The 133,403-nt window shown below is 41.2% G+C and overlaps 3 protein-coding genes and 1 long non-coding RNA gene across 5 annotated transcripts; 2 read left to right on the top strand and 2 right to left on the bottom strand.

Moving 5' to 3' along the window:
- Window positions 1-2,211: 2,211 nt before the first annotated feature.
- On the bottom strand, window positions 2,212-9,983 carry SERINC1 (serine incorporator 1). The gene is made up of 10 exons (XM_072141668.1): window positions 9,823-9,983; window positions 8,350-8,511; window positions 8,077-8,270; window positions 7,825-7,904; window positions 7,210-7,347; window positions 6,580-6,749; window positions 5,756-5,846; window positions 5,535-5,676; window positions 5,224-5,451; window positions 2,212-3,101 (listed from the first exon to the last, which is right to left on the bottom strand). Exons 1-10 carry the CDS (start codon window positions 9,859-9,861, stop codon window positions 2,963-2,965), a joined length of 1,383 nt encoding a protein of 460 aa, XP_071997769.1. The 5' UTR covers window positions 9,862-9,983; the 3' UTR covers window positions 2,212-2,962.
- A 31,017-nt stretch (window positions 9,984-41,000) lies between these two features.
- On the top strand, window positions 41,001-118,937 carry LOC140121703 (cAMP-dependent protein kinase inhibitor beta-like). 2 transcript variants are annotated; one of them, XM_072141670.1, is made up of 4 exons: window positions 41,001-41,259; window positions 59,500-59,691; window positions 116,779-116,953; window positions 118,154-118,937. In XM_072141670.1, the coding sequence occupies exons 3-4, from the start codon at window positions 116,806-116,808 to the stop codon at window positions 118,228-118,230; spliced, it is 225 nt and encodes a 74-aa protein (XP_071997771.1). In that variant the 5' UTR covers window positions 41,001-41,259; window positions 59,500-59,691; window positions 116,779-116,805; the 3' UTR covers window positions 118,231-118,937. The 2 variants fall into 2 exon arrangements, with proteins under 2 accessions (XP_071997771.1, XP_071997770.1); XM_072141669.1 differs by lacking the exon at window positions 59,500-59,691 and having other exon boundaries at window positions 41,004-41,259.
- LOC140122862 (paraneoplastic antigen Ma1 homolog) lies at window positions 107,374-108,741 on the top strand. The gene has a single exon (XM_072144107.1). It carries the CDS (start codon window positions 107,374-107,376, stop codon window positions 108,739-108,741), a length of 1,368 nt encoding a protein of 455 aa, XP_072000208.1.
- A 1,440-nt stretch (window positions 118,938-120,377) lies between the features above and the next one.
- On the bottom strand, window positions 120,378-126,798 carry LOC140120519 (uncharacterized). The gene is made up of 3 exons (XR_011853839.1): window positions 126,649-126,798; window positions 125,586-125,645; window positions 120,378-122,359 (listed from the first exon to the last, which is right to left on the bottom strand). It is a non-coding gene; the product is annotated as an uncharacterized lncRNA (long non-coding RNA).
- Between the last annotated feature and the right edge of the window lie 6,605 nt (window positions 126,799-133,403).

The raw sequence follows: 133,403 nt of genomic DNA, 5'->3' as shown, positions 1-133,403 counted from the left end.
TGTACTTACTGATCCCACTACATCAGGATTACAGTAAATATCATGGAAATGCTGCATGTTCTCTGCCAAAGCCCTGACATTCGTTCCCCTTTCCCTTCTTATCCTTGTCACCATAAGGCAGAGAATTATCACAAGTGTGAGAAGAAAACTGTTCTAGTTGCTCATGGCAACCAATCAGAGATCAAGTTTTATTTTACAAACTAAGTGAAGAAACTGAAAGCTGAGATCTGATTGGTTGCCATTAGTAACCAGAACAGTTTTGCTCTCAGGCACTTCTGATAAATCCAATAACATTTTACCTAAAATATATATTTATATGGGCACCATTAATAAAGTTTTTTTACAGTGAAACTGTCTGTTGCCCAGTCACAATTTTTTCTAAGCAGTTAAAAAACTTAAATCTTGCCAAGATTTGCTATTACAACAATAAAAACATGATTACCATAGCAGCTGATATCTCATAATCTTCTATTTAAATTAAGAAAGGCAGGCAGCAATCCTGAGGGCGCACTCGCACGTTGCGTTTTGGTTGTGTTTTCATTGCGTTTAAAATGCATTACAACAGCTGAGGAGACCTGATTTGCCTTATTACATTACAATTTACATTTGTTAACAACATATTAACACATGCATTAACATCCCGTTTACAATGTGTTTTGTAAATGCAAATGTTAACAGTAATGGGCAAATTCCTCTCCTCAGCTGTTGTAATGTATTTTTAAACGCAATGAAAATGCAACGTGTGAACGTGCCCTTGGGAGTGCATGCTGCCGTCATGTATCTACAAGAGGCCAGTGGGTGCTGCACTCGCCTAATTAGGAGCTTGGTCAGAACTGCCTTGGACTTTCTTTTATTCTAAGAAGCGATTTTTTTTTTTTTTTTTTTTTTTTTTTTTAATTTACTTTTAATAGGTTTTTTGACAGTTTATTTTTACTACGGCATGAATATACTAAATAATATATGTGTGTTCCCTTTTGTTGTTAACAGTGCAGCCACGCCATAAAAGGGCCGTGTGGCGTGGACCCTTCTTAAATACCTGTGCAAGCAGTTTAGAAAGAAAGTGCAAAGTCAGAAAGAAAACTGGCGCACGTCTTTTAGTAAATGTGCCTCAATTTGTTTTTGGCAGATATTGAGTGTACAATTACTGAAAGCCTCTATAAAAGAACCTATGGTCGGTTTCACAGTCCAATCTTGTCAATGGCACTGAAAGCATAGGTGTACAGTGCCTCATATTCACCATATAAATGGACTGGCAGCAGACCTAGAAACTGTTCCCCGGCCTGTTCATTTACCTGCTGTGGACTGGATGGGACCTTCTGAATCTCACAGCTGCTATTTAAGGTCATTTGGCAGGACTGTCAGCAGTCTGTACTAAATAACTTTGCTCATGATCTATTGCTGCTACAGCAGTGAAGAAACCTCACCAAGTCAACATAATTTTTTGGGGGGGCGCAGTTTTGGTACAAGTGCTGTTTTGACATTTTCATTTTCACTGTCAAATGTTCATTTGGCGCAAAGTCACTGACATTGACACTGCTTGCACCAAATTCATTATTTACAGACTAGTTTTCACAATGGTACTGAATTCTTGATTTTGGGACTTTCCGTTCAGGTGCAAGTCTATGTGCTGTGACTTTTGATAATTTTCAACTTTTTATGCACCTGTCACAAACAACCTACATAGCACAAGACACTATCTTTAGAGTTCGGCTATACTCGGATTCATTAGACATAGAACTGTCCTAAGGAGCCAGTCAAATGATAAAATTACCCCATTGAAGAAGAAAAAAGTGGGGAAATTCATTTCATCACGCTGCAAAAAACAAATCCAGGATCGGCTATTGTTGCCTCCTGTAATACTCTAAAGCTGTCTGCACACTTAACGGAATTACTATAGAACTTACCCTAGTGGTAATTTCAGTCACTGCAATGAGTTTTGATGCGCCAAGCGGAGCTCAAACTCTGCACTGCAAATGTTAAATTACGCTTCAGAATCCCATACCCTACACATACTGTATTACCCTTCAGATTTTCCACACACAAAATCTTAATTGTCCTCCAAGTACCAGATCTTTAAAAGGTGTCCCTCAAAGAGTGAGTCATTTTGGCTATGCCATAATATCTAGAATTGTGGTTACCGTACTTACAGCCCCAACTATGGGGAATGTAGGCACTAAATGACTGAACAAATGGAGATGTAAACAAAAAGAGTTGTAATAAGTGTTTGCTTTATTTAATAAGACAACACCTTCAAATATATCCACAGTGTTAAATAGTAACAAATTATACAATGCAGTCACAATGATCTGACCTTAACTTCCATTTACACAAAGGAAAAAAGCCATGAAAATAAAAATCATGTATACAAAACAGTCACACACTATATGCTAGGCATTGTATCACACAAAAACATGAGAGAACAGGATTCCCAGTGTACAATACTGACTCATCGTTCACCCATAATCATGCACTGTCCTTGGTACATCCTTGACCAGAGCTGATGTACTAGTTCCTCAGCAAGGAATGGATTGTTAGAGTACAACTTTAAGATGTTTTTGACCTGAGTGATCTGACCTCTAACAAGGTACCTGTCGTTTGATGTCACAACCATAAACCACTGTATTTGGACTCCTACCGTCATACCGTTTCAGAGCCTTCAATATGGATGACAGTTTCCTGTGAAAAAATCATGCACATACTATATGGTCTTCTCCCTCCTCCATTATGTGCAACGTTATTTTACAAGCGTTTCCTTAACACATTGTCACAAGCAATATTACACTAAAATATACTGCAGTAAGGGGAATGAGAGGTTCCTGTACTATATGGAGTGTAGCTTTCTTACTAATCTCACAGGGCAAACTGCAGCATCATGCAAGAGTATTACTAAGACACAACATGCTAAACCGGCAAATGTTACTATACACGCCAAGTGCTCCTGGCACATGGTGACAACACATCACTAGTCAAAGTCACGATTGGTTAGCACTAATGGAGCAACCAGTGTCCAAACATACAGAACAATGCACACCCAGCTTGATGAAATTTTCACCCAAACAGAGGGCCATTTGCTAGTCATTGTCTCGTAAGAAGAGTCAGGGCTGAAAAAAAGAAAAAACAATATAAGTTATACATGGCTTCACATTACAGATATAAAATTCCTTTGAATAGCGAATGTTATATACAGTACAGGCGCTCCCCAGGTTACATACAAGATAGGTTCTGTAGGTTTGTTCTTAAATTGAGTTTGTATGTAAGTCGGAACCGTATACTTTATTATTGTAACGCCAATCAAAATTTTTTTGGTCTCTGTGACAATTGGATTTTAAAAATATTGGATTGTCATAAGAACCAGGATTATCAATAAATCTTAAATTACAGGTACCAATGATAACTGTTATAGCTATTATTTGTAACCTAAGGATAAAGTACTGTAAATTACCAAAATCCAGAGGTCCGTTTGTAACTAGGGGTCGTATGTAAGTCAGGTGTTCTTAAATAGGGGACCGCCTGTATTATGTTTTTTTCTGACTTAATCTTAGTTGCATGTATATGAAAAAGCAAACTAGTTTTCTACTGCACAAAAGGAGGAGTTCAGGAAAATACTGAAAGGACATCTACCATCAGATTTACCAATGCTAGGCTACTTACACTGTCATGGCATCTTTTCTCTGGAACCATCCTTCTTAATCCTAGGAATTTTGTGTTTATTTAAAAAGAAGATTCTAAAAATATTCAAATGAGTCTGAGGGGATATGTGGGAGCCTTCAGAGCCCCTGCGGGCTCAACCATGAACTTCGCTCTGTGCCCACCTATTCTTGTTCCTATTCCAAGCAAGAAGCCGGCCCTCTGCTTGGGATAGGTGGGCAAAGTGCACCATCTAGACACACATGGGCTATGAAGATGCCTCCATAGCCACTCATTTGAATATTTTTTTAAATCATCTTTTTAGATGAACACAGCGACCCAAGGATATAAGGATGGTTCCAGAGGGGAGATAATGAGCTATGCATAACAATGTAAGTGATCCACATCAGTAAAAATGGTAGATTTCCTTTCATCTCACTGGAAGAATAAGGGAAAGCCCCCCCAAGTAGAGATCTGGGAAGCCTTATCTTGGTTCAAGTAACAGCTTATTAAAAGGACATTCCCACCAGGATGAAGGATTGTAAACCAAGCGCACTGATATAACGGTGTGTGTGCCCTCTCTGGCAGGATCTGCTCTTCTTTAAGCTTGGTTTACAACCCTTCATCCTGGTGGTAGATGTTCTTTAATCATTAATATCAGTCTCCCACCATGTAGAAATCCCATATACTGCAATACAAAGTATGGTTCAGGTTCAACGGGAGGGTTAATCAACCTTCTTTACACAAAAAAGGGAGTCAAAAGGAAACAAAACAAAAAAAAAATGAATACCTTGGGCATCTCCAACATCCAAAAATGCAAGAGCAATTAAAAAATAATGGGAACACCAGGGCTTGTATGTCACCCTGAAATAATTGTGATTCCTTGTGAACTGCCTGACTCTGCAATTATTTTCCCTTTATGCCACCATCCACAGCAACCGGGTGTGGAGCAGCGTGAAGGACGCAGCCAGCGGAGTGGGCAGCTATAGACTGCAACTGTTCAAGCTGAATGGTCACTGGTTTATGGCACAAATCTACGGCGTTCAATTGTACACTGCTCAGCCCGGCCTCCTGCTGTTCCGGGACATAAAGCATCAGTGTATTATAAATCTCCCCCATTGATCTAAGCCGTAAAAGATTTAAAAACCAAATGTCAATGTATAAGTGTAATATCTTCTTGATTGAATTGTCCAAAGACATAAAGTATATAGGTCATGTGTATAGCACAATGAAAGCCAGAAAAAAGCTGCATTCTGACTTATTTTCCAGCTTCCTAAAACATTGTATAAATTAATTGGTGCCACTAGGAAGTACAACTTGGAGGACAGAGTATATATATATATATATATATATATATATATATATATATATATATATATATATATATATATATATATATAAAAAAAATGGAAAAAAAGGTAAAAATGAGAACTCTCTGTGACTGCATTAATGTCTATGTACAATCCGCACAATTCTATAGAAAACTAGTAGAACCGTGTCCTTCAGCAAACTAGAAACTTCTCCCTGGATTGTCCACAATAGAAAGTACAGCAGATAACCTCTGCAGCCACATTTATGCTAAATTTTAGTACACACCTGTACCAGTTGGTGAGGGTCATCATTATGTACAGAGAGGCCAGGAAAAGCATGAAGTGAAAGAAGGAGTAGCTGTAGGTAACGCCATCCCGCTCATTGTCAATGGCTCGGTTCACATCATCAGAATCACCCAGGGAGCCATCACTTCTGCTCCCGTCTTCTATCAGAGTAGATTCATCACTAGTCAGAGTCAGCTTGTTCACTTGGCTGTTAGTTGATGTCCGAATACTAAAAAAAGGCAAAATTATTAAACATAAACTGCTAAAACCATGTCTACACAACATAATAATGTATGCTGCATGTATTTATACCTGGAGTATAAGACGCAGAGCAAGAAGAGGACAAGTCCAACTATTCCTTGAGCATCCCACCACTGCACGACCTGAACCTGTCCTGGGGTGGTGGTGGAATTGTACCCAATGATGCTGAGCAGGCTGGGATTGCATTTCCTATCTACAAATCAAAGTAAAAACATTACATTTCATAGTGAAGTGTGTACCTGCTGCACCTTCATCTAACATAATTGTCATACCAGGCTCATTGGTCATGGCAGACCAAGTCAGATACATGGTGTAAATAGTGATCACAGAAGACTGCAGCAAGCCAGACCTGGGCTGAGACTCCTGAAAAAGACAAAAGAGCAAGTGATTCCAAATATTTATAGCAATTTTTACAGCTCTTAAATTCTACTGTAAAATAAAAAAAAATAAATAAAAACAAAAAATCACAAATATGTTGTTTTGTTTTAATAATCTTTATTCTACTTTCATTCATACACACATATATATATATATATATCGAGAGAGAGAGAGAGATATTCCAATCACAACACGTTAAGGATGCAATATATCTAATAAATATTCCATATGGATTACAATAACATATACAAAACCCATGTCTTATACTTATATTAATTTCTTCATTTTAACCCCCACCTCCCATCTTTTTTTCCAAAATCCTTTTGGATTTCTTCCTACGGGGTTTAACTCTGCATTGCAAAGGCTGAGATCCACACGGCAAACCAGCAGCAGGTTTTTCACACAGATCAGGGGTACCATCCATTATGTACCATTTTTAACTTTACAGGAAATGAAAGCTATAGAGCAATATTGGATAACGATATCACTTACCATATATACTCGAGTACAAGCCTAGTTTTTCAGCACAAAAAAAAAAAAATGTGCTGAAAACCCAAACTCGGCTTATACTCAAATAAAAAAAATATAGGTTTTACCAGGTTTTTGTGGTAAAATTAGGGGCCTCGGCTTATACTTGGGTCAGCTTATACGGTAATACCTCACAGCGACATTCTAACCCCACAAGATGCCCAAACCACCCATATTTCTACAACCATACCTGGATTTTGGGTAGAACAGACATGATAGAAGCTCCAATGCACAGAAGCAAATTCACACTGATGAAAGCTTTATTCTCAGAGCATCCGTCGGGATGAGTGTAGTAGACGTAGAAAAGCACAATTGCTACCAGTGACAGGGCATAGTTAATACCAGTAGCGGACAGCAGAGCTATGGAGACAAAGGAAGATTTACCCGACAACGTTTGTACACATAATTATAGAACCACACTGTAAACATATTTTTACAATTCCCTGTACTGTGATGCTATGAATCTTAAAGGGGTTGGCCTCTTTACCTCATGTTTTTTGTAATGAGTGTGTGTAAGTGTGGGGGCAGGATATTAGGTAATTTACCAATATATAAAGTTCTGCACTACTTTGATAATTGATGTGCCAGGACCATAATCTTAAATTCATTATTATCACAAGGTCCTGGCAGCGTGATTGTTCATGGACAGATAATATCACAAGCCTGTGAGCCTGCTCTATACACCCCTAACTGAAAATTATGTTACAGGACGGTAAGGGGTTAACTTAATATTCTGTCAAAAGCATGAAACTGGTTTAGAATAAGCCTCAGTTTTAACACATTGCACTACACAAGAATGAAAACAAACCCACAATCTTACCTGCATACCAGCAACGAGAATTTCCTTCCTCCATCTTTTCAACCCAGGATTCATTCCAAGAATGAGCAAAATCAATCAACAAAACCAGCTGGATGAGTATGAAGCAGAATGCACCGCCCATGCCAACGTAGAACCACACTGAAATAAGTACATAAATGATCTAGGTTACTATTATAGCTGGGGACATGTCTCACATCTGCACAGTCAGGTCAGTCACATTTTTGTGTTCTTTCAAAAGTGAAGTAACATGGAATTACAGCCATAACACAATGAAAAGCAACTGTAGATAACAAATCACTTTGCCCTATGATTTCTTACAGTTTTAGGCCACATGCCTAGAGAACGTGATGTTTGGGGCCAGTCTGGCATCAGTGGGTGAGTAAAAGATTTGGGGAGGGGCTCTATCTTTTGAACGCTCATGCTCAGGGCCATGGAAAGCACAGCATTGTGCAGGAGTTCATAGAAAGTAAAGGGGTTGTGCTAGCTGCTGAAAAAAAGCTAGGACACAGTCCCAAACTGCGTTTCTGTGCATGAGGCCTTATTTCCAGAAAAATCAATGCTGTATTAAGTGCTATTCTTTCCTTTAAGGAGGAGTATGATGTAAAAATCACTTACCTGTTGTGAAAGGTCCTTCAGGGATGAAAAATGCACCAACAGTAATTCCAATGGCTGCTGCAAACTTAAAGAACCAAAAGCTGTGGAGAGGAAGTCAGAGATTAATAATCGTCCAAAGCAAAGTTTGAGGGATTTATAGATCTTTATGCAGGGTCTTATCAGGAAAGGTCAGAAATCACTGGTCCACCAATATTTCACCCTTACACCAACATTAGAGATCACCAGTAGAGAACCTGTATCATATCACATTACCCATTATGCACTGCAGCACGTGGATCCTGGCTACTCTTCACTTTAATCATAAGAAGGGAGAAGAGAAGGAAGAACATGGCCATTCCAAAGCACACACGATACACGGCTTTGTATCCGACCAGCACGTCACAGTTCACATGTCCACTCACTCCTGGAATTGAAGACCCCATGCCTCCCTCACAGAAGCCAGGAATCTAGAGAAAATAGTTCACATATTATATCATGGATTGTTTTTCTATATACCTTGTCTGAATATTTTGGTAGATTTCTGACCTTTTTGAGATGCTCCTCCATCCCTGGAATCAACATCACGCAAGCAACTCCAACCCCAAGAAGTAAGAAGAAGGCGTAGATGAGTCGGGTGACTGTGGAGTTGTTCCCACTTGGGCAGCAGCGACACAGGAGACATGGTGCACTGCCACATAGGCAAGGGATCTGAAAAAGAAACCCTCCATGTCCATTACACTGGCAGCCATCGAGTATCACTGTCCAGATAGATACAGCCATAAACATCAGAGGACAGATAAACCCATTAGTGACATAACAGAGGATAACACCTTTACTATCCTTTCAGAAAGTCATTTTTCATTATAGGATTTCACTAACATCTGTATAAAACAAAAAAGAGCTTTTATATATCCAAACAAAAAAGGTAAACTTGTGTATATTAAAATATTTTTTGTTTCCCTTCTGCCAGGGGGGTGGGGGGATAGGGAGTACTGGTATCACATATATGTGTTGGTGGTCCTCTAAATGATCTCATCATCAGATACATAGGATTATGTGTGTTCTAATGAAGGAGTTGTAATGGTTTGCCTGGCAGAACTCAGAAGATCCCCTTTATCTCCCCAGGGGAGACCCCCATAGTAGAGATGGGTAGTTAAAGAGAGGTCAGGTCATTATGAATTAACTCATCTAGTTGCCATTTTTGGCAGACGTTTGTTCACCAGGAACTGGAGCAACTGGGAGGAATTGACAGCAGGGAACTGGAGTAGAGAGGGAGGCATTGACCTAGAAAATACAAATCTTATAAAAGGGAGATCCTTGTTATTGCACTGTGATGGAGGGCCAGTCTATCGGCACCCCTGATGTCCTATCCATTCCCTATCCGCTTTCTCAGGACACAGGAGGGCACACTATGGGATGGTAGATGAATGACCAGAACTGAGCCCAGGAGCTAGGAGAGAATCTCTGTAATCCATTTGTTCAGCGATACAGAACTCAATCCACTGATCTTCATGCACAATCTTTAGAGAGGGCTAGATCTGCCCATTACAACCCATCGAGATTAAATGGTCAGCTCTTATTATTATTTCTTTATGTCCGCTTCCCATCTGATCAGAGATTGAGGCATGAAGCAAATGTAGGGCACCCATGGGAGGTACAGATGCCAACACATAAGTAATCAGAACTCCATCCATTTACAATGGCATCCAGGAAATGTGTCCCTAAGAACCTCTCACAGATATACATTAGTTAGTACGTTATGATGTTACTGGGGTCACATGTCATTAATGTATATGTGAGGTCACACTAAAGCTAAGGGGATTGTGCTGGCCCAGCTGTCAGGAGTTAGGTGCAGTCTCACACCTGAGATGGACGAGGCTGATATAAGACTTGTGAGAACTGCCATGTCATTGTCACAGCCCGGAGCCCTCCATAGAGGATACAGGAACCCCACCACACCCCGCCAGACACATCATCAGTCCCCTCCAGCCCAACCACACCACAGCCCCCGGTAATTACCCAGCTGGCGGCGGAGCACAGGCCTAGCACGCCCCCCATGATGGCCTCGATGTCTTACAACATAAAATGGAGCCTTGGTCACTGCTCCTTGTTTACAACCCAGAGAATCAATACTACGTCACTTCCGCCCAGCCCAGGAGAACTAGGTGAGGTGTGACCGCCATTTTTCCGGAGACACTCTCCTATTACACTAATAGGGTCTGCAACGTAATGGACGCGTGTGAAAGAATCAGGCACCTGGGTCTCTTGTGTTCACATGGATGTAAATCACATGTTGTTACTGTGTTGTGTGCCTCTACGTAAGAGCTAGGTGCGGTGACGTCACTGGTGTGTGAGCCGCAGGAAAGGATGATTTACATGTGTGGTTGGTGCAGCTGCTATTGCTAGAAAGTAGCCATTTCTGTGATCCGCAAACAATTCCTTATGTTTTTGTAGATCTCATCTTCTGTCCAGTGGACAAAAAGTTACGGCCCTTTTCAGTTTTTGTGTTCTCATTTTTCACTCCCCACCTTCAAAAATCTATTTTTTATTTTTCCATGTACAGAGCTGTGTGACGGCTTGTTTTCTATGTAACAAATTGAACTTCATAGCGACAGTATTTAATATTCCATGCCGTGTACTAGTAAGCAGAAAAAAAAATTCAAATGCAGTGAAATTGGTGAAACAAAATGCCTTTGCATCATTTTCTTGCACATTGTAATAAAGGTGTTAACCCTCTAAGGATCTCACCCTTTTCTGTTTTTTTTTTTAATTTTTCACTCCCCACAATCAAAAATCTAACTTTTTTTTTTTTTTTTACACGTAAAGAGCTCTGTGACAGCTTGTTTTCTGCATAACAAATTGCACTTCATAGTGATGGTATTTAATATTCCATGTCGTGTACTGGGAAGGGGGAAAAAAATTCAAAATGCAGTGAAATTGGTGAAAAAAACGCATTTGCAGAATTTTCTTGTGGGCTTTGAATTTACAGCTTTACTGAGCGCCACAAATGACATGTCTACTTTATTCTTTGGCTCGGTGCGATCACAGGGATACCAAATTTGTATAGGTTTTATAATGTTTTCATACATTTACAAAAGAAATCTGGTTAACCGATCGCGGGTGTTACCGGTAAGTTTTAGGCCGCAGTCACATGTACCGCTAGGCGTCCGTCATAACGCGACGCTAGCGCACAGGGGGAGGTCCTCGGCCCGAACGCACATGCGTTTCCACTGTGCGCTAGCGTCGCGTTATGAACGGACGCCTAGCGGTACGTGTGACCGCGGCCGTGAAAGGGTTAAAGCAACAAAGCCTCAGGTTTTTGTATGATTGGTGGCTGTCATAGTTACAGATCGCTGCTCCCTGATGATGTCACGGGGAGCAACGAGCATGTCAGTTCACTCCCGGTGTGCAGCGTTCAGGACGTGCGATCCCGGCAGCATGCATTGCAAGTGTGGATTGGGCCTAAGCCAACACGGTGGCACCCACATGCCGACGGCTTTTCAATGCCTCCGGCAGCTTCGCTGCCAGTGATCAAGGGTTAACACCTGTGATCAGTGCTAGCACCTATCATGGGTGTTACCGGTGGGTGTTTGCTGCAAAATTTTTGATTGTCAGTTGATTTTTGATGTTATAGATTTCAGCTGTATGTCTTTTTTTATTCATGTATATAATTATAAAGTATTAAAACTGTACTGCCACTAGAGGGCATAACACCATCAGGTTAATGCTAAAATGAACCATAATTCAGACGGTTTATGTCTAAAGTGCTACAGAAACCCTATTTCTAGTATTCACATGTAATTACATTTCAGTGCCAGAAGAAACTGCAAAGCAAAATTTTTAAATGCATTTTCTCCTTTTAATTAAATTAACGTACCTGAAAAATATAAATTTCACTTCCTTCCTGTGAATGTTTAAAGGGTTAACAAGCTTTCTAAAAGCTGTAATGAGTAGTTTAAGAGCGCTGTTTGCAAACGCAGACCACACCGCACCCAACCGGACGGGCCGCGGCCCGTTCACATCAGCGTTTCTATGGAAACGCCTGCTATCAGGAACGAACCACCGGTGTTTTGCGTTACACTCATGCAGCATATTCACATAATACAATATACAGACATACAACATAAACTCTCTCAAAACTTACCCTATACTGCAGTTGCTGGGCCCCCTGAGTTTGTGGGCCATATAGCAGCTGTTATGGCTTCTACCCCTGTAGTCACGCCCCTGCGTATGTTGCCGAACATCTCAATGCCTATCAGATGATCTCCATTTTCTTGGCCCAGTCCAAAGACATCATCAATAAAATCAACTTTGAAGAGAGTTGTAAAATGGTTGTATAAAGTTAAAGACGCGGAGAGTTTATCTCTCAAGTCAAGCTGTCCCCTTCTCAGAACACCCCCTATATTGTGACTGAGGCCAGTTAGGGTGGTGGCACACGTGGTGTTTTGAACCCGTTTTTAAGCAGTCTGTTAAAAAATGAATGCGTTTGTCCGTTTCCCGATTATTTTAATTGAGAATTGGGAAAACTGGTAAAAAACGGATGAGTTTTCAAAAAAAACATGCATTTTTTAACGGACTGCTTAAAAATGGGTTCAAAGTGCCACGTTTGGTGTTTTTTTCATGAAAATTTGAAAAATTGCACCTAAAGTTCTACGCCTCTTAACATCCTAGAAAAAGGAGAGGACGCATAAAATATAACTCCAACATAAAGCAGACATGCCAGAAATATTAGTTATCCAGCTTTCCCGGAAAGCAGAACATTTCAAACTTTGAAAATTAAGAATTTTTCTGAACGAAATGTACAACTTATCACTTAAAGTTTACAACTAACATGAAATACAATCTCAAAATGACCTCTATTCAGAAGTTATAACCAAATATCGTCACACATGTCATTTTCTAAAAATTGAGTCTCTTCACTAAGTTGAAAACAAGTGTGGGTGATAAGGGGTTAAAAGAACAGGACCTAAAAATGACAAAAACATAAATTAAATTTAAAAAATGGAAGTGTTATCCTATTTATCCAACACAGCAACTATCTTGGGTTGTCGCTATCAGACACAGTGGGGCAGAATTATTAAGCTGTCTGAAATTTAGAATATTTCAAGTTGCCCATGGCAACCAATCACGGCTCCCTTTTAAAATATTCATGAGCACTGGTAAAATGAAAGCTGAGCTTTTGTTGGTTGCCATGGGCAACTAAGAATATTTTGACAGTTTGATAAATCTGTCCCAGTCTGGTCTCAGTCTGGCGACTGAAAAAACTGTTGTGTAGACACTGACAGATGATTTTCTTGTATAAATGATATCTATTAACATTATAAACGGCTATGAGTTATATAGATAGTTATAAGAGTAGTACCCCGTTTCCCCGAAAATAAGACAGTGGGGCAGATATACTTACCCGGTCCGTTCTCTGAGGTGGATTCGGGTCCGGCCGGGATTCATCAAGGTAGTTCCTCCGCCGTCCACCAGGTGTCGCTGCTGCGCTGAAAAGCATCTGAACGCACTCAAGTTCTCCGAGCCGGACCAAGTGAAGGTAAGCGCGTCCCAAGCGACACTTTTATTGTTTTAAATGAGGCGGTTTTTCCAAATCCGTCGGGTTTTCGCTCGGCCACGCCCCCCGATTTCCGTCGCGTGCATGCCGGCGCCAATGCGACACAATCCGATCGCATGCGCCAAAATCCCGGAGCAATACAGGGAAAATCGGCGCAAATCGGAAATATTTGGGTAACACGTCGGGAAAACGCGAATCGGGCCCTTAGTAAATGACCCCCAGTGTCTTATATTAATTTTTGCCCTTATAGATGCACTAGGTCTTATTTTCAGGGGATGTCTTATTTTTCCTTGAACAAGAATTTACATTTATTGGTGAAAAAAAATCTACTTCTAAAACATCCTTATAACTCTCCAAACTCTGAACTATTGGAATATTTGGCCCCAATCTCTCATGTTTAGCAAAAGCACTTTCCTTAAATGACATAAGTATCTGAAGTCCAGGTAAGGATCTTAACGTTATCTCTAGTTCTTTTTGTTGTAGCTTCCAGAATTCAATTATCAACTAATATTAATTAATAGCAATATTATTTTGATATCCCTATGTATTATTCCCATAACTATGGCAAACTGTGGGATAAATTAAATGGCAATAATCTAAAATTTTATTAATTATACTTCTTGTTTTATTATTTCCATAAAAAGGATTATTTTTCACAATATCTTTGTCTTTTCGACATAATGAACGTCCAACAATAGATTAATCTCTTGATCTGGTATTAGTCCCATCTCTTTGTTAATTCGCTCCTCAGAGTTCTGTGTAACGTTACAACAAATCCGCTAACCTCATGTTTCTTGCAGACTGTATTTTTAGCATGGATTAGGAATGTTATGTATTCAATCTCATTGCAAACGTCAAAAGTATTCTCATCAGCTTTTCAAAGTACATATCCAGGGACTTAATAACAGAGGCTATGTGGCTGTCTAAATGAGGAACACTGGTTATTTTGATTCATTGTGTTTTCTAATTATATTTACAGGTATGTAGAAGTCACAGTGTCATCTGGATAATATTTGTCTACATGTCCATGCACTAGCACTTGTTCTTATATTTGTACTCTACGGGGATTCCTAAGAAACTCATTACAACTTTCTTAGATTGCATTTACATGAATGTATAATGTATAAGGGAGGAGGGGTGACCTCGTGTACGGAGCAGTGGCACCATAATGCTCGTAGCGGCCATTGCCCTCTATGGGGGACATATGTACGCCGCAAGCCATATGTTCTTGGGAATTCTGCTTTAGTCTAATTATATGTAGTGTCATCATTCAATATATATACATGTAGTGTTTGTAGTGTATTATGTTTATTATCATTGCTTTCTTTAGTTTATTAGCCTGTTCTCGACATTTCAATATTTGAAGTGTTTCACCAATGCAATAATGAAATTGATTTGTAATGCAGAGTTAGATTCACTTTTTGGGTTTCCATCTACTTATGGTTATATTAAGCCCAACTCTCTATGTTGCCCTAGAACACAACTCCATAACCTATCAATATTGCCACCCCTTCTCTGTTTCCTACACTTATCTTTCTATCCACCCTTTACTGCTCATCATGCTCTCATCTATCTTTGTTGGTACCTACTTGTCTATGCACTTTTTATATGTATCATGTAGCTTATTTCTCTCTCTCTCTCTCTTTGGCCAGTAAAAGAAGGAGGTTCAGCTGGAAGGATGAGCACCTAATTCAGATTTTTGATGCAACCTCCCCATTCCACTGCCACTTTACACTTGCTCCTGGGGGAGCAGCAAACATTTAGTCTTCCCATATCTCAGAAGGCTGATGAGGGAAGTGGAGCAGCCACAGAAACTACAACCATGAGCTCCTAACTTAAACGTGAGGTCGGAGCTAACACTGTTTTCATGATTCTGGGAAAATATGAATTGTTATCCTCTGAAATATAAAGTTAAAACTTCAAGGTGATTGATGGACCATGCAGTGTCCTGTTTCACGGACCGACCATAGTGTCCAGTATAATGATACATGATTAAAGGAGTCCTGTTCTGGACACTTTTGTTGGTCTGTGACAAAAAAGTGTGAATCATCTCTATTTCTGACTTCATAATATAGTCTCTGAAGTTATAAGCTCTTCTGTATTCCATCACTAAGAAACCTTTTATGTTAGTAGTTCTATTCAAAAGTTCCCAATAAGATTATCCTTCTTCTGGCTTGGTTTCTCATATAGAATAACTATGGTCCATCATATATTCTCTTTTCTAGAGAATCATATGTATAATCTTACAAAATGCTACTTCTCTATTGAATATACAGAAGGGTTTGTCAATTTTTCACACTTGCTTATTTAACAAGTACATGAATTTCTTTTCCAACTGGCCCGTATTTCATTCCCTCTAGGCAACATTCCATATCTCTCAATATGCTTGAATGCTTACTCATAACAAGCAACAATAAACACAGTCCATGGATATGAACTATTGAAAATCCAGCAGCGGGCTGAGCTCATTTAGCAGATGTTGGAACATGAACAAGCCATTAGGTTTGGGGCAATGTAAGCCGAATATAGAAATTGCTGAAATCTAAATATGTTTGCTGAAAGCCATTAGACTAAGGGATCCTACGGATGGAGGCATAAATCTTTTAGGGCACTGGGTTTGTTGCAAGAGTTAGTACAATTAGTTAGAAGGAACAGGTTAAGTAATTTGTTAGCCAGAATTAAAGCAGATATAAAAACAAGGACCTATTCATGTGGCAGAAGATGCTAAATAGATACAAGCAAACAAAATCAATTAGACAAGGGCGGGCAGATTATTTCACTATGCATTAAGGAGAGATTGTATTCAGTCTACAGCCAGACGAGCACATAACTGAATGGTCTTAAATGGCACATTCTCCCACACCTAACAGCAGGGATGTATAAGGGTATCTGGACATATTGGGGCTCATTTGCTTACTCCATCCCCAGAGTACACCGAAAGTGCTTTGTCCGACTCCAATGCACTGTGCCACGATTCACTAAGATTGTGTGCCTGATATTGTGCATGTGTCGCTTCCCTGCTCAGGTCTGACAGAGTTCATCTTCTATTTTGTGGTGCATAGAAGTGCTTGGGATAGCGACACAATTTGAAAGTTAAATCCCGTGCTGAGTCCGAATCAGTCGGATCATCAGACGGCACGGCCCCCAATTTGTATCGTGTGCGACACAGTCCCAGCGCAGGCGCCAGTCTTTTTGCAAGCAGCAGAAAGTGCTGCCACCGGTAGGCAGAGCTCAAAATTTGCAATGTAAAAGTTGATTTCTGCACTACACAAGTGACATGTCATGATGTCACACAGATAAATTTTTTTCTGCATTGTGTAGGATTCCCATCTGCATGAGGGGAGCTTTGGGTACATCTGTTTTCAAATATTTTTCGCAAAGTTTTTTTAATGTTTTTTTTTTAAATTTCGCCATATTGTTTTTTAATATATAAACGCAAAACATATCAACCAAAACTTACCACTAACATGAAAAACAACATGTCACGAAAAACTGTCTCAAAATCAATTTGATAAGTTAAAGTGTTCAAAAGTTATAACCATATAAAGTGACAAATGTAATATTACAAAAAATGGGCTTCTGCCTTAGGCAGTTCTACAGGACTGGCACATGCAGTGCCATAGCATTACAACCTTGCAGCGCTGGAGACCTGGGTTCAAGTCCCAGGGCCAACATCAGCAAAGAGTTTGTATGTTCTCTCCGTGTTTGTGTGGGTTCCCTCTGGGTCCTCCGATTTCCACCCACACTCCAAAACATACTGGTAGGTTGATTAGATTGTGAGCCTCATTGGGGACAGGGACTGATTTGGAAAGCTCTCTAAAGCACTGCGTAATATAAATAAAGGAATTATTAGGGAAGAAAAATCCAGGAAAATACAGACCTGTGAGTTTTTCTTCAGTTGTTGGGAAAATATGTGAGGGGTTTATTAGAGATGCTAGAGGGTTCTTCAGCTTCTCACTGTACATAACCACCATCCGCATGGGTTTATGAGGAATTGGTCCTGTCAAACTAACCTGATCGGCTTCTATGAGGATGTAAATTCGAGGCTGGATCTGGGGAGGCTGTGGATGTTGTGTATCTGGACTTTTTCAAGTTATTAGATACAGTGCTGCACAAAAGGCAGTTGGTATATCGGCAGCCTCCAGACACTTTAGAGAGACACACAACAAATCCACGAGTCATTTTGTATGGACTGGCTTTGAGAAAGTTTCATGCCCTATAAGAGGGGGAAACATTAAGAAGAAATTATTAAATAGAGAGAGTTACTGGATTTTTGTGATGGAAAGTAGAATACCACAGGGCATGAACAAAAGGCAGGACCTCATATTGAGGTCCGGTACATACCTTTACAACATGCTCATAATAATCCTTTTCTCTTCCTTTTTTGCCCTTCTCCCCCCCCCCCCCTCTATCTCCGACTCTCTGCATTTTCTTCTTTTTCGTGTTTTCCTCCTCCATTTGGAGCTACATGCAGTGTTATATATCTTTTGAGTATAAAAATTCTCAAAACATATTTATCTATCATTAGGCTATAACCGAGTGTTAATAGTCTTAGTTTATAAGGTCCACTTTGTGTATTTTGAAATTTTGATATTCTGCCAACAAGTATTCTTGTATATTTGAAACCCATTGTAACCTGTTTCCAAAGTACATTTCTCTTTTGTCTAACCAATGCAGTTGCTGTACATAGTAACAGTAATGTGTATATTTTATACGTGCAAAGATATTTTAAGGATTGTTTGTTTACCAGAATCGCACGGTCCCGAGCTGTGCTCCCGATCATGTGACTTTAGGGGGAGGAGTCTGTCATGTGATACCGGAGGTACGGCCCGGCCCATGTGACGTAGAGGAAATGAGGGAGTCTCCTCCTCCACATTACCCGGCTGATTAGTTTAAAAGGTGAGTGCAATGTTAGATTAGGTAGGTTATGATTAAGAAGGTTTCCGTCGAAACGCGTTAATCAGCCTGCATCCACGTGTATGTGACATTTTATCTAATAAAAGAAGCGATATTGACAGTGCACCCCTGTGATGTCCTTCGTGCAGTGCCGGTTTACCATTTTCTTTCTCTGCAAAAAAGGTTGGTACATAAAATGAGACTGCTGGGACTTGGGGAAAATCTGTGTATTTGGGTTAGAAATTGTGTTTGTGATAGAGTCATCATTTACATTCACATTGTCAGATTGAGTTGAAGTTATGGGCTGACAAATGGCTAATTAAGGGTTAATATAGATAAATGTAAGGTAACCCATTGGGTCGAGGAAATGAACATTTGAATTATGTTTTTAAATGGTAAGTTTATTGGTTAAACTGATGGAGAAAAAGACTTGGGATATTGGTGGATGGTAAACTTAATTTTAGTGACAGAGCCAGGCGGCTGCTGCAAAAGCAAATAAGATTATGGGATGTATAAAGAGAGGCATAAATTCTCATGATAAGGACATAGTTTTGCCCTTATACAAATCCCTGGTCAGACCACACATGGAATATTGGGGCAGATTTATCAAGTGTCTGAAAGTCAGAATATTTCCAGTCGCCCATGGCAACCAATCACAGCTCCCCTTTAAAATATTCATGAGCACTGGTAAGATGAAAGCTGAGCTGTGATTGGTTGCCATGGGCAACTGGAAATATTCTGGCTTTCAGACACTTGATAAATCTGCCCCATTGTGTACAGTTTTGGACACCAGTGTATAAAAATGACAGAAGAATGATAGAAGAACTAGAATGGATGTACAGGAGAGCAACCAAGGTTATTAGGGAAATGGGGGACTAGAATACAATGAGAGATTACAAAACTTGTGGTTATTTAGTTTAGAAAAAAGATGACTGAGGGGAGACCTGCACTGCATAATGCAGAAATATTTGGTTAGACTTGATGGACTGATGTCTTTTTCTAACCTTATTTAACCCCTTAACGCTCTGCGCCGTAGCTCTACGGCGCAGAGGTATAAGGGATGTATGAAGAGGGCTCACGGGCTGAGTCCTCTTCATACAGAGGTGGGGGTTTTTGCATTTTGCACAAAACCCCCACCGCTAATAACCGCGGTCGGTGCTTGCACCGATCGCGGCTATTAACCCTCTAAACGCCGCCCGCAAAGTCGCGGGCGGCGTTTAAAAGACGGCGGCGCGCGGGCGCCGCCATCTTTTTTTCGATCGCCACGCCCCCGAACGTCATCGGGGGGCGGCGATCGGTTACCATGGTAGCCTCGGGTCTTCTCTTGACACGAGGCTACATGGTTTATGCAGGTTCGTTACAATGAGCCAGTGGCTCATTGTAATGTAAGACCTGCAAAAACGCCATATATTGCAATACTGTAGTATTGCAGTATATGGTAGGAGCGATCTGATCATCTAGGGTTATTGTACCCTAGATGGTCTAAAAAATAGTGAAAAAAAAAAGAAAAAAAAAAGTTTAAAATAAAAAAATAAAATAAAAAAAATTAATAAAATATTAAAAGTTCAAATCACCCCCCTTTCCCTAGAACGGATATAAAACATAACAAACAGTAAAAATCACAGACATATTAGGTATCGCCGCGTCCCAAAATGCCCGATCTATCAAAATATAAAAACGGTTACGGCCGGCGGTGACCTCCGAGGCGGGAAATGGCGCCCAAATGTCCGAAATGCGACTTTTACACCTTTTTACATAACATAAAAAATGAAATAAAAAATGATCAAAATGTCGCACAGACCTCAAAATGGTAGCAATGAAAACGTCGCCTCATTTCGCAAAAAATGACCCCTCACACATTTCCGTGCGCCAAAGTATGAAAAAGTTATTAGCGTCAGAAGATGGCAAAAATTTTTTTTTCTTTTTTGTACACATTCGTTTAATTTTTGAAAATGTATTAAAACACAATAAAACCTATATAAATTTGGTATCACCGCGATCGCACCGAACCAAAGAATAAAGTAGGCGTGTTATTTGGAGCGAAGAGTGAAAGTCGTAAAAACTGAGCCCACAAGAACGTGACGCACGTGCGTTTTTTTTTCAATTTTTCCACATTTGGAATTTTTTTTCAGCTTCGCAGTACACGGCATGTTAAAATAAATAACATTACGGGAAAGTAAAATTTGTTACGCACAAAATAAGCCCTCACACAGGTCTGTACACGTAAAAATGAAAAAGTTATGGATTTTTGAAGTTGGAGAGCGAGAAATGAGCCGGAAAACCCTCCGTCCTTAAGGGGTTAATATGATACACTAGAATGTTAGTCAGTGACTGCAATACTGATCAGATATGACATGAAACAGACAGACAGGTATCTAAAAACTTACAGGTGACACTTACAGGTGTCAACTGCTCCATTGGCTCCAGAACATCAGGCTGGCTTCTCCCAGCCATACCTTGCAACTGCAGAATTTTCCTTAAGATGTCTTCTGCACTTTGCAGTATATCTCTGTACTGCACTCGTAAAATTATGACTGTCACTAAAAATATTGTAACCCCAGGAAACAATATCCAACACTGTATATAATATAGTCCCCTCACAACTGACCACACTGCTGCCTTCTCAAAATGTTATAGTCTACACCAGTGATGGCGAACCTTTTGGAGACAAAGTGCCCAGGCTACATCCAAAACCCACTTATATGTCGCAAAGTGCCAACATGACAATATAAGCAGTAACTTGTTGATCCCAGCTGTATCACAGGTGTGGGATCCTGAGTTCACCAATATAAGAGAAAGATGATGGAGAAATTTGATTGTAGCTTCCCTCCAGGGTTCCCTGAAGAGGAAGAATCAGGGGACCCAGAGCAGGAGCATCTCTATCCACATCTCTATCCAATCCGTCTCTATCCACACCTTCTTGCTCCACCTGTAGTCCTGGCACCCAAGGATGTCACTTTAAAATACCGCTGAGCTTGGCACGTCCTGGGCTGTATTGGATCACAGGAGAAAGCCTTGAGTCCTATCTGGCAAACTCTGTGTTGGGGTGAAGACCTGGGTGCCCACAGAAAGGGCTCTGAGTGCCACCTCTGGCACCCATGGCATAGGTTCGCCACCACTGGTCTATACTATACCCTAATGGATTTATATATATATATATATATATATATATATATATATATATATATATATATATATATATATATTGTAGGGGTTCAGCTCAAATGTGGGGGTCGACAATGATAAAGCTCTCATGGACAGCAGGATTCAAGTTGAAATTGTGCATTTATTCCAGAGAAACAGCAGTATCAAACAAAACATCAAACAAAATCCTTGCCTGTCCGGCTCTAACTAAACACTTGGCGGCCCTCACTAGCCACTGGAGGCTTCTCCCTGCCAGCATGAAACATACGTTCAGTAACCCCGTGTCACTCACGTGTGGCTCTCACACAGTCCAGCTTCTGTGTCTCCAGGTAGAGAGCCCCTTCTGACTGCTCTACACCCTTCTTTAATGGATTGCACACCTGGTGCATTGTTAGACCCATTACAATGTGGAAGCTTTGGTCTGGATCAGTGATCACACTTCTGTACCCACTCCAGCAATTAGAGTCCTGTACCAGGTCTTCCCAGAGACCAACACATGAAAAACGGCTTCCAGTTTGACCCAATTCACATTCTGGTTGCTGTAATACACATAAACACCAATTTTCTCTCCAATTCAATAGTGACCTTGTCATGTCATATGTATATATATATACCTATACATAATGCCTAGTTATTAATGTATTCACCGCTCACCCCTGATTTAACAAAACAAATCATCCACTTATTACTGCATCTATATACTGCACACCACATATTAATATTTATATAGTATAAAGCAAGACCTTATTTATGTGCAGCATCCCCTCATGCTTTAATTTATATGCAGCACCCCCTCACATATTGATTTATATGCAGCACCCCCTCACATATTAAGTTATATACAGCACCCCTCACATATTAAGTTATATACAGCACTCCTCACATATTGATTTATATGCAGCACCCCCTCACATATTAAGTTATATACACCACCCCTCACATACTGATTTATATACAGCACCCCTCACATATTGATTTATTTGCAGCACCCCCTCACATATTGATTTATATGCAGCACCTCCTCACATATTAAGTTATATACAGCATCCCTCACATATTGATTTATATGCAGCACCCCCTCACATATTAAGTTATATACAGCACCCCTCACATATTGATTTATATGCAGCACCTCCTCACATATTAAGTTATATACAGCACCCCTCACATATTGATTTATATGCAGCACCTCCTCACATATTAAGTTATATACAGCACCCCTCACATATTGATTTATTTGCAGCACCCCCTCACATATTGATTTAAATGTACCACCCCAGCATGAATTCATTTATATGCACCATCATGAAATAAAATATTTTCAGCAACCCCACACACATACCTAGGCATCTCTGCTCTGTCATTCTCAAAATCGAAAGAATCTGTATCTCAAAAGATGCAGATGCTATTGCATCAGGTATCAAAGGTATGGGTCTGCTATTACCTACTTTATAGTGGGTGATACCACTAGAGGTGTTGACGCTGATGATAAATAGAAGCCTTTCCATTTATCATAATTTACCAGTGCATGTTTACATATTTATAAATGTAGAATAGCAAAAATAGCGCGGCCACATTATTTTTGTCATTATAAATAACCAAAAATTAGCATCTGCCACCACTAGCAGTGGCTAACAGTTGTTCTTTCAGACTGCTCACACGCATGTCAATGCCATTATATCAATTAAATCTATACATTAACTAGTTTGGGACCAAGCATTTGGCATTTTTGGTATTACCATAACTAAAAAGATGTAACTCTTTTTACTGTATGGGGGCTTGCAGACGTAGTTCAAAAGTTCACAGAAATAGTTGTGGTATTTAAAAGAGAAATTTATTATATTCAATTTGGTACTAATAGTTAACAGGTACTATCAAACTCAAGATATAGGCTTCTGAAGTGAGGTTTAACCTCTAGCCTCTAAAAGTGACTCATCCCAGACAAATATGACTCTTCTCTGCTCATCTGCATTTGTCTTCAGAGGAGATTTTATTTATAGCTTAAATTAATGAGAGTTAACATAAAAGGGAATATTCTTGAAAAGATATTTCATACTTTACCCTTGGGTTTTGCTGGATTAGTGGGGTAAATGCTTGTGACAGATCCTCTTTAAAAGGCATTTTGGAGGTGGCAAAGGTTGAAAAATGGATAAACATCTGTCCATGCTCAGATGATGTATTACACATACTGTAACATAATGTATGGACATCTATGGTTTGAATTCTTTGCCAATGTGGGTTGGATGGGTTCATGCCAATAGGATGACTTTTCACCTACCTAACACAGCCAAATACATCAGCCAAATACATCACTTCATATGGTCATAACTTTGGAACACTTTAACAGACAGTGCTGATTTTGAGCTTGTTTTGTCATGACACATTGGCCCATATGTATCAAAGACTAGTGCAAACTTCGGAGTGTGTCATTTTTTTGGTACACTTTGTTCATGGTGCAGAATTGTGGCGCATGTTATTATATGCACTTTTTTCTGTCTTGTTGGACACAGTGCAGCCACAAAACAATACTGGTGCATATAGTTTATAAATTCTTTTCAGTGCAAAGTCAGACAGAAAAAATGTTTTAATAAATGTGGACTTTTATACCTTATCTTAGTTGAAAAATGTGTGGTCAGACAGTAGGTGTTCTCCTTAAGGAGACAATGCCAATTATGGCCACCTTAAAGGCGTGTCGAGACTTAAAGCCATAGATGCTCCACTAGGGAATAAATATGTGTGATAAATAAATTTTGCATTTACTGTATATACTCGAGAATAAGCCAACATTTTCAGCACATTTTAGGTATATAAAAAAATAAACTTAGTACTCACCCTACTACGTTTATTTTTTTAAGGAGGCACTCTGCTGGGGGTTAAATGTATGAGACCACTCTGCTTGAGGTTAAATGTGTGGGAGCACTCTGCTGGAGGTTAAATGTGTGGGAGCACTCTGCTGGAGGTTAAATGTACGGGGGCACTCTGCTGGAGGTTAAATGTACGGGGGCACTCTGCTGGAGGTTAAATGTACGGGGGCACTCTGCTGGAGGTTAAATAAACAGGGGCACTCTGCTGGAGGTTAAATGTACGGGGGCACTCTGCTGGAGGTTAAATGTACGGGGGCACTCTGCTGGAGGTTAAATGTACGGGGGCACTCTGCTGGAGGTTAAATGTACGGGGGCACTCTGCTGGAGGTTAAATGTACAGGGGCACTCTGCTGGAGGTTAAATGTACGGGGCACTCTGCTGGAGGTTAAATGTACGGGGCACTCTGCTGGAGTTTTAATCTATGGGGGCTCTCTGCTTTTTATGAGTTGGAGGGGCTGCATTTCCCACCCTCGGTTTATACTCAAGTCAATATGTTTTCCCAGTTTATTGTGGTAAAATTAGGTACCTTGGTTTATACTTGGGTCGGCTTATACTCGAGTATATACGTAGTTATTAAAAAATGGAAATTTGGTGAAAATTTTAAATAAACTGCTATTTTTAAAACTTTAACTTTTCTGCTTTTCAGGCAGAAAGTCAAATCCCCCAAATAACTTCATAAGTAACATTTACCTAAACTCTTCTTAATGTTAGCTTGAGCATCATGTTATTTTGAGCTCCTTCTGCTTTTTTTTAGGAAGATAGAAGGCTTAAAATTATACAAATGATTTTTCAGATTTTCAAAATGTATGTTTTGAGGAACCGGATAAGGTTGATGTGACTCTGAGAGGCCCATATGAGAGAGAAAAACCCCTTTAATGACATTTTAAAAAAGGAACCTCTCAAAGAATGTAAAACAGCTTTTATAAAGTTTAATTATTTCACAGGAGTTAAAACAAAATTAGGTAGAATTTGGCTAATTAATACATTTTTCAAACACTTAACATATTCTCAGTGGTTAAAATACAAAAACGCTCCACAAAGTTTGATACCCATTTTCTCCCGAGTACACCAATACCCCATATCTGGTGGTTATAGGAAACCTACCTATTATGGTAAATCGGGTGGTAGATGCACTGGAGTTCTGCGCTTGCGCAGTAGCTCAGGCTCCGGAGCCGATATTGTGCAGCCGCTGGCCTGCGTTCTGCGCATGTGCAGAATTGCAGTTTCGCGCGAGTGCGTGCAGCTGCTCGTAGCTGCGTGCTGAAGCTATTTTGCAGGATGATCAAAGAGGCTACTGGGGCTTTGAGTAGCCACGCCGTGTAGTCTCAGCTCTGGCTACTCCACGGCACAGTAGCCTCTTTAGAAAATTTTCATATTCTCTGATTAAAGATAATAAAAGATATAGTGGAGTAAAGGATTCGCCCTAAAAAGGGCTATCCTTACATATATTAGATGCACCTATCACCGGATCTACCTTAGTAGGTAGATCCGTGGTGGTAGGTTTCCTTTAACTGCTGTATGGGCACACGCCATGGCATTGAAGGGCAGGAGCGCTGTTCAAAGCAGATTTGTATTGTCACTTTCTAAAGGCTATACAATCTTTAATTTTAATGTTTGTTTTTAGAAAATCATCAATTCTGGTTTCATCTTTTTGTGGCCCATTCACCTTACCATAAAAATAATAATTTATCTTTATTCTATGGATCAGTACGATTACAGTGAAATCTTATTTATATATGTAGATTTTAATATATTTTTACAATTTTACTGAAGAAAAGCTGAAGAACTGTTCTTTTCAATAGTACCATTTTGGCGCACACAAATAACTTTTTTTAATTTTTATTTTTGGGTTTTTTCTACGGCGCTCACAGAGTGGGTCAGATAACACAGGTCCTTGCTAGAAGATTCTTGCAAGGTGGATATCCATATGTTGGTATTTTTGTTCTGTGAAGTAAATCCAGAGCTTGCAGGTAATCCCAGAGTATGAGCCTCCACATGTGGAGCATGCCCCGGCAGCCAGCAAACGCTGCATGTATAGTCCATAAAGTAGTTCTGTACGGTGACGTCACCTCTCTATGGTGGGTTGTGAAGGACACTTATCCAATCCAAACCGTTTCCAAGACATAAACGGTCTTCTTTCTTAGGCCCCTTTCACATTTGCGTTGCCCATCACGTCAGAGTCTGATCCGTTTTTTTTAACTCTGTGCATCCTATATATATATATATATATATAAAGGACATACAATACAATAAATTAACCCTATGGTATGACACATCATGTGACTCTTAATTTTAAATTTACTCAATGGGGTGGTGGTCAAAATGTTCTTGTTGCTATTAATCCTATTTTTTTTTTACATATTTTACAGTTTTGGCAAGGAAAAGGTAAGGTTGTTGTAAGAAGCTACAATTAATTGCAGATTTCTATATATATAAAATTGTATATTATATACTGTCAAATATTAGAAAATTGACTTGCTGTATTTGTGGGTATTATCCACGAAGTACGCATTTATATTTATATCCTGGAGGAAGTGCTTCAATGGTTCAACGCTTCCAGATCAGATAAAGTTGTTGTTAGGAAAACTTACGTCTGGAATACTGTACACCACACTGTCTGAGTGCAGGCTGACAGAACAGAGCAAGAGGGCGAACTAACCCTGCGCTGTTCTACCAACTAGACCCTACCAAGGCAGAACCCCCTTGAAGGTAGGGAGCCTCTGCCGCAGGAACCTCCTAACTACCCTGCAAGGCCCTGGGAGGTGAGAGGAAACTAAATAGGTCTGTCAGCCGCTGTGAGGTGGTACGGACAGAAAACTGCAGTGTGGGCGTTAGGACAGCATTCAGACAGAGGGAAAAAACAGGACGAACAAGGATGAAACAAGCAGGATTCAAGACAAGACAACCAAAGCAGACACGAGGAAAGAGAACTAAAGACGTAAAGACGCAGAAAATAGAAAGGTAAGCAAAACCGCCGGGTCACACCAAAGGGTACTTCAAGGTCAAACCACTAGACAAGGGAGCGTAACCTAACTGGTGAATACAATACAATACAAAACAATGCTACAGGAGACCAGGAATCCAGCCAGGCTGTAAGTTCCAGAAGGACAAACACTGGCACAGGTGGAAGGTCCAGATCCAATTTATGCAGCCTGGGGAAGACCGCTAGCATTGTCAGCATGGAGGGTAGAAGGACCAGCAGACGCGGTGTCCCTTCCAGCGGATCTGACAGATGTAGTCTATAAACCTCCAACAAAGAATCAGGTGATGGTAACTAATGACAACCTCACGAATAAAATTGCTAGGCACTCTATTAGTAAAAATACAAGTAATAAAAACATTAGTTACAAAATTACAAAGAATAATTTAACAAAAGGGAATAGACAAACAAGAGGTAGCAGAAATAATAGGAACCTGTGATGATGTCACCCTGGTCACATGACATTACAGCTGCATACAGATATAGGATGGGGAGGAGCTGCTGGATTCAGCCCCAGGAGGCCACGCCCACCTCGACTCGCTGTAGCCATGCTTAGATACCAAGTAAAACTATACAGTTTTACATATGGGAATCTCGGGGGGGGGGGGGAATTTTAGATAAAAGAAAGGTGTCAGAGTTACTAGGGCTCTATGGGAACATGTCACTACCTGTATTTGTGAAAAATGTGGTGACAGGTTCCCTTTAAAAAGAAATGGATAAGTGAACACCTGAGGAATACTCAAAAACAAGTTGACAGTCATTTGCTGTCCAAACACTACACTACTATCTCAACATCAAGGCAAGTTTGAGGGCTCTAAGGTGTTTTCCATAGAGAAAGTTGGAGGGAGGGCAATTATATTGCGCACATCTCTAAAGTAGAAAGTAGGTTGATATTCCTTCTTAAATTCTTTAGCTCCTTCAGGACTGAATAATGAAATTGAGCTTTTAATTAACTGTATTCACATATATAATCGACACCATTGTAGAGCAGTGTATTGAACATATATTAAGTTTCTAATATGGGTTTTGAAAGTAAATACAAAGGGGCATTTTATAGTGCTTGTTATAGATAACTATTGATACCTTCAGCGCATATTTTTATAGAAGGCTAGAGGCCTTTGCAAATTACCCATTCCTCTTTTCCACCTTTTATTTATTTATCCATGTGACTCTCTTTCAGAATGTAAGTATATATTAAATAAAAAACATGTTTTTAGTATTAGAATGCCGATAGAAGTCTTCTCAGTTTGGCTCATTGCATTGTATCACACTTCCTAATTATACTACAGAAGTCTATATAAACCACACACTAACCAAGGAGATAGATTCCCTGTGTAAGACCATTTATGTCTTCGAAACGCGTTGGGTTGGATTAATTTCCTTTACGACCCGCCGTACAGAGGTGACGTCGCTGTAGAGAACTACTTCGTGGACTATACACAAAGCACTTGCCACCGGCCGGGGCATGCTCCACGTGTGGAGACTCATAGTCTGGGATTACCTGCAAGCTCTGGATTTACGTAACAGAACAAAGATACCAACAAATGGATATCCACTTTTTTAACATCTTCTACCAAGGACCTATCTTTTTTTCTTAAACAACTTAAAATTACATCGTTCTAACCTCCAGGTATTTATGTAGACTTACTCTCTCTGTACACCGAGGCTGACATTTCCCTACCATCATGTCATCCATGGATAGTAACTTTGCATATTATTGTTGAGTTGTCCTGCCAGCCATATATTACGTTATTAATCCTTTCAGTGCTGGAATGGTTGTGGTGTTACTGAGTGATATCTGTGAATGTTTTGTTTTTTCTCCAGGTGAATAATTTCATGGAAGTTTACATACAGTATTTAGGCTACTGTTGGTGTTTTATTAAATTTCTAATTTAAATTAAAGGAGGTCCTGTTGTTGATCGAAACCTCCCATATTTGTGGTGCTGTTCTCTCAAATACTCCAGCAAAAATACCAACATATGGATATCCACCTTGCAAGAATCTTCTAGCAAGGACCTGTGTTATCTGACCCACTCTGTGAGCGCCGTAGAAAAAACCCAAAAATAAAAATTAAAAAAAGTTATTTGTGTGCGCCAAAATGGTACTATTGAAAAGAACAGTTCTTCAGCTTTTCTTCAGTAAAATTGTAAAAATATATTAAAATCTACATATATAAATAAGATTTCACTGTAATCGTACTGATCCATAGAATAAAGATAAATTATTATTTTTATGGTAAGGTGAATGGGCCACAAAAAGATGAAACCAGAATTGATGATTTTCTAAAAACAAACATTAAAATTAAAGATTGTATAGCCTTTAGAAAGTGACAATACAAATCTGCTTTGAACAGCGCTCCTGCCCTTCAATGCCATGGCGTGTGCCCATACAGCAGTTAAAGGAAACCTACCACCACGGATCTACCTACTAAGGTAGATCCGGTGATAGGTGCATCTAATATATGTAAGGATAGCCCTTTTTAGGGCGAATCCTTTACTCCACTATATCTTTTATTATCTTTAATCAGAGAATATGAAAATTTTCTAAAGAGGCTACTGTGCCGTGGAGTAGCCAGAGCTGAGACTACACGGCGTGGCTACTCAAAGCCCCAGTAGCCTCTTTGATCATCCTGCAAAATAGCTTCAGCACGCAGCTACGAGCAGCTGCACGCACTCGCGCGAAACTGCAAATACTCGGACGAGTATCTCGCCGGCTCGAGATCGAGCAGTAAATTAATAAAATAAATTGAATAAAGGTATTTTTATTGTAAAAAAAAATATTACACATGTTTGCAGATGTTTTACTTGTAAGAACACATTGAAATAACACTATTCTTCACTTTCCAGGTGTTCGCACCTGTATCCCGCTAAGTAAGGAGATGTTCGGAACATCTGGAATGTGAAGAATATTGTTCTTTCAATGTGTTCTGCACTTAAATGCTCCTGTGTTCACTGTTTTTAATGTTTTAATTCTATTCTTCACTTTGCAGAGGTGCGTGCGTATCTCCGAACCTATCGGGAGACACGCGCGCACACCTGCAATGTGAAGAATAGAATTAAAACATTAAAAACAGTGAACACAGGAGCATTTAAGTGCAGAACACATTGAAAGAACACTATTCTTCACATTCCAGATGTTCGTGCACATCTCTTAACTTAGCGGGAGACACGCGCGAACACCTGCAAAGTGAAGAATAGTCTTATTTCAATGTGTTCTTACAAGTAAAACATCTGCAAACATCTGGAATTTTTTTTTTGCACTGTTCTTTTACTGTTCAGTTTTATTAAAAAAAATGCTCGGGTCTCCCATTGACTTCAATGGGGCTCGTTATTCGAGACGAGCACTCGAGCATCTGGAAAAGTTCGTCTCGAATAACGAGCACCTGAGCATTTTAGTGCTCGCTCATCTCTAATTATAATGCTTTGGATAAAAGAGGGTTTCTAAGTAGTGATGAGTGTACCCAAACCTCACTATTCGGGTCTGTGCTGAACATTGTAGGTTCAGGTCCCCAGAACAGGACATCAGCCAAAAGTTTGGGTTAGTTGTTCAGTCGCACATGGAAACATTGGTTGAGGGGCAGATGAGCATCCAATCAACCAGCGTGCCCATTATGGGCATGGCTGTGATTGGCCAGGCAAGACATGTGACCCTGCTGTATAAGAATAACATTTCCCAGTTATATTACAGAGAGGGTAAGGCTGCAGCTGGAGATAGGGAAAGTGAGGGAAAGAGTTTAGGTGGAATAATTTCCTTTTAACTGCATCTGGATATATTCCTAAACTTCAGAGTAAATAACCGGGTCTGAATACCCATAGCCTTTTTAACTGCAGTGGGTGAGAGGAACAGTATATGATTTTATTTTATTATCACAGACAGAATTACTGCGTCTGGATAACCATACCGTCTTCTAGCGCAATGAAATGTAACAACATTTTATTTACTTTTAATTTTTAAAAATTATGTTATGTATTATTTTTAGCACTTTTTCTAGACTATATTTGGCAGGGCAATTGCCATATTATTAACCCCGTTGTGCAGCCCACTACCCCTTACTACCCCCATTTAACAGCCATTTTTGCATGTTAAAGTTCAGGTCCCCATTGACTTTAATGGGGCCTGGGGCCAAGCTTTTGTCAAGTCCGGGTACACAAACCAGAAGTCCGGTCAAGCTCATCAAACCTGAACTTTAACGGATCCTCTCATCAAGTTATTACCAAGACAAAGCAACCCACCAATGTCAATAAATATATACACCTCTGAAAGCAATGGGCTCCTTTGTCTATGGCCCTCTTTTATGTAAGCCTGCAAAGGTCACTGCAGTCATTCTGACTATAAGATGATCACTGCAGTCATCCTGACATCCAGCCAACCACTGCTGTCATCATAACTATAAGATGAGCATCATGACATCTGATCACTTCAGTTAATGCGTCAATGAGCCAATCACTGCCATCGTCATCACTAAAAGGTGATAACTGCAGTCATCAAATCATTTGATAATTTGTGTCATCCTGACAATGAGCTGATCATTGTAGTTATGGAATCTACTAATCATTAATGCCATTGTCCCAATAAGCTGATAATTGCAGTCATTGTGACAATCACTCCAGTCATCAAATCATTGGAGCAGTTAGGTCATCATGTCATTCAACCAATCACTGTGGTCATCGTGACTATAAACCAGGGTTGTTGCTAGGGTCATAACAGGTCCAGGTTATGGGTCCCATAGCAGAAGTGTCCACTCATGTACATAACCTCCTCACATTTGCATAAGCCAAAATGAAATCTACCTTTCATTTACAGAAACAAGATACACAGGCATGTTCGCCAAAGCACCAAGTAAGTTATGGCCCCCACGGCAAGTAATGTCCTCTCACAACCCCCACTAAGAAATGTCTCCCACAACTCCCACTAGTAATGTCTGCAACAGCCAAGGTAATGTCCCCACATCCCCCAGTCAGTCTCTATATCCCCAAGTAATTGATGTCCTCAACAGCCCCCAGTAAGTGATGTCCTCTCCAGACCCCGATATGTAATGTCCTCTACAATCCCCAGTAAGTAATGTTCCCCAAAGCCCTCAATAAGTGATGTTTCTCACAGTCCCCGGTAGGTAATGTCCTCCCACAGTCACCAGTAAGTGATGGCCCCACAGCCCCCAGTGGTTATGTCCTCCCACAACCTCAGTATGTCATGTCCCCCACAACTCCCAGTAAATAATGTCTTTCCACAGCCCACAGTAAGTAATGTGCCCCAAAGCGCCCACTAGTGCAGTAATGTTTCCAATAGCCAAAGTAAGGTCCCCACAGCTCACAGTCATTGATATCCTCTATAGCACCCAGTGAGCGATGTCCGCAACATCCCCTAGTCAATGATATCCTCTACAGCCCCAGGGAGGTCCTTCACAGCCTCCCAGTAAGTGATGTTCCCCACAACACCCAGTAAGTAATGTCCTCCTCAGACTACTGTAAGTGATGTTCCTCCACAGCCCCCCAGTAAGTGATTTTCCTCCACAGCCCCCCAGTAAGTGATGTTCCCCACAGCACCCAGTAAGTGATGTTCCCCACAGCACCCAGTAAGCAATGTCCTCCAGAGACTACTGTAAGTGATTCCCTTCACAGCCTCCCAGTAAGTGATGTTATACACAGCACCCAGTAAGTAATGTCCTCTAGAGACTACTGTAAGGGATTTCCTTCACAGCCTCCCAGTAAGTGATGTTCCCCACAGCACCCAGTAAGTCATGTCCTCCAGAGACTACTGTAAGGGATTTCCTTCACAGCCTCCCAGTAAGTGATGTTATACACAGCACCCAGTAAGTAATGTCCTCTAGAGACTACTGTAAGGGATTTCCTTCACAGCCTCCCAGTAAGTGATGTTCCCCACAGCACCCAGTAAGTAATGTCCTCCAGAGACTACTGTAAGGGATTTCCTTCACAGCCTCCCAGTAAGTGATGTTCCCCACAGCACCCAGTAAGTAATGTTCTCCACAGACTACTGTAAGGGATTTCCTTCACAGCCTCCCAGTAAGTGATGTTCCCCACAGCACCCAGTAAGTAATGTCCTCCAGAGACTACTGTAAGGGATTTCCTTCACAGCCTCCCAGTAAGTGATGTTCCCCACAGCACCCAGTAACTAATGTTCTCCACAGACTACTGTAAGGGATTTCCTTCACAGCCTCCCAGTAAGTGATGTTCCTCCACAGCCCCCCAGTAAGTAATGTCCTCCACAGACTAATGTAAGGGATTTCCTTCACAGCCTCCCAGTAAGTGATGTTCCCCACAGCCCCCAGTAACTAATGTTCTCCACAGACTACTGTAAGGGATTTCCTTCACAGCCTCCCAGTAAGTGATGTTCCTCCACAGCCCCCCAGTAAGTAATGTCCTCCACAGACTAATGTAAGGGATTTCCTTCACAGCCTCCCAGTAAGTGATGTTCCCCACAGCCCCCAGTAACTAATGTTCTCCACAGACTACTGTAAGGGATTTCCTTCACAGCCTCCCAGTAAGTGATGTTCCCCACAGCACCCAGTAAGTAATGTTCTCCACAGACTACTGTAAGGGATTTCCTTCACAGCCTCCCAGTAAGTGATGTGCCCCACAACACCCAGTAAGTAATGTCCTCCAGAGACTACTGTAAGGGATTTCCTTCACAGCCTCCCAGTAAGTGATGTTCCCCACAGCCCCCAGTAACTAATGTTCTCCACAGACTACTGTAAGGGATTTCCTTCACAGCCTCCCAGTAAGTGATGTTCCCCACAGCACCCAGTAAGTAATGTCCTCCACAGACTACTGTAAGGGATTTCCTTCACAGCCTCCCAGTAAGTGATGTTCCCCACAGCACCCAGTAAGTAATGTCCTCTAGAGACTACTGTAAGGGATTTCCTTCACAGCCTCCCAGTAAGTGATGTTCCCCACAGCACCCAGTAAGTAATGTCCTCCACAGACTACTGTAAGTGATTTCCCCCACAGCACATAATAGCCACCACAGCTCCCACTAAGTGATTTCCCCTACAGCACATAATATCTACCACAGTCCCCAGTAAGCAATGGCACTCACAGCAAATAACGAACCCTACAGCCCCCACTTATGTCTCCCACTTAGTAATGCTCCTCACAGCTGTCACAGCCAGTAATGTTCCCACAGCCCCCACTAAGTAATGTCTCCAGTGAGTAATTTGTCCCACAACCCCCACTAAAGTAATGTCCTCCCACAACCCCCACTAAAGTAATGTCCTCCCACAGCTCCCACTAACGTTATGTCCTCCCACAGCTCCCAGTTTGCTACAGCATATAAATGTGTCTAATGGCTCAGGAGAATAATAAATACATGAAGTCATTGGAACACATCGTTCTGCCGTCAGTAACTGCTCTTTCACTATTTGCAGTGAAAAAGAATAATTATTTCTGTAGTGAAAAAAAAAAGTCTGACTTCTTTTTCTACGATGACGTGACTGTATTTCATATGTAATGTTTTCCAACATGCCGAGACGTAAAGAATGAGGACTATCAAGTGTGTAGAAAAGCATTTGATTTTCTATGTTGAAAATTAATTCCTTAGCAACTAGATTCCTAAGAATTGGCTGTCTTGTGGAAGCGGAATTTGCCTGTAGACGTATATTTATTATTAGATTTCTCTCATTATTAATAAGGCTTTTGTTGTAATTAACAGTATCTTTCACTAGCCAGTGCTTTCTGTAGTCACTGTTACTTACCTTTCATCACTTACCTTTGTAAGTTTGGTTTTTAATGTGCAAATATTTGTAGATACCTAAGAAAAATTATTGTAAAGGTCATATATTTATAATGATGAAAACAAGGTCAAATCGCTGTTGTCAAACATCCTGTTATCACAGACATAGTTGATCTAGATTTCCCTTATTCATTTTCTGACCTGTCAGTATTAGCAATGAGAATTTGTGAATATTTTGGGACCGCTGTAATTTTTGTATGCCAGTCTTAATGATTGGTGCAGCCACCATAAGACATACCTAAAACACCAACATGTTCCAACGTCTTGGTAATTCTGCCGCTACTCTCTGGTAATTCTGGCTGGCTAAGATGAGTGAGGTTTTGGAGGCGGGTTGGAAGGGGGAAGAGCAGGGAATTCACAGGCCCAACGCTATTTAATGACAGACACACAAAACAGGAGAGAAGGGGAAGGAGAGGGTTCAGGTCTTTTACTTCCTAGTAGTTCTGAGCTGTGCCCATATATACAGGATAGGGGTAGTAGTACTGAACTGTGTCCATATATACAGAATAGGGGTAGTAGTACTGAGCTGTGCCCATATATACAGAATAGGGGTAGTAGTACTAAGTTGTGCCCATATATACAGAATAGGGGTAGTAGTACCGAGTTGTTCCCATATATACAGGATAGGGGTAGTAGTAATGAGCTGTGCCCATATATACATAATGAGTTAGTAATACTGAGCTGTGCCCGTATATACAGGTTAGGGGTAGTAGTAGTACTGAGCTTTACCCATATATTCAGGATAGAGTTAGTAGCACTGAGCTGTGCCCATATATACAGGATAGGGGTAGAAGTACTGAGCTGTGCCCATATATACAGGATAGGGGTAGTAGTACTGAGTGTGCCCATATATATAGGATATGATAGTAGTATTGATATGTGCCCATTTTGTCATTGTACCCTGCTATACTGGCACAGGGTGGCACTTAGAAGGGAAAGAGCGTTGTTTGGTTTTTGGAGGACAAATTTGGCTGAAAAAGTTTTCATGTGTTTCATTCATTTGGAGAGCCCTAATGGTACCAAAACAGAGGAAAGCCCCAACAAGTACACCCCTTGGAAAATTTAACAAAGTGTAATATGTGTATTTGCCATTACAGATGTTTGATTCAATTAGGCCCCAAAAAGAAAAGAAAATTGCCCCAAAAAGTCACTTTTACCCTTAATTTTTATAAGCCACAAGGGATAAGTGTAAAACTATTTCTCCCAAGTGTAGAATTGCACAGTAGGGCTCAAAAGAAATAAAGGGGATGTTTGCCTTTTAGAAGCCAAATTTGACAGAGATCTTCACATTTGTCAGGATGCATTTGGAGAGCCCTAATGGTACAAAACAGAGAAGAACCCCAACAAGTGACACCATTTTGGAAAGTACACCCCTCGGAGAATATATCAAGGTGTAATATGTGTATTTGCCCCTACAGGTGTATGATCCAGTTAGGCCCTAGAAAGGTGAAAATTTTTCCATAATGGTGTCTTTTACCCCTAATTTTTGTAAGCCACAAGGGATAAGAAGTCAAATAGCCCTAAAAAATGTGTAAACTATTTTTCCAGAGTGTAGAAGTACCCCACATGTGCATATAAAATGTTGTGTGGGCACACAGTAGATGCCAAATTTGACAGACGCCACATGTTGCAGGATGCATTTGGAGAGTCCTAGTGATATAAAACGGAGGAGAAACTGAGAAGTTGAGCTAATTTTTGGGCATACAACCCTTGGAGAAATTAGCAAGATGTAATATGTGGTGTGGTGTAATACAAGATGGAAATTGCAATTATTTCTGGAATGTTTTGTGCCCAGTATGTGATGCCACTGTGAAATGTCAGCTCTCTGATTAGGAGGCCATGTTTCCTGATGCGAGAAAGACCCTACATGTGATCCTAAATGCTAGCCAGAAAATACAATGGGGTACCGGAATGATAAAGCACCAGGTCTATTTCAGGCAAGAACTTGGAGAATTATAAAGGATGTGCTAACAAATCCAGAGGCTTGGAGGGGAAATAGAAAACCTCAAAAACATTAAAAGAAACAAGTGACCCTAGTTTGCAAACCACATACATAAAGGAAATAATTAAGGAGTATAGGGAGAAATTTCACCTAACAGTTGTTACAATAATTCCTTTTACCAAAATGAATTCACAACAAAGGTTGGATGTAAATTGTGAATGCACATAAGGAGGTGGAATATATCAGAGGACCAACTAAAATATTGTCACTCTATAGTTCTCACAGGTCTTGTAGTTGTATATAGTGTCCTTCCTAACCTCACCTTTTGGTTGCAGACTTGAGAAATGTTGCCCTGGCAAAACACATGGGGACATCTAATGCAGATGTACTGGGGCAATGTCCTTCTTCTCCACATATTAGTTCCCTAAAATGGACAAATGATACAGCATAGCCTGCACATAGGAACAGCACGTAAGAGATATACAGTGCCATTTGTACAATGTACAGGGCCAGCATTTTGTACCATATCTTAGTTTTCTGTAGGGCGCTGTATGGCTTCCACACGTGATCTGACAGATCAAACCCACCCACGCATTTATTGTAAGCCAGGATGCCGTCTGGGTTGGAGGCAATGGGAGTGGTACCTCGTACAGGGGTAAATGTGCTGCAGTCCCTATGAATTGTGGTCAGAACAAGGACATCCCTTTTGTCCTTATACTTGACCAACACCATGTTCTAATTGCTGAGTGCTTTGATGTCCCTCCTTACTAAGTAGCTGCCTAACAAGGGATTCAGTGAGCCCTCTCTGGTTTTGGTTTACAGTGCCACCGCATGCTACAGAACCTCTGGAACTGAGGGATTTGAATAGCGGAATGCTGGTATAAAAGTTATCCACATACAGGTAGTAACCCTTTTCCAGCAGTGGGTGCACAGATCGGTCAATCAGAGCTCTCTGGGAGATGGCATGATGAATATTGCTGCTATTGGCTGGTCTTGATCGACAAAACCGAAACCCCACTGGAATACCAGGCAAAATGGATGGCTGAGTACTTTGTCTTCAAACACATTTATTGGTATTACTGACGTCATAAGTACATTTGCTGCTATTCGCTGGTCTGCATTGATCAGTGAATAGCAGCGATCATAAAATTGGGGGAGGGGGGATGAAACCCCTCTGGTCCACGAGGCACGATGGATGGCCGTCAGGCTTAAACAAGCGATCTACTGATCAATTGTTCAAGGTCAACTACAGCTTACCCAGTGCAATACAGATGTATTGCACTATGTAATGTAATACACTGAGCATGCTGCACAGGCAGGACCCAGCTCCTGGACTACACTGTGCAGACCCGGGGCACTGGCGGACCCGGGGATGCCATCGGAGGATCAGAAGAATCCCCAGTCACGGGTGTTACACGGGTGTTATAGCAGGATATCCGCTGCAATATTCGCATATACCATATATACTTGAGTATAAGCCGACCCGAGTATAAGCCAAGACCCCTAATTTTACCACCAAATACTTAGAACACCTATTGACTCGAGTATAAGCCGAGGGGGGGGGAAATGCATTGGTCACAGCCTCCCAGTATATAGCCAGCAAGCCCCAAGTAGTATATAGCCAGCCAATCCCCAGTAGTATACAGCCAGCCAGCCCCCAGTACTACATAGCCTTCTAGCCCCCCAGTAGTATATAACCAGACCCCTGTAGTATGTAGCCAGCCAGCCCCATAAAGTATACAGCCAGCAAGCCCCCTTCAGTATACAGTCAGCCCCCTTAAGTAAACAGCCAGCCAGTCAGCCCCCTTTACTGTACAGCCAGCCCCCTTTAGTAGCCAGCCAGCCTGCAGTTTGCCAAGCACAAAAATAAACTTACATACTCACCTTCCGGCGGTCCCCAATGCTCAGCGTGGCTTCTCTTCTGTCTTCTCCTCGATGCTCAGCGTGGCTCCTCTTCTGTATTCTCCTCGATGCTCAGCGTGGCTCCTCTTCTGTCTTCTCTCCACTGTAACAGCCGGAAGAGCTGTGGCCATGCGTTGTGCCAGCCGGCGCATTCTATGATGTTATCAGTGGCGACACTGCCACATTATAGTGTGCGCCGGCCGGCAGAGCTCATGGCCGCGGCTCTGCCGGCTGTTAGAGTGGAGAGAAGACAGAAGAGGAGCTGTGGGGAACATTGGGAAGCCGTGCTGAACATCAGGGACGTCGGAAGGTTATTTTTTTTTATAGTGAGGTTTTTCAGAAGTTTTTTGTGCCAAAATACTCAGCTTATACACAAGTATATACGGTATGTATGTAGTATATAAATCTCAGTAACTTTATGACAAGTGACACTGCAGTAGCATAACTTGAAAATCACAACCACTCACACAAGCTTTACACAAGTAACTTATTTGCTTATGGGACAAATAAAGACAAATCATTTGAATGCACATTTCTTTTTTTTTTCAACAATGAGACTTGAACATGCGATCATCTGATCTCTTGTTCAAATTAATATGCTGCTATACTGATTCATGTACATAGGTTGTCACTGGTACTGCCCGTAGCAGGATCTAGCAGGCAGTCAGAGTTGGTAGCCGTGGGGCCGTTCTTCGGACCTTGGGTTGCCATCGGCACACCCTTTATCCAGTGTCTGGGGTGCCCATCGGGTAGAGGTGAGAGCCCTATTTAGATGCTGTGGTCAGAGACAGGATCAAGCAGTCAAATGAGCAGGACTGAACTGGGGACCTTCATTAGTACCCTGGCTGCAATGCTGCAAGGGATCATGTAGTGGGATGCCAGAAGATGAGGGAGCACCCTCTCTCACAAGGTATAAAGATCCTACGGTCATGTGACCACAGGATCTAATGGGTTACCAGCCCGGATTGGAACTTATTCCCACCTGGATTGTTATCGCAATTCCTGGCTGTCATAAGACTGTCGAACAACCGCTCCTCCCTGCACGGGAGTCTTTGCAGGACTTGGGCTAGGCCAAGGGAGAAACCAGTCAGCCTAGCCTAAGGCCTCTTAGTGACTGGCGTAGCAAATCGTATGGGTGGTCACTAAGGGGTTAAGTCTTATTTTTGATTGTGATTACCAGATGATTATCATAATTTAGTGGTATTTGGTCAGGTAACAAAGGAGATTTATGTATAAATCGGTCTTTAGTGATATTTATAATTTCCTATTCTGAAGACAACACCATTACTGTATAGACCCGTGTTCCTTTACACTAGGACCCACTATAATATACTGTAAACCCCTTTCTCCCTGCTTGTATTTATTTACCACTTGTGTCACATGGCACAAAACACTATGGGGCACATTTACTAAGGGTCGTGTGCTGCACTTTTGTCTGACTGTGCACGTTCTTCATGGCTTAAACGGCTTGCACAGGTATTTATGTAGTGTCTGCACTGGGAATTGATGCACGCGACCCTTTTGTGGCGCAGCTGCACTACCATGCAACACAATTTAGGGGACGTGCCACTGGTCGGTCTGACTGATTCGGACCAAGAACCATATTTAACTTTCAAATTGTGATGCATGCCGTATGTTAAAGGGGCACCACAAAAAAGATAGTGAACTCTGTTGGACCTGAGCGGGGAAGTGAGACATTCATGTTTCCGGAGCACAATCTTAGTGAATCGCTGCACGCAGCATTTTACAAGGACAAAGCACTTTTAGTGAACTCGAGTGACTTTGTAAGTAAACGTGCCCCTATATAAAATGGACAATTTTTTTGTGGTCCCCAAAACACATGTACTCATGTAATGTAACCCCTCAGGATGCCAGGGACTGCTCATACATAGGAAGCTATGCTGACTAAACGGATGTTATCTGGACCTTATATTGATGTATCCAAGTTTTTGTATTATAACTTCTACTGATGGAACATAAAAGAGTTTAAAATATGCTAAGTCATGCCATACATTGATGTTAGACAATAAGGAGCAGCAGCAGCGATTTTCCTACTTGCAGGCATCTGTAGTAATGTGTTATTTCAGTGTCCACTTGATGGCAGTGCAATGATCTTGATGGAATTAGGCAGAGCTAAGATCCAGCCAGGGGAGGGGAATCTGAGGATGCAAGACACATAATAAAGACAGTTGACTTGAAGTAAAGGTGTGCTGGGTTACTGGGAAGAACAAGTGCTGCAGCAGCAGCAGTGCCTGGGCAGTGCATTGTGTGTGGCTGCTGCAGGGTTTGCACATCATCATGCTGCTAGCATGACCTCCACAGTTCCCTGCAGAGCTCTGGATTATAAAGGGTGAGCAGTGGATCCTGAATCTTTGACAAGAGGGGCACTGACAGCCCCACAGTGCTCATACTGATCATCTCACTGGTGAGTGCTGGCTGCAAATGCTACAATAGGTTATGAGGGGTGAGGGGCTACAGACAAATAGATACATAGCAATGTAGTGAAGTAAGGGTATCAGACAAAGCTATGGTCTGTGAATAGCAATGTTATATTCAATTAATTTATTTTATCTGATTGAAGAAGTCAGAGATTTTTGACTTTGTTGACTGATAAACTGGAAATAGAGTGAACAGATGGAATCTAAGAACAAGGGGAAGGAGGGAGATATTTTTCATTCATTTAGTGGTGATGGATGCCCTGGCTCCTTCATCTTTGCTCAATAACCATATGTGATTCAGTTAATAGAGGGCTTTAGATTGCATAGGCTCCAGCCATGTATGATGTGTTATATCATGTCTGATCATGTCTGATGATCACTGTGTGATTCTCTGTATTCTGCTTTACAAACTGCATGCTGAGAGTCAGCAATTCTTAGAAGGAACTCTGTCTCTACAATATGTTGCGGTAGAGGCAATGCATAAGCCCCAGACTTTGTATGATGTAAAGTCTATTACGGCTTATTAAATGAAAATTTAAAACCATGTGAAATAAAATTTGATCTATATTTAAAAATTTTAGGTATCCATCTTGCACAATAAAAATTGTTATAGTGTATGTCTATTACAAGCTGCAATGGAATAATAGTTGTCTGGGGTCTAATTAAATGTAATTATCTGAATGAATTACCTGGATACAGCGGTGGATCAGCATAACTACTAAGCTGCTGTGTCTGCGTAAACAGGTCTCCGTTCTAATACACAAACCTCCTTCATATTAATGTATAGGATAGTGAAACAGTCTTAACCATTTCATAGCATGTATTCATTTTCTAATAACAGGACTATAGACATTATGAACATTGTAATATATGAGGATTTTTTTAAATAAAAGAATGCTGCTTTTTTAACTTCTGTATCTATGTAATGGACATATCTAAAATTCCCACTCCTGTATAATTTTTACATAGTTTTTATCTGTAAACTATGACATTTCAACTTCTTCTTGTCATGGTTTCTTTAGATTTTAAAATGACTAGTTTTTATAGTCCTATGTTAGAGGGAATGGCCAGAGGACCATTGTCTAATATAACCATAACTTCTAATAAAACCAAGTATGGCTGCTCAAGTTTGATTTGAGGAGGTAGGGGTTTCCCCCAAGTATCTAATAGTTAAAGTCTGTCATATATCATTTGGTGAATGTGATACTGGAGTGTAGAATGTGGTATCTAATACAGAAGATGATCCTCCAGTAGTTAGTTGTCAGTTTCATTCTAAATAGAGATGAGACAACCTCTTTGTGTTTTGCAGATATAGGTGAAAGTAAAAAGAATGTTGATTTGTGTAGATAACAGGTAATATCCATGTAACAGACCATGCTAGTATCTGTAGTAGTATGTTGAGAAAATTGTTGACGTACCGTGTTAGCCAGGAAAAATACAAAATCTGATGTAAATAATTTTGTGTAAAAACTACAAAAGTGCTTAAGGAATGATACCTTTATTGGCTAACCAGAAAAATTATATTTGGTGCAAGCTTTCAGGGCACTAACTCCAGACCCCTGCCATCCTAGCCCCCACCCCCTGCCCATCACCCTTCTCTGTGTAACATGCCCCAGCTTATCTTAATTGAGTCTCACCATATGTACTAATTATTTTGTTGTAACATCCCTCAAATATTGTGTTTTTCTCTCAGTGCTTCATTAGTATCCATGCCTGAAGAAGGGGCCTGTGTGCCCTGAAAGCTTGCACCAAATATAATTTTTCTGGTTAGCCAATAAAGGTATCATTCCTTAAGCACTTTAGTAGTTTTTACACAAAAGTACTTACATCAGATTCATGCTAGTATCTTTCAGATAAAAATGCTATTACAGAGTGGACAAATTCATTTACATCCATTGCACTTTCTACAATACAGTGTAAAAGCAGACAGAGTTAGCTGCTGGAATATTTTAGCTCTGAATTCTGAATAATGTTATAACCAGCTATGGAACACAACACATAGTAAGGATTTACTCACAATAAGGACCTACTTTCTATTGGGCTCAGTCATTTGGTGCATTCACCACACCGTGACTGAGACAACTTCCTGCACCACAAGTTATAGAGCAGGTCCTCTCCAGCAGTTCCTCTTACAGTTCCCTGCTTGCGGTATGCAAGGAGCACATGGTCATACGTATGAGGCCTAACTTATATCCTGTATTAAGATGACTGTACTTAAAAATGTTATCATGGTACCCATGGTATGTTAAAATTTTCTTTTGTGAACAAGTTTATTGTGCATTCCAAAAAAGTAGGATGTACACACTGAAAGTCTAGATAGCGTAGTAGATTATGCTTTTTTTTTGTCCTGATGTCCGTGGTGAAAAAAGGTATATATTCAGCAGTGGCAATAATAGCATATGACTATATGGCATCCATCCCCGGCCTCCTCTAAATGGAGACTACGGGGCTTATTTATCAGGACTTCTACGCCCTGAAATAATTGGAAATACAACCATATTATTTTCCTCTTTCCGCAACCTCCACTCCAGGGGACCTGGGGGGACGTGAAGGGGGCACGGCCGGTGGGGGAGTGGGCTGGTGTGGGGCACTCCTGTCCAGTTGCGTAACTAGGAGTGGCAGGGCCCCATAGCAGGCTTCGGCATGGGGCCCCCCTTCCCACTTAAAAATGATACATATTTGTATACTCACACATGCGAGTTACAATGACACATTTGTACACTTATGCACATATGCTCATATAAAGCATATACACACATACAGTGACATTTACAAACACACAGCATATATACACACATACAGTATATGCAGATGCCATACACCGTATACACATACAACATATACACATCACAGATGCAGCATATATTCATCACATATATGTTATATACATATTATGATGTACAAATTGTAGCATAATATGGATATAATGATGCACATCCTCCACTCTTTAGTATGCCAGGTCAGATCCCAGGGGGATCCCTGTGGGCCCCATGGCGGTTGCTATGGCTGCTACCACTGTAGTTACGCCCCTGCTCCTGTCCCCACGCCAGCGCACTCTCTGCAGCCATCGTCTTCTTAAAAATGAGAAGTCGGTGACTGCACTTATTTTTATGCCAGGTAGGACTTAAAGGGGTATTCCCATCTGGGCATTTACATTTAATTAAATTCATTTGCCTTATGTAAACATTTCTTCAATTGGATGTTAATAAAAAAAATGTTCCTGTGTGAAGATAATTTCTCATAAATGTAGTCATGTTGTCCGTTAGAAACCAGATAGCTTCCTCGGATACGACCACGTCACACTCTGGCAGCGGTGGCCAGACTTGCGCTATAGAGTCCTGCCGGACCACCAGGATTCAGCAATCGTTACCACAGGACGGCTGTAGGACATACAGTAACTCCCGGACATTTCATATACAAAAACAATTTGTTTCTTTGTGCAATCACTTCAGCAGAGGTGGCCGTATCCGAGGAAGCTATCTCGTTTCTAAGGGACAACATGACTACATTTATGAGAAATTATCTTCACACAGGAACATTTTTTTTAATAACATCTAATTGAAGAAATGTTTATATATGACAGATTAATGAAACTGAATGTGAGTGCCCAGACGAGAATACCCCTTTAAGCCTCTTGATGTATCCGGCTGTGCCTGAGCGTCAACGGGTCTATCATAAGCCGGCGCTCGTGTGCTCAGTGATGTACCTGTCCATACAGGGACAGCTACCTAATTTGGGGACAGCCTAAATATTGGCAGCAACAAATCACTGCCTGATGCTGATGATCACTGTTCCTTCTACCGTCATAATGATGTAACCCACTGTATAAGCATTCAGTAGGATACGTAGCTGCCTTCTGTTGAAACAATAGGGCTTATTTACTAAGGGTCCCGCAGCCGCATTTTCATCGGGTTTCCCGACTTTTCGGGGATCGCGCGGGGATTGTTTTGCAAGCGATGGGATTTTGGCGCATCCGCACCGGCTTTCATGCGACGAAAATCAGGGGGTGGGCGGTCAGACGATCTGATGAATTCTGACTAAGCTCGGGATTTAACCGGTTAGGGACCGGGCCCTTTCCTGTTTTTTCATGTCCATTTTTCACTCCCCACCTTCAAAAATCTATAACTTTTTTTATTTTTACACGTAAAGAGCTGCGTGACAGCTTGTTTTTTGCGTAACAAATTTCACTTCATAGTGATGGTATTAAATATTCCATGCCATGTACTCGGAAGCGGGAAAAAAATTCCAAATGCTGTGAAAATGGTGAAAAAACTAATTTGCGCCATTTTCTTGTGGGCTTGGATATTGCGTTTTTCACTGAGCGCCCCAAATGACAGGTCTACTTTGTTCTTTGGGTTGATACGATTACGGGGATAACAAATTTGTATAGGTTTTATAATGTTTTCATACATTTACAAAAATTAAAACCTGTACAAAAATTTTTTTTTTGATTTTGCAACTTCTGGCGCTAATAACTTTTTTATACTTTGGTGTACGGAGCTGTGGGTGGTGTAATTTTTTGTGAAATTTGATAATATTTACAATGATATCATTTTTAAGACTGTACGACCTTTTGATCACTTTTTATAGATTTTTTTATATTTTTCAAAATGGCAAAAAAGTGCGATTTTCGACTTTGGGCGCTATTTTCCATTACGGGGGTTAAACGCATTGAAAAACCGTTAATATATTTTGATAGATTGGGCATTTTCGGACGCGTCGATACCTAATGTGTTTATGATTTTTACTGTTTATTTATATCTATGTCTGTTCTAGGGAAAGGGGGGTGATTTGAATTTTTAGGTTTTTTTATTATAATTTTTTTTTTAAACTTTTTTTTATTTTTATTTTTACTATTTTTCAGACTCCCTAGGGTACTTTAACCCTAGGTTGTCTGATCGATCCTATCATATACTGCCATACTACAGTATGGCAGTATATGGGGATTTTCCTCCTCACTCATTACAATGTGCTATCAGCACATTGTAATGAAGTGGTTAAAATGAAATAGCCTCGGGTCTTCGGAAGACCCGAGGCTACCATGGAGATGGATCGACGCTCCCCGATGACCTTTTTGAGGCTGCCGGCAGCTTTGCCGGCAGCCATCGCTGTGATAGCACCCGTGATCGCGGTTGTTACCGGTAAGTCTTTGCTGCAATATGCAGCAAAGACTTACCGGCTTTGGATAGGGCTCAGTCTGTGAGCCCTCTCCATGCAGCACAACCAATGTACTTACATACATCGGGAGGAAGATGGTGAACTCCGGCAGACCTGTTCAGGGAAGCGACACAAGCAGGAAATCGGGGTCACGATCTTCTTGAATCGCAGCAGATGTGCATTCCGGCGGACATTCTGGATTGGGGATCGCGCAGGACCGGGTAAGTAAATGTGCCCCTATACGTTGAGAATCTTCCTTATTTAGATTTAGAACAAAGCAAAAAAAAAAATGAGCCAAATATGCTACAGATCTTTCCCATGCTGATATTAAGACATTTAAAAATGTCTCCACACCTAGGATCACAGTACAGACAGTTTATGAATTAAAGACACCCGATTTACAGAAGAACTCTAGTTACAAACAGATGTCTTTGCCAGCTGTGACCTCTGGTGAAACTCCCTGGATGCTGCTAAATTACTGAAATTTAGCCCTTACTACAATATACAATGTTTCCTGTCTGGAGAACTGTCACTTTGAGAATACCTCTGCCTACTGCCTGCAGCGCTACTTGCTCTGTAAAAGCCACTACATTATAAAGATTTCTTTAAATCAATATGACAGCTCAAGTATTAGTCAGATACAGTCACACTCTTGGCCTTTAAATGGCAAGCAAAATTAAGCGTTTATTTAGAGGCATAACGAGTAAATGTGTCACAGGCCTGCAAATCATTTACTGGAGGGCGAAGTGGTCAAAATTGCATTGGTATAGACATTTTGGTTGCAGCCTTTTTGCTGTAACAAGAGATATACAACCACCATTACTTTATAATAAAGGTTTTTATTTGTTGTTTTACATGAACCATATATATTTGAGTGTAAGCTGAGTTTTTTAGCACACTAATAAATTCGGCTTGTACGTCTATGAAAAAAAAATCCAACTCTAACACCCCCCAGTCCTCTCCTGTCTTCAGACCTGGCTCCATCTTTGGGTCCCGTGTACTGCGTCACACACACCAAGATGTCAGCCATTTGACAACATTATAGTGTGTGCGCCACCATCGGCACATACTATGATGTCAGCAAGTGGCTGACAACATGGTATATGCGACAGAACTGCGTGGGGAGCCGAAGACAGAGCCAGAGCTGAAGACAGAAGAGGACCTGCGGGGGGCATCAGAAAGATGAGTACAGAGTCTTTTGGGGTTTTTTTTAGGCTGGGCAGGGGGCTGCTGGATATAAACTAGGGGCAGGGGGCTGGATATATACCAGGGGGCTGCTGGCTATATACTGGGGGCAGGGGACTACTGGCTATATACAAGGGGGCAGACACTGGTTATATACCAATGCATTTCCCACCCTAGGCTCATACTCGAGGCAATAGGTTTTTTGTATTAAAATTAGGTACCTCGGCTTATACTCAGGTTGGCTTATACTCAAGTAAATACAGTACTTTAATTTTCATAAATATATGACTGCTGTTTGTACAATGAGAGTGTTGCCTACTGTAAATGCATTCATGGGTATTTGTGCATGGGTAATATTTTTGGTTTGGCAATTTGGTTGACGTTTGCTTGGAGTTACACTTTGACTTTAATTACAATTGCATTCTAACGTTATTGTAACTTCTATAAGAAAACGTTGTGACACCTGCTGTTATTCCCTATTTTTTGGAAGGCTTGTGAGGCACACCAGGATGGAGCCCATTATGAAATTTGTAATGGGGCCCCTCCTTAGTATGTTAGTGATTAAATATAGAGTTTTTATGTTTGACTAAAATATATAATACAATAAAAGATAACTCCACATTATTCATCAGTAAATTAGCAGTACAGTCCTGGATTTTGTGGTCTCCCCCTTCAGTTTTATGGGGTTTGTTTTCTTAATTTTACAAGAAGAGAGAGAAGTCATTTTACAGTGATGGGGCACTGTAAGTGGGTGCTTATGGAAGGATAGATGTTATACAGGGGGCATTCTAGTAATTGGGTCACATATTGTGGATAATATAAGTGGGAAAATGATTGTAGAGGTTCTAGATGCTAGAAAGTGACAAGAATTTAAAGTTCTGGATATTACAATGTGTACAGAATTTTCTCAGCTCTTTTACTCTAACTAATTTTAGTTTCTTAACTTATGCACTTTATGCATCCATGTAAATAAAAAAAATGTTTAAAATAACAGGGATGAACTGAGAATTCCAGTTTATTTGGGTGTTGACTTAGGCTATGTTGTTGACCCTACTAGCCAAGGGCATCTTTCGGACACCGTTGACGTCCATTAATCCACACAGATGCAAGTTTGAACATAGTCTTCCAAATCTGAGCTTTGATAAACCTCCTTTTTACTTTCCATCTTCTTCATCACATTTATCTCATATTTAGCTTTTGTTAATATTGGCATTTAAATATGAAAAAATATGCCATTGTTATCTCTAGGAACAGGTTCAGCCTCTATAAAACTCCATGGCCACATGTTAAGTATGTGTTGGTTGGTCCCTGAGTGCCTTGTCATGAGATCTTTATAATTAAGTCTTTAGAGACATGCTGTAAAAATGAAATCAATGTGAAATATATCTATACATTTACTGTGTTCACAATGGCATTCTATATGAGGTATAGCATAGAAAACAAGATACAGAAAGGATAGGCAATAATTATGTAGTGCTCCTAACTTACATTGTAACCTACATTATACGTGTTATAGAGCATAAGGAGGATACGATTAGTAAATATAGGATACAGGTCTTGGGATAAATTACAAGTATAACCTGTCATATCTATTTGTCTTTTCCAATGTTGGAAAAAAGTCATCTATGAAAGACTAAAAGGATTTATGCAAAAGGACAGATAGAGCAAATGTATGAATGGATACACTTCAAGTTATACTTCATCTTGCTACAAAACTATATCTCTGCTCAGCCACTCCTGCTTTATAACATATTTCATAGCGATAGGTTTGCTTTATGCTGATCGTTTTTAGATACCTACTATCATAGCTAACTTCTCTCTGAGGGGTTTGATGTTTATTATACTATTATAGTTTGTAATGTTATAGCTTGGATCTATTAAAATGACTCTTCCATATTTAGTACCTGCTGACATTTTATACTGTGTCTTTTAAAAACTGTTTATTTATCCATTACCCGATGTATTCACCACATTCACACAAATGTATGCTACACCTTTGCCAAGACCAGGCCGCACATACGGCGAAAGATAGAACACGTTTTTCCTGTGACGGCACGGTATGGTGACACTGTACTGTCCCATGCAAAATGCACACCTATGGCGGATGTATGCTAGTTGCACAATATACGTACGACTTCCATATGGCCGCCATATATGGTTGTCAGAAAGGGGCCTTATTGAAGTAAATCTACTCTTCTAGACCACCAACAAGGGTTGGGTAAAGGGGTAGGGTAAATGAAAGTGGTATCAAAGATGACCTTTCCACACCTCTGCCAACTCGCACCCAATGGGATAAAATTATCAGCGCTTGTATGCAAAATTTTTGGTGTTCAAGCCCTGCCTTTATTTTCGCCTTTGTGCCAGTTTCACACCAAGTGGGCGTGGAGGGATGTAAAGAGGGTGTGACCAGCATCAAAGTGGGCTGATGTGGGGCATTCTAAGCCATTGTTTGCCAGAGCATCCGCCTCAAAGAATAGATCAAGAGGACAGAGCCTCCTGATTTATCCAGCAGCACTGGTTTTATCATAAGCCACGCACAAATCTTTAGTCTATGTTAAATCTCCCCATTTGAATCTTTTAATAGACTTTGCTTCACTGATTGTGACATAGTTGACATTTTCTCTCTAATGTCTACTCTCACATTGGAGGACTGTCTGCTCCAGCTCAGCACCACCTCTGTGACAGAATTTTAATGTATGCCAGAAAACTAGCTGAAATATATGCCAGCTGGATTTCATAGATTGCAGTTTCTGATGGGTATGTCTCATTTTTTAAAAGGCAGTTTCAATGTGTATTACAGCTTGGGATATTGATAATGTATTCATAGGGATGGCCATTGATATCAGATCATTGGGGGTCAGAAACTCTAAACTCCCAGTAATCAGCTTATCCCAAGTGCCTCAGTTATTGGGATAAACTCAGTTATTGGGATAACATAGTCAAGTGTCTGATTCTGATGCCCTATTGAATGGACAGGGGAAGATTTTAGGGGCCTAAGAACAGTTCAGTCTAATTCAGCAATCCACTCTGAATGGCATTTCAAGGAGAATTAGGAAGCTGGAATAGCCTTTTAACTTGACATACAATCCAATGAAGGTGTACAAACTATACTATATAATGGTTTATAACCAGAATATATGTAACCATAGAATTATGTACCAATAACGCTGATATGTCAAAGGTACTACAGATATGTTAAGATATTTATAGTGTATTGTGCTCTATTCCAGAAGATTTACTTTACAATTTGTTATTTTCTTTCTAAGAATCAATCCAGAAAATTTCCATAATTTGCAGTCTATTCATACTTCAAGTGGGCTGAAATAACTATTGCACAGTATGTTGGTAGTGTAGATTTTTAGAAACTTATATGTCATTTGAGTATAATAAAGTAAGAAATATATGTAATTCAATAGATATTATAGTCTGCATAAAGGAAATCTACTTTTTAAAATCAAGTATTATAAACCATAGATTACTCATAGATCCAGGCACTATAACTTCCTGCTCCCTGCTTTTAAAATTAGCATAATTTTAGAAGGAAGGAGGCCATGGATAACAAATTTAAGAAGATTACCATAGCCATGGTACCCAGATGTAGTTGTTCCTGGCTTATGCATGCTTTATTTTTATGGTATATTCCATTTAAAGCGTATAACTTTCTAAACCTAAATGTGTTTTAGCAATGTTATTCTGCTATTCGGTGGTATGAAACAGATGATGGGTATCTGGTTACCATATTCTTATTTTACATATTATTCACCTCCCCTCCCCTAGTTTATTCCAGTCACTTTCCTCTTTAGTGAAATGCACCAACATGCCAATATTACATGTTACTTTAATAACAAATAACAGATTAATACCCATAAAGGTCAGGAATAAAATGTACGCCCTTTAATGTGCATTCAAGAATATGTTCATGTTTCCTATGCACATTGACACTGTTCGCATTCACGGTTCTGGGTTAAAAATTTGACGAATAGCATGTAACAATTCAGCATGATTCTCTGTGGATTTTTGAAAACCGTTTCATCCTTTATTTCATTTACTTAAACAATTCTTCACATATAAGGAAATGATTCCTTTCAGTACAACATAATAAATCAAATCGATAGACATGTTTCAGCCATGGCTAAACGCCCACCCTGTACGGAGAGGGCACAGCCCGTGAGCCCTCTCCATACCCCCGCAGCTGGCATGTGACGTAATAGTGTGTCACATGTCAGTAAGGGGTTCAAAATCCATGGAGAATCGTGCTGGATTTTTGCATGCTATTGGAACTTATCCGTGCACATCAGGTGGATGCAATCGGAGTGGCGAGCTGAATCTTTTTCTTTTTTCTAAAAATGCATAACTCTCACTATAATGGTATAATACATTTCACTTATTTGCATTTTGACTGTCATAATATGTTCTCAGACTTTAGTGGTGTGTTCTTCTGAAGGTCACTGGCTTATTCTACCTCTCCCTCATTAATTACTGTCACATTCATCTCAGAACCATCAATCAAAGCACAACACAAACTTACATGCAAACTGACATTCCAAAGCCATCATGGAGACAGTTTGGGTGAAATTGATGTGAACCATAAAATATACAGGCAACATTTTTTTTTTGCCCCAGTGACAATTGGAGTTTCAAAATTGTTTGCTTTAATTGGACCAGAGATTATAAATAAAACTTCATTACAGACACCTTACAGCTGATCATTGCAGTCTGGGACTATAGTAAAGCATCCAGACAGCTTCACCAGAGGTCACAGTGGGCAGAGGGGTCCGTCTTTAATTAGGAGTTGTCTGTAAGTCGGGTGTCCTTAAGTAGAGGACTGCCTGTACTTTTCATTTGGAATACGGTTATATTCAGGACTAGCTTTTGCCTAGGATAGTAGCTAGAATGGGTAGAATGGGTTAACAAAAATATTTTATAGCTATCTATATATCTATGTGTATCAATCTATTTCTATGTCTATCTCTATCTATCCAAAATTTTTTTATATATATCTGTCTATCCATCTATCTATCATATTACCTGTACAGTGGCAGTACAAAATATGGTGATTCTAAACGCGATGATGTAGATTCCGCTATTCTAGTTTTTCATTTATGGACAGTGCACTTTCATGGACTTTCATTAATTGTGATACACATCATGTAGTATATGGAATTTAGTGTACTTTGTTGGATTCACTCTCTGCAAATTCAAAACTAGGATAGTAGAACACATTACTAGTAATAAAAATGCATTTGGGGGGGGGCAAAGCATTTTATCGAGGAGCACAGAGGAGATCATTCTATGTTGCGTTTCTTTGGCAAAGAGAAAGTGTATCGACCTTCTCATGGAGGCGATTAGAGAAAGCTCCTCCTCCAAAGGGAGGCTTCATGGATTTTTAGTCTCAATTGTAGATCTCCCTGAGGTATGAATTCTAAAAATGATTTATCTTATATCTATTGATTTGTATGTAGAGGACATAATTGAGTTTCCTGTTTGTATATACAGCCTTTGTTAAACACTTGGATACTTACCTTGTAACTATGATGTGACTTGTAGGCTTTTTTGTCCTGCCCATCATGCTGTGATTTATACTATGAAATTTAAAATGGATATATACACTCACCGGCCACTTTATTAGGTACACCATGCTAGTAACGGGTTGGGCCCCCTTTTGCCTTCAGAACTGCCTCAATTCTTCGTGGCATAGATTCATCAAGGTGCTGGAAGCATTCCTCAGAGATTTTGGTCCATATTGACATGATGGCATCACACAGTTGCCGCAGATTTGTCGGCTGCACATCCATGATGCGAATCTCCCGTTCCACCACATCCCAAAGATGCTCTATTGGATTGATATCTGGTGACTGTGGAGGCCATTTGAGTACAGTGAACTCATTGTCATGTTCAAGAAACCAGTCTGAGATGATTCCAGCTTTATGACATGGCGCATTATCTTGCTGAAAGTAGCCATCAGATGTTGGGTACATTGTGGTCATAAAGGAATGGATATGGTCAGCAACAATACTCAGGTAGGCTGTGGCATTGCAACGATGCTCAATTAGTACCAAGGCGCCCAAAGAGTGCCAAGAAAATATTCCCCACATCATGACACCACCACCACCAGCCTGAACCGTTGATACAAGGCAGGATGGATCCATGCTTTCATGTTGTTGACGCCAAATTCTGACCCTACCATCCGAATGTCGCAGCAGAAATCGAGACTCATCAGACCAGGCAACGTTTTTCCAAACTTCTACTGTCCAATTTCGATGAGCTTGTGCAAATTGTAGCCTCAGTTTCCTGTTCTTAGCTGAAAGGAGTGGCACCCGGTGTGGTCTTCTGCTGCTGTAGCCCATCTGCCTCAAAGTTCGACGTACTGTGCGTTCAGAGATGCTCTTCTGCCTACCTTGGTTGTAACGGGAGGCGATTTGAGTCACTGTTGCCTTTCTATCAGCTCGAACCAGTCTGCCCATTCTCCTCTGACCACTGGCATCAACATGGCATTTCCGCCCACAGAACTGCCGCTCACTGGATGTTTTTTCTTTTTCGGAGAATTCTCTGTAAACCCTAGAGATGGCTGTGCGTGAAAATCCCAGTAGATCAGCAGTTTCTGAAATACTCAGACCAGCCCTTCTGGCACCAACAACCATGCCACGTTCAAAGGCACTCAAATTACCTTTCTTCCCCATACTTATGCTCGGTTTGAACTGCAGGAGATTGTCTTGACCATGTCTACATGCCTAATTGCACTGAGTTGCCGCCATGTGATTGGCTGATTAGAAATTAAGTGTTAACGAGCAGTTGGACAGGTGTACCTAATAAAGTGGCCGGTGAGTGTAAATAAAGCCATTTTGCAATTTTACCTGGGATGTGCTACAGCATTTACTGTATATACTTTTTTAATCAAGTCAGATGCTAAGCTAACTTTTCATTTTGGACCCATTAACTGGCGTGCATTTGCTCTTTCTGAGATGTACTCATTTTAGATATAATGTATTGTTTCTATATTAAATAAAGTTCATTCCTATATTTTGGTTGTTCGTAGTCTTGGTTCTTTTTTCCTCTCTTTCTTTTTTTGGTATTTTTAGCTGCACTCCTGTATGGATTCCACCACACTATTTGTTTGCAAAGAATAAAGGGGAGGTGTCTTTTGGACAGAACAGTGAAAGCAGTAAAAACAAAGCCTCCAAGAAAATATTGCAAATGTGGTTTTTGTTGTCAATTTCACCTGATTTGGAATGGAATATTATATGGTGCCACTAAAAATTGACATAACAAATTACATATCAAGCCTTTATATATGTGATGTTGTGAGGAAACAAGAGAGTAAAACCAAAAATACAGTAGTGACGGGTCCCCTAGGGGTTAATATAGTATAAAGAATAAGAATCTGTCTGACGCTGATGAGTCATGAAAATGAATGGAAGCCATTTCTCCAGAGTGCCATAATGCTCTTTATTGTATGATAACCTGAACTAGTCGGTATCTTTTGTGACTGGAAGCTGTGAAAGCTGTGTACACAGTGATGGGGATGGCAGGGACGGTAATAAACCACCTCTGCATTCTCTGTAGGGATCAAGCCTGACACTGACATATGGCTCCTCTCCTGCAGATCTTCGTGGAGCTGCAGACTTTGCAGGGGCGTTTTAAAATAAATTCTAACGGAGTTATATTCCAAGCCGCCAGATGCTTCAAGAGATCCTAGTTGTATTCACAAGGTGTTTTTTTTTCTGGATGGGTGCAAGGATTTGGTTGAGAGTAAGTACTCTGACCTTTTGGTGGGGACTGTAATTCATAAGGAAAGTTGATGGTCTCTTTAGGATATGTGCCTTGTTCTCCAGGCTGAAGAGTTTATAATCAAATGGAGAATCAGGTTAAGAACGGAGGAAACTTTCCCTTTGAACACTTTCCTGCTGTTGCCGTAGTTACCCCCAATCTTCTCCCACAAGTGCTGGATGATGTCTCTGTACAATATTGGCATATTTAGAACATTGGAAGTAGATACACTGTGTTCCCTGCTTACTACTTCAGACACCGGAATACAGCTAGAAGCAAGATGCCATCTTTATACTATGATACACTTCCCCAGCAGTGCTGGCCAGAGACTTCTTCAATTCAGCACTTGTTAGATTTTACTTATTTTACTTCGCCTAGGCTGTGGAGAGCCAATATATACTGCAGCACTTTGCCAAATGATGCTATATGTAATATTTAAGATGAAAGCCAAATTTTAGTAGCTCTCATAAGGTAAAAACATTGCCGCATTAGAGTGGTAAACAAACGTTTCCCTAGGTAATGTCTGTGAATGCCCATGGGTAGAAGAGACCAAGAATCTAGCAGCTGGTATCCCTGATGATGTCATCTACATCATCATCTTAACAGATGCACACATACTCATTGACCAATAAACTCCAATTAGTATAGGTTTATAGGAAGTAGTTTATATGAGTGTTCTAAATGTATCATACTTCAGGACAACCCTAATAAAGGCCTTAAAATGATTCCTTACTGTAAATTTATCGGGGTGTCCATTTTAGCTGTAATAATTATACAGCATGTGTTACCATGTACATGTAATAAAACATATACAGGCAGTCCCCGGGTTACGTACAAGATAGGTTCCGTTGGTTTGTTCTTAAGTTGAATTTGTATGCAAGTCGGAACTGTATATTTTATAATAGTAGCTCCAGCCAAAATTTTTTCGGTTTCTGTGACAATTGGATTTTAAAATGTTGGGTTGTCATAAGAACCTATATCCAGCAGTTTCTTTGCTATACCCCTCAGATTATCTCAGTGCTAAAGTAGCTCCTTCCTCTGCCTGTGCTGGCAAGCCCTGTGAATCTGACAGATAAACAAATCTACAGACTCCTGGGAGGGGTGGGACTGCTTCTCCCCGATCACAGAGGAGGAGGTCATGTGACAGAGCTTTCTCTGTGTATGTAACCGAGCTGGATGTGTTCAGGACTGTGGATAGAGACGTCTCTTACACAGAATAGTGAGCTACAAGATCTCCCCTGTTCCCTATCAGTTCCTCCATCCCAGTCTGTGATTCTACAGAACTTACTCTGTCTTTCTCTTCACCTCATTCTGCAACCCTTCCCCCACTTTGTACTCTGCATCAGAACTGTGCAGATAAACTATTAACCCTTAGTGCTCACACAGCACAGACTATACACTTCATGTAACTGGATTACTTATGATTTCTTCCACCTATTACATGTTTCATGCTCCTACATTTTATAGAAGCTGCCAGGTCAGTCACTATATACATCCTGTATGTGCACTGTATTGTTCAGTAGATTTATTAGTGGGGAACTAAATTAATTTAATGCTAAATTACTTTGATAGAGAACACAATGGGATCTGTGGGCAGATTGAATTGGACTCAACTTCAGGGCAGTTACAGCCATATGCTAGCCTCTGCCCGCTTCTCCTCCGGTGAGAAAGATTTTTTGGTTAGCAGCACAATATGGGCATCATTCTGTCTGTTTTAAAGGGGGAATCACATATAACAATTTGGCAAAATCATTATAACTTTTATGCTTTAATACTGAATTCTTCCAACATCCCAGCTAGTTATTGTCCCCTGCTACTACAGCTATTAATCAGATTATATTAGGTATGGCTGTTCACCACTCGTCACTTTTTTTCTACAGTGACTGCAGTAAACTGAAGTTCTAATATATATCAGCATTAAATGTTATATTAGAAGTGGTTCAATTGTTTGCTCTGAAAGCTGAATTCTTTTTTTTAAATACTTTAATTCCTATTCAATCAGGGACAAATCTGCTAAAATATAAGCTTTGATCCACTAGGTTTATGGGTGTGAATTTGTATCAGGTGTAATGATCTTTTGTTGTTCTTGGCTGAAATTGTATAATCAAGCTCAGATGTGACTAAGGCAGCAAGTTTTTCCTTGAAAATATTGATGTTATTATTGATAGAGTTGATGTTACACCACATTGCCTTCGTAGGTGCTGATGACCTTCACAGTCATTTAGGAAATAATCTGCGGAGTGGTAAAACTGCCCGCTGGGAAATAAAAAGGTCTCTTACAAGTTAATATAAAATTACACTGTTGGATGGCCTAAAAAAATAACAATGGCCACAAAGCTCTCATGTACTCGTTTATCTAACACATTAAATAAATTACATAATGCAACTGAGCATATTTTGGATAAAGAATTATCTATTCTGGGCTAGTTTTTTGACAAAGATAATGATGTTGCTAAAACAGAAGACAATGGCCAACATTTATTAAACCCCTAGTTTTTTTGTCTGACTTTGCACATTCTCTGCTCGCATATGTATTTATGAAGTGTCTGCCACACATTTGTGCACTATACCCAACATGACAAAATATTCTGCACTGAAATGGGCGTTCCGCTGCTCAGTTAGACTGTGCGCAACATTTATTATGCAGCGTCTGGCAGAAAAAAAAGTTTTATGAATCGGGCGGACCCTGCACACTCCACAGGCAAACTGCACATAGTGCAATTTGCACTGTTTTTGTGGGCCACTGTAAATGTGTGAGACCTATCATTTCATAAATCTTGTATAAGGTTATAATTAAAAAAATAGTAGGTTGATGGTGAGTCAACTGGTTGTTATGCTGACTGACTCAACCTTGCGTACTTGAAAATACAGCTACTATATACATCAGCTCTCAATGCCAAGCAATAGCTGCAAAAGAAAATAATACAATAACTCTCTAGAAAAAAAGGCTGAGATAGAATAAAAATCAGATGCCTTAAGGGGTGCCATTCACCCCTTAACTACTTGGCCTTTTTTTTTCCATGTACAGAGGTGTATGAGAGCTTGTTTCTGCATAACAAATTGTACTTCCTGGTGAAGGTATTTATTACCAGGAAGTGGAAAAAAATCCAAACACGGTGAAATTGGCAAAAAAACACATTTGCGTCATTTTCTTATGTGCTCTGTTTTTACTATTTTTACTATGCCCTCCAAATTATACCTTAGCTTTATGCTTTGGTTTGGTACGATCGCAGGGATACCAAATTTTTATAGGTTTTATTGTGATTTAATAGATTTCCCCACCGGGAATAACTTTTTGGGATGTGGCAGTTTAGGATTATCAGATTAGATAGGGCCTTTTACAATATTACACTACTATCCTACAACAGTATATGGTGAATTTGCTATGATCCCAACCAAAATGGTGGAACCCACATAATATGCAGAAAACAGCCAGGTGTATAGAGAGAGCTCAGCCTGTGAGCCCTCTCCATACTCTATTAATGGTATTTTGACTTACTATTACTCTACAGGTCATTAAGGGGTTAATGGATATAACAGTTACAAAATTTTAATAAAAATTAAATTACGATGCTCTTATAATCATACTTTATAAGATAAAAAATGAATTTGTCATTTATTTAACCAATTTCCCTCTGGCAATTGTTTAAAGATTTGACAAAAAAAGCAACAAAATTAACCAAAAATTGATCATTTTCAGTTCCTCCACCAACAAAGATTTGTGGTCCAGTGCCTTTATTCATATTACTTTCTCTAACTGCTGCGTAGCATTGCTCACTTTAAGCACTTTATGAATACACATGTTGAACATTTGCCCTACTATTAATTCTTTGAGTTTATTAGAGTTCCTTATTTAGAATTTCATACAAATAGAGAGGGATCATTTTATGTTTTACATTCATATTTTACCATCACTAGAAATTCTCGTCAAACATTTCTCTTTCATAGTCAGCATATTCCAATTATGTGTATTTATGAAGCTAAATAGAAGACCTTTTTTTTAAAAACTTTTTATTTTCTTATAATACTTCCTGTCATTTGAATGTATTGTATCATTACCACAAAAAAATAGAAAACATCTTTTGACACAATAACAGAGTATTTACATTCCCCAACAGCATATCATCCCAAACCCCGACCCCCACCCCTACCAAACCGTACCCTTCCGGGAGAGAGGAAAGGTGAAGAAGAAACAGCAAAAAAAAAAAGGGGGGAAAGAAAGGAAAAAGGGGAACTCCATACTCCACATAATTCCTGAAACCTTTGCCCCCCTACCAACCAGGTCTTTTTCCAGGTCCAGGTCTTGTCAGGTAGGTAATCCTTTCCCAAGCTTTTACTTTTTTTATCCTCTCAATCCATTCCATATAGGATGGACTTTGCGTGCTACCCCATTTTTTGCAATTCCCAACCTGGCCAGTAATAAGATTTTACTAATTGCTTGTTTTTTTGCCAAGATTACCCGAGTGAAGCTGTGGGGAACTCTTTATTTATAAAATTAAAATAGAAGACTTTAAAGACTCATTTAAAGACTTTATTACTTTTTAGGTTTTATTACTATTTTAAATTGACATTTTTTAATTGGTTTGCTTAAAGTATAAAATGAAATCTTTTTTTCTTAACATATGGGTTAGAAATATTTCTAAATGGGCTAGAAATGTTTGACGAGAATTTCTAGTGATGGTAAAATATAAATGTAAAACATAAAATGATCCCTCTCTATTTGTATGAAATTCTAAATAAGGAACTCTAAGAAAACTTAAAGAGATAATAGCAGAGCAAATGTTCAATTATTAAAACATTTTAAAACGTGGGATACAGTGGGATACGTCTGTGCCTTATGTTGTACGGGCAAGTTGGAATGTTTTTACAATGTGTGGCAAATATTGTAATGTGAAACCAAACCAGTAGTATTAAGAACCATATAATACATTTTACATTCACACTATAACCTATTACTATTTATTTAAATTGTAGCAATTCTAACAGATATAAAAGTGACATATAATATAAAAAAATGAAAATCACCATACAAACACCACATATTTGGTTATATTTGTAATGACCGGTACAAGAAAACAAAATCATTATGGAACCTGCATGATGAACGGAGTAAAAATTATGATTTTTACCTATCTGGTCCCTCATAAAATGTAATAAAAATTGATGAGAAAGCGTCCCACAAAAAGCAAACTCTCAAACAACTTTAGAGACCAAAAAATTAAAGTGTTATGCCACTTGGAAAATGTGAGATTGGATAAAGAGATTTTTCTCTTCAATAGGTTTTATTCTACAAAATTAGTAAAACCTAAGAAAAACTCTAAAAATCTGTTATCACCATAATTGTATTGACCCATAGAATAAAGATAACCTATAACTTAGGGTATATGGTAAACAAAAAAATGTAGAAATCAATTACAAAACTTCTCCAAAACAAAAAAAAGTGAATACATTTTCATCAATAAGTCGTAGTTGATGCCAAAATACTATCATTGAAAAATGCAGCTCATCCCACAAAAAATAAACCTGTCATTAAAAGAACAACAAATATTTTATAGCTCACAAAATGGCTTCACTGGGCGAACTAAAAACTGCTTAATCCTATAGAACAAAACTGCCTGCTGCATAACCCTCCTTCCCTTCTGTCTCTCTTTGCGCACCTATACAACAAGTAATGTCCACATGTGGGGTGTCTCCACTGGGACAAATTAAATAACACATTTAAAGATGGGTTTTCTCTTTTTATTGTTTGTGAATGTATACATTTTAGGGCTAAACGAGCGCATTACCAATAAAATTAGAACATTCTAAATTTTGCCTCCACTTGTTTTAGATATCAAAGGGTAAACAATCTTCCTAAAAGCTGTTTTTAATATTTTTAGGAGTTCAGATTTGTAAATGGGGCGATTCAAAGGGGTTTCTATTATTTTATATATTTCAAAGCTTATTAACCCCTTCCCGACATTTGACGTAATAGTACTGCATCGCGAGAAGTGCGTTCCCGCAAAATGCAGTACTATTACGTCAAACTTCTGGCCCCGGCTCCTGAACGGAGCTGCGGGTGACGGCTATATATTATAGCCGACACCTTCCTCTAACACCCACGATCGGAGATTTCTCCGATCGCGGGTGTTAACCCCTAACACGGGGGGAGGGGGAGAGGGGTCCGCTGCTCCGATTGCAGCCCCGGGACTGCCAGTGCCCGGGGCTGCGCAATCCTCCTCCGGGAGCCAGGTCCTGCCTTCTGACAGGACCCGGCTGTAACACACTGAGCATTTGCAGCATGCTCAGTGTGTTACATTACACAGTGTAATACTTCTGTATTACACTGTGTAATGTGAAGAAGAGCTTGAACAAGCGATCAGTGGAACGCTTGTTCAAGCTAACCTGTAAAAGTAAATTTAAAAAGTTTAAAACATTAAATAAAAACATTTTTTAGTAAAAAGAATTAATTAAATAAAGTTAAAGTCCCCTAAACACAAATATTCCCTATACACATGCAATAAAGTGAAAAAAAACACAAAATCGCCAAAACCCCCCACATATTTAATATCGCTGCGTACATAACAATCTGTACAATAACTCAGAAACATTATTGGACCCGCTCGGTGAACGCCGTAAAAACAAAACCCGAAAAACACGCCAAAACTGTACATTTTTCATAAAATCTCTACACAAAAATGTTCTAAAAAGTGATCAAAAAAGTTATGTGCGCCAAAATGGTACTACTGAAAAGAACAACTCAACATGTAAAAAATAAGCCCTAAACTAGCTCTGTCAACCAAAAAATATTAAAGTTATGTCTCCAAAAAGATGGCGATGCAAAAACAAATGAGATTTCCTTTATATTAGTTTTCATCCAGTAAAATTGTAAAAATAAATGAGGTATCACCGTAATCGTAGTGATCTGTAGAATAAAGGTAATATAGTATTTCTAGTGTATGGCCCCCCAAAAATACGAAAAGAAAGTAAACCAAAATTGACAATTTTCTTTTCACCCATACATTTAAGAGTTAATAAAATCTCATCAATAAGCTAATGACCCACTAAAATGAAGTATTTGTAAAGTGCATCTCATGTCACTAAAAATAAGCCCTTATATGTCCAAATTGCCAAAAAAATAAAGATTGTATAGACAATAAAATGTGACGATGCCCTTGCGTGTGCCCATACAGCAGGTTACCACCACATATGGGGTATTTTTATACGCGGGAGAGATTGGGTATCAAATTTTGTAGAGCATTTTGGTATTTTATCCACTGAAAATTTGTATATTTTTTGAAAAACCCATTCATTTAGCCAAAAAAATTTTACTTTCAAAATTGCATCCGATTTTGTTTTAACCCCTGTAAAACATTTAAAGGTTTAACAAACTTCATAAAAGTTGTATTACGTACGTTGAGGGGTGTAGTTTCTATAATGGGGCAATTTATGGGGTTTTACTTTTATTTAGGCCTCTCAAAGTGATTTGAAACCTGAGCAGGTCCCTCAATAGCAGGATTTTGTGTTTTTTATGAAAATGTGAAAAATCGCACCTAACGTTCAAAGCCCCATAACATCCTACAAAAATAAGAGTATGCATAAAAATCCATGTCCACATAAAGTAGACATTCGGTGAATGTTAGTTATTAAGTATTGTTGCGGTTATGACTATGTATGCAAAAAGTAGAACATTTTGAAGTTCGAAAATCAAGAATTTATCCAAATTTTCACCAAATATCTGATTTTCTCATAAATAAATGCAAAACATACCACCAAAATTTTTCAACTAACATGAAGTACAAAGTGTCATGAGAAAACAATTTTAAAATCACTTGGATATGTTAAAGCTTTCCGGAGTTATAACCACTTATAGTGACACAGGGCAGATTTGAAAAAATGGGCCGTGTCAGGAAGGTGAAAAGTGGCTTCGGCGTTAAGGGGTTAAAAACAAAAATAATCTCCAAAAAGTCAATTCTGAAATCTCCTTGAAAATATGGAAAACAGATGTTCGGATTGTATGCCGTGTAATGTTGTAATTAATATCAAGAAATTTTAAAAATGAAAATATAAATGGGAAATGTTAGTTAGTTTTACCACCCAAATGTTTGCTTTTTTTTATAAATGCAAAACATATGAACCAAAATTTTCCACTAACATGAAGTACAGCAAGTCACACAAAAAAAAAAATCTCAAAATCACTTTGCTAAGCTATAGTTCAAAAGTTATAACCATAGAAAGCGACACATGGCAGATTTTTAAAAAAAAATGGGGCGAAGACTTAAAGGACACCTGTCAGCTAATTAAAACGAATGAGCTGCACATACTAATGAAAGCATTTCCCTAACCCTCTTCCAGTTATGTTACTGCCTATCTTTACATACCATTAAACTCTGCCACGCGGTGGCAGGTACCGTACCGATCGACAGACCTATTTTTCAGTGGCCCGGCGTATTTATGAGAGGGCGGTCTCAGCCACTCTGAGGAGGCAGTGATTGCAGCATCAAGCCAGTCAGTCACCGCTGCCATCTGTGGTCCAGGAGAGAAGTAGAAGAGAGGGGAGTGCCTGGAGCACACCCTCATGAATACGCCAGATGGCTGGAAGATAGGTCCGTCGATCGGACCGCTACGTGCCACAGTGTGGCAGAGCTTTAGGGTATGTTCCAATAAAGATAGACTTTTCACAGTAACATAACTGGAAGAGGGCTAGGGATATGCTTTCATGTGTGTGTTTAGCTCGTTCGTTTTATTTAGCTGACATGTGTCCATTAAGCCACAAAATGTCTGCATCCTCGACGGGTTAATATAATTCTTTATCAGAAAAACCTTTTCTGGAGTTTTCTGATATTTGAGAAGGCAAAGTGTGCTGACTACATACAGAAAATGATGCATAAATTATGCATTTTGTGGCCCTTAATAAAATAACAAGTCCCCCATCCCACACGTTTACCTCTTCCGGCATTGTATGAAACTACACAGGATAGTGAGGTGATGCCAGTGGCACCATTTACATCAATGAGCACAGATAAAAGCACTCTGCCGTCCCATATGATTACTTGGGTCGCCTATTCTGGCTACATCAAGTACTATAAATGCTACTTACAGGCCCCCTGTGTGGAAAGCATGTCAGTCTTAGATGCATTTACTTAGCTGGCTTAATTTTATGCCAAAAAGTTTTACACCAGCAATTCTAGGAACATTGCTCGGCACTTAGACCACACTCGCTTTTCACACCTCTTGTCTTGTTCAATTTTCTAGCCATGTCTTGTTCAATTTTACTCTTCTAGTTTACTAAGCATTTTCTAACTGATTGTTGCTCTTGAAGTGGACTTTCATGGACTTTGGATATGTTGAGAAAGAATTGTAGCACTTACAGAAAAAACAAAAGTAAGTATGCTCGCTGTCTTAATAATTATTATATCATGTCTCATTTAGAGACGTACAGATAAACACATAGACTGAATAATGTGCAGCTCAGTTTCTTATTCAACATATTGTTTTTGTCTTCCTGTTCACACAAGGCTTTTTCCATAGCACTTCATTTTGGTATTTGCAGCTGGGAAAGTGTGTTTTATTGTGTAGCTGGACATATAGGTCCCTTACCTGGGAAAGGTTGGCAAAGTCATTTGCTTACAGAAACTACATCTGTGTTATATACGTACAATCCGTAATTTATAGTGTGTACGGGAAATCTACAATAAAAGGATCCACACTGCCGAAACATCCTGAAATTTTACTATGAGAATGTTAGTAGATATATGGAATTTACAAGTCAGATGTATAAAAGCAGACAGTCTTTCTGACAGCAGTTCTAAATAACCTCCTTGTTGACATTACCCAGTACAAAGGTATGTTATGGATTCTTAGCACTGCTTCCATATTGTGCCTCAGCCAAATATTATTGCTTACAAAATATAAGAAGTATTCTAAAGGAGTTTGGGAATAAAAAAAATGTTCATGTATGACTGGAGGGGCTGTAAAATAAGAAACCGTTTATGCTAACTTCTCTCTGCGCTCTGGTGAGCTTTGGCGCTGCCCGTTACATCCAATCTCTTTCTATACAGTGGCTGGCGTCTACAGTTGCGTGGCTTAACATCACTGAGAAGACCTATAGAACTTGTACTTGTAGTCATTACTTTTATACCAAAGACAGGTTTAAAGTTTAGATCGGTGGGGGTCTGACTTTTGCCCCACTCAGTAATGGTTGTAGCTGGCTGTAGGATACTGAATGCTCCACCTGACTCATTGTAAATGAGGCACTCCGCTGTAAATTACTCTGTCTCAGGAAATGCACCTCATGGGAGGTAACTGCAAGATAACCAGATCATTTCATAGAAGCTACCTCAGTAGCCTAAGAGCCATGGGCCTTTTATTCAGCTGATTGGCTGTGGGGATAAGAGTCTGACGCTTACCAAACATAAACATGAATTACTAATATTAGGATAGGTCATCAATTAACAAAAAATTAGAACATTCCCAAAATCTACTTTCATTACAAAAACATATGTTCAGGCTGGAATATGAGTTGTATTTGGTTGGATAATCTTTTTTTTTTTTTAATTCAGATCATTTTTATTAGTTACGCCAAGACATTTTCCGTGTACAACAATGAGAATAAAACTTGACAACACATTCCCTTTCTATACCCTCCCTCCCCTATATCCCTCCCATTTCTCGGTACAACAATACAGAAGACTTTTTCACGATATGTCAATGTAATGATTAGTCTTTCTTAAGAATTGGATATCTAGAGACATATACCATGGAATTCCTTTTTATCCTTCTATTCTTCCCATAGACATACAGCACTCACACACAGGAATATTTACTGATCTCTTCAGTCGTATTTTATACAATGCAATATGATTATCCCAAGAGGACAGATGGAGATATTAGAAACCTAGAGGGGAGACCTGGTGTAGCAATCCAGGGACCCCATACAGTCTCATGGCTTTTCTTTTTTTTATATACTCCTTTTTCTAACCTTATTATATCATTAAGAGGTTCTTTCAGCTCTTTGATAGTGGGAGGGATTGGCTGTATCCACTTGGCTGCTATTAGCTTCTGGGCCTGATAAAGAATGTGAGATATACCTATAATGTCAGTCGTAATAGTCATATCGTCTTCCAATAGCCCCAGCAAGCATACTCATGGGGATGTTGCCAGACGTATTGAGTATACCTTAAAAATAAGACCCAACACCTGCTGCCAATATTCTCCCAACTTGGAACATTCCCAATACCAATACATATGCATAAGGTGTGCATCCGGCATGTTACGCTTCAGACAGTTAGAATCTGGTCTGGCCCCAATCTTTGCTAGCAAGACTGGCGTTTTATAAGCTCTGTGTAATAACAGCAAATGTGAAAAACGCTTACTTTCACTAAGGGAGATCACAGGTGTTAGGGAAAGGATAGTATCCCATTGATCATCGGAGATTGGTCCAATGTCTCCCTCCCATTTACACCTGCTCGGGAATGCAACACCCTTAAGAAATTCGTCCTGCTATGCTCCATATAAAAGGGAAATTAGCCCTTTTATAAGAACCGGGAAGCAATAGTGTCTCTAATACTTCTAGACTCTGTATTTCCATGTTTAGACTTTGGTTGGATAATCTTTAAGAAAGTGTACAACTATTGTGCAGTGCCACTGCAGGAGAAATGATGCATTGTTTCAATTACAACCACTAACCTGCCTCAATAGTAATCAGTCATCCAGAGAGAGAGATTTTCCCACATCTATGTATAGGAGGCCTTAAATGGTTGATAATGGGTCATCTGAACCATCCTCTTTAAAGTATTAACTTTATGGTTTATAACTTGGAGTGCTATCACTCTGCTTTTAAACGTCGTTGTCACGATGTATCACTAGTGTGCAAAGGACTCTCCTCTAAATATTTGGTTGGAGGCCTCAGGAGGTTTTATAATTAGGGAGGGTGCACAGCTGTATCTTCACAACATTATTTTGAGAAAATGCATCACGTATCGTAATTAATTTATTCTTGAAATGTTTCTCTTGTTTGTTAAATGGATCACTTATCCTTAGAAAAGGTTATCAGACTGAGCTTGAGGCATTTCAGACTCATAGCACCCACGCCAGTGAGCTGCCCGATGTGTTCAGGACACTCCACTTAGCATTACTTCCCTAATACTGTCACATGGCATGCTTGTACCTCATTATCCTAAAGTGGTTGAAGTGCAATACAATATATACTGCTTTACTCAGGGGCAGATTTGATATTTCTGGTTATGACTGAAGGTCCCCTAATGTATAGATCCATGCTTAATGGCAGAACATGGAGTTTATTGTTTCATGTTTTGTCATAGCTTTTCACTATATTGGTGTTCCGAGTGGTGTCCATCAGTGTGGAACCGCCTGATCTCTGAGATCCCAAGCCATTGCTTGAGTTGTTTCATGACTGGCTGTAATGTTGAGTCTTTAACATTCACTTGACACAGTTATGAACAATATTAACTTTTATAACATGGAACATACATTTGAAACCAGAAGTTTACATACACTCTATAAAAAAACACACACAGATGTTTTTCTCACTATCTGACATGAAATCAGAATAAAAATTTCCTGCTATAGGTCAAATAGAATTACCAACATTATTTATATTTGTGAAATGCCAGAATAATGAGACATGTACATGGGCAGGATACATAAACAGATATCATGGCCACAGACAATAAATCCATACCAATTATAGTACAATTATTATTAATGAACTGCATGTAAAGCAAATGTACATAATTTTCCATTTTGTATTTTATTAATGGATGAAACCAATCATCCACCAGTAATTATTAATTAAAAATGTACTTAATAAGTGGAGATGTACGGTATATATAATGTATGCATTTAGGGAAATCAACCAGTGAAAATAACAAAAAAAGGCTACAAATACTCACCTCTGCTCCTCTTCATCTTGATCCTGGCGCTGTCCGTCGCTAAGCTGGACAGGACGGGATTTCGCGTAGCAACTTGCACTTCATAGTGACAGTTTTTAATATTCCACGCTGTGTACTAGGAAACCGGAAAAAATGACAAATTAAGTGAAATTGGTGAAAAAATGCATTTGAGCCATTTTCTTGCGCCTTGGTGTTTTACAGCTTTCACTGTGGGTCCCAAATGACATGTCTCCTTTATTCTTTGGGTCGGCATATAGGTTTTATAATGTTTTCATACATTTACAAAAATTTAAACCTCCTGTACACAAATAAAAACTCTTCATTTTGCCATCTTCTGGCGTAATAACTTTTTCATATTTCACTGTACAGAGCTGTGTATGGTGTCATTTTTTGTGAATTTTGATGATGGTTTCAATGTTGCCATTTTGAGGAATGTGCGGCCTTTTGATCACTTTTTATTGAATTTTTTATTTTTTGCAAAATGGCAAAAAAAGACCATTTTCGACTCTGGGCGCTATTTTCTGTTACGCGGTTAAACACCGGGAATAACCGTTATTACATTTGATAGATTAGATATTTTGGGACATGGGATACCTGACATGTTTGTGATTTTTACTGTTTATTTATATTGGTTCTAGGGAAAAGGGGTTTTCATTAGGGTTATTTATTAATTTTTTTTCTTTATTTACTTTTACTATTTTTCAGACCTCCCTAGGGTACTAAAAACCTAGATTATCTGATTGATCCTACCATATGCTGCCATACTACAGTATGGCATTTTATGGTGATTTTCCACATCATCCATTAAAATGTGAAAATGGCACATTTTACCATTTACCATTTACCAATGGCACATTTTACCATTCACATTTGGTCATTTACCAAGGGCCCGATTCGCGTGTTTACGGCGGGTTAACCAAATTTTTCAGTTTTGCACCAATTTTCCCTGTATTGCCCCGGGATTTTGGCGCAAGTGATCGGATTGTGTCGCATAGGTGCCGGCATGCAAGCAATGGAAATCGGGGGGCGTGGCCGTACGAAAACCTGACGGATTTGGAAAAACCACAGCATTTTAAAAAAAAAGTGTCGCTGGACACGTGCTTACCTTCACTCGGCCCAGCTTGGTGAACTTCAGTGCATTCTGCGCAGCAGCGACACCTGGTGGACGTCGGAGGAACTGCCTTAGTGAATCGCTGGAAGACCCGAATCCACCGCAGAGAACAGGCTGATGGATCGCGAATGGACCAGGTATGTAAATCTGCCCCATTGTCTTAGTATGACCAAAGGCTGTTATAGTAACGGATTGCCACTCCCCCATTAAGCCACACAGAGCGACGATCTAAGCCAATATGGCCCAGGCGCTGTCAGTTTTCAATGCCGCTGGGGCAATATGCAGCAAGTACTCACCATGTAACACATTCTCTAATTCAATGTTATTAACAAAAATACAGAATTTAACAGATATATTTCCAACCTGTTTCTATCAATTCTGGTGTTTATATTTTGGTTGTTCCTGACCATATACTCCTGACTATGGTCAGTTAGATTTCTCTCATATAAATAGCTTCTCTTGTACTGCACAGAGGAATCTGCTTAGAGACCCCACTCTGGACAGTGGGGTTTACACTGTGCATCATTGTTTAGAAGGATTTCTGGTAACTATGGCACTACTATTTGAGAATGATATGGAAACATATTTATATATTCAATGTCAAGACCATTCATGACTAAGCCCTCATTCACACAGCCGTTGGGGGACATATCTACTGCTGAAGTATATATGTCGAATATATACGTCCCCAATAGGCCATATGGAGCAGTGCAGCACACTTGTGGCACCATACCGTTCCATAGCCGGGAGAAAAATAGGACGTGTCCTATGTTTCCCCAGAATACGGCGCCATGCCCCATGTTTCTCTATGGAGAGGGGCGGGGGTGAGCGGCACTCATCCCCTCCTCCTCTCCCCGGCACAGGACGGCAAGCACATGCGTGTGTAAATTTAGCCTAACATAGAGAATAAAACATAAAAATAGCTTGTGAAGTTACCGTTTTGCATAATCTTTGTGGTTTAAGTACAATGTAGAGGTTGGGTGAATATTCTTTGCAATGGAAGTGCTTTTATATTGTGCTTTTATAAGCCTTTTAGTCTAAGGTAAATTTTTTTACAACCAGATTCTTTTGAAAGATAAAAGCAAACCACTACAATTTCCAAAACAGTCTTGTCGGATGTAGGAGTTTGTCTGGCTTACTTTGAGTCTCACTATCCTAAAAATAATATGTCTGGTTTTCTCCTTTATTCAATCTGAATGGTATCTTCTCTATTCATAGCCTCTTCATGTGCATTATCCCTGCACGTGAGTTATGTTCATTTAAGATCTTTTTTTACAAGGATTCAGTAGCTGTAAAATTAGAACATTTGCAAGGAATTTATTTTACTTTTCTGAGGATGGTAGATCCTCAACCATTTTTTACATTGCACCAGAAATGGTTATCACCAGGTAGAGAAATAAGAGCTCTACATTCCAGTTTGCAATGTTTATGCAGGTTGGCCAGAAGGTCATTGTGATCTCAGTCCTATGGACCTTCCCCAGACATGTTTGTTGAATGATATACAATTTGAAGTAATACTTGAGTGCCTACTTTTTCTTCATCTACTATTGTCTAGTAAGGACCCTACTTGTGTAGCCACGATCACAGAGTGACCTTGTGAACTTGTTTCTATTAGCAACAAGGGCATACATATAGTAACAAAGAAAAAAATGATGCGGCTGTATAGTGTCTATACTCTCTGTCCCAAAGGTACTGAAAAATGCATACAGGGATTACCAAAAGCTAAGCACTTTTATCCATGGTTGGGGTGCAGTTTTTGAAAATATAGAAGGGAATATTCAATATTTTTGGCTTGTTGGGTGTTTTTGCGCTTGCCTAAATAGTCCCATATCCTGAGAATCTGTCTTGAAATGTGCTGGGTCAGACACCAAACCACCTTAATGGATATAATGTACCTTAATGAAAGGCTAAATCATGTTTGCTATGGATGATATTGTCTAGAACCCAAGTGTACATGATAAAATGTACATGATCATTTTAGAAATTAAGAAGTGCAGATTATTTGTAAATTTATGCATACTGATTGAAAAAAGGGAATTGAAGGGAGAATACAGCATATGTATCTGCTGACCTATCCATAGAACCTCCCTTGACGATCAGCTGCTACCTTTGGACTACAATTAGGGAACAGCAGTTAGTGTCCTTTCTCTGTGTAACTGCAGCTCAACTCTCATCCTGAGTGCCAGACCCTTACTGATGTGATATTGAAAAGAGCAAAAAAAAAAAAAAGAATTGATTGATTGCCAGAAGCATAAAATAATGGGCACCAGACTTAAAAAATCCATTTCTACAGGGTTTCTTTTTTATGTGTCCATAAATTTACTGGACAAATAGTGCTGCATGCAGTGCTATTCTACATCCTATTCTATACTGGAGATCAAAATTAGAGAACAACACACAATTTTTGTAAATGTCGAGGTCATTGTGAATATACACCAACATGAGTAAAACTGCAGTGTTTTAAATGTATTTAATAAATTGGATATATTCTAAAGCAAAGAATAAAAATGTAAATGAGGTAAATGAAAAAGAACACTGATCAAAAGTAGAGAACACTTTACCTGCATTTTATTGGTGTTAATCTGGCACCTGGTGCTAATTTTCATAATTATCTCATAAAACCTATTTAACTGACGGACACGATGTGTGACTGCACCCTTAGGCTAACACATGCTTTTAAAAACACATTGCATGCGTTAATATCACGTTAATGTTTGCATTTTATAAAAGGAGTCAGTGAAAGGTGGTGGAGGAAGGTGTCATGGTCACAAAGCACAATCGGTAAAGCAGCTCCTTGAAACAGAAAACAGTCCTGATCTAAACCCAATAAAAATCTCTAGAAAATTCTTGATGACAAAGTTATGGCCAAGAAACTGACAAAGGAACTGTTAAATGTTGATATACTGCGGTAATTTTGTAAAACACTGTTCTAGTGGCATGTACAAAAAATCCAACAAATGTTGATTAATAGAGATTACATTATTTTTTTTAAAAAAGTCAAGTGATTATCCATTGTTCTCTAATATAGATTTCCAGTGTATAGTCTATTCTGTATTGCAGCTCTAGATTTTGAAATATGAAACAATCTCCAGATGGTGGTGTGAGCAGAACCTTTCCGATCTGCGATCAATTGCTCCAAAAATCATCCCTTAAAGAGGACCTGTCAGGTGAATAAAACGCTCAGGCAAATTGTCCAGGTAATCCAGTAATACCCCCAACCTGCACGCCTAAATTCAAAGTCTCAGGCAAATTGTCCAGGTAATCCAGTAATATCCGTCATATTAAATTATGTTGTCTGTAAAGAGTACAAAAGGATTTAGACACACAGTACATGTATTGACAAAAACATCATATAATCCAATAACATAGGAGTCGGAGTGCAGTTTTGGAGGAGCCGAAGATTGAAGCATTTTGTGACACTGGAGCATTACTACATCACACATCGGCTGCGTGTATTTGGAGAGGGCTCACAGGCTGAGCCCTTTCCATAACTGGTGAGCGTTTTCTGCATATTGCAGCAAACACCCACAAAGCCGGAAGCACATGGTTGCCACCATGTTGGCTTGGATCGTCGCTCCCAGGGAGCAGCGATCTGTTACTATGACAGCCTTGTGTCATTCAAAGACTCTTTTTAACCCATTTATTATAATGTGTAATTTCCACATTGTAATAGATGATGTGGAAAATACCCATGTACTGCCATACCATAGTATATGTTGTAAAGGCTGTACAGTCCTAAAAATGGTAGCATTGAAAAAGGTCATCAAAAGTTGCAAAAAATGACACCACCCACAGCTCCATACAATGAAGTATGAAAAAGTTCTTGGTGCCAGTAGATGGCAAAATGTTTTTTGTTTTTTTTGTAGAGAAGGTTTACATTTTTGTAAATGTATGAAAACACCATAAAATCTATATAAATTTGGTATCCCCGTGATCGAACCAACCCTGTGCTCATTGCTTACTGGTGCTGGGATTACAGAAAGTGCAAGGGGGAGGGGGAGACTGTGACATGAGGCTGCAGTGTAACAAAAGCCTATGAAGCCAGAGCACAGAGGGCTTCTGAAACACACCCATAGCCCTACTGACTCATTAGCATAATTGCAAAAGTTGTTTTTAGAAAGAAAAGGCCATGGATAATGAATATAAGATGAGCACAGTCACAGTGCCTACCATCATGCTCCACTTTGTTAGTTTTCTTTTAAGTTGGATTTAATTGCAAGTTGGAACGTGTTTTTTTTATGTGTAACTCCAGAAAATTTTCTTTGTCCCTGTAACAATTGGTTTTTCAAAATTTTGGGTTGTTGGAAACAAGGATTATCAATAAACCTTCATTTCAGACACTTTTAATAACTCTTGACCATCGCAGCCTGGAGCTAAAGCTCACTAAATGACCAGAGAGCATCACCAAAGGTCACAGTTGGCAGAGGTGTCCAAGTCCATGTCAGGGACTGCCTGTCCTGTACTAGGCCATTAGCACAGCAAAGTTTGGGGTAGTGGTATCATAATTTTACACAGTGCAAGACTCGTGGCATCATGTGTGATTTACCAAAAACCTAGAGATATCATTGTTTTAAGTACTATTTAACTATCTAAACTAGTACAATTGTGCAGTGGTGTGTATCTATTTATATAACCTTTGATGATCAAAGGCAAATCTATACTTTAAGCACACAGTATGTCCTCAGGATTCAGTATCTGTTTTATACTGAGTAAATCCACTTGTCTGATGATAGATTCTATTTATGGGTTTCTACAGTAATGTCACTTGTATATAACAAAGGATGTAACAGCAGTCTGTAGAGGATGCTAAGGAAGCTGCAAACACTGAAGCATGGAAAGGAGACCATCAAGGTGCGAACCAAGATATACAGTAATTTTCCACTTAGTACCCATTTACCTCCTTGATTAAAAATGGTCCATGACTTGTCTACCTCGTTTGAATTACATTTATATATTAATAAAATATCCCAAAAAGTGTATTCCTATCATATATCCATATGTAGATGGGGATACAGTTTCCTGTAGAACCACTCAAGTGATTGTTGTGCATCATTTAAACTACCTGCACACAAACCTGGCTAAAACTCTTATGGTAAGTCAAATTTTTATGTCCGAATTTCATCATATTGGTACCAGGAAAGAAGGAAGGGAGTGATCCCTAATCTCAGCAACAGACTCTTTCCATCTAACAAGACGGCATGTAGACACTGAAGTGGAGTCAAACAAACTGGAATAAAAGGAGATATACAGGAACAAAATGGTAGCAAACTAGCCACAAGTTAATCTCAGGCAATAACAGGAAGGACTTAAAACCCCCTCCACAGGACGGGCAAGACTGACTGCTAGCTGGAGTACTCAATCTAGGTCCAGTAGTCAATGGTGCCACCTCCAAAATAAGAGAGTCTGAACACAGAGGAATATAAATAAAGAGGGTTCAGTTATCATCCGTTTTCCATTGTCATGTGCATCTATCCTTAATTCACCATTCCTTAATCTATCCTTAATTCACCATTATAGAGAAAAACGTAGCTTCCATATAAAATCTTACCTTGGAACAAATGCTACAGTATAAATCCCAACCATGACTGGTACATATAAATCTATAAGTTATGTTGTTGTTAATGGTGTAAGGAGAGGGCTCCATCTCCTTACAGGTCAAGTGAATACTGTGTTATACAATAGACATTTGCTTTAAACTGCCAACACAATCCCAGCAGTAAACCACTTAGGTTTGACCACTACACCTAGACACTGACACACAAGCGTGACGTCATTAGGGGAGTAACAGGGTTGCTTTCAGAGACTCCCATGGCTGACATTAAGCAAGTCTTATACATTTTATGAACGGTATTAAGACATAACAAAACTTTATAAATGTAATATCTCTGTAGTCATTAGGACCTAAAGCCTAAAGGTACACAAAATGGCACAACTGAGTTTTAATGTCAAGTCCACTACAATTGGAATTTTTTTCCCCAGCTTCCGAATACACTGTGTATATATATATATATATATATATATATATATATATATATATATATATACATATATATATATATATATATATATATATGTATATATATATATATATATATATATATATATATATATATATATATGTGAGACACTGAAGGGGTTAACTGTGGATGGGCGGTATGTTTCCCCAAGGTTTTGCTTCTATGCAAGGCCTTAGTGCTGAAGTGGGTTTGTCCAGCACCTTGGACACAGGTGATGGGAACAGCCCAATTAGCTTGCATAAAATCACTTAGCAGAGCTGGAAATGTTGTCTCTCTGTGGAAGGAGGCTGAGAGGACACAGCTCTGACCTGTGTGTCTGGAGCAGCACGTGAATTTTTGTTTAGTGTGAGTTAGTGAACTCAGTGTATAGTTAGTACCCGGACGGGTAGGTTATTATTTTGTTTTGTGCCTGAATGTAAAGGCTGTTTATTTTCCTGCTGAAATAAACACAGGCGAGACCTGTTTGGACTATACTTTGGTGTCACTGTCGTGAACTGCATCACAGCACCCCGCTACCACGGTCTCTACTGGGCCAAACCCCCACATATGGTGGAGGATGCGGGCAGTTCAAAAGACATACACCCGACAGGCTCGCTACATCCTGCAACAGTGCATGGCCTGGGTGAAAGCAGCAGGCAAAGTGCAGGATAAAGCCAAGATGGAGGACTTTATTAAAGCCATGCTCCAGCAGCAGGAGGAGAGATCCCGCCAGCAGCAGGAGGAGACCAGGGCTAATCGGCAGCTGCAGCAAGCCATGCTCCAGCAGCAGGAGGAGAGGTCCCGACAGCAGCAAGCCATGCTCCAGCAACAGCAGGAAGAATCCAGAGCCATGTTCCAGCTGATGATGGAGAAGTTTTCTGGCATGGTGGCAGCACCGCAGGCGACGACTGCTGAGGGGTCCCGTACTGGTCTGCAGGCGTACCCGGTGGTCCAGCATTCCGCACGGGCTGCGGTACAGAAGGCTTTGCAAAAAATGGCGACGACCGACGACGTGGAGGCGTATCTCACGGTGTTCGAACGAACAGCTGAGCGAGAGGAGTTACCGGCTGAGCAGTGGGCAGATGTCCTGGCACCGTTCCTGACCGGCGAGTCGCAGAAGGCTTACTACGACCTGAGTGAGACGGAGGCCCGTAAGTACCCCCAGCTAAAGGCGGAGATTCTGGCTCGTCTTGGGGTCACCGTTCAAGTCCGCTCCAGCCGGGTCCACCAGTGGGCTTACTCAGAAAAGTTACCCCCACGCTCCCAAATGCATGACCTGATCCATCTGGTCCGGAAGTGGCTGCAACCAGAGGACTGCACCCCCGCACAGATGGTAGAGAGAGTGGTCCTCGACAAATTCACCCGTTCTCTGCCCTCTCGGCTCCAGCGGTGGGTTGGACAGGCCGGCCCCACAAAAGCTGAGGATCTTGTGTCCCTTGTAGAGAGGTATCGGGCTACAGAGGACCTTCTACTTACCTCTCCCTCACGTAGCAGTGCCAGTGACAGGGTCACCAAACCAGCCGGTAAGACTGCTACTGCGGAAAAGGGGAGATATGCCAGGTTGGGAGGGGGTTCATTGGGGGGCGTGGATACCCAGAAACCCAGTGAGGCTCGTGACAGAGGTCATGGCCGTGTCCAGTGCTGGCGGTGTCATGAAATGGGCCATATTGCTGCCAACTGTCCACTGTCAGTGGAGCCAATGGACTGCAGCCAGGCCCGGCGAGTGTCGCTGTTTGCCCGACCGGTTCTGTCGGCGGAGTCAGTCACGGGTGCAGAACCCCAAGTATGCATGGTCACGATCGGTGGTCACACAGTGGAAGCCTTGCTAGACTCCGGGAGTCTGGTCACCCTGGTGCGGGGAACTTTGGTTGACCCAGGACTGTACAGCGGGCGGAAAGTGGGCGTGTTATGTATCCATGGGGACACTCGCGAATATCCCACTGCCGTCGTCAACCTACATACCCCTTGTGGTTCTGTTACCCATGAAGTGGGGGTGGTGGGGACCCTTTTTCATGAGGCTATTATCGGCAGAGACTTACCAGTGTTTTGGGACCTCTGGAGCCGAAGACCCACCACAGGAACTGTTGCAGATAATGGACATCAGGTATGTCCGGCCTTGGCCCCTGAACCCTTTGAGGCCGATGTACACACACCAGCAGTAGGGGTGACCCCATGTGATGAATTCTCTCCCCTAGAGGTCCTTGCTGGTGAGGTCGAGGGCCACGAGGAGGTGGCCGACATGCTGGACCTTGAGATTTCCCGGGACAATTTTGGGGCTGCACAGCTACAGGACCCTACCTTGGTTAAAGCACGGGAGAATGTCAAGGTGATAAATGGGGTACTCCAGATACCAGGGGCTGATAAAATATATCCCCGAATGGTGATTATTGGGGAACTGTTGTACAGGGTCGACCAGATACGGGGTGAGGAGGTTGAGCAACTTGTAGTACCCCAATCTCACCGTAGGCTGGTGCTAGAGTTGGCACACAAACATGTGCTGGGAGGGCACTTAGGTGCTGAGAAGACCCGAGAAAGGATCCTGCAGCGGTTTTTCTGGCCCGGGGTATGGGAGGAGGTAAACCGGTATTGTAGCTCCTGCCCTGAGTGTCAACTTACTGCCCCGGTCTCCCACTTCAGGAGTCCTTTGGTTCCCCTTCCGATCATAGAAGTGCCCTTTGAACGGATTGCAATGGATCTGGTTGGCCCCATAGTTAAGTCCTCCAGGGGGCACCAATACATCCTAGTTATCCTGGACTACGCTACGCGGTATCCCGAGGCGATTCCACTAAGGAACACCTCCTCCAAAACTATTGCTAGGGAGCTGTTCCAGGTGTTCTCACGCACAGGCCTCCCCAAGGAAATCTTGACTGACCAGGGTACCCCATTCATGTCTAGGGTGATGAAGGAGATGTGCAAGTTACTACAGGTAAAACAACTCCGCACCTCTGTGTATCATCCTCAGACAGATGGCCTGGTCGAGAGGTTTAATAAGACCTTGAAGGGGATGCTTAAGAGGGTGGTCAGCAAAGATGGGAAGGACTGGGATTGTTTGTTGCCCTATTTGATGTTTGCCATACGTGAAGTTCCCCAGTCCTCCACGGGTTTCTCACCCTTTGAGCTGTTATATGGCCGTTCCCCACGTGGGCTTTTGGATGTAGCCAAGGAGACCTGGGAACAGGAGAGGACCCCCCACCGTAGTGTGATAGAACACGTCTCCCTTATGCAGGACCGCATAGCGGCGGTAATGCCCCTTGTAAAGGAACACATGACAAGGGCACAAGAGGCCCAGTCTAGGGTCTACAATAGGACAGCCAGACTCAGGACCTTTAACCCAGGTGACAGAGTGCTAGTTCTAGTGCCCACCGTGGAGAGTAAATTCTTGGCCAAATGGCAAGGGCCATATGAGGTCATGGAGAGAGTGGGGAAGGTAACCTACAGGGTATCTCAGCCGGGGAGGAGGAAACCCGAACAGATATACCACGTGAACCTCCTAAAGCCATGGAGGGAAAGAGAGTCCCTGATGGCCGTGGGAGTAGAGAAGGCGTCTGTCTCCAAGAAGGGGACACCGGAGGTAGGTGTACCCGTTGCCAAGGTGCCTGAAGTACGGATCTCGGAGTCCCTCTCCAGGGCCCAGATTCAGGAAGCGAAGGAGTTTGTGCTCCGAAATACGGATGTGTTCTCTAAGTTACCGGGACGTACTTCAGTCATCAAGCATGACATCATAACCGAACCCCACGTCCGGGTACACCAAAAACCTTACCGGGTCCCTGAAGCGCGCCGGCTTGCCATAGCCGAAGAAGTCAGGCAGATGTTAGACCTGGGGGTTATCGAGGAGTCTAAAAGTGACTGGTCGAGTCCTATTGTGTTGATTCCCAAACCGGATGGTTCCCTACGGTTCTGCAATGATTTTAGGAAGTTGAACGAGGTGTCCAAATTTGATTCCTATCCCATGCCCAGGGTTGACGAGTTGATAGAACGACTTGGACAGGCTAGGTTCTTCTCCACCCTTGACCTGACGAAAGGGTATTGGCAGGTACCCCTGACTGACAGGGCTAAAGAGAAGACCGCTTTTGTTACCCCTGATGGGCTTTTTCAGTACGTGGTACTCCCCTTTGGGCTACATGGGGCTCCCGCCACTTTCCAGAGGTTAATGGATCTCGTGCTAAAACCTCACCGGAGTTATGCCTCGGCATACTTAGATGACATTATAGTCTATAGTAACGACTGGGAGAGTCATCTGGCCAAGGTGCAAGCAGTGGTGGACTCCCTGAGGGCAGCAGGGCTGACAGCGAACCCCCAAAAGTGTGCACTGGGTCTGGAAGAGGCCCGTTACCTGGGGTACCGTATTGGGCGAGGGGTCATCAAACCCCAAGTAAACAAAGTAGAGGCGATCCAGCAGTGGCCACGACCTTTGACCAAGAAGCAAGTGAGGGCTTTTTTGGGCATAGTGGGCTATTATCGCCGATTTATCCCCGACTTTGCGACAATAGCGGCACCTCTGACTGACCTGACTAAGGGTAGCAGGGCGGTGATGGTAAAGTGGAGTGAAGAGGCTGAGGGGGCGTTTCAGCGACTTAAGACGGTTTTGTGTGAGGGACCGGTACTGATCACCCCTAACTTCACCAAGACCTTTATTGTGCAGACTGACGCTTCTGACGTGGGCTTAGGGGCTGTCCTGTCCCAAGTAGTGGAGGGTGAGGAACATCCTGTAACATTCCTGAGCCGCAAGCTCACACCTCCTGAAAAGAACTATAGTATAGTTGAGAGGGAGTGCTTGGCGATCAAATGGGCTCTGGAGTCCCTAAGGTATTATTTGGTAGGGCGGCAGTTTACACTGGTGACCGATCACTCTCCTCTAACCTGGATGAGTCAGGCCAAGGAGAGGAACGCCAGGGTCACAAGGTGGTTCCTAATGCTCCAAAATTTTAAGTTCACGGTGGAACATCGAGCAGGAAAATTGCATGGGAATGCCGATGCCCTATCCCGTACCCACTGTCTGATGGCCAAAAGTGTTCGTCCCCACAGGGTCAAACAGAGGGGGAGGGTATGTGAGACACTGAAGGGGTTAACTGTGGATGGGCGGTATGTTTCCCCAAGGTTTTGCTTCTATGCAAGGCCTTAGTGCTGAAGTGGGTTTGTCCAGCACCTTGGACACAGGTGATGGGAACAGCCCAATTAGCTTGCATAAAATCACTTAGCAGAGCTGGAAATGTTGTCTCTCTGTGGAAGGAGGCTGAGAGGACACAGCTCTGACCTGTGTGTCTGGAGCAGCACGTGAATTTTTGTTTAGTGTGAGTTAGTGAACTCAGTGTATAGTTAGTACCCGGACGGGTAGGTTATTATTTTGTTTTGTGCCTGAATGTAAAGGCTGTTTATTTTCCTGCTGAAATAAACACAGGCGAGACCTGTTTGGACTATACTTTGGTGTCACTGTCGTGAACTGCATCACAGCACCCCGCTACCACGGTCTCTACTGGGCCAAACCCCCACAATATATATATATATAGGATACAGGTTTAAAAAACTATAAAGAGAGTTGTCCTTGAAGGACAAAACAATGTCTAAAATTACAAAGCAGGCAACATTGTCAAAGAGGATGTCTGCTTACATGGAACATTTTTCGAAAACTGAAAAAATCAGTGGTTTGAAAAATGGACATTACCATCATTACAATCACTGTTGCCTAGCAGCAACCTCCATGACAGCCAGCCATAAGTATTGTAAATGTCACGAGGAACACAGTTAGAGTCTTGTAAACCCAACCATAAATGAGAGAAATCATAGTGATAGTTATCCAATGTAATTTAGCTCCAATTTAGTGTTTTTTCTCAGGACAATCCCCTATTTCCTCTATTACTGTATATGGACATCATAGAAGAAGGTTCCAAGCTCAGGGTGGTCATAACTGCTGCATTATATATTAGATGGCTTCAGGAACATGTAAAAGCCCACCAAATGGGCCTTCAAGGCGATATCTATATATTGCATATCAGACTAAATGACATTTTTTAAAGGGTGCTTGTGTTGTAAAGTTATTATGAACAGTAAAGGATTTGGTAACAGAGATAATCCTACAGGCTAACAGAGATATTCCCACAGAATAAGATACTAGACCGTTTTACTCCTAGATCCCAAAGAAATTGTCATCCAGGATTTACAATTCAGCGCTGTGCACTGACAGATAAGGTGGGAAAGCAAGTTGGAGCCTTCATCTAGTCAATCCTGAAGTAATTAACCTTAGGTGGAAAATCCTAGTATGTTATCTGTTGGTAACACATTGGAACAGTTCACTGCTCAATAACTAAGCCTCTAATGTGTGTATTACTGCAAGGATGAAGGTATAGTAATAGTCTGAAGACTTTACCATATAAAGTGGGAAGCAATAAATAAAATGAAAAGGTTTTAATAAAATTGTGACAAAATGGTTTTACTAATATTTGACATATGAATGAATATAAAAAGATTTATAATACTGAACATAAGGAGACATTGCTTGAAATAATCACAATTTCTTGCTCACACCAAGAGGGGTGTGGCCTTTATCATGAGCACCGCATTTGATAAATACCGCCCATAGTGTTAAGCAGAATGGGGGAGATGGATAAGCCCCTTACCAACTTGTGATGTATCTGTACGTCACATGTCGGCTGTGGGCTGAGCCCTCTCCATACAAGGTGGGTGTTTTGTGTGTTACAATGAGTCAGTGGCACATTGTAATAGATGATATGTAATATCCCCATATACTGCCATACTTTAGTAGAACTACAACATTAGCACAGTAGAAAAGCCAGATCACTCTCAAAGCGGTGTTAGTAAGCGTTATTGGAGGTTTCCAACACATTGTAACACTGCTGCATTTGTTTTAGCACTAGAATCTGCAAACTTTAGTAAGCAGCTCCTAGTGCCATTTTTGAGGGTGACAGATGCAGAACAAAGGCATTTTTAAAAACAACATGCCAGAGGCTATTGTAACCTGTAATCTTATAAAAATGAGCTTCCTGATGACAGGTTCCCTTCACTCTAGCATTCAGAGGTATCGCACCGTGCAGCCATTGCCGTCTATGGGGGAAGTATGTTCGGCTGCAACCCTACGGTTGTGTGAATGCGCCCTTATTCAGAGCAGAGGGGAGGGTCTGTGCTGTTACATCTCACGCAGGAGTCCAGTTATAATCCTTGAATATAAATCCATTTTCACAGTCCTACTGATTTTAGATTCATTACTTTTAGAGCATTAAAATTGCTTTTTGCTCTGCGTCCTTTCTGTGTCCAGCACCTGATGTCATTCCACTGCCCTTTTCCTTTAACTCTATGGCTTTCTGCTTTTCTGTTTCCATCCTTATCTGAACTCTAGACACATGCTGCTCTGTCCTCACTTACATACAACATCCACTGCCTGCCAGAATGTTATAAAAATAATCTGTCACATTTCTCTGTGATCACCAGGGAACTGAGCAACACTTATTTCTATAAAGGCTACACACATTTGCTTCATAGTGAAACATTTAAGTTGAATTGTGTGAATCTGCAAATTTAACAGAACATTGGGGGCATACATTTCTGAAATATGGAATTCCTACAGTGATTTGAGAACTATGTGTAGTGTAACTTTCGGGTACTAGAAACAGAACTATACACAGAGTGTTATATTTTGTCACCATATTTTCCCTGCTGCAGCTAGTGACTCGTTCCCATAGCACCCTTTTAACTAAAGGGCTTCCTTTTTTGGCTACAAATTCCATCCTTTATATCCCCAGAAAAACAAGTTTTTAAGCAGCAAGTCCCTGCTACTCGTCCCCTCCAGCAGTGCCATCCACCTGGTCGCATGAATTCCTGCGCCTGTCCACTAATATGCATTTGTCCGTAATGTGCACTGAACGGCAGAGTGGGTTTGCGTCCTCTGCTGGCTCACTATGCATGTGTGTCCACGCAAGTCCCTACATGTATATATACCGGGGCGGGAATTCATGTTGCCTGGCGGATGACATTGCTGATGGGAGGAGTAGCAGGGTGTGAGAATGGGAGGGGTGTCTGGACTTGGCCAAGATGGCAAGATGGATATGCTGCACTTTTTTTTCTGGAGATACAGTATAAAGAACAGAAAAGTTAAAAGGTTGCTATGGGAACCTGTCACTAGCTGCAACAGTGAAAAATGTGCAAAGGGACATAATAAATAGTGTTTAGCCTACACGTCAGTAACATGCTAACATATCATAACAATTTGAGTTTATTTCTTAAAGAGGACCCGTCAGGGCGTTTTGGGACACTAAACGACAGACAGGTCCTTAGCAAGTCCCTATGTTCCGCTATTAAATAAAAAAAAAAAATTAAAAAATGTGTATAAACTTTTATGCTTTGCACTTATACAGTTGATGTCTATTCAACAGAAGAGGGTACAAAACTTCTTCCCGATAATTCAAGAGAATTCTGACTTAATTTGTAAGGCAGTGGGGGAATTCATTATTGTCTAAAATGCCTTCCAACACATTTACGAAGGCTTTTAGACCATTTTTTTGGCTGTTTTCCAACTCCAACAAAGAGGACTTGGCCTTGGAGAATGTGGCAGTATATCGAAATAATAGCGCACAATAGCAGAGACGTGGCAAGATGACTCAGATATCTATATTTATGAGATGTGGAAGTTAAAAGTGAGCAGCAATGTGTAGTAGTATTTCCTTTTCCAAATAGTGATTTCTTATAAACAAACAAAAAAAGCAAGGAAAGCAGACATCTAGATTATATTAGCACCAAATGTGAATGCATACTCTTGAAGGAGTTGTCCAAACTTTCAAAAAATGATATAAATGGCTTGGGGGGGGGGGCGCTGTCCAGCTCAGTCTACAGCGCTGTGCCCCTGTTTGTTTACAATGCTATAGCAGGCACGTGGCAGTGGACGGGTTGGCATACCTGCCTATGCAAACAAACAGCGGCACGGCACTAACAGGCAGCATGGGACAACGGGAGAGATGAAGATGGCAAGCATAAGTTTTCTTTCATTTTTACACTCCCCCCCCGCAGCCAGATAACTTATTTGTTGAAAGGCTGGACAACTCCTTTAAAGGGATATTCTTGTCTCAGCATTCACATTCAGTTTAATTAATCTGCCATATATAAACATTTCTTCAATTAGATGTTATTAAAAACATATTACCTGTGAGAAGATAATTTCTCATAAATCCAGTCATATGGTCCCTTAGAAACAATGAGAGATTGCACAAAGAAACAAAAGGTTTTTGTATATGAAATGTCCAGGAGTTACTGCATGTCCCGCAGCCGTCCTGTGGTAATGATCGCTGAATCCTGGTGGTCCGGCAGGGCTCAATAGTGCATGTCTGGCCACTGCTGCCAAAATGTGAGGTGGTCGTATCTGAGGAAGCCATCTCGTTTCTAAGGGACAACATGACTACATTTATGAGAAATTATCTTCACACAGGAAATGTTTACATATGGCAAGTGAAATGTGAATGCCCAGATGGGAAAACCCCTTTAAGGATACACATAAAGTTTGTTAAAGTCAACTATCCATACAACTAATTATACACCATTGGCTTCATTTTTGTTGTAGAGATCTGAAAAATGGATAGTGATAAAGAATATCACTATTGCCAGGGCGAGTACACCCTCTATTACTGTGCATAGACTGGAGATCGAATATATTCTCTATCATGTGGATGAATTTTACCAATAAGGTAAATAGAAATGTGAATGTAAATGCATAGTATCCAGGACTGGGACATCACTTGGGGAACAACACGGCGACTGGCTACTGCCGATGTATTCTCCTCCCGCTGCATTTAGGGAGATGGGGGGAATGCCCAGGCTAAGTTTCCCACTGTATACAGTGGGATATGTCTCTGCCATGGGTTGTAAGGACACATCCAAATCCTCCTGACATGTCCTTACAACATATGGCTATTATGTTTCTGCAAATTGCCCAAGCCATCTCTGTGCGACAAAATCACTTGTGCCAGCTGCAGTAAACCCGTTGTTAGCACATTTAATTCACAGAAATGTTGTTACACTATTTATAGTAGATGCTTGGACACTGAGAGAGATGCCATAGTTTTGTTATACAAATACAGCTGGTCTGGACTTCAAGTAGCTTAAAAAACAATAGTTCTAATCTATCCCTTTTGTCAAACGTCAATAGAACAATGGCAGTGTAACAGAACCCCCTCTAATTGTCACGCACCAGAAAATGCTATATTAGTTCCTTTCTTAGTAATTCCATTCAAGGAGAAGATCAGCTACTCTATTATGAATTACCTCTCTTGTACAAAAAGCCAGATACTGACCCTGCACTTGCCAAGCACAGAAGCATATCCAGTGTACAACTGATAACTCACTTAGACTGCAAAACTATTATAACTTGGGATATATCCAAACTACTACTTCCTCATCATACTGTTTATATACTCGTGTACATGTGATTACCTCAAATCTGCTGCAGTATCACACTAGTATTACCATGTGTCATCTCATAGACATATGTAAATCATATGTCATTTATATATAGGTGTAACAACCTAAAGGGGTTGGCCACTTAAACCTTACCAGGGCTAGCACAGCACCCTAATAAGGTCTAAGATCGAAGATCACCCCGCCAGCAGCAGGACATGGAACTTCCTGTGACATCAAGTGTCCTTTTGGCTTCTGGCGGATGCAGGCCCACCTCCTCCATGATAACCTACCCATTTAAGTGGTTGAACACTTCAGCGGACCATGGTTGGTTAGGGCTGTATTTAGTATTGATGCTGCCATAGGCACTTATTGTGCTAATGCCTTCACCCATAAACTTTAGAAACCTGTGATGAAAATGCTTGCTAGTATCTATACAGAAGCATGCTTACTATATACTGTAGATACGGTAAAAGAATCAAGCTGCTGTGGCTCAAGTGCCTGCCGGCGTCAGGACTCGATGCTTCAAGTGATGTCTAGTTTCCTTATACTTGCGGCAGATGAAAGAGGCCTGTACTCTCATTAATGTATGCACTTCCCCTCTGTGAACACCACTCCCATGTCAGTGGTTGGAGGGGTGGGTCAAGAACATCTGTATGTGTGTGAATGTCATTGGCACACCCCTTCAACCACTGACATGGGTGTTGTGTGCAGGGCCTCCTTGATCGACCATAAGTAAGCAGGACATGGGAGTACACAGGAAGTCATGTGACCTATGGCTGCTATGGATAAATCCATTATTCTCGCCCTTCCCTGGAGCTCTGGTTTAGCGCTAATCTGTCTATATACAAACAGTGGATAGCGGTGATGGGCAGCACAATTCTAAACTGGAGCAGCAGTTTTGAAAGCTTGTTACCCCCAAGGACCTATATGTGAAAACCCCTGATCCTGGACATCCCCTTTAAATGAAAATTGACATACATTCACACATTCAGTACCCTATAATTTAATCATGAGGGCATTGTATATATACATAAAATTGAAAAATAAGCAGCAATCCAGAAACTCCATAGGGCTCCCTATTCTTCAGTTTTTTGTGTCCCCTGGATAAATAACCATTCTCTGTGAGCACCCTCCTTTGTATATATTAGGCAGTGCTGGACAATATTTAGTAATATTTATTTTGCTATAGTTATTAGACTGTATATGTCTAGCAGGGGGCAAGTACAACAGTAGCAGCCATAGCAGCTACTATGGGGCCCACAGTGTCAGGGAGCCCTGGCATCTGACTTCACACACTTGAAGGAAATCTACCATATGATTTAATGCATTATGACCTCAAAGTGTCCGAGGTCAGTTGTACCCAAGTCGCACAGTGAATTGTGCCCGCCTACCCCAGGAGACGACGATCCTGAGCCTAATCCCATTATATAATGCTAGGTTTGTGTTTTTTTTATCTATACTACACAGAAAGGGTTAATAAAAGTTAATCAGTATGGCATATGAAATCCAATATTGTAGGAAACAAAAGACACTGAGAAATGACCTGGTCATTAAACATGGAAAAAGGTTTAGAAATGAGGGGTTAATGAAAAGCTTCATTTTTTTTGTTGAAATGGAAAAACACTTTAAGTCCTCATTGCCATTATAAAAGTTTTCCTCTAAGGACACATGTATTAGTATACTGCACTAGATGATTGCATAAGAAACTGAACAGTGATCAATGCTGTTCCAAGAACTCTCTACTTCATCTAAGAAAACAGATATGTTGTTTTGCTACTCATTAGTAAGATACGCTGGAAATGTCAAATGTTCAGCCTTGGGTTTTTTTTTCTTTAAATCAAAGATAGTGTTTCTATTGGAAAATGGGAATGTGGATTCCCTATGGGTGGAGAAAAGGGGAGGATAAAATAACATAAATATGAAGTGTTTTTATAAGGCTCCAAGTATATTGGAGGTTCAGAATAACTGCTAAGTCAAATATATGCAGCCTCAAAACGTGGTGAATTACATGGGAGACTTCAATTACACTGGGGGGCAGGAAATTGCTGGTGATACAAAGGCAGCAGGTTTTTGGTGATATGATAACACAAAAAACCTTACCTGTAACAACTAGTCCAGGACCCAAGAGGATGGGGGGAACTTCTAGGCCTTATCTTGACCTACAGACCTGACAGGATATCAAAAGTACAGATTGAAAATAACATAAATCATTTAAGATAATACTTGGGGGTATTGGTGGATGGTAAACTTAGTAGTGACCAGAGTTAGGCAGCTGCTAATAAAATTATGGGATGTAAGAGAGGAATAGATTCTCATGATAAAGACATAGTTTTGCCCTTATAGAAATCACTGGACATGGAATATTGTGTACAGTTCACACCTAATAGTGCAAAAACCATTATTAGATTCAATAGCATCTTCAATCAAATAGATACAGTAATTTAAGGATTGGAGAATGTGTCCATTTCATTTAGCAAAATGTGTTATATTTATACAGCAACATTATAAAAAAGGATAACGATCAAGGTAGTATGATGTATAACTAATTATTGTCATAAGTTTAAGCCAGGGACAAGTATTGTGTTTCAAAGGTCTATAGAATGAAATCTATTAACATGGCAACATGGTCGGCATTGAGCTAAATGTATTCCACACAGCAATATAATGTCCTTGTAATACTATTGCCCTCACAAAAGATCAAAAAGACATAAAAATGATGCCAACCATTGTGTGTGCCCTGCAGTGTAACTTAATGAGACTGCCATCAACTTTCCGTCCATAAAAGTGCTTCTTCCTACTGAGGTTGAGTCACCAGTATCTCTGATGACTTGTAGCAGTAGAAAAAAAACCAAACCTATCTTGTGTGTGTCACGTTTGGTGTTTTAGTATGTAAGCATAACTACTGGAATAGAGCACATGACATACCTGATAAGCATAGACATACAATGGGGCTCATTTACTTACCCGGTCTTGTTGCGATCCAGCCGCACGTTCTCCGACGTGGATTCGGGTCTTCAAGCGATTCACTAAGGTCGTGCGCCAGGTGTCGTTGCTGCGCCGAGGTCCCCCGGAGTTCACCTGGTTCTTCTTGGTGCATGTGAGTGCTTGATTTTGCGACACACTTCGTTTTTTAAATTCCAAGGTTTTTCCGAATCTGGCAGGTTTTCCGTCGGCCATGCCCCCCAATTTCTGTCGTGTGAAAGCTGGCGCGTGCACCAAAATCGCGGTGGAATTCGGCGCAAAACGGAAAAAATGAGGAAACCCGCCAAAAGTGCGGTAACGGAACCCTTAGTAAATGAGCCCCAGTGTTTTCACCTGAATGCAAGTATTCAAACAGCATTGAAGTGTTTCTGAAGCCATAACCAAATTACTAGTAGAGCGTTAGGATGACATTTTAAGTTGAGAACAGAACATTCAATATAGACTTAGTTTAGTCACCTTAGTTTCAATTAGGATAAGAGGTCATGAATGTTGCCTTGAGCGGACCTGAACTACAGAGTTCAGGTTCGTACCCAACTTTGTGTGTCTGGTGCTGGAGCTGGAGGCGTGTGTTATGCTAATCTTCTCCCATAATGGCTAGCAATGTCAGAGAAGCTGCTATGATCAGTAGTGAGCTGTAATTTTTTTCTATGTTCATCTAAAGGCTGTATTCATACACATTACTCTAATATCCTATTGACATTGCGCTTAAAGAGAAACCGTCATGCAAAATAACCCTCCTAAACTAAATATATTTTCATAAACTGCCATTAGAGAGCATTGCCTCTATCCCTTCATTGTCCCTCTACATGCCTGTAAACCTAAGCAATGAGGTCCTAAAGCTGTATGCAAATGACCTGTGAAATGTCCAATGAAGCATTAGCATATTCAAGCTGTCCACTCTATTCATGAGTGGGAGGCACAGCCACACCCCCAGTGCTTGACTGACAGCCTGTGTAATGATGTGAGGCTGTATAATGATGTGAGGCTGTACAATGATGTGCTTCCTGGTGCTGTTGGCCACGCCCCCTGTAGCCTGAGTGTGCATGTGTGTTTGTGTATAGGAGAGATACAGCAGCTCCAGGCAGCCATGTTACAGCAGAACATGTCAGATTCATGTGTAGCTGATGTCTGTGTCTCTCACCTGTATATTAGGAGGATGCAGCATGTCAGCAGATGCAGCACACACACTATACTATACATTACACACAGACATGAGCAGGGGGAGGAGAGGGGAGGGGTAACAGGGGTGACATCACTGCCTCTGACCATGTGACCAGCCTCATTTACATAATAAAAAATAGATGATTTTACAATGATTAATGTATGAAATAACTAGATAAAGGCTGGGATGGGATCCTTGTGAGCTGCTCCAACAGGTAGAGGTGACAGGACTAGTGACACAGACCTGATGACAGGTGTCCTTTAATGTTATGAAATTGCGTTCACATTGTGTGTACATTCTGTTCACATCACAGTTGTGAAATCAAATGTGATGTTACCACAAGCACAATGTAAATGCAAATTTGATAACATGATGTAAAGGTGATGTGAACGTAGATCCAAGGTGAATTCAAACTCAATGTTACTGCAATATAAAAGTAAAAATGATGTAAGGCCCGTTCCACACTTGCGAGTGTAATGCGATTAATTCGCATCACACTCGCAACGCATGCTGCCGGGAACGCACGTCCCGAATGCTGCACACCGGGAGTGAACTGACATGCTGAGTTCACTCCCGCGGTGCAGCGTTCGGGCCGTGCGTTCCCTGCAGCATGCGTTGCGAGTGTGATGCGAGTTCATCACATCACACTCGCAAGTGTGGAACGGGCCTAAAAGGTGATGTAAAAGTATCCACATTACATTTACGCAAACATGACGTTTACACAGTGTTTGTGCTAACAAAACATTTAAGTTTGCGAGTACGTGGCATTTCCAATGACATAACGCTTGCATGGCGTTTCGCTGGCAGTTTCCATTTACGTTTAAGGGGCGCTTGTGTTGGTTTTACACTTACGTTTACATGGTTTTTGCATTTACTTTGAGTTTGTGTTTATGTCACATTTGTATATTACATTGCGCTTGCATAATGTTTATGTGCCGTTTGCGTTTAATTTGAGCTTATGTGGTGTTTGCGTAACGTTGATGCTTCTACAGCATTTGCTTCACATTTATATGGCATTTGCATTGTTGATTTTACACATACGCTTATGTGGTGTTTGTGTTATGCTTGCCCGGCGTTGGCAACAAGCTTACGCTGCATTTGCATTGTTTACACTTACGTGATGTTTGCATCGCATTTACATATATGCAGTGTTTATGCTTATGTGGAGTTTACATTTGCATTGCGTTTATACTTATGTGGAGTTTGCATTTGCATTGCGTTTATACTTATGTGGAGTTTGCATTTGTGCCGCATTTACATTTACATGGCATTTGCGTTAACTGATTTGGCACTGAGAAATAAAGGAATTATTAAATAATTATTTGCGTTGCATTTATGCTTATGCAGCGTTTGTGTTGCATTTGAGTTGCATTGAGTTAAGTTGTGTTTGCATTGCCATATATGCTTATATGCGTGTATGTCACATTGTGTTGTCTTTTTGCTTACGTGGCATTTGCATTTACAACCCATTTACACTTACAAGGTGTTTGCATCACTTTTTAGTTTATGTCCCGTTTGTGTTTTATGTCACGTTTGCATTGCGTTTACACTTACGTGGCGCTTTTAAATTTATGTTTATGCGGCAATTGCGATTATTTTGTGTTTACACTTACTTTGTCATGCCATTTGCGTTTATTGCATGTTTGCATCGTGTTTATGCTTATGTGGTGTTTTGTGTTTATGTCTCAATTAACGCGTACATTTACATTTGTGTTTATGTCTGTGTGTTATTTTGATTTACATGGCGTTTACATTGTGTTTGTATTACACTTGCATCATGTTTAAGTTTACATTGCGTTTGTGTTTACATTGTATGTGTGTTTTCAATTTCCATCCCGGTCACATTGCAATTGTAACATTACATCTTTGTAAACACTGTATAAATGCAATGTCAACACAATATTAGTGGAATTTGTGTGAACACAGCCTCCAGATGCACACAGCTCTGGACACTGATTGGACAGTATCAGAGAAGATTAGCATAACATATGCCTTGACGTCTTGTGACATTTTATTGCATAATTATATGTTTTAGCTGGGTATATGGACATACAGGGGCAGATTTATCAAGCTGTCTGAAAGTCAGAATATTTCTAGTTGCCCAACCAATCACAGCTCCCCTTAAAAATATTCATGAGCACTGGTAAAAAAAAAGCTGAGCTGTGATTGATTGCCACGGGCAACTAGAAATATTCTGACTTTCAGACAGCTTGATAAATCTGCCCCATTGTGTTCTAAATCTTTATTAGAAATGAATAGTTTACATCTGCCTTGATGGTAGCAAGAGATTGACCTGTAGAAGAATCAGAACAATCACGCTCATCCTAATTAGAAAACACGGCCCTGTCACATGTTAGGTCTAATAAAAGATTGTCCTTCTGGCCACATATAATCATTTATTGTGTAAAAAAGAAAATGAAAAAATCCTTACAAAGTAGGATAGCCTCATCCATAACAATCTTGGCTAAGAGGCAATTACTATGCCCATACTTTTATATAGGGATTTAAAACAATTAAAAAAAATATTGGGATGAAAAGCAATCAAAAGTCGGATGTAACCTAAAATGGTATCAATTAACATGTAAGTCATTATAAAAAATAGATTTTTGTGAAATTAATTAATGTATTTTTTATTACTTTTGCTTCAGTAGTAAAACAAAGAAAACTTGTACATATGTGTTATCCCTTTCATTATAATAACCCACAGAATTGTAATATGTTTTTTATAATGTCAAGTGATCTTCCCAAAATAAGTGGCTGAGTTGCTTCTTTATCCCCTACCCACCAGGAAAAAGTTTATAAATGTTAAATAATATGTTATTTGTATCCTAAAAATTGTGTCATTGGAAAATAAAGCTCTTACCTTAAAACTAAGCTTCCATCCGCAATGGCAGCAGTATGAGGATGAGGTGGAAGATGAAAAAAAAACAGAAAGAAAAGCTTGGTTGAAATATGACTATTCTCTAATTTATTGTTTGTGGTAAGAGACAATCATTTGGTAAATAATACATATTCACTTTCTTGTGCCTTTAATTTCCAATTTTGAAAATGGCAAATTTTTCAATAAATTCCCTATTTAAAATTATATTTAGAAACGCAAAACTTAACAGCCAAAATTTACCACTAATGTGAATTACAACATGTGACGATAAAACTGTCTCAAGAAAGCTATAAACTAGCTGCATCCTTAAGGAGTTAATGATGCCAAGAACTAAAAGCTACAATTGCACCCCATGGCATGTGTAGTCTAACTGCCTTCACTAATGTTAGAAGATAGGTACTAGTGACTTACTAACATGTCAGGAGAGAAGCTGTAAAGTAAAAGGCCTCTTTTTAAATCACTTCTCATTGTTCTGGAGAATTTTTGAAAGAATCACAATGTAATAATGATTTTTATTGGTAGTGAGCTATAAGAGCCCGTTCTATTCTGACAAGGGAATTCACAATACAAATCAGATTTAGTGGGTATATTATACGGTTTCCAAAAGAGACAAGAAGACTGATTTTCAATGGGGAACTTTAATTCCAGTTTTATCATTTCATATTTCATGCTTGGTGTCCCTTCACACTGAATAGATCCCACTGTTTGGCTTCTGAGAACTGGATTGTAACTTTTATATTCAGAAAAGAATGTGTTTCAGAATAGTAATTCTTCTCGCAGAGGACCTATCACTCCAGACATATCTATTTTAGTAATATTTGCATTGTCTATGAAGAATTGGGAGCATTTTACCCCATTATTTATTGTTTTTTTAATCCCTGATTTTACTTTTAGAAATATATGAATAACTTGACAACTAATTGTTTCCCTTCCCAGGGTCAAAGACTTGTCCTCCTACACTAGCTTAGCTGTCTCAGCACTGATTAAAAGTAAAAGACTATGTAGAGACTCACTCGCAAGTGTAACACAAAGAATTTTATTCTACTCCTATCTGCTTAGTAAAAAAATAACTTGGGAACAACATAACACATTTTCATCATAAGGTTGCACACTGTGGGTCAGTTCTGGCGTCAACCCTAAATGCGGCCTCCTGATGTATCCAGTAAGTGGCTGCACTGCTGGACAATACTACGCCAGGTCCTGCGCTATAGCGTCAGGCCCTGCTTAATTTATGAAAGCTTGCTGGCTGTGGTAAGTGCTCAGCGTGGGCACACGTGGTGGCATAAAGAGTGGAAACAATCATCATTACTGCCCGTGCACCACTAATTGCAGTTATTTCAGGGTTTATACGATATAAACTGATGTAGAAGCCCTGATAAATGATAGCCAACCCACCCTATGTTCATAGCTACATGCTTTCTGTAGAGCAGTTTTTAAAAAAATAATAAATCTTATTGTCTGTTGCTTACTGACTTTTTAACAAATGTTGCAAAAACCAGTGAAGAAACTATGTAGGAAACTGCTTCCTTGTCCACTTACTTGGCTTTTATCATCCTCACTCATCTGCTTTTACTCACAAATTTCTCCTGAATTCCGTATTCCTAGCAACAAGGCAAAAGTTTACTAACGTTATACTACTACTACAACTACAACTACTACTACTACTACTTAGCTGTATGGGGGAGGCAGTCACAGCAGTAAAATCTCACAGAAAAGACTGCAGAAATAAGAGCTTCTAGAAAATAAAGACTACCAGTCACACAATGACTAGAAAGTGTTATTCCTCATGTGCACACACTGTACTTCTGCAGAGCGTGTTGTAAGGTTAGATATGTTTCAATGATATTGGATAATGATGACCACATAGCTTTACAGTAAGTTCTGTCCTGGAGCGCAATATGCTGATTATGTGAAGCTTGTGATCAGAGGCCCAGATTAGTTTCTCCACACGTGAGCTTTAGGTGGTAATATGATTATGTGGCTGAGGCTAAAAATGGAGCTGACTTTATGAACATGTTGAAGGTTAGAAGTACAGCAGATAGAAGCACAACACATTAAAATTGTATAAAATCCCCTTTACACAAGCAGAGTTATACATACGCTGTGGTATCACAAGAATATTGAGGTGTGCAGTATTAGAAGCTTACAGAAGCAATGGAGGGCTTGTTCTACAGCTTAGCATGTCGCCCATTATATTTGCATTTTAAGAGGGTTTTTATATGTGGATATTCTATTTTATTACAAATTGCTTGGGTATTCTTCAGTAATCACTGTATTATTACATATCTACAAGAAGTAGAATTGGTTTGAGAAAATACTTTGATAATATATCTTAGGACTATAACTATGCAAGGTCAAAGGGTTTGGCCTTTAAAAGTCCTGACAAATTTGCTGTTGCTGCCTGGCATATAATATCTCAAAGCCAAACCCGAGTACTTTTTCATCACTTACAATTGTGGACTCTGTAGAACCTACATCATCATTTTGCTGTTGGACTGAATGACCTAGAGTAGGCAATGTAGGCAAACTTGGCCCTTGCTCCTCCTCCCTCCCTGGTTCATTGTATCTCTCTCTTGGCAAGTAGCTGCAAGTATCACATTCGATGTGCCAGGGGTAAGGAACAAAAGAGGGAATAAGCATATTTCTATTGTGCATGTCCTGGTCCTTGGGTTCCGCATAAAACAGTTGATAGCTAGGCCCCTAGTGAGTGACTGCGACATGTAAGGGGAACCTGTCATCAGAAATTGGTATAATAAACCACTACTAGTCTATTGTCAAGTAGCTTAGCAGCTTCTACATGATGTTTCTTTCATGGCCCTGTGTGCTGGCATCATCCAGAAAATCAGCATTGAAGTAGGATATAAATTGGTTTTATGAAGTTAAGGAGAAGGAGCGTTTAACACTGAAATCAAGCTTTCCCTGCCTTAGAATGCCGCCTTCACTGTAATTGATGGTCCCTTGTCCAGGGACATCATTGATCAGATATACTGAAGTTCAGTGAATGATGTCAATCACATGGAAAGAGGTGTTCAAAGACAGGCCAATTTCTGATTACAGGTTCACTTTAAGGCCTTATTCACACAACTGTCTGGGGGGACCTATATGTGGCCACAAATTTGCAGCCGCATATACAACCCTATGGATGGCCATGGAAGCCCCGCGGCAGTAAGTGTGGCAACGTTCTGCATCGTACATGGGGAAAAGATGGAGAATACTCTATCTTTTCCCTTGTGTCCGGTCATGCAGTGCTGTTTGCCTGGGTGGGCATAAGAGTGTGTGAATGTACCCTAAGCCAGAGTGTGACAACAAAGAGATGTGATGTCACACAGGTACACAGCTCATTACAAGACACAGCTCTGATTATTCTCTGCAATACTAATGAGCCATGCACCTGTGTGACATCACATGACCATAGATCGGTGTTTATTTACAGGAAGTAAACAATGAAGCTTCCTATAGCAGGACAACAAGCAAAATTGTATAACTTTTCATTACATAATCCATATCAATTATTTGCTGGACGTGCATTTTCTTATAGTTAAAAAGCAAAGTTCTGTTCTAGTTGTAAAGGGCAACACAGTGTTTTTTTTCCTTTTAGACTGATCCATAAGCCTCTCCCTCTATGTGCTTCTATGGGTCATTATATAAGGTGATATTCAGTTTTTCCCAGACCTGATAATTCATGCTCTAAAAACACCAATGTATTGTGTGCAGGTATTGTTTTCTTATTATGTCCTGTCAGGTCATTGTTTGACAGTAACCCTAGATGTATGAGAAAAATAGTCACAGAGCCACGACTGTAAACATGCATGTTTCCTGTTTAGTCACAGATTTCAGATGTTGGGAAATGACTAACCAGAAAATATGTAATTTCCCTTGCATAGGGTTTTATTCATATATTGTATGGACCATGGAAAACAGATATTCGATGCTGGAATAGCACCAAAGAGACTAAGGAGCTGGAATGTTATCACTAAATCAGCCAAGGCTTTTTTTTAAAAAAAAGCACCAAAAGCATCACACTGGAGTGACAAAAAACTGCAATGAAGTACAGTTTTACACAATATAAGCATGAGAAAAGAGTGATATTAACTACCTCAATTGAAATGTTAACATAAAAAAGTTATAATGAATTCAATTACTGCATTGGAAATACATTTAATTAAGTTGCTTGTTGGTTGGCCTTGCTTCTTTTTGTTTAAAAGAAACAGATACTACAGTTCTACCTTTATAAGTTCTGTAGAACAAATAGAACTCTTTATTAAAGTGAACCTGAATTATCTTTATTAAGGTCATCAGGACACACATTTTCACCTACTGAAAATCTGCTTTTATAATTAGCATTACTGTTTCCTCTAACTTTTAAAAGTTACCTAGCTCCTTGTCAGTAAACTGCATTGAGCCGTCTGCTACAAGGCTGCAGTCATCATCATTATCTGCTCTTCCTCATTCCTCCCTAACTCCTCCCCGTTAGCTGACCCTGTACTCCAAGCAAATCTCTGTCATCTCTGTCATCTGCTGGAGGGAGGGAATAAGGTAGAAGATCTAGCGGAGCATAGAGGAGATAATGATGACACAGGGACTCCATCACCCTTGTGACTCAATCCAGGTAAACTTTTATCAACTTTTAAAAGTGAGTGGAGCCATTAATGTTAATTGTACAAGCAGTTTGAGAATTAGTATTAAACAGACACCTCTCTGTTTAATGGTGTGTGCTTAGAGGTTACCTGACACACAAAAGTATGACAGCACGTATGTATAAGGACCTCCTGGTTCAGGAGTCAGGAGAGATAAGGATCACAGAGCTTTATTTCAACTGACCCATTCTTTTATATTGGAAATTCTACTTCTTCAAGGCACCATCTAGACCAGCCAGTTCATATTCTCCATGCAGGAGTTTAGTGAGATAGCTGTCAATCACACATTTAACCACTTCCCGACATTTGATGTAATAGTACTGCATCGCGGGAGGTGCTTTCCCGCAAAATCCAATACTATTATGTCAAACTTCTGGCCCCGGCTCCTGAACAGAGCTGGGGCCAGAAGCTGCGGGTGTCGGCTATATATTATAACCGACACCCGCCTCTAACACCCGCGATCGGAGATTTCTCCGATCGCGGGTGTTAACCCCTAACACGCCGCGGTCACGCTGACCGCAGCGTGTTGGGGGCATTTAAAGTGAATCGGAACCCCCCCCCCCGGCTCTTACCGGGGGAGTCCACTGCTCCGATCGCATCCCCGGGACTGCCAGTGCCCGGGGCTGTGCGATCTCCTTCCGTGTGCTAGGTCCTTGCCTTCTGGCAGGACCCGGCTTTAACACACTGAGCATGCGCATCTGTATTACACTGTGTAAGGTGAAGAATAGCTTGAACAAGCGATTACTGTAAAAGTTACCAAAAACTGTAAAAAAACATACAAACATTTTTTTAATAAAAAGAATTAATTAAATAAAGTTAAAGTCCCCTAAACACAAACATTCCCTATACACATGTTATAAAGTAAAAAAACCCACAAAATTGCCAAAAAACCCCCACTTATTTGGTATTGCCGCGTTCTTAACGATCCATACAATAACTCAGTAACAGAAGCTTCCCTCCGAAGCCCTGGCGTGTGCCCATACAGCAGGTTACCACCACATATGGGGTATTGTTATACGCAGGAGAGATTGGGTATCAAATTTTGTGGAGCGTTTTTGGTATTTTATCCACTGAGAATTTGTACATTTTTTAAAAAACACATTAATTTAGCCCAAAAAAATGTACTTTCAAAATTGTAACCGATTTTGTTTTAACCCCTGTAAAACAATTAAAGGGTTAACAAATGTCATAAAAGTTGTTTTACATACGTTGAGGGGTGTAGTTTCTATAATGGGGTAATTTATGGGGTTTTACTTTTATTTAGGCCTCTCAAAGTGACTTGAAAACTGAGCAGGTCCCTCAATAGCCGGATTTTGCGTTTTTTAAGAAAAATCGCACCTAACGTTCAAAGCCCCATAACATCCTACAAAAATAAGAGTATGCATAAAAAACCATGTCCACATAAAGTAGACATTCGGTGAATGTTATTTATTACGTTTTTTGGTGTTATGACTCATGTGTGGAAAAAGTAAAACATTTTGAAGTTCGAAAATCGAGAATTTTTCCAAATTTTCACCAAATATCTGTTTTTCTCATAAATAAATGCAAAACATACCACCAAAATTTTTCAACTAACATGAAGTACACAATGGGGGTCATTTGCTAAGGGCCCGATTCACGTTTTCCCGACGTGTTACCCGAATATTTCCGATTTGCGCCGATTTTCCCTGTATTGCCCTGGGTTTTTGGCGCATGCGATCGGATTTTGGCGCATCGGCGCTGGCATGCACGCGATGGAAATCAGGGGGCGTGGCCGAGCGGACACCCCGCGGATTCGGAAAAACCGCCGCATTTAAAACAATAAAAGTGTCGCTTGGGACGCGCTTACCTTCACTTGGTCCGGCTCGGGGAACTTGAGTGCGTTCAGATGCTTTTCGGCGCAGCAGCGCCACCTGGTGGACGGCGGAGGAACTACCTTGATGAATCCCGGCCGGACCTGAATCCACCGCAGAGAACGCGCCGCTGGATCGTGAACGGACCGGGTAAGTAAATCTGCCCCAATGTGTCATGAGAAAACAATTTTAAAATCACTTGGCTATGTTAAAGCGTTTCAAAGTTATAACCATTTATAGTGTCAGAGGGCAGATTTGAAAAAATGGGCCGTGTCAGGAAGGTGAAAAGTGGCTTCGACGTTAAGGGGTTAACCTATATGTATTCTAAAATTCAAGCAACAAATCTAGTTTGATACAAACAGGCGGAATTCACCTAGTTTCTTTACAGCTAGAGCATATTCGGTCACAACAGTTTTTTTTTAGACTTGAAACTGTCTAATGCAGTGGCTGCCAAAGGGAAGAAAAATCCTTCACTTGTTATGTTAGAAAACCATAACTTCACCTCTTAGAAGTAGGATGCAGCTGTCATTTCCACCTAATATTGTCTTCTATGTCAGCTGCTGGCTGTGACAAATCTCAGTGGATTACTTAGTGGCCAGCAGTTCATTGTTAAATTACAAATTACAGCTGAAACGGGCCATGTGTCTTTGTTTTAGAGAGAACACAATTGTCATGACTGCTTTCAGCTACGTTATAAAATATTTCTGGAGAATGGTGTCTGGGAGGGCCTCTGTTCTCTGCTTTCACTGGGAAGTTAATTAGATCTATATTTAGAGAAGAAATGATTATGTCTGGCCTCATGTAAATGTTAATGAACACGGAGATTCTCCATTCTTAGTATTACTTTCAGTGGCGTAACTAGGAGAGGCAGGGCCCCATAGCAGGCTTCTGAATGGGGCCCCCCTTCCCCCTTAAAAAACATACATATACTCATGCAAAAGTGAGTTACAGTTGCACGGTATACACAGTACACGTAGAGAGCATAATGCAGTATATATACACATCGAGTATATACACAGATACAGCATATATACATCACATATATGTTACACACATATTATGTCGTACAATGTGCAGCATAATATGTATATAATGGTGCACATCCTCCATTCTTTAGTTTGTCAGGTTGGATGATGGGGCCCCCTGAAACTGTGGGCCCTCTAGCAGCTGCTATGGCTGCTACCACTGTAGTTACGCCCTTGATCACCTTCCTTGTATTGCTTTTATAAGAATATTGAGTTACAGGGTGGGATTGGCCTCCAGTATCAAACTTATTTTAACTTATAAAGAGCACATTTTAAGGAAATTTACCATTAAACTTAACCTCTGCAAAGTATCACCAGTGCCTTGTAGAGGGTAAATACTTTTATTAGGTATTCTGTAAAAATGACTTTTATAGTTATGCTAATGCCCCTGTAGTGCTTCCCAGCATAACTTGTAAAACACCTGCTGTCCCCTCCTGCCATCTGCTTTTCAGCAGCCAGCATTGACACATCTGATGTCATTGGGAGGGCCGCTTGAGGCAGCAGTCAGGTTAGAAGTGCAGTGGGGGCATTACGCATTACAGAGCACTTCAGTGACATTACAAGTAACTTTTAGAACTGTAGGGCGGCTATTGGCTAATATACCTAATAAAGGTATACTGGCATTAAGCATTTAACCTCAAGAAATCTAAACCAGTGGTTTGAGGTTAAATATAGTGGTAGATTTTCTTTAAAGGCTTCTCCAGGATAGGAAAATGAAGAGACCACAGCTCTCAGATGAATGCTGTGGTGTACTTGGTATTTCAATGCAGGCCATGTATAAATGTGATGTCACTGACGTAAGCGTTGTATGAAGCGTATGTGTGCCAACTGCTTTGAGAGACCTATGGGCAGATGGGCTTATCTTACAAATAAGTATTTCTAAAATCAGTAAATACACAAAATGTTTTAAATATGTCACAAATATGACATGTTAACACTGTCATTGCCATCTGCCCTACCTCATGGATGACAGGGCATGTTTGCACAAGTATTTACACAGCAATTGATTTCTGACTATCTGACTAAAATATACTACCCTTAAGAATAATATGCACCCATCTCGTTACTAAAAGAAGAAAGGAACAAGACATCTCCTCTCCGAAATCACATTAAACCCTTTTAATTGCCATGTACCCTAACCAATAATTAGATAACAAAACGGTAAAAATGCAGGAAATTAAAGGTCGATTCTGATTACAACCTTAATGAAACCTGCATGGAAGTTTGTGCCCAAGTGCCTATTATTACAGGAATTTTATGTCCTGCTAATGAAATAATTATAGGATTGCCTTATATTACAGTTATTAGAGAATGATACAGTACTTTATCATAATGGCAGTGCAAAGCAGAACTATACGAAGCATATTCACAAACAATATAAGATTACATGTAACTAGTCTGATAGGGGCTGGTGCAGTTTACATGGGGGGAGTCCAAAATTAGAGAGCAACACACAATTTTCTAAATGTCAAGGTCATTGTGTAGTCCTATGTGAATATATTTTAAAATGTGTAAAATAGCAGTATTTTAAGCTTATTTCATACAGTGTATGTATTCTAAAACACAGAAAAAAATGAAAATGAGGTACTGTATATACTCGAGTATAAGACAAGTTTGTCAGCACAAAAAAATGTGCTGAAAATCCTCACCTTGGCTTATATACAAGTCCAAAAAACAAACAGTGTACCTGTACTCACCGTCCAACGCCCCCTGTCAGGTCCTCTTCTATACAGCGATGTTCCGGCATCGGCTCTGTTTCCCCGCACTGTTTCCCCGCCTGTCGCAGGGATCGTGATGTCAGGGGCTGGCTGGCTATATAGTACAGGGGGCTGACAGACTATATACTTCAGGGGGCTGGGAGGCTATATACTACAGGGGGCTGGCAAGCTATATAGTACTGGGGGCTGACAGGCTATATACTACAGGGGCTGGCTGGCTACATACTACAGGGGGCTGGCAGGCTATATACTAAAGGGGGCTAACAGGCTATGTACTACAGGGGCCTGGCAGGCTATACACTACAGGGGGCTGGCAGGCTATATACTACAGGGGCTTCTCAGGCTGTATACTACTATGCTATACTATATAAGGGGCTTTCTGACTATATACTGCGGAGGCAGTGACCAATGCATTTCCCACCCTTGGCTTATACTCCACTCGATAGGTTTTTCAAGTTTTTTGTGTTAAAATTAGGGGTCTGGGCTTATGCTTGGGTCGGCTTATACTCAAGTATATATGGTAAATATAAAATTATCTAACAAACCCTATTTAACTGGCACCTAACCTTGCAGTTTTCACTGATTTTGCAAACATGTTGTGTCTTTCCAAAGTGACTAAAACCCTCTGGCAGCTGGTTGTCCAGATGAATGCCAAAGGAGCGACTCTATCAGCCATAGCAAGAGAAGCTGGTCGTTCCAAGTCTATGATTTCTAGAATATTACATCTTTACAACATCACAAATCACATCACATTTTTTGAAAAATAAACGTTTTATGTTGATATACTTTGGTAATATTGTAAAACACTGAAAATCAGTGATCATACATTATTCTCTCATTTTGATCTCCTTTGTATGTACAGGAAAGCAACATGTTCTAGGCATATATAATTGCAGCCAACCTTAGATATAGTCACTGTTCACCACATATTAGGCTAGAATTAACTGTTCGTGTATACAGATGGCTAATACAGCTATCAGCTTAGTGTATAGTAATGACAGTCTGGTGATGAGGTTTTTAGTGATTAACCCCTTATCAATATTCACCTGTCTGACACGGCCCATTTTTTCAAATCTGTGTTACTACAAGTTGTTATAACTTTGGAACATGTAGCATATCCAAATAATTTTGAAATTGTTTTATTGTGACACAATGGGGCTTATTTACTTAGGGTCGTTGATCGCACTTTCGTCCGACTTTTCACCGGTTTTGGGATTTGCGCAGCTTTGACAGGTATTTAACAGAGGTTTGCGCTGGGAATGTGTCGCACGTGGTTGAATTTTGGAGCAGTTACGTTGGCTTTCATGCGGCAGAAATAAGGGGGCGTGCCGCCGGACGATCTGACTGATTTGGACTGAGCGCAGGATTCAAATTGTGTCACAAGACAATGCACTTACATACACCAGGAAGAAGATGGCAGGACAAGTGACACATGCAGGATATCGGGTGCATGATCTTAGTGAATTGGGGCACAGTACAATATTTAAAACAATACACTTTCTGTGAACTCCAAGTAATGGTTAAGTAAATGTGCCCCATTGTACTTCATGTTGTTTGAAAAATTTTGGTGGTATGTTTTGCTTTTATTTATGGAAAAAAACTGATATTTGGTGAAAATTTGGACAAATTCTCGATTTTCGAAGTTCAAAATGTTCTACTTTTTTGAAACATAGTCATAACAGCAAAATAACTTGATAACTAACATTTACCGCATGTCTGCTTTATGTTGACATGGTTTTGTAGGATGTTATGAGGCTTGGAATTTGCTGGACTAGAGCAGATAAGGGTGACAACACATTATCATATGTGTATAGAATTAAGATCAGAATTAGATGAGACAGTTATATGCCACGCCTGATTTATCAGTGTCTGATACTGAATGAAGTCCAGCAGAGATTATAGCTAAAATCTCTGCCTTGTCAAACCTGGTCTAAACGGGTCTGACCTGCTGGAGATCCATTCCGGATCTAAAATAGACCCCATTTTGTGCTCTGTAGGTTTAGTGGAAGAGGGGAAAAGAGAATGAGAGCTTTACATCACTTCAGAATGAGAATCCATGTACCCATGGGGGTATGATATAGGCCACACGTAGAGGGCGTGTAGGCGCTAAAGTAATCACATAACTGGCGTGGAAGCACTGATAAATCTCACCCCATGTGTCTGTAACTATAGAAGGCACAGTTTTATTATGTTAGTATAGCAAAAAAAGGTCACCCTTTTTATACAGTTAAATCAAATAGTGTTGTGAGAATTGAGTCACAAATCCTGTAAAAGCTTGTGACTTTGTGCATTCTTTTGTTCCATGGCTGCTGTTGCTGCCCTTCGGAAGTCCCAAATTTGGTCAGATGAATCAATTATAGGAGATTTGGAAAAACTGTGTGTTCGGAATTGCAATCGCTATGGTGTATCAGTGGATTTTATTGAAATTTGTTCATTTTATTGTGACATGATCAGCCTTTCACAATGACACAGTGATACTTGGAGCACACAGCTTTCCCTAACTTTCTACAATGAAAAGAATTAACACAGTGTAAAGTTTTGACCTCAAAGCTTATTTGGAGCCTTAGAGGATACCTCAGACCACTCTAAAGCTCAGCGGGGTGATTCATACCTGATTAAAATTCAAAGCAGATATCGAATCTGTGTAAAATGGTATCAAGTGCTGGAGTTAAAGGGGCTTTCAAACGTACAATTACCTTGTGATCCTCTCTTGTTTATTACAGATACAATGCACTTTGCTTCGGTCACTATTTAAGCTTTTTAAAACAATTTCATTAGAAGAAACATGTAACTTTCGTTGTACCAATGGCTTATTTGGAATTCAAGAGAAAGGTGAAGCTTCCATTTACTGCCAATACAAAATACCCACAACTAAGGTTGAAAACGTAACATATGCTGTTTACTAATTTCCTATGCATTGAACAGTTTTCAATGCTTCAAATATTTAAAAACTCATGGAGGGGATTTTAAAAACAAGAAAGAAACTATAATTACCTGCCTCAGATATATAAATGGATAAATAGTATAAAACTGATAGTATAATGTATATCATCCTTCTAAGTTCCTCCGGTTAAAGGTTTCCTTTAAATGCTATAACTAAGTCTGTGAGGCTCATGAAAAAATGTGCTGAAAAACCCTGACTCAGCTTTTACTCAAGTAAAGAAAAAGACCAAACTGTGTACTCACTCTCCGACACCCCCCGGCAGGTCCTCATTAATCGATCGATGCTCCGGTATCTTCTCTGTGTACCTGCGCCGTCTGTCGCAGGGATCGTGATGACAGCCGCTCCCTGATGTTCTACTATGTGCGCCGGCATCGCCACACTGTATGCTGACAGCGAGCGGCTGACCTCACGATCCCTGTGACGTCTGCGCAGGTACACGGAGAAGATACCGGAGCATCAATTGATTGAATAGGCTGGCAGGCTATATACTCCAGGGGCAGGCAGGCTATATACTCCAGGGGACTGGCTGGCTATATACTCCAGGGGGCTGGCTGGCTGGCTATATACTCCAGGGGCATGCAGGCTATATACTCCAGGGGACTGGCTGGCTATTTACTCCAGGGGACTGGCTGGCTATATACTACAGGGGGCTGGCTGTCTATATACCACAGGGGACTGGCTATATGCCACAGGGGGCTGGCAGGCTATATACCACAGGGGGCTGACAGGCTATATACTACAGGGGGCTGGCAGGCTATATACCACAGGGGTCTGGCAGGCTATATACTACAGGGTGCTTGCTGGCTATATACTGTGGAGGCTGTGACCAATGCATTTCCCACTGTCGGCTTATACTCGAGTCAATAGGTTTTCCCGTTTTTTGTGTTAAAATTAGGGGTCTCAGCTTATACGCGGGTCGGCTTATACTCGAGTATATACGTTAACTAGAGTTTTGTCATCCTGTGTCTCCCACAGTATGTGATGCATACTGGTAAGATGGAGGAAAAAAGGAAGTCTCCGTCTGCCTGTATAAGTCTATGGATATGCTTAGCATATACAGTACACCGGAAGCTTTCCTGGTATATGCGCTGAGCATATGAAGAAAACTTAATGTGAACACAGCCTTATGCCAAATCTGCTACACACTGTTATTTCATTCAGCATGTGTCTCTCTTACTCCGCTTTTCTAGCATTGATAGACCAGGTAGTCTGGAAATGAATGTAACCCCTGCTAAGAGCACAACACGTGAACAGGACAATGTAATTGCTGGGCAGCAGGGGTTAAGACCAGCAGCTAGCAGCACCTACTCCTCAGGAGCAGACTGGACTACATCTCCCAGCAATCACTGCTGCTCTGTGCCACTGACACTGATAGGAGGAGTTGCTGGAGAAAGGGCTGATGGGAAAAACAAGGGATGGTGGGGAGGAGAAGGGAGAGAGACCTCATGTGCAGTAGAGAGGACTGACAGCACATGGCAGAGTGTAGAGAGTCCTGCACTGAGAGTGACACAGCAGAGGACTAGAGACAGCCCAGCAGCTCAGCCCCAGAGGAGAAGAGGACCTGCTGGAGGAGCTCCATCTCTGCACCACAGCCTGATCCCCAGGAGGTCTCCACATCCACCACCCAGGAGGTTCCTGCCTGCCCCTCCATTACCTTCCAGGTGCCTGGTCCCAGCTATAAGCAGAAGCCTGGGTGCAGTTACTCAGAGTTGTGAGTAGACTTTATCGTTAGTAAGGAGTTTGCAAGAAAATAATTTCCAAGAGTACTGAAAGTATTAAGTGCACCAACGTTACTGAAAGCGCGCCAACGTCCGCGGCAACTGGGCCCCAACGATTGGACTGTGTAATATGCATAGCTGCAGCATAATAGTGTAATCTGTGCAGGTAGAGAGAGTGTGTTGTCACCTACAGAGTGTGTGATAGTGACATGTGTCATTTCTGTTGTGTTCTGATTTATCCCCTCTGTTGCTCACAGAGCTCATTAGTTAAAGGGACCCCTCTGCACCATTATCCCTCCCAGGCCTGGGGATTGCAGTTGCCCTTTATTGCCAGTAGCAGTACATTTTAGTAGAAAATCTGCCTCTGTAAATATTTTATTCCTGTTTATGTTTTTCCCTGTTTGCATTCATTGCACTTGGCTTATCCCTAATTCCTTCCCTCACAATAAACCTGCCATGTAGTTTTACCCTTACCTATTGTGAGTGTGTGTTAAGCTTAGGCAGGGGTTTCCCGAGTCAACCCCTGGCAGAAGAGGAAAGCCCTCCTGCTGACCTACAGAGCTTCAAGCAAGATTCGGGTGGAGGCACTGCGCCATATTGAGTTTGAAGTCACCATACACCCTTCCTGCAGAGGTAGGCCTGAAGGGGTGTTACAGTGGAGGCACTGCTGAGATTGAACAAACAAAACAGTTGCCATGGAGACTTTAACAGAGAGAGAAGTGTCCACATGGTGTGAGGAGATGTGCATTGGTGATGAAAAAAGTTTTGCTTTGTGTGGTAAATTCTTTCATGCATCTGATGATGAGATACTGCAGATAGTGAATGAACTTCCTGGTGTCACCCATGCAAAGGTGGTTGATCGCAGGGGTGATGAAGATACACCATTCCCAGCAGCATTAATAGCAACTGATAAGATTTTGGAAAGAGAATACTTTGCATCAGTTATAGCTATGCCACCAGGACATGGTAGGCAATGGAAAATCATATGGCCTATGAGGCCTGCAGTGATTGGGCAACAGGATCCAAACACACAGCATAGGAGGCCTAGTTTACCTCCTACCCCACTATCAGCCAGATCTGAAGAAACACCAGCTTCTGCTGACATGCTGGTAGCAGCTATGGAAAGGTTAGTGAGTCAGTTTGCAAAGATTCAGCCAGAGTCAAGCTATCGCCGTTTGAGGACTTTCTCAGGTATCACTCCAACCCCAGCCGGTGAAGAGGGGTATGACACATGGAGAGATGTGTCCCTGCAGTACTTGCAAGAGTGGCAGTGCACGGATGCAGTAAAGAAGCAGAGAATAGTGGAGAGTTTGAAGGGTCCAGCTATGGAGGTAGTGCAGGCTGCTTGGCGAAGTGATCCTAATGCAACGTTTCAAGACTATATGGCTGCTCTTGAGGATGCTTTTGGGACTCCAGAAGATGCAACAGACCTTCTTTATAAGCTCCGCACCACTTACCAGGAACCGGGTGAGAAATTATCTGACTATCTTTACCGACTGGACAAACTAGTTCACAGAATTGTGTCCAAAGGCGGGCTCAGTTCTCAAGATGTGGACCAGTACCGTTTGGATCAAGTACTGCGAGGTGCTCTCACCAATGATCCCACTGCTCAAAGACTAAGGTGCTGCGACAAAGAGAAGGTTCCTCCTTCCTTCCATCTGTTGCTGAAAGAAGTAAGACAGGAAGAAGCTATTATGGCAGCCCGAGAGCAAACATCCAAAAGAGTCACTGCTGCTACTCTAAAGGCTGAGCCAAGCCGAGAGGAGGAGCTTCTCAAAATCATTGAGAAGCAAGCAGAACAAATTTCTCAACTCCTAAAAAGCCATACAAAAGAAGTTGAGAGGTTGAAACAGGTTTCCACTACATCCCATGAGAGACAACCACGATCCACTAGAAGCACCAGTCAGGATCGACAAAGAGATGGAGACCGAAAGACAGAGGGATGTTATGTTTGTGGGGATCCAAGCCATGTTGCTCGGCGATGTCCAAACAGGTGGAGTCCTAAGAAGTCTCTTTCCCATTACAAAAACAAGCTGTCGGGAAACGGGGAAGGGGGTCAGTAGAGTCCCATACTGACCCCCATTCAAGGTCAAATGCTTGCCCCACCACTCCATCCACTGCCGCTCAACCGGGACAATTTCCGAAAGACTTGGTTGGACCAGCCCCACATGTTCCAGCTAGTATTAATGGCCAGCCCTGCACTGTGCTGCTGGACAGCGGGTCTCAAGTGTCTATCATCTTTGAAAAATGGTACAAGAAATACCTCTCAGGGGTGCCCCTTCAGCCTTTGTCTGGACTTGTTGTTTGGGGTTTGAGTGAACATAGCTACCCTTACAGAGGATATGTGTCTGTTATGCTACGCTTTCCAAAGACAGTTGCTGGAGTGGAGAAAGAAATACCCATCATAGCACTGGTCTGTCCAGAGGCGGAAGGAGACCAGAGATCCATACCGGTCATAGTAGGAACAAATGCCAACATTTTCCGTACATTAGCACAGTGGTGCCGAGAAATTGGTGGTGATAACTATTCACAGACCCTCACTATTCACCCAGCTTGTCTGGCTGCTTATATTAGAAAGGAGGAAGAAAGGAGGGAGCTACATCAGGAATGTTTTGATCCCTGTTTTGAAGGTAGTGACCTGAAGAAATGTGAAAAGGAGTCACTAATAAAAGGCATGATGGAACGTAGAGAAGCATTCTCCCTAGGTGACTGGGATCTGGGCCTGGCGCAGGGAGTGGAGCATCGCATTAGGCTGACGGATGAGAAGCCTTTCCGAGAGAGGTCTCGAAGGCTAGCTCCTGCAGATATTGAAGATGTCAGGCAGCACTTACGAGGCCTATTAGATGCAGGAGTCATCATAGAGTCCAATAGCCCATATGCTTCTCCCATTGTTATTGCCCGCAAGAAAAATGGGGATATTCGGATGTGTGTGGACTACCGTACTCTGAATCGGCGCACAGTCCCTGATCAGTATACAGTCCCCAGGATTGATGAAGCTCTAGATTGCTTACAGGGCAGCCAGTGGTTTTCCGTGCTGGATCTCCGAAGTGGCTATTACCAGATACCCATGAATAAGGAGGATCAAGAGAAGACGGCTTTCATTTGTCCCATTGGATTCTTCCAGTTCCAAAGAATGCCTCAAGGAGTTACTGGCGCACCGGCAACGTTCCAAAGGTGCATGGATCAGGTGATGGGAGACATGAATTTTCGGGAGGTATTGGTCTACCTGGATGATCTGATCGTGTTTGGACAAACCCTAGAAGAACACAACCAAAGGCTATTCAAGGTGTTGGACAGATTGAAGAAAGCTGGGCTGAAATTGTCCCTTGAAAAATGTCGGTTCTGCCAAACGGCCGTGAAGTATGTGGGACACATTGTCAGCCGGGAGGGGATCTCTACTGATCCAGCTAAAGTGGAAGCTGTTGTCAACTGGCCCAAACCCACCAAGTTGGGGGAGCTTAGGTCCTTTCTAGGATTTTGTGGGTACTACAGAAGATTTGTACCACAGTACTCAAAGATTGCCAAGCCTCTAACTGCTCTCACCCAGGGATATCCACCTCCCAGAAAGAACTTGCATACCATGAAGGTGAAAGGGAAGACCTTTTTCAAGGTTAATGAACCATTTGGAGAGAGATGGACACCTGCGTGTGATGATGCTTTTGAAAAGCTGAAGTCCTGCCTAACCCAGGCTCCGGTGTTAGCCTATGCAGACCCTAACAAGAAGTATGTGCTGCATGTGGATGCATCCTTTGAAGGCCTTGGAGCAGTTCTGTACCAGGAGCATGGTGGAATTCTGCGGCCCGTCTACTATATCAGTCGAGGATTAACCCCCAGTGAGCGCAATTACCCGGCTCACAAACTAGAGTTCCTGGCATTGAAATGGGCAGTGGTGGACAAGCTCCATGATTATCTGTATGGGGTACGGTTTGAAGTTCACACCGACAACAATCCCCTGACTTACGTGAGGACCACAGCTAAGCTTGATGGGCACAGATGGCTTGCAGCATTAGCTGTATATGAATTCAGCTTAAAGTATAGGCGAGGAACCACAAACATTGATGCTGACGCCCTTTCCCGCCTGCCCAGGCAGTCGCTGAATGAAGAGGAAGAAGCTTGGTTAGAATTACCTGCTCCAGAAGTGAAAGCTCTATGTCACAAGCATCAAGCTGACACTATTCCTCTCAACTGATGTGCAAAATTCCTAGGAGTGTCTGAGAAAGCTCTGCCACCTTTGTTTTGCAAGTTGACTAGGGTGAACACAGACTCCTTGCCTCAACTGACCCGAAACCAAATGGAAAAGGCCCAACAAGAAGATCCTTCTGTGGGAGTGGTTCGATGGTGTGTGAAAAGAGCAAGGAGGCCTGAAAGAAATGCACTGAAGACCCAGGAGTCCATTTTACTAGCTCGTCAGTTGGAACATCTAGTTGTGAGAGCTGGCCTGCTCTACCGGGAGGTAAAACGTCAAAATGGAGAGGTCCGAAGACAGCTAGTTCTACCCACTCAGTTTCGGAATATGGTCATGAAAGCTTTACATGATGAACATGGACACCTTGGAATTGAGAAGACAACTGGTCTTGTTGCGGACAGATTTTACTGGCCGAGAATGGAAGCGGACATCGAGGGTTATTGCAAGTCATGTGCTCGGTGTGTCCTGAGGAAAACTTTGCCAACTCGATCAGCGCCTTTGGTGAACATCAACAGCGATGGTCCGATGGATTTAGTGTGTATTGATTTCCTCTCCATTGAGCCAGATGAGGGCAACATCTGCAACGTCCTAGTAGTCACTGATCATTTCACCCGCTATGCACAGTCCTACTGCACTAAAGACCAGAGGGCAGTCACTGTCGCAAAAACATTGTGGGAAAAATTCTTTGTACACTACGGATTGCCAGCTCGCATCCATACTGACCAAGGAAGAGATTTTGAGAGTCGACTGATCAAAGAGCTGTGTGAGATATGTGGGATCAAGAAGTCTAGAACCACCCCTTTCCACCCACAAGGGGATCCTCAACCGGAGAGGTTCAACCGCACCCTTCTCAATATGTTGGGTACTTTGGACACCAAGCAAAAGGGACGCTGGAGCCGTCATATAAGTCAGTTGGTCCATGCTTACAATTGTACAAAGAATGAGTCGACGGGGTACTCCCCTTACTTCCTCATGTTTGGGAGAGAAGCTAGGCTACCAGTGGATATCAGCTTTGGAGTGTCACCCGACCATTCATCTGGGAAGACTTATATGAAATATGTGTCCCAGTTAAAGGAAGAATTGAAAAGGGCTTACGGATTGGCTGATCAAGCTTCTGGTCGAGCAGGGACACGAAACAAGATCCGCTATGACCGCAGGGTACGAGAACACATTCTGCAACCTGGAGATAGAGTTCTCATTCAACAGCTGGGTCTTCCGGGAAAACACAAGCTTGCTGATCGTTGGAGACCAGAGCCCTATGTGGTAGTTGAGAAGCTGCCTGGTGTTCCATCTTACAGAGTTAAACCTGAGAATGGAAGTGGAATAATAAAGACCTATCATCGTCAACATCTGTTGCCTGTGGGACAGAACATCAGATTGCAACTGTCACCAGAAGAAGTCCTCGTCATAGAAGAATAGTCGATCCGGTAGTCACCCCTGAAAGCAGTGATAGTGACTCCAGTGATGAGTGGGGGTTAGACTATAGATGTGAAGGAGATCCATATCCTATCATTCATGACAGTCCAGAGCAGTGTCTTCCTGTGGACAACCAAGATGAACCCAGTCCAGAGGCTATCCTCCTTTGTCCACAGTCGGGGGAGAATTCAGAAGGAATAAAGTCAACAGGCGAAGAAGTATCCATCACAGAACCTGAGTCAATATGTCAAGAGCTGGGGGTTGAGGAGGGAACTCCTGCAGTACACACTCGTCCCACAAGGAACACTAGACCACCCATGATGCTGACCTATGATAGAATGGGTCAAGCTACTGAGGTCCCTAGAGTTGTACGACCCCAATTCACTAGTCAGTGGCCATACTTTCCCTCTATGTCCCTGTGGCCAAATGATTTGTGTGTTTTTGGTAGTGGTGTTAGTCAGGAGGCCTTCACACCAATTGGTTTTTTAGGTGGCGAGTCATCTTATCATGCTGGGCCTTCCAATGTGACTCACCAGGGGGAGAGTGTAACCCCTGCTAAGAGCACAACACGTGAACAGGACAATGTAATTGCTGGGCAGCAGGGGTTAAGACCAGCAGCTAGCAGCACCTACTCCTCAGGAGCAGACTGGACTACATCTCCCAGCAATCACTGCTGCTCTGTGCCACTGACACTGATAGGAGGAGTTGCTGGAGAAAGGGCTGATGGGAAAAACAAGGGATGGTGGGGAGGAGAAGGGAGAGAGACCTCATGTGCAGTAGAGAGGACTGACAGCACATGGCAGAGTGTAGAGAGTCCTGCACTGAGAGTGACACAGCAGAGGACTAGAGACAGCCCAGCAGCTCAGCCCCAGAGGAGAAGAGGACCTGCTGGAGGAGCTCCATCTCTGCACCACAGCCTGATCCCCAGGAGGTCTCCACATCCACCACCCAGGAGGTTCCTGCCTGCCCCTCCATTACCTTCCAGGTGCCTGGTCCCAGCTATAAGCAGAAGCCTGGGTGCAGTTACTCAGAGTTGTGAGTAGACTTTATTGTTAGTAAGGAGTTTGCAAGAAAATAATTTCCAAGAGTACTGAAAGTATTAAGTGCACCAACGTTACTGAAAGCGCGCCAACGTCCGCGGCAACTGGGCCCCAACGATTGGACTGTGTAATATGCATAGCTGCAGCATAATAGTGTAATCTGTGCAGGTAGAGAGAGTGTGTTGTCACCTACAGAGTGTGTGATAGTGACACGTGTCATTTCTGTTGTGTTCTGATTTATCCCCTCTGTTGCTCACAGAGCCCATTAGTTAAAGGGATCCCTCTGCACCATTATCCCTCCCAGGCCTAGGGAGTGCAGTTACCCTTTATTGCCAGTAGCAGTACATTTTAGTAGAAAATCTGCCTCTGTAAATATTTTATTCCTGTTTATGTTTTTCCCTGTTTGCATTCATTGCACTTGGCTTATCCCTAATTCCTTCCCTCACAATAAACCTGCCATGTAGTTTTACCCTTACCTATTGTGAGTGTGTGTTAAGCTTAGGCAGGGGTTTCCCGAGTCAACCCCTGGCAGAAGAGGAAAACCCTCCTGCTTACCTACAGAGCTTCAAGCAAGATTCGGGTGGAGGCACTGCGCCATATTGAGTTTGAAGTCACCATACACCCTTCCTGCAGAGGTAGGCCTGAAGGGGTGTTACATGAATAAATGAGAAAAACGGAACTGCTCATTGTATAGATTACCTTTTAAAAAATGTATACAGTAATGTGAGTGAATGCTCACCTTATTATGTTGTGCAAGTCAGCACAACACTTATTAAGACCCTGATGAGTGATGGTCCGCAGCCCAATGGGTTTCACTCGGCATATGACTGGAACAAGATGAAGGAAGGGTGGCTATCCGATAAGGACCCTCCAGACGACATATCCCATTCCACAGGTAGTTGTCAGCGCAGGACCATGTGGTTTAAAACAGATATTATCTACTTTATCCTTAAAAGCGGCATTCTGGTGTTTAAAAAAACCATGCTGGTGTTTATATAAAATAATGGCAAAACGCATTTTGAATCTGGAGAGGCGCTTTTAAGAATAAAGTAGATTTATTTGTTTTAAACCGTGTGGTCCTGTGGAAAGGGATAAGTCGTCTGGAGCTTCAATAATAATAATAATTCTTTATTTATATAGCGCCTACAGATTACGCAGCCCTGCACAGATCTTGCCAAATTGGTCCCTGTCCTCATGGGGCTCACAAACAACCCACCAGTATGTTTTGGAGTGTGGGAGGAAACCGGAGGACCCAGAAGAAACCCACACAAACACGGAGGGAACATACAAACTCTTTGCAGATGTTGACCTGGGTGGGAATTGAACCCAGGACCCCAGTGCTGCAAGCTTATCAGATTGATGGTCCAGGTACCATATAAACAGGATACCATATAAACTGATCATCCGAATGGGTCAGCAACAATTCTGATGTCAAACTAATATCGAGTATATTTATCGCAAGTTGTGTACAATATAGAAATAATTAACAAACTTCCATGGATGATATAGGATGTTTATTTGCAGAAAGAGAATGTATCCCTGATTTCATGAAAAGTGCCTACATAGCGTGGAACACACTAGTGAAACCAATAGTTGTCATAAAACCTACAATACATTAGAAATCAAGGTCATGATTTTCCATAAGACATTTTTTCGCTCCAGGAGATCTTTGATGTAATATCAAGAAGTGAAAATACTGAAAGAACAAACAGATTTAAAGGTTAAGGATATTTTTTCTGGAATGAATCATTGTAAAGACTGATGATGAGATGCAGTCAGACAGATGCCTCTAGTACTTTCTGGTAGTACATTCACCTGCTATTCTCATGTATTCTATATAGCATATGCTAGTTCATTCACACATAACAATCTTGTCAAAAAGTATGAGTAAAAAGCAGTGATTCATTTCCTCCAAAGGTTAAGGCGAATGAAAAGAATCAATGGACTGTAACATGTAAAACTCATAGTGGAAAAAATGTTCAATGTCTATATTTTTTCTACAATTGCATTCTACTATGAGCATTGTATACTGAGTATATAACTATTCCAGTCTAAGGGCCTATTCACACGCGGTATGCCCGCCATGCGGGCATACCACCGTGTGCTGGATAGGAGGAGGAGGTGACCCCTCCTTCCGCCATAGAGAATAGCGGCGCACGGCCGCACACACGCCAAAAGATAGAGCATGTTCTATCTTTTTGCGGTGTGCGGGCCGGATCGGTGCCACACATGTGTGGCACCGTATCTGCGCCGCGCCGCTATTGCCGTCTATGCGGACGTACATGCGGCCGCATTTACATCCCCGCAGACGGCCATGTGAATGTGCCCTAATTGTTAAACTAGACTATTTATTATAGCAGGGGAGCTTTCACGATGAAGTTTTCAGAATTTGAGGAACTTTACTATTACTTTTTTATTTACATCTTTATGGTTGGGTAATTTGCAACTGCATTTCAACATTTTACAGTAAACCTACCGCAATATTATTTCTTATTTTGTAAAAGTATTTTTGGACAAGGGGATGCCTAATGTATCTTTTATTTTTAAATAATTTCTTCCAATTTTTCTCTTGTGACAGGCAAGGTTCAATAGTAATAGGCAGTCAGCATGTCTTCAGGCAGCCGAGGGATAGCAACAACTCCCAATCTCCAAATCCATTTTTAAACTGTATTATATTGGGAAAATATTGATTTTCTATTACCGCTTCCCTCCTTGATGCCCCACCTAGCATCCTTGACATTAATAATGACGTAACTTTACATAGACCAGGAGGGAACCAGATTAAAACCTGCATTCAGTTTTCAGAATTCTTTTGGTGTAGTTTTAGATTGTTCAGGTAAAGCCTGTTCAATACATACTTTCTTGTATGAAAAGATTAATTGAATACAAAAAACATTATGTATGATATCCTATCAAAGAAAAATAACTCTATTCCCTCTTATTAGCCCTCTCCCACATTCTAAACTGCTTTGTGCACTGCTCAGATCTGTCTTCAGTGAGCGCAAAAGTAGCTTCATAAAAAGGGAGGAGGTGATTTGGAGAAAGACAAACACAGACATGAATGGTTTAACAGTACTGAACAGTAAAGATGTGAGTAAAGCTCACATGTCTCACTGATATCTGCTCCGAGACCTTTGTGTCTAAACACTTGTACCTACCTTCATCTTATCTCTGAAGATGTATCTGAGCAGTACTCAGTATGGGACTAATAACAGTATATTGAGGCCTTTTCCTCATGTATTGCCAGGTTCATATATTCACTTGAACAATTCATTTACAAAAATTATTTGAAATGAAAGCTACTCTTCAAATTAAAACAGACATTGGAGCAATGGAAACTGAAAATGAATCTTTGCAGTCAAATGTATCTAACTTACAGGGTATCGACGTGTCATTTGATGGATTATGCATACTATGAAACATTTCCAAATGTAACCTTTGTATGTGTTCTTTTCCAGATGTTGCTATGAAGAGAGAGGTCAGAAATGACTGATGTGGAGCCTGTGGTTACAGATTTTGCAGCATCAGGAAGATCAGGTCGCCGCAATGCCTTACCGGACATTTTGGGCTCCCCAGCAGGAGCTGAGACCTCAGATCTGCCACAGAAACTAGCGGAACTCTGCGTATCTCAAGGTAATTCCATTCAATATAGAAAGTGATTTCATAGATTTTGCTGAAGAATGTACTATATATGTTGTAAAGGAACTTGTATCAGCCTCTGTCCATATGTTTTACTAGGCATATTGACATGTTAGGATGTGACACTTCTTCGGACTTTCTGTGTGTCTGTGTTAATGAGATCTATCTATCTACATACATGTTGTAGTTATTATCGTGGAACGAGAAATCAGCATTTTATATTAGAGCCACTGTCCTGGCATAAGATTTCAAGTAGTACAGTAGATGTCTGTCTGGTGTTCCAATGTGTTCAAGTAATATCCATCAAGTGCATTTCCTTTGTTAGTTTCCTTGAGAAGGGATATATGTATATTCTAGGGACAGGCTGCTTTTTACATATTATCCTTAGGCTAGGCCACATCTTGAATACACTTAAAAATAAACAAGGGTATCATGTAGTTAGGAAATACTGTCAAAGATTTAAGGCTAGAAAGATGCCCATGTGTAGTGTTCAGCAGCCTCTACAATATTCTCTCCAAATACTTTTCCTATTATATTTTTATCTATATACTAGGTGCAGCCTGCTCTTTTCATATTATTCCTAGCTTTAAGCTGTGAATGTAAAGTGAAAGTAGAGTTTATTGGTAGAAAATAAGCAAAGCTCCAGAAATAGGGGAGAAACCTTGGGACATACTGGGGCACATTTACTAAGGATCTGAATGCCGCATTTTCGTCGGGTTTTGCATTTTTTCCGTTTTGCGCTGAATTGCCCTGGGTTCTTGGTGACCACGTTCGGGTTGTGTCGCATCAGCGTCGGCTTGCATGCAACACAAATCAGGGGGCGTGGACATCGGACAACCAGGCTGATTCGGATAAACCGCGGAATTTAAAAAGCAAATTGTGTCGCAAGATTAGCACTCACATGCACCGGGAAGAAGAAGGTGAACTCCAGTGGACCTCAACGGAGAAGCGACACATGCAGGAAATTGGACGCACGAACTTAGTGAATCGCGGCAGACCTGAATCCTCGTCGGACAACGCACGGCGGGAATCGCGATGCGTTGGGTAAGTAAATGTGCCCCACTGTTTTACAGGAACATGGTATACTACAACTTCAATGAGTAGGAAAGCCCACATGCTTGTTGTGGATAGAGCAGAGAACCCACCACAGAACTAGATCTGGAGTTTATTGTACTGTTTTCTTCTCTTTTTCAGATGAAGGAGCTGAAGGAGGAGCGGCAACTTCAGGAGACAGTCCTGCCGAAACTCCAGAAGAAAAATCTGATACCTAAGGGTAATCCTGTTATGGAGATAAAGAGAGTTGATCTTCTCTGATGGACACAAAGCCCAAGTTACTGTCACTGGGCTATGAGAGGACTATGCAACACTTTGTATGGAAATATTATTTCTCTTGGTAATTAGCTCCATTGAATAGAAATATATTTTCTACTCTAGATGGGGATAGAAACAGTTTAGGAAAGAGCTATATGACAAAGAATGTTCCTTGGGCTGTGTTTTGTAAAACCTATTGTTTAAAATAAATGTACAGCCTTCAACACAATAGCCACTGGAGTAGTATCAGGTATTGTTTTCTTGTCTGTGTTCTTCAATATAAGTACAGAACAGTAACGGTTTGGTGTTCAGTATACTTAGGAAGCTGTTTCATGAGTAATGCCACTGCCTCTCATAGATTTTATTACAATGTAAATCACCACAGGAATTAGGTCACCATAAAACACTGCTCCAGAATTATTGTCTGTCTGTGAAAAGGAAAAATACATAAAGGCAACCGTGTTCCCAGTGCCTTAATGTCATTAGTTTTCTATGTGACAATCCTGTAACCTGAAAGCTGAGCCCATGTAACACACGCCACATGAAAAATTGGTGGAACAGTAGCCAGCGACTAAGCTGCATCTCCGTGAGTCACTTTGTCAACTAATGTAGCAATGTTTGTGGATTCAGTTGTTTGATATAAAAATAAAAATGATATTGTCATTTCTGCCGTCGTTTGTTGCTTGTAATGTAAATGCGTGTTCCTTGAGGATGAATGATTACTCAAGATATTTCTTATTACACTGTTTATCTGCCTAACAAGATCACGGCTATAAATAAAACACTGATTTCCAAGCAAGATGAACACATTTACATGAAGCCTTTCTAACCCAGCTGGGAGTAACACTCTGTGCAGTTGCTGTACATCTGCTAATAATACAAAATACAATATGCCTGGAGAAAGATAAGTGAAACATGGCATGGTCTTATGTAATGATGGAATAGTAATCCCAGTACATGTATAGAACAGATGCACCGCCAGTACAGGCTTCTGTTACCGAGAATAACCTTAAAATAAGGCAATGTTTCCCTGGTGTGACTCTAGAGACAGGACTGATAGGAGAATATTAAATTCATTAGGAAATGCTTAAATGATCATTATTTTGGAATGAGGCTTTCAATTATTATTTAGTTTGAGGCATAATGGACTCGGCTCCACTTATCACGTCTTCCATTAAAGTCTGTTCCCTTATGTGTGATGTGTCATATCATATTTTCCGGTAGTATAATCCTTAAATGTGTTTCACAATCAGACTTTGTTGGATTTTCCACTGAAATACAGTGGCGTTTTGTGGTCAGTGGGCAACTCCAGCTAAGGCCCCTTTTAGTTGAACATTTTAATGTGGCCGCGTGCTATCTGTACCTTTTCAATGCAGGTAGCACACGGCCACATTCACTTGAGTGGGCAGTACGGCAGTACTGTTGGTGGAAAAAAGATAAAGCATGCGTGGCTCCCATGGCTTCTCCAGCCAAAGGCATCCTACGCCCAGGTCTCGTAGAATACGTTCATCTGAAATGAGCCTAACTCTGACACTTCAAGACAAAATACAGTTACCAAAACATGTTTATTTTAGAAAATATTACCAATTCTTATAAAAGAAAATCTTGAGCAACTTTTGATAAGAGGTATATCAACTGTGAAGTCTGAAACTTTTAATTCATTGCTTCAAAGTTACATAATTTATATAGGTGAAAAAAAGACACCTGTCCATCAAGTTCACCCAAAGAAAAGAAGGAATGCGAAAGGGATTTAAGGGAAAAAATTCTATATTATCACATAGACGTCAATGTTATTTAGATGTAAAAAGGCATCTGGGCCCTTTTTAAAGCTCTCTGCTGTCCCTGCTGTGACCAGGGCCTGAGGCAGGCTATTCCACAGATTTACAGTTCTCACAGTAAAGAAGCCCTGTCACCTCTGATGATTAAACTTGATCACACAGAGACAGTACCCCCTTGTCTTTTGATTTATCCTGGAAGAACTTTCCAAAAATATATTTTGTATGCAAATATATTTAAATAAGTTAATCATGCCCCCCCCCCCTAGTTGCCTCTTTTTAAAACTAAATAAATCTAGCTGCTTTAATCTTTCCTCATAATTGAAACCCTCCATACCCCTTATCATTTTTGTGGCTCTTCGTTGAACCCTCTTCAGCTCTAAAGCTTCCTTTTTATGGACCGGAGCCCAGAACTGGACAGCATATAGATGAGGCTGAACCAATGCCTTGTACAGTGGTAATATTACATCCCTGTCCTGAGATTTCATAACACTTTTGATACATGACAAGATCTTGCTGGCTTTAGAGGCAGCTGATTGACATTGCATGCTGTGATTTCCAGATTTACTCCCCCAAGGACATATGTCGCCTGTGAATTATTATCCCCCATGTGCATAACCTTACATTTATCCACATTGAACCTCATTTGCCAAGTGGATGACTAAACAACCTGTCCACGTCACCCTGCAGCCTATGAACATCCTCCATAGGCTGTATTACACTACACAGTTTTGTGTTCTCATATATAGATACAGTGCTATTAATTCCTACCTCTATATCATTAATCAATAAATAGTAGTGGGCCAAGCACAGAACCCTGGGGTACACAACTCATAACTGGTGACCATTCTGTGTAGGAATCATTGACCACAGCTCTCTGGATACGATCCTTCAGTCAGTTTTCAATCTGATTGAAAGTGGTTCCTGCCAAACCAATAGGTCTATAATTGCTTGGCAAAGTTCTAGAGCCATTTTTATATATTGGCACCACATTTGCCTTGTGCCAGTCACTTATGTGGCTAACCTCTTCTTCCGTTCAGAAATATAATCAACTAGTGATTTAGTCACCTGTCTTTTAATTAGCCCAATAATAAAAACGTTATAATTACATAGTGATATAAGCATAATGATATTGTTTAAATTACTACAAAAGAGAATTATTTTAGCCTACTGCATGTGAAGACTTCAAATATAGTGATATTTAAAGCATACCTAACCTTTTATCGGCTTTGCAGTCACAGCACAAGGAGTTATAGTACAGAAATAATACAATTATGTACACATTGATGTCACAGTACAGGGATAATGCACACTGTAATGTCACAGTATAGGGATAATACACACAGTGATGTCACAGTACAGGAATAATATGCATAGCAATGTCACAGTACAGGAATAATAAATACAATGATGTCACAGTACAGGGATAATACACACAGTGATGTCTTAGTACAGAAATAATACATACAGTAATAACACAGTAGAGGTATAATACACACAGTGATTTCACAGTACAGAAATAATACACGCAATGATGTCACAGTACAGGGATAATACACAGTGATGTCACAGTACAGGGATAATACACACAGTGATGTCACAGTACAGGGATAATACACACAGTGATGCCACAGTACAGGAATAATACACACGGTAACGTCTCAGTGCAGGGATTATACAGACAGTGATGTCACAGTACAGGGATAATACACACAGTAATGTCACAGTACAGGTATAATACACACAGTAATGTCAAAGAACATGTATTGTAAACACTGTGATGTCATAGTAAGTAGTGAATAAATATAGGGGGGACACATAGACACCCAACAAGAAAAGTTTGCCACAACCAAGTTTTCCAGTGTTGCACCTAATTTATCTTTGAAATCCAAATGGTGATGTTTTAAAAAGTTGAAAATTTTAGCACAAAAGTTGCAAAAGTCGTGCAAAAGTGGCATAAAATAATGTCACCATAAAATTGTACAGTGAATGTTACAGGGCATGAATTATCAGATCTCAGCATTTCAGACTTCTTTGTATATGAGAAAGTGGAAACTGTTATCTAAAGTTGGCCATTAGCTTTTTCCAAAGGTGAATCTTCACATAGGTGGTATACGCAAACTCCCGGGACTTTCAGCTTCCTGTGTAGCCTTGTTTTCTTCCTCTTTTCTTCTTTTTTTGGTATTCCAGGAGGCAAATGCTCTCCCATACTCAGTCCCTATACCCAGCCCACGCGCATATACTATAATGTGTGTGTGTGTGTGTGGGGGGGGTGGGGGTTGCAGCTGCATGACGTCATAGTGTTGAGTGCAGTCTGAAAGAGGAGAAGACGGTGCCGTTGGTAGAAGAAGCTGGAGGTGTGCATACAGTTTTTTTCAAGGGGCTCTAATGTGGAAATTTCTGCTGTGGCCATTTCATTAAATGGGGGCCCTACATTGGCCAATTTCATCAAAGGGGGCCCTGTTGTGGCCATTTCTGTAAGGGGGAGATCTACTGTGGACATTTCAATTATGGGGGAGGGCTTTGCTGTGGACATTTCATTAAAGAGGTGCTCTGCTGCGGACATTTCTTTAAAGGGGGCTGTGCTTTGGCCATTTTATTAAAGGGTCCTCTGCTGTGGCCATTTCATTAAATGGTTGCTCAGCTGAGGCCATTTTGTTAAAGGGGGGCTCTGCTGTGGGCAGTTCTGTAAAGAAGGAACTCTGCAGTGGATATTTCTTTAAAGGGGGCTCAGCTGTGGACATTTCATTAAAGGGGGGTTAGTACGGGCTGTGGTGGTGTAGTTGGGCGTAGGAGATTAGATCTCAGGCACGAGGTTGATTTGGATGCTGGGGGGGGGGTCCTAGTCTTGTGAACAGCCCAGCGCCCAAGGGACACTTAATCTGCTACTGGTCTTTTCACTGACCAGTCATAAGGACTAATAGCAACAAATCCCATCCACCCCAATTGCTCAGCAACTGGAACTGAACTCAGCATGTCAGTCCAGTTTCGGTTGCTGAGCGTTTGTGTTAGGCGTTTCAGCAAGCACACAATTCGAGTTTGATACGTGTTGAATAGTGATGAGCGAGTATACTCGTCCAAGCTTGATGCTCGGTCGAGTATTAGCATACTCGGACCGGCTCGTTGCTCGGACGAGTATTTGCCCTGCTCGATAACGAGCATTTAATTAAAAAAAAAAGTGAAGAACAGTAAAAAGATACAATTAAAACATTTAATTTGATTGTTTAATTGAAGAAAACAGTGAAAGAACACAGTGCAGAATAGATTGCAGATGTTCGCGAACATCTGCGATCTGTTCCGGAGACACGCGTGCAGAACGGTGTTCTCCGCAATAGTATTTGAAGAACAATATGTGTGAAGAACACATTGCAGATGTTTGGCAACATCTGCAAGTTGTTCTCTACACATATTGTTCTTCAAATACTATTGCGGAGAACACCGTTCTGCACGGGTGTCTCCGGAGCAGATCGCAGATGTCCCGGAGACACGCGTGCAGAACGGTGTTCTCCGCAATAGTATTTGAAGAACAATATGTGTGAAGAACAACTTGCAGATGTTTCCAAACATCTGCAAGTTGTTCTTCACACATATTGTTCTTCCAATACTATTGCGGATAATACCGTTCTGCACGCGTGTCTTCGGAACAGATCGCAGATGTTCCCGAACATCTGCAATCTGTTCTGCACTGTGTTCTTTCACTGTGCTCGTTCAGTTTGTCATTTTACTGAAAAATGCTCAGGTCTCCCATTGTTTTCAATGGGGCTCGTTACTCGAAACGAGCACTCGAGCATCGGGAAATGTTCGGCTCGAGTAACGAGCACCCGAGCATTTTAGTGCTCGCTCATCTCTAGTGTTGAACATATCAAACTAGCTCATGGGTGATAGACCTTAGACCCCACTTCTTGTACTCCAAACAGATAGGAAATCAAATGGTAGACCCATGATCAGGGAAAAGATAACTGTTGAGATACATTTGTGGAGGTTAGAAATGGAAGCTTGAAAGAGACAATACTTGGTTATGTGGATGAAAAGTATTGCAATGAGATTGTAGTAATATGACAAAAGACAAGAACTGAAGCTAAAGCTGTACACTGTAACATTTATAATTGATGAAAGGTTGTAGAAAAGATGTAGTTCTAGGTGTGGCGGGGATTAAGCATGTGGGCTTTATTTCGGCAGGCTTTGTAACAACAAAATACATCAATAATTCAGGGAGGGATCATCATTTTCCCTTTTCAGCCCTTTGTTTAATGCTAAACCTAAGCTTGTTAAATGTGCTGACACTTGACAATAAAACACAACAGTGTCATTTCCTTTAGAGTTTAACTCATTTGTATTAGGTTGTAAAGAGGTAATTCCAGAGATCAGTCATCGTGCACCGTGTGCAGCAAGTCTCCCATGCAGGCAAAGCATATCTGAGGGATATTTGTTTAATGGGGATTGACCAATTTGGCTTCTTTCTTCCCAAAACACTACCACACCCGACCATAGTTTGTGCTGCTGTAAGAACTGAGCTGCCCAGAAGTGAATAAAATTTTGATTCAATACCACTCATTATTCGCAATCATATTGTTGAACCACAGAACAACCCTTTTAAGGCAACGTTTATATCCATCAAATGAATACCTACTTATCTAGCTTTCTGTTTTTGTATTCCAAGAATGTTACAGGAGAATAGAAGGCTCAGTGGAGATGAGAATTTTGTGGTCCTTTACATCAGTTGTCCTCAATCTTTTTATATCCGGGGACCGGCTGCACCCAAGTTTTTTTTTTCCAGGGATTGGGTCGGGTAACCCCCATACCATGGTTCCTTAGAAAAATGAATTGCCCTTCAAATACCCCATATGGAACCCCAACCCATATAATATGCCATTTTCAGCAGCCCCAGGTCTAAAATGCTCCCTTCCTGCAGCTGCTCCCCTTTTCTCTATTCCCCTCCTCATAGTGCTGCGTTTTCTGTCTATATAAGAAAGGTGCTATAGAAAAGTGGACATTATAATATTCCTTTTTTTAAAGCCTCCCACTCCCTTTGACCTTTTCACTATGAAGAAAAAAAATGTCATACTGTAAATACTCGTGTATAAGCCAAGGCACCTAATTTTATCACAAAAAAAGTTATTGACTCGAGTATAAGCGTAGAGAGGGAAATGCAGCTGCTAGCCTAATAAAATGTACAGCAGCCTCCCCTCATCAATGAAATGTCCAGCAGCAGCCTCCTGTCACTGGTACAATGTCCGGCAGAGCTTTGCACGATTAATGAAATGTCCACAGCAGAACCCTCTTTAAAAAATATCCACAGCAAAGCTCACCTTTAAAGAAATGTCCACAGAAAAGCCTCCCTTTAAATAAATATCCACAGCAGAGCCCCCTCTACAGAAATGTCCACAGCAGAGACCCTCTCTACAGAAATGTCCACAGCAGAGCCCTCCTTTAAAAGGAATATCCACAGCAGAGCTTCCCCCTAACCCCAATACTGAAATGTCCACAGCAGAGCTTTCCCCTCCCCCATTAAAAATGTCCACAGCAGAGCCTGTACTTACCTCTAGCTTCTTCTCCCCATGGTTCCATCTGCGCGTAGGCAGGAAGAGAAGAAGATGGAGCTGCAGGAAGAAGAAGACGGAGGTAAGTATAGAATGTTTTTTAAGTTGAAGCTATTTTCCCACAGCCTGTTCATGAGCTGCAGCCCGGCAGTTGGGGACCACTGCTTTACATTAGACAGTTTTTTTCAAATAAAAATAGGAAATACAGAAATTGTAGCTGTGCACAAGAGCTGAGGATGAAATTTGGAGAGTAAACCAAACCGTCTATTCCAAGTGGTCACACTCAACCCATTTTAAGTTAGTGAACGGCTACTCTATTGGATGATCAGGGTACAATATAGATGTATCTTTATGCTTGTGGAAAGTCATTTAAAAATGGCAGCACCCACTGTTGCAGGGAGTTTGGACGTTGAGGTTTTAACAGCTGGACTGCACTGACCTCCTTTCAATGTCTTCAGATTTTGCCTATTATCTTGATTATTTGTGTGTAGCATTTTCTTTGCTATCCTCCTCAGTTTAGCCGATTTCTGCCCTAGCTTTGTCTCCTGGCTTAGCCGATTTCTCTTATGATCTGTACAGTGGTCTAGGGCTACTGCTTCTTGCTCACAGAGGAGTATGGAGTGGGAGGTCATGTGACAGTGCTCTTTGTGTGCAGCTGAGGCAAGTAGCAGAGCGTGTGTAGTCTGAGGCCTGTGTGAGTATGTTGCTTTGTGGATACAGAAGGATCTGTCCCTCAATCCCAGTCTGTGATTCTACAGAACTTTCTCTATCTCCTCATTTCATGCTGTGTCACAAACTCTTCTGCACCCCTCACTGGTCTTCTACTCTCCGTACTCTCCATAGCAGAGAAGCTATTAACCCTCAGTGCTCACACAGCACAGACTATACACTTTATTTAAATGTTTCACTGCTGGTTTCTACTACTGCATTCTTCTCCATGTGATGAAAGCGTCTAGGCTAGTCACATAGTTCATAGTGTAGATCTACTTGTATAAATCTCACTGGATTCGCTGCTAAATTACTGAATTAGAAAAAACATGGTATCATAGGAAGTGCAGACAACCTTAACTTTGACTCAGCTTCAGGGCAGATGCAGGAAGACATTAGTCTCCTCCCAAGCAGCTTTAGAACAGAAAGTGCCATAACCCTGGAGAGAAAGGGGCAAAAAACACAATAAGGTTCTGTTTGTTTTAAATAGGGGAAATATATGACAATTTGGTAAAAATCAAACAACATCAGAGTTACACTAGTTATGGCAAATATGTAGGTTCCCTCACAACTGAGATACCAATCCATCTTTCCTGCCTCTATTCTGCCCATTATTGCCTAAGGCTGGCTGCGTGCATACAATATCTAGACCTAGCACCATTCTCTGCCCATGCAAACACCCTGAGGGACGCAGATATAGTTAAAACATGTAAAAAAGTCACATTAAAAAAGAATAATTACTATCCCTCTTTCTGCAGAACATACATAAAAATAAATAAACTAGAAATAAAATGCATTCCTATGATCCAAAACACCCGATTATTAAAAAATAAAATTATGCTTTTTCTCCATTTTAATAAGAAATTATTAAAAACGCATAGTTCCTGAAATTGTGTAAAAAATAATGTCAGTTGGTCCCGGAAAAAAAAAAATACAGGATACAGAAACACAAAGAAATTGTTTTTGCCTGGTCTTGAAGCTGTTAAACTAAATCTGCCATATCTTATTCCAAACATAAATACAAGCCAAAAATGATGCCACTTGCCTTCACTGCATCCAGGTTCAGTCTCTTACTGCACACATTTTTATGCTTATTTATTTACAGCTGGAGAAACAAAGATGCAATTTACTTTTGAGAAAAGCTTGGCAGCCTGGTACTGTGGATCCTGTTGTCAGGCCCAGTGTGACAAGCCAATGCGTTTCCATACTTACATCAAAGGATTTCCAATTTACTGCACATGCTAAAACCCTAGCTCCCGGCGGCCAAATATTCTTAGCATTTCATATATATGCAGGCTGGACAAATGCTCAAAGATAAATCGTATACCATATTTTATTGTATTTTAATGTAAATAATCTGTACACTTTCTCTTTAAATTTATTGTAGCCCTTATGGATTAAATAGAAATGATCAGTTTATGCTGATACCAAATGTTGCAGAATACTTAAAACTAAGGCTACATGCACACAGCCGAGTGCTCCCTGGGGTCATAAAACTAGCATTGCCATAACATCGGCGGGTAAAGAAGGGAAGGGGAGTGAGCCTTCTTAACCCCCTCCTTTCTCCACTGAAAAAATAATCTGCCCAAATATAGGACATGTCAGAGAATGGGGGATTAAGACAACCATAGGCAATAGGTAGTATAAAGGTTGTGGGCACCTACCAATCTTTACTTCAAAATAATGTGACAATAGTTGCATGTATAGTAACAGAACTAAAGCACCACAATATAGAAAAATCAAGCTCGCTACACAGTACTGTACCAGCACCATATTCACAATCAGCGTTGTGATAATGCATGTACTAGCGTCTATGACGATTGTAGAGGCTGATTTACTCCACAAAAAAGCAGCAAGCATATGAGTATGCCTGGTGATTTAATTGTTTAAATACAAGCTGCTGCATCTGTAAAAAAAAATTGTAATTAGAAACACTTAAAAAAATTAATTGAAAAGTAAAAAATTAAAATTAATGAGTTTTGGCCCCAGAACAAAGCTTACTATATAGTTACAGTTCCATAACAAAGACTACTACACAGGTATAGTACAACAATCAACCTCACTACATTGATACTGAAACAAAGCCAAGCTTACTACCAAGTTTACTGTCGCGACTGGTCAGGATGCAGGATGCTGGAGTCTAACTGTCATGGAGTTCAGGAGGAGTCAGTGGATCCTCTGGACCACCGCGGGAGGTGGTATTAGCCGACGCCCGGGACCTGAGTCTAAGTGGCACCCAGTCTTGCTGTGGCGGGGTGCCACCAGGTCGTTCCACAGGTGTGACTAGCCCGCGGTGGCAGCCAAGGTGTGCTGGCTCTTCAGAATTTAAAGAGCCAGCATCCCCAGGTTTGGTGCTGGATACCAGCAAACATGCCATGAAAAAGAGCACCTAACGCTCGAAACGCGTAGGCAAAACCTCTGCTATGTCCTCTGCAATTTTAAAATGAAGAAATAAAGAATACATTGCTTTTTAAGAAGTGCCGCGACCCTTTGTTACTTTGGTGCTGGATAATCCAGCTCCGCTTTATAATCTTGGCACCTCCATATCTGGCTCGCCAGATCTTCAGCCATTTTCCAGTGAAGTGAAATCCCTCCAGTGTTGCTGCGTTTCCAGTGTTCCTCCGTGTTCCTGTGTTACCAGTGTTCCTCTGTGTTCCCATTCCTGTGTTCCTGTTCTGCGTTCCTGAACTGTGTGCCAGCTCCTCTGTCCTGCCTTGAGTTCCAGTGTGTTCTCCAACGCTGTTCACCTGCTGTCACCCCAGGCTCGGACTGTCTCTACATCTCCACTACCTTGGCTGTCACTGTACCCTGCTAGATGGCCAATGTATTTTAATTGGTATTTTCATTAAGGCACTAATGGTGCAAGGCCTAGGGCGGCCACTAGAGCTGGAAATTTTTATTTAAAAAAAAAAAGTGGCACAAAAATGCGGTGCCCCCCCCCCCCAGTTAGAGAATGCAGGGGGTTTACAGTTGGTCAGAGGTAGCACATGGATGTCTCTTCAATTGTCTGGTGGAGGCAGTGACTTTTCAATGTAGAACCTGGTGTAGAAGTAAAATGCTGCACAGCCACCCCCGGATACATCAACAGGCCAGTGGCTATGCTGGAGCTCTCATACGTATGATAAATAACCCGCTGTGTGGGTATGAGTATATATATTAGTGTTTATACTGTATGTTTATGAGTTTATAACTATTCTGCCAGGCTCAGCCTTACATAGTTTTGCGTAAAAATCTGTGAACATTCAGCAGTGAATATTCGCAGTGGGTTATTTATCATATGTATGATAGCTTTAGCATAGCCGCTGGCCTCTTCATGTATCCGGGGGTGGCTGTGGAGCCTTTTATTTCTATATTAAATACGTGTTTTCTATTTAATATTGTGGGAGATTTGGCCCAGTAGAGACCGTGGTAGCGGGGTGCTGTGATGCAGTTCAAGACAGTGACACCAAAGTACAGTCCAAAACAGGTCTCGCCTGCGTTTATTGTAGCAGCAAAATAAAACAGCCTTTACATTCAGGCATTAAACAAACAAAATCCTACCCGTCAGGGTGCTAACTATACAGGTGTTCACTAACTCACCACTAACAAAATCACTTGGCTGCTCCAGGCACAGAGGTCAGGGCTGTGGGCTCTCCAGCCAACTTCCAGAGAGAGACAACACACTGAGCTCTGCTGAGCGGTTTAAAAAAAAGGCTGATTGGGCTGCTCCCATCACCTGTGTCCAAGGTGCTGGACACCCAACCTCAGCACTAAGGCCTTGCATAATAGCAAAACCTAGGGGAAACATACCGCCCATCCACCGTTAAGCCCTTCAGTGTCTCACATACCCTCCCCCTCTGTTTGACCCTGTGGGGGCGAACACTTTTGGCCATCAGACAGTGGGTACGAGACAGGGCATCGGCATTCCCATGCAGCTTTCCTGCTCGATGTTCTACCGTGAATTTGAAATTCTGCAGCATTAGGAACCACCTTGTGACCCTGGCGTTCCTCTCTTTGGCCTGACTCATCCAGGTGAGGGGAGAGTGATCGGTCACTAGTGTAAACTGTCGCCCTATCAAGTAATACCTCAGGGATTCCAGAGCCCATTTTATCGCCAAGCACTCCCTCTCAACTATGCTATAGTTCTTCTCAGGGGGTGTGAGCTTGCGGCTCAGGAATGTCACGGGATGTTCCTCACCCTCCACTACTTGGGACAGTACAGCCCCTAAGCCCACGTCAGAAGCGTCAGTCTGCACAATAAAGGTCTTGGTGAAGTCAGGGGTGATCAGTACCGGTCCCTCGCACAAAACCGTCTTAAGTCGCTGAAACGCCCCCTCAGCCTCTTCACTCCACTTTACCATCACCGCCCTGCTACCCTTGGTCAGGTCAGTCAGGGGTGCCGCTATGGTAGCAAAATCGGGGATAAATCGGCGATAATAGCCCACTATGCCTAGGAAAGCCCTCACTTGCTTCTTGCTCATAGCTCGTGGCCACTGCTGGATCGCCTCCACTTTATTTACTTGGGGTTTGATGACACCTCGCCCAATACGGTACCCCAGGTAACGGGCCTCTTCCAGACCCAGAGCACATTTTTGGGGGTTCGCTGTCAACCCTGCTGCCCTCAGGGAGTCTACCACTGCTTGCACCTTGGCCAGGTGACTCTCCCAATCGTTACTATAGACTATGATGTCATCCAGATAGGCCGAGGCATATCTCCGGTGAGGTTTAAGCACGAGATCCATTAACCTCTGGAATGTGGCGGGAGCCCCATGTAGCCCAAAGGGGAGTACCACGTACTGAAAAAGCCCATCAGGGGTAACAAAAGCGGTCTTCTCTTTGGCCCTGTCAGTAAGGGGTACCTGCCAATACCCTTTCGTCAGGTCAAGGGTGGAGAAGAACCTAGCATGTCCAAGTCGTTCTATCAACTCGTCAACCCTGGGCATGGGATAAGAATCAAATTTGGACACCTCGTTCAACTTCCTAAAGTCATTGCAGAACCGTAGGGAACCATCAGGTTTGGGAATCAACACAATAGGACTCGACCAGTCACTTTTAGACTCCTCGATAACCCCCAGGTCTAACATCTGCCTGACTTCTTCGGATATGGCTTTCCGGCGCGCTTCCGGGACCCGGTAGGGTTTTTGGTGTACCCGGATGTGGGGTTCGGTTACGATGTCATGCTTGATGACTGAAGTACGTCCCGGTAACTTAGAGAACACATCCACATTTCGGAGCACAAACTCCTTCGCTTCCTGAATCTGGGCCCTGGAGAGGGACTCCGGGATCTGTACTTCAGGCACCTTGGCATCGGGTACACCTACCTTCGGTGTCACCTTCTTGGGGACAGACGCTTTTTCTACTCCCACGGCTATCAGGGACTCTCTTTCCCTCCATGGCTTTAGGAGGTTCACGTGGTATATCTGTTCGGGTTTCCTCCTCCCCGGCTGAGATACCTTGTAGTTAACCTCCCCCACTTTCTCCATGACCTCATATGGTCCTTGCCATTTTGCCAAGAACTTGCTCTCAACGGTGGGCACCAGAACTAGCACTCTGTCGCCTGGGTTAAAGGTCCTGAGTCTGGCTGACCTATTGTAGACCCTAGACTGGGCCTCTTGTGCCCTTGTCATGTGCTCCTTTACAAGGGGCATTACCGCCGCTATGCGGTCCTGCATAAGGGAGACGTGTTCTATCACACTACGGTGGGGGGTCCTCTCCTGTTCCCAGGTCTCCTTGGCTATATCCAAAAGCCCACGTGGGGAACGGCCATATAACAGCTCAAAGGGTGAGAAACCCGTGGAGGACTGGGGAACTTCACGTATGGCAAACATCAAATAGGGCAACAAACAATCCCAGTCCTTCCCATCCTTGCTGACCACCCTCTTTAGCATCCCCTTCAAGGTCTTGTTAAACCTCTCGACTAGGCCATCTGTCTGAGGATGATACACAGAGGTGCGGAGCTGTTTAACCTGCAGTAACTTACACATCTCCTTCATTACCCTAGACATGAATGGGGTACCCTGGTCAGTCAAGATTTCCTTGGGGAGGCCTGTGCGTGAGAATACCTGGAACAGCTCCCTAGCAATATTTTTGGAGGAGGTGTTCCTTAATGGAATTGCCTCGGGATACCGCGTAGCGTAGTCCAGGATAACCAGGATGTATTGGTGCCCCCTTGAGGATTTGACTATCGGGCCAACCAGATCCATTGCAATCCGCTCAAATGGCACCTCTATGATTGGTAGCGGGACCAAAGGACTCCTGAAGTGGGACACCGGGGCAGTAAGTTGACACTCAGGGCAGGAGCTACAATACCGGTTTACCTCCTCCCACACCCCGGGCCAGAAAAATCTCTGCAGGATCCTCTCCCGGGTCTTCTCAGCACCTAAGTGCCCTCCCAGCACATGTTTGTGTGCCAACTCTAGCACCAGCCTACGGTGAGATTGGGGTACTACAAGTTGCTCAACCTCCTCACCCCGTATCTGGTCGACCCTGTATAACAGCTCCCCAACAATCACCATTCGGGGGTATATTTTGTCAGCCCCTGGTATTTGGAGTACCCCATTTATCACCTTAACATTCTCCCGTGCTTTAAACAAGGTAGGGTCCTGTAGCTGTGCAGCCCCAAAATTCTCACGGGAAAACTCAAGGTCCGGCATGTCGGCCACCTCCTCGTGGCCCTCGACCTCACCAGCTAGGACCTCTAGGGGAGAGAATTCATCACATGGGGTCACCCCTACTGCTGGTGTGGGTACATCGGCCTCAAAGGGTTCAGGGGCCAAGGCCGGACATACCTGACGTCCATTATCTGCAACAGCACCTGAGGTGGGTCTTCGTCTCCAGAGGTCCCAAAACACCGGTAAGTCTCTGCCGATAATAGCCTCATGAAACAGGGTCCCCACCACCCCCACTTCATGGGTAATAGTACCACAAGGTGTATGTAGGTTGATGACAGCAGTGGGATATTCGCGAGTGTCCCCATGTATACACAACACTCCCACTTTACGCCCACTGTACAGTCCAGGATCAACCAAAGTTCCCCGCACCAGGGTAACCAGACTCCCTGAGTCTAGCAAGGCTTCCACCGTGTGACCACCGATTGTGACCATACACACTTGGGGTTCTGCATCCGTGACT

Source organism: Engystomops pustulosus, chromosome 3 (genome assembly GCF_040894005.1).
Source record: "Engystomops pustulosus chromosome 3, aEngPut4.maternal, whole genome shotgun sequence".
Taxonomy (NCBI): Eukaryota; Metazoa; Chordata; class Amphibia; order Anura; family Leptodactylidae; genus Engystomops; species Engystomops pustulosus.
The sequence above is the reverse complement of the archived record's forward strand: the minus strand, read 5'-3'. Positions and strand labels throughout refer to the sequence as shown.

Coding starts and splice junctions, on each gene's coding strand:
- SERINC1 (XM_072141668.1), bottom strand. CDS start 9,861: ATGGGGGGCGTGCTAGGCCTGTGCTCCGCCGCCAGCTGG. Junction 5,452..5,534: donor CTCTGCGTCTTATACTCCAG/GTATAAATACAT, acceptor GCCTTTTTTTAG/TATTCGGACATCAACTAACA. Junction 3,102..5,223: donor ACCCTCACCAACTGGTACAG/GTGTGTACTAAA, acceptor TCTTTTTTTCAG/CCCTGACTCTTCTTACGAGA.
- LOC140122862 (XM_072144107.1), top strand. CDS start 107,374: ATGGAGACTTTAACAGAGAGAGAAGTGTCCACATGGTGTGAGGAGATG.
- LOC140121703 (XM_072141670.1), top strand. CDS start 116,806: ATGACTGATGTGGAGCCTGTGGTTACAGATTTTGCAGCATCAGGAAGA. Junction 116,954..118,153: donor GGAACTCTGCGTATCTCAAG/GTAATTCCATTC, acceptor TCTCTTTTTCAG/ATGAAGGAGCTGAAGGAGGA.